Genomic DNA, 121,896 nt, shown 5'->3' with positions numbered 1-121,896 from the left:
TGGGGGGAAAGATCCTCATTCTCCTGGTGAGCAGTGATGAGGAAAAAACCAAACAGAATGCAGAGCCTCACAATGTACTGGGCACTGGCAGGAAGTGATGCACCTGACAGCAGAGCGAAGAGCTGAGAAAAACCTATGACAGTAGATCGCTAGCCCTTTGCCTCCAGCCCTTCTACCCTGAGCAGCACACTTCACTAAGGCAAATCCGCTGTGATGCTAACGCAGTTTCTGGAGTACCCCGTTAGGCACCAGAGGCTTCTGATCATTCTGAATCCAGAGTTCTCAGCCCAGGGCTGGGGGGGTGTCATGATCACTCTGCCCTTCCCATAGTGCTAGATCCCAGCTAGACGGAAGGGGTCCCCATATGGAAAGGGCTGAGAAGCCCTGCAAGAGGCCTTCAAGCTCTTATCCTTTTACAATGGCCAGAAGCTGAACTTTGTCGTCTCTAGTCAAGGCTTAAATACAGGCACTCTCCCGCTACAGAAGCAAAAATACAACCTAGTCTGGACAGTGAATATGTTTTGATTGAACAACGTTTGGGCCAGAGCAAAGGCCAGTCATGGTCTCCTGCCTCAAGGGGGCATTCAGGCACCCGGGTGTCTCCTTGCTCCACAGGATGCTCCAAGCGACGGCACTTGTGGCTCTGATCGTTTTGGGGTTGTTTTGTTTTGTTTTGCTGGTAGAGTTTCATGTCACTTATAAATGCGTGTCCTCCTCTCCCTCCAGCTCCTCTTTTGTGAGGTTGTCCATGGGGACTATCCAGCTGTCTCCCAGCTCCCCATTCAGGTTCACCTTCTTCTCCTGCATCTCTGAGGAGGTCTCCATTACCTCCAGGGTCGGGTTGTCATGGTAGCCATTCTCCATGGTCTGTAGCTCTTCTGTCAGGCGTTGCTGGAAGGGGACAAGAAAAAAAAAAACAGAAATCTTTGGTGAAAACAAAAGCGTGGTTGGTCTGTGGATAAACGTACAGTATTTCCCAGCTGCCAACCTTATCCTCACAGCATCTTCCACACTGCACAGTCATCTCACAACCAGACATGTTAGTGTAACTTTCCTGGTGATGATCAAAACTAGACTAGCCAGGGGTGCTGTAAGTCGGGATGGAGGGGCCTGGACTGGGCAGGGGTGCTCTGGGTCAGGACTGAGGTACCTCGGCGGGGCTCTGTGGAGAATCTTACAAAGTATTTGCCAGCCTTTGATGCTACACAATCAGTGAATTTTAAACAGAGAGTGAGTCTGAAATGTAATGCAGCTGGTAGCTTGGTTCTCCCTCAGCTCCTCCTGCCCAGGGCCCAAGACGAGCAATCTCCCTGGCTCACCTCACCAGCTCCTAATTCCTTCAGCAAGACCTTTCCTGAGCTCAGCAGCACAGTGTCCTTCAGAACTAGCTGGCTCCACGCTCTGTTTTCTGCACCTGTCGTCCTGGCATTCCCAAGGCAGGAAAAACCCTGCTGTTCGGCTGAACCTTCTTTGACTGGGGCCACCCTTGGTTTTCAGTGCACTGAGGGTCACGAAGTGCCTCTCTATAAATAATGCCACAGAGTCCCACCTTAGTCCTCTGTGACAGAAGTCAGAGATGGGAAAAGACAAATAGCTCATCTGCTCCATCTCCCCTTAGCCAGGAAGAGTCATTCTCCATTCTACGCTCCCTGCTGTCTGTCTTGTCCAGGCTAGTCCCAAGGCATGAGGCTTCACTATTTCATGGCTGATTCACCTCCTCTTCCTAGTGATATGGTGCCTGGAAATAAACCCGATGCTCTAGGAACGGTCACACCAGAGCTGGAGAGATGATTGTTCCCTGCTCTGGCCATGACGCCCAAGCATGTGCAGCTGGATATTATGCTGGTTCATCTTGCAGCCGTGTCTCATTGCCCACTCATGTCTAACTTGCTGTCCATGCTCCCTCTGTTGTCGCTTTGGGCACTGTTGCGCCTCGTAAGTGTCTTGCACTGGTCAGGTGCCCGAGGGAGCATCCCCCAGATGTCCTCATCTGGGCCTTTCCCAGCACATCTTTTTTTTCTGCTCATGTTTCCAATCTCTCTCGGGCTCTTTAGAGGATTTGTCCGTCCTGGTTGGTTCTTGCCACCTCTTCCAGTTTCCTATCATCAGTCTGTGTTCTGACTGTGTTATTCAAGCCGCGCTCGCAGCTCAGCTGTGATGCTAACAAGCCACCACTGTAGAATGAGGCTAGATTGCTGCCCCAGCTACATTGGTTTACTATTACCTGGGGTTTAGCCTGTTAATCGTTCTTCAAGTGTTCCTATCCAAGCCAGTTCCAATAGGACTTCAAGAGACACTACATCAAATGCTTTGCTAAAATCTGTTTGACATAGAATCATAGAAAATTAGAATTGGAAGAGACCTCAGGAGGTCATCTAGTCCAACCCCTTGCTCAAAGAAGGACCAACACCAACTAAATCATCCCAGCCAGGGCTTTGTCAAGCTGGGCCTTTAAAATCTCCAAGGATGGAGATTTCACCACCTCCCTAGGTAACCTATTGCAGTGCTTCACCACCATCCTAGTGAAAGAGTGTTTCCTAATATCCACCCTAGACCTTCCCCACTGCAGCTTGAGATCATTGCTCCTTGTTTTGTCATCTGCTATCACTGAGAAAAGCTGAGCTCCATTCTCTTTGGAACCTCCTTTCAGATAGTTGAAGGCTGCTATCAAATCCCCCCTCACTCTTCTCAAGCCCAGTTCCCTCAGCCTCTCCACGTAAGCCATGTGCCCCAGCCCCCTAATCATTTTCGTTGCCCTCTGCTGGACTCTCTCCAATTTGTCCACATCCCTTCTGTAGTGGGGGGCCCAAAACTGGACTTAGTACGCCAGGTATGGCCTCACCAGTGCCGAATAGAGGGGAATAATCATTTCCCTCGATCTGCTGGCAATGCACTACTAATACAGCCCAATATGCCATTAGCCTTCTTGGCAACGAGGGTACACTGCTGACTCATATGCATCTTCTCGTCCACTATAATTCCCCGGGTCTTTTTTCTGCAGCCAGTTGGTCCCCATCGCAGTCCAGAAAACAAAGCAATTAAGTTTCTGGCAGGATTTCTTCCTCATGAAACCCACTGCTCATGCTGCTAATTGCTCACGGCTCTGCATAGTTACTTGGTATTCCCCTTCGCAGTTTGACCATGGGTGGAAATGGCCTTATGGGCTGAAAACAGCCAGAATCACCCTGCCTTCAATTTTTTGGGAAACAGGCACTAGATTGTATTTGCCCTTCCCCCACCCCTTCCTCCCCTGCTCTCTGGTCTGTGACGTTTCTAAAATAACTACAGCAAACTAGCTCGCTCTCAAATGGCCCGCGGGATGACTGTTCTACCAGGCTGAATGTGGGCCCTGAATCCTCCCTTGTAATGCGGCCCCCTTACAATGAAAGCGACAGCAGGGACCAGGGGACAGAGCATGTATCGGAGTTGTGGGTTCTATCCCCACCTCTGGCACTGACCTGCTGTGGGACCGTGCACTACTGCCTCTGATTTGCCTGCCTCCCACACGCTGCCTGTCTTGTCTATAAAGGCCTTGTCTACATGGGAGAGTTGTTGTGTGGGTGGGATTTTTGCTTTGCTATAACCCAAGGAGTGAATTAAGCTGCTACCATTATAAGCAAAAGGCATGACTATTAATATAGTGGTTTAACACCTGCACCCCACTCCCCCCGGGCACTCATTCCTGTGACTGGCTTTTTTTGATTCAGCTTGTGTTACTTGGGAAGGGGCTTGAGCTAAAGCAAAACAGCTGCTCTTACACCAGAATGAGAGTGTGCCCCCTGAAGGGCGGTGGGGTGGGGTGGTATATTGGTCCGAGTACATGGGCACAACTGGTACAACGTTCCTGTGTAGCCACGGTCTTAGGCAATAAGCTCTTCAGGACACAGCCCTGTCATTGGTTACGTGGCTGTACAGCGCCTAGCACAAACAGGGCCGGCTAGCTGCTGCTGTTAGAAATATTAGAAGCCAGGTTGCTGCCATGGCAACTCCTCAGGAGCCAGTGGCTGGAAGTGCTGCTTTGTAAAGAAAGCCAGCGGCTCTGCTTGGCGCTCACGCAACTCAGGCCGGCTGTGTTCAATTCCATCACTTACATATTGCAGCGAGAGACTCTTCGGCGCTGCCTCCACAAACCGCCCGCTTCTGAATGCCTCCCTGCAGACAGCTGGGGAGCTGAAGTGGGTGCTGATCCTACCAGCGCGTCACTCAGACCAGGGTTTCTCAACCCAGGGGTCGGGACCCAAAATTGGGTTGCCAGAATGTTTCAAAGGGTCGCGTGGCAGCTCCTGTCCCATGAGTCTGGCTGAGCTCACCTCCCTGTTCCAGGCGTTGCAACCTCTGGGGTCCCAGCGCCGCTCAGGGTTGACCCAGCCACCATGACGACAGGAGTCCAGGTAGGCCAAATTTGAGGGAGTGGCACTGCCACCCCATGAGCCAGGTCACAGCTCCACTCACACAAATTTAGTCCAGTCAGGGGTGGGGCCAAAGCTGAGCAGCACGGAGAGCCAAGCCCAGCCAGCCCCACAGCACTGGAGCTGCAGGAGCTGCCACTATGGGGTGAGTGTCGGGCAGGACCCAACCCCACTGTGGGGCAGAACAGGGGCAAATCCACCTGCGGGCCTCCACCCCCAGATTATTTACTGGGTTGCGACAGGCCCTAAACATTGCCAAATGGGTCCTGATTCCCAAAAGGTTGAGAACCACAGGACTAGGGTTTAAGGCTAGAAGGGACCCCCGGGCTATCTAGTCTGATCTCCTCTATAGCCTAGGCCGCCTCCACCACCACCCAGCACCCATACACGAAGCCCAACAACCAGAATCAGACCCAAGTATCCCCAGCCCTCAGGTGCCTACACTGCTGTGTGCCGTGGGCAGAGGACAGCAGGGACAGAGATGATCCAATGCCAATGGCAGGGAATTACCCCAGCTGTTTGTTCCCCGAAGCCCATCACCCCTACGTCTATTTAAAACTCAGCCCTGCGTCGGAGCAGCCTCGTCGGCTCTGAAGCGGGGCCCTGGTTTTTTCAGGTCCAAATGCAGCTTCACTTTCATCCCGCTCTTAATCTTCAATCTTGTCTGTGGCTGGTTTCTCAAACAGGCTGAGAAGCGAGTCCTTCAGTGTCTAGACAGGATGCTGCCACTTCCTGTTTGGTGACTTGACTGCAGGTTTTCTCGTGTTTGTAGATTAAATATTCATGGCAAATTAAGTACGCTTGGAGGGAAATTTGGAGGTGGAGGGACGACCTGGCTCTGTGCTAGCAAGGACCTGCAATAGGGACAGGGGAGGGGAAAGGGGCGTGTGCCCATTTTTGCTCTGATGTATAAAGAAGGCCTGAAATGTATTTGCCGAGGGGAGAAGAGAAATCATCTGCTTGTCTTTTACATTAGAACTTCAGGCCTCATCTGCCCCAGAAGACACCTATGGTCTCATCCCTCCAGTCCCAAGAGGCTGAGAGCTGAGCCATGATGCTCAGCTACACGGGAGGGGTTTGCTCTGATGTAGCTGCACTGATGGAAAGCCCCGGCCTATAGCTCCTCAGTTGACGGGCAATGGTTTCGAAGAGGGGAAACTGCAGCAGTGTAAGGCACGGATGTAGCTGCACTGCCTCAGAAATCCTCACCAGGGAAGGGATTTTGAAGTCAGGGTGCTCAACAGCCATTGCTTTTTGTCTCTGCTAAGAGCTCCTCTGCTCTAATGGGCACTTGGGACAAAATGAGCGAAAGATGGAGCCACCTGCCCCTTCAGGTGTAAGAACCCACAATGCCCATCAGCGCCCCAGTCCTCCAGCAAAACCCAGGAAGAGCAGATGGGCTGCTCCAATTTCTTAGCCAGCCTTCTGAGTCACCACTAAGGCCTGTCTTCCTCAGGGCAGAGAGAGCCTTTCTTCTCAAGGACGCCAGCCTGACTCCAGCCCAGGCCCACGATTACAGATACCTGTTACTGTCTGTGCCTGGCCAGCAGCCTTTTGGGACATGAGTGTGCTGAGCTGCAGTCCAATTCCTAGTGGACAGATGTCCACCTTGCAGTAAAAGGGACCTAAAAATCACACGTCTGCCTGAAAATGTGTTTAAACCTTTAAATGGCAGTAGACAACACTCAGCACTGACAGCTCGTGGTGTATAATGTGTCACTCCTTCCCCCATACAGCGAGTTGCACCTGTTGTTGGGCCTCCCACAGAGCAAGAGGGGTGAGAGAAACATGTACGCTCCAGTTGGGTGTGTACAGCACCTAGCACACTGCCGTTCTGGGCCAGGATTAGGGCTCCTAAGCACTACAGCAATATAAGGAATTCACACTGATGGGGGGCTCCAGCCCAGGTAGGGTCTGTAACCACTTTTAATGCTTTTTTTTTTTTTTTAATATAGTTAATTTCAAGCTGACAGTGATCCTGGTTGTGGTCTTGGCAGAGTGACCAAAAATGAAATGGACCTAAAGACCAGCCCGTCTTTTCGCTCCTGATCGCAGAGGTGGGGCACAAGAGAAGCAGCCCCGAGCGTAAGACGTTGAAGCTATAGCCCTCGCTGTTGTTAATCCACCTCCCCGAGAGGTGGTAGCTAGGTCAATGGAAGAATTCTTCTGCTGACCTAGTACTGTCTACGCTGGGGCTTAGGTCAGCTTCACAGTGTCGCTCAAGACTGTGGATTTTTCACACCCCTACGCATCATAACTGGGTTGACCTCACTTTTCAGTGTAGACTAGCCCTGAGTGATCACCTTCTATAGACGTTTCTAAGCCAATTGAAAGGAGGATTTTAATTCTCTAAAAAATCCCACACCGCCCTCAGGAGAACTTGTGAAGACCTGCAGTGGTTTTGCCCTGTCATAGGATTCCTGCATATGACATTGTCAAATTCCTTCTCCGTTAGATCCAAACTTTTATCAGTAGCAACTGGAGCTGTGTAAACCTAGGGAGCAGTGACTTGTACTTTGGTTTCTTTTGGCCACCGATACTATAGCCAGCCTTTTAGCTCTCAAGCTTGGCCCCAGATGTTGCCTTTATCGGTTAGGTTTGAGACCGGACTCTGCACAGGCGAGCAAAGGGATTTCCCTACCAATGCTAAACTAAAGAGTTAAATTGCTGCCGCAGCAACCATCACTCCTGGTGCTCTTTGATCTAAAAGGGTGTAGTGCCTGCGCCCTCCTGTGGACATCAACTGTGTCTGCAAGTCACATTTGCATTTCCTACAGCATAGAGCGACACAATGACTGTCCAGCAGTGCCAGTGAGGGTAGGGTGCCCAGATGTCCCAATTTTATAGGGACAGTCCCGATTTCGGGGGCTTTTTTTTATTTAGGCACCTATTACCCTCCACTCCCGCCCTGATTTTTCACACTTGCTGTCTGGTCACCCTGAGGGGATAGCTGGAGTAAATCAGTACAGGCCAATAACCTGACTGGTAGGGAACCTTGGGGAACAACAGTCCAGCCTGCTCTGCTGTGAGCCTGATCCTCCCAGGGAAACTCAAAGGGACATGAACAGGAGAAACATATGACACACAGTCAGATTAGCCCATTATAAACCCTACTGTTCTCAGCACAATATACTCATCCAGCAGCTTCTAAGGAGGCACTCAGGCCTAGTGCCCCAAAGGTATTTAGGTGTGTAACTCAAACTGGGGCTTTGATCCTCTGCTACCTTAGCTACACTATGAGAATCTACAGGGATGGGGTGAAGGCTTGGGGCAGGAAGCCAAGCTGCCCATCATTTCAAAAACACAGCCTTTTGGGCTGCGTGCTCAGTGACTGTCCCTGTGCTCACTGTGTTAGCCAGGGATTTAATTTGGATGAGGGCCTGAGCAAAAAAACTTGCCACCCACTTAAAAATGTTGGGCATGTGGGGACTGTCAGCCCATCTTGTCCCGTATCCTGTCTCTGATAGAGGCGAGTGTTAGACCCGTTACAGAAACTGCGTAATGGGCAGATTATTCCATGACTTTCCCTTGGGAGCATCTCCTGGTTGACTTCCTGAGGGGGCAGAGTCCATTCTTTTTCACAGGAAATTTTAAAATTTTTGAAAGAAATCAAATCGCTTTGGGTAGCGGGTTTTCATCAAAAAAGAAAAAAAATTCAGGGGAAATTTTGGAAAAAAAAGAACCCAAAAAACCTGTTTTTGATAACCAAAATTTTTACCCATTTTTGTTTCTCTATCAGAAAACCAGTTTCATTGCCAACAGAGTGATTCCCCCAAAGCATTTTCTGTGCCTGACCAAAAGCAATTTGCATCACAACTAGATTTCCCTGGGACAAAATTCTGACCACCTCTTGCCTGTAATGTAATGGGAGGGGAAGGGGGACTTCTCCATATCAGTCTTCCCAGCTCAGCCATGCTGACAGAACCGAGCAGCCAGCCCCACACGTCCCCAAGGAATTCAGGGTGGCTGGCAGTGGTCTGATCCCAGGACCACCCCTCTGCTTCTGGCAATAGCCCAGTCCACATTAGGACACAGCTCCCTTCTTCCCCGCCACGCAGATCACCCCAGCCCTCTGGCTGCTGATTGACTAAACAAAACGCCCCTGCCATGCAGGGGGCTTGGGACATAATGGGAAGCTCTCGCAGGTGCACAGAGGGTAGGAGTCGCTTACCTGATCCTTCCTACGGGCGACCCGCTGGTGGCAGCAGCCGTAGATGGCAGCGACGAGGAGCAGGGAGCAGGCCATGCACACGATGGTGATGATCAAGGGCATGCTGAACCGGTCCTCATTCTCGTCTTCCATCTGCTTGTCAGCGTATGTGACATTGCCAATGCCAAGCTGCCAAGAGCAGGAAGGGTCAGGGGGCAGATCCAGCAGCATGCACCCTCCCTTCCCTCGGTGCCTAGCCTGCATTGACAGAGCACCCACCCCTCCCCACCACCCGGCCTCCCCTGCAGTCCTTTTTCCATGGCACGGCAAGAGGCCCAGCTCCTGCCCATGCTCCCAAGCCTGGGCCTGCACAGAACAGCCAGCTGCACAATCAGCTGGGCGCATACAACTGTGGCGTATGCTGTGCTGTCCTGCCCTGGCAGGGGCTCTAGGCAGCCTACGCAGAGGGGAAGGAGGATGTCCAAGGACAGCAGCCAGGCTGAGTGAGACATCACCCCCATGTTCCCGTCCCCTGCGAACTGGCTCCTCTTAGTCACAGGCTAAAGCCCTTTAGAAATGGAGGCGCTGATTGCCTTGGGGCTGGCATGGCAGGGAGCAGTGGGACTGTCTCCATCGCCTTCCAGCCCCAGAGCTCCAGCCAACGTCATCTCGGCAGCGTTTGCCCAAAGCCTCCTCCCCAGGAACGGGAAGTGGGGTTCATCTGGGGGGATTGGGGAAGAGACCCACTCACCTGCCGGAGCTCTCCCTTCTTAGTCCCCAGCAGTTCAAAGAGCTCCTTGGGTGCGGCATTGGCTGTAGGGAGCAATGAGCCAGAGGTGAAGGGCGGCCCCCTGCATAACGGCTATGCCACGCGGCCTGCCCCATGCGGAACTCGGGGCATTCAGCCTCCATCTCACACAACTTGCCCCAGGCCCTGCAGTGAATAAATGGCAGCCTCCCCCTGGTGCCCCTATCAGTGCTGAGGGCCTCTGCACCGAAGCCAAGGATTAAACAGGGGAGGGAGACTGCCCAGCCCTCTCTGCATGTCAGGCTTGGTGCATGACCACCTGAGGTTCCTTCCAACCCTGATAGTCTATGATTCTATTGGGTTAAGGAGTCTGTGGGCCTGAGGAGGCCGTGCTGCTGGCTGTGCTTTGCCTGCCACCTGGATGCTCGTTGGATTGGAGCCCAGGGCTGTAATGCTAATACCTTTCAGCAATGCAACAGCCAGGCCCAAAGCAAACTGGTTCAAAGGAGATTTTTGGTGCCGGAGCGCCAGCTGTGGGAAGGGCTGCCAGGGGCTGCCTGAGTCCTGCATGGGGCACCATGACACAAGTGCTGGAGAGCGTGACAAGAACAGAAATCAAAGCAGAAGAAACTCACTCAGGACATCTAGTCCCTGCCCCACCTGGGCTGGGCTGCTCCCTCCGCGGGATCCCACAGTCCGTTCTGGCTGTCCTGTTTGTGCAGCGGACTGGGGCCACGTGGGGAGCGGCTGCAGCCCTCGGGCTGGGAGCCAAGGCTGTTTTCACTAGCGAGATGGGCTTTGGGGATTGGTTTGGGGCCTCATAAGCACCAAGTGTTTCAAACAATCGCCCTTAGCACGTACTTGAGTCCCTGAGGGACAACTGAGTACCCGTGGCTGGCTTATGCCAGCTGACTTGGGTGAAAGGGCTGTGTAATTGCAGTGTAGACATTCGGGCTCGGGCTGGAGCCCTGGGCTCTAGCCCCCTGCGAGGTGCCAGGGGCTCCCAGAGCTCAGGCTGCAGTCTGCGCCCCAGTGTCTACACTGCAGTTAAACAGCCCCTTAGCCTGAGGCTATCTGTGGGTGCCTCACTGCGGTGTAGACATACCCACAGCACAAGACGGCAGCTTCGAATCCCAGCCCCTGCCTACCCTGTGCCCATGCCGCGGGAGGCCCGTTACACCTGGCCATCAGGCAGTGCTGTGTGCAGTGGAAGCAGACAGCATGGGGGAAGGTGAGACAGGGAGGCTGGTGGTCGAAGAACAGCTCACAGACAGGGCTGGTGCAAGGAAGTTTCGTGCCCTAGGCGAAACTTTCACCTTGCCCCGCCCAAGCCCTGCAGCAGCTCCTCCCCTGCCCTGAGGCTCCCCCGCCCCGCGGCAGCTCCCCCCCACCCCTGCCGGGGGCCGTGCAGCAGCTCCCCAGCCCAGCTCACCTCTGCTCCGCCTCCTCCCCAGCACGCTGCCCCCGCTCTAATCTCCTTCCCTCCGAGGCTTGTGGTGCCAAACAGCTGATTGGCGCCGCAAGCCTGGGAGGCGGGAGAAGTGGAGCAGCGACAGCGGGCTCGGGGAGGGGACGTAGCAGAGGTGAGGAGCCCTGCGGCAGCCCCTCCCCGGCCCTGAGGTACACCCCTCCCCCCCTGCGGCAGCTCCCCACCCCAGCTGTTTGGTGCCACATGCCTGGGAAGGGAGGAAAATTAGAGCGGGGGTGGCGTGCTCGGGGAGGAGGCAGAGTAGAGGTGAGCTGGGGCCGGGGGGGTGGGTAGGGAGCTGCTGTGGGGGGGGTGACTCAGGGCGGGGGGGGAAGGGGGGGAGCTGCCGCAGGGCTCCCCACCCCAGCTCACCTCTGCTATGCCCCCTCCCTGAGGACGCTGCCCCCACCAGCAATGACAATAATTGCATGGAGTGGTCGCTGTGCTGGGAGAGGGAGTCTGAGCCACATGTGTCAGCGCGCCGCTGGCAGCCCAGCCCAGCCCAGCCCAGCCCAGGAATGCTGTAAAAAAAAAAAATTGGGGGCACCGCTTTTTGGCACCCCCAAATCTTGGCACCCTAGTCAACCGCCTAGTTTGCCTGAATGCTAGCACCGGCCCTGCTCACAGGCCAGGAGTCACTTCCCTGCCCCCAAGGGCAGGCGTCCTTCATGGCGCACGGGAAGGATCAGATTGTTCCTGGGAGTTTGGCAAAAGGCCTCTGCCAAGCAGCGGGCTCATCGCCCCAGCAGGTGGGGTTGTTCCTGAGGTGACCATGCAGCACGGGGGGCTGGAGATGCTGTAGCAGGGCTGTGTGCCCGGAGCACCAGCTTGGGTTATCTAGGTCCACCTGAGCTTTGAGATCCCCTCTCCGCACACTCGCCCGCATGAGACCACTGGCAGGTCTGGTACCAGCAGCTCTCCCTGGTGGGTAGAGGGCAAGACCATGCACTGGTCTCACTTTCTCTCCCTTCCCCACCACGCCAGGAGTGGCATTGAACAGAAAGGCAGGTGCTACCCTCCCCGCTCCAGTACCAGCTGCCTCAGAAGAAAGAGAAAGAGCCCCTGCAGGAGGCAGTTACAGAATAACCTGCCCCGAGGGGAGAGCTCTTCCTGACCCCAGGCAGCTAGCAGTTAGCTTCTGCCCTGAAGCATGAGATCTCTGGCCTGTCCTGCTCGTGTAAACTGTCTCTAAGTGCCTGGCCTCGCTGAAAGAAGGGGAGTCCCTCCCCAGGCCCTGTAAACACTGTCCTCTCCTCTGTGGGGGCCTGAAGGAGGTCAGTCCTTGTGGGGCCCTTTAACCATGGAAGCACCTGCAGCCTGGAAGCTGGACTGAAACCTACCACCTCATTTCACATCAGCAACCCAACAGCCATCGAACTAACGTTCGGTCACGCCTGATCTGGGCTGGATTTGAACCAGGGCCCCTGAAGTGAGAGATCATTGCACAGCTACTCTCCTGCGCCTCCGTGGGGTGAGGCTTTTCTCTCCCTGGCCTGGGCTCCAGTCCCCTGTTGATACTGGCTAGTGGGTCGTAACCCTACTGGAAGATGAAATTGAACTGATCCATCTGGCAACTAGGTTTGGAACCAGAGCAGTGGCCTAGCAGTTTACTGATTGCTGGGGCCACTGGGCTTCCGTCACAGCCCAAAGGATGACAGTGGGACCAATGGAGCCCCAAACCAGCCCTTAATGGAAAGTACTAGAGTCCCCAGTAAGGCTGATTACAGAGCTCCATGATTTCCACCAAGCCTCCTGAAGAGGCTAAATCAGTGGTGCCCAAACTTCCTCTCACCCTCCCCCCACCCTCCTAATGTGTCTGCACCCGGCTTCCCCGGGCCTGGAGCGGAGTCGTGGCCAGGCTGGGGCCAAGCATGCAGGCTTGGGGCTGACAGCAGGGGCTGGTGGCTGAGCCACGGCCTGGAGCAGGGCCGCAGCTGGATGCTGGGACAACAGCAGGGCCAGAGTGGGGCTGCTCCCTGCCCTCCACCCTCCCCACCCATGGGGGGCTGGCCCAGGCCATCACCTCTCCCCCACACCAGATATTGCTCCATGCCACTGAAGAGGGGCACACCCCACAGTTTGGGGACCACTGGGCTGAAAGGGCTTCAGCAGTGAGACGCCCCCGCACCCTCCCCTCCCCTCCTGCAAAGCCCTTGGGTAGCGAGCAGAGCTCACTTTGCACAGAAACACCGAGTACAGCAATCTTGTTGGAGGGCTTCCCAGCGGCGGCCAGGCGCATGGTGCAGATGTCTCGGCTCCGGTTGAACGTGGCCTTCACGGCTTTGCAGAGCATGTTGTGCAGGGAGGGATCCACAGGGCTGCCCTGCAGGGACAGAACGCACACATCAGCTAAGCCAGCAGATACAGCTTCCAACCAACCTTCTGCTCCCCGGGTCTGTCTGGGTCCAGCACTCCTGGTGAAATCCAACCCAGCACTGTCATGCAACGAGCGTGATGGTTCTCAGCCCTGTTCTGGAGGGAGAGGACAGGTGCTACATCACAGAACCACACCAGCACTGGGCACGAATTGGCCCCTTTATGAGTGGTCTCAGTGGAGTGTGAATGACCCTCTTGTTCCAAGCGGTGGGTCTTCCAGGTCAGAGATGCAGGCTGTGCTATGGTGACCAGACCCCTTTGAAATGGAGGCCGGGCCAGATTTAGTTTATCACTCTACGGTACTTATACACCTTTTCCCCCCAATCACCATAGTATCTGAGCGCCTCCCAGTCCTTAATGCCGTTATCCTCCCACGCTTTGACGGGTTTAGCCTCACAACAGAGGCACAGAGAGGCTAAGCGACTTGTCCAAGGGCACATGGGAAGTCTGCAGGCCAGCAAGGAATGACCCCAAGTCTCCCACACCCCATGCTAGAGCCCTAACCACTGGGCCAGCTGCCACTGCATTAAAAGAATATGGTCAGGGGCTTGCTTTTGAGACACTAAAATAGTGGCAACAGTTTCCTGTCTGGGGAGTCCTGGAGATGGTCTCGCTGCCAATAAGGTGTTTGTGACACAGCAACCCCTTGGCAAAGAGTGCCCTGTTCTTTGCAACCACCTCGCCCCTCCAAGCTGAGAAACTCACACCACCAAACAGGTCTCACAGGGTATTTACCCATAAAGAGATGCTCCTAATGGGTCTGGATTTGTAATCAGGGTGAGCTGTATGTATGACAGTTAATAAGGTATTGCTACTGAACGTATGCTTTATGGACTTGGTGTAAAAGTTAGTCACCTAAGGATAATGTATCTGGGCAGAAGGCAGGTGTCACCCAGCCCTGCTCAGCTGGCAAGGTATCTGTCGACCCCCTCCCACTGCATCCCAAGACGGTCAATGGAAAAACCCCAGAGCCAGCTGCAAACAATTGAAACCACTTGGAGGTGAAAAGAAGCATAGCAGGCAGGCAATGGCCCTGACTGGGAATAAAGACAAAAGACTAATTCGGTGTGTGTGTGGGGGAACCTACTTTATTAACTAGGAAAGGGTGTAGCCCCAAGTCTGGGTTGTTATGATTCTGTTTTGTATTGTAGACATGTTTCCACCCCTCTCTGTTGTTTTTCGCTGATTCTCGGTTCTTTCTTAAATAAACCGTCTTTTATTTCATGACACATGCTGCGTGGTTTATGAGAATGGGGATTTAAGGGGAAATTGGGGCCCATGGCACAGCATGTGGGATTTCTGCGAGCAGCCAGGGCAGGATAACACAGGAGAATGATTTGCAAGGACTCAGGACCTGGGACACCCCTACTGCTAAGGAGAGGCCAGAGGAGAGGGCTTGCGAGGCTGGTGGTGGCAGAGATCCCCTGCACGTTCTGCTGAGACGCCTGCCCATTGGGAGGCAGGGGGTAACAAGGCAGCTCTCAGGCCCAGGTGCCCCGAGAGGCATCACAGGGTTGCCTCCCTTTCTAGCCCCCCCACCTCCAGCTTCTGCAAAGCAGGCAATGACTCCCATTGGCTGCTTCTCTCCCCATGTAAACATGGGACCAGTCTCCCTCTGGTCTCGCCTAATAACCCGAGGAGACTGCGCGCTGACGGTCACCGCACCACTGCCTCGTTGAGCAGCAGTGGGCTTCTTGCCTGGGGCTTTTTCTCTGCTGAGCCCAGATGCCCCAGCTGCTCAGGCTGTACATATGGGGACCATGAGCGTCCCTCCTGGCTGCAGTCTCTGCAGCCTCCCCTCTTCATCTGCCTTGTGCCTCAGCCCCAAGGCCAGGAAGAGTTTCGAAGTAGTTTCTTTATCACAAGCCAAATCCAGCTGACCGGAGTTCTTCGCCAGGGCATGGCTTGCCTTATCTGAAGGCTGCAGCTTTTGGAATTACAGAAATAGCAACTCCCCGGAGGGCTGCGGGGAGCCAGATCACGCTTGTACGTCCCTGGCGCCGGCTTCAAACGAGCTGGGCTGTGCCATTACCGAGAAGGGAGCCAGGGGATAGGATGGGGTAGGGTAAACAGGGCCCTGCGAGACAGCAGGCCCGATGGATGTTGTATGAAGAGCCCCAAGCCCCAGAGGCAAGCAGGGCCCAGGTCAGCTCCCATCCCACAGGGATTTGTAAGCAAATGGCTGGGCTTGTGACACTGAGCATGTGCTGTGCAGGTACCCGGTACTGAGCTGTGCCAGGCCGGCCAGACAACCCCTCCTGGCCCCCAGTCCCAGGAGAATGAACAGCCAAGCAAAGAGCCAGCCCTGCCAGCGGGCCTTCAGCATGCTCCGGCCCGTCGCTGGCGTACTGTGGTTAACACCACCCTCCCCCTGCCTGCCCTGCACCCCATGGTTATAACCCACGGCGCCATCAGCCCCCATGGAAACCCCAGCAGGGGCCATCTCCTTTGGAGACGGCGTAGCTGAGACTGTGCTAGACAGTGCTGCAGCAACAGGGCAGGACATGGGGGTGTGGGGAGACTTCTGAGTTGGGGTGCAGCATGTGGAGAGCGCTAGGAATGCCAGCGAGCACCTGGAACAGTGCCAGGCAGGGCTGGGAGGCAGAGCCTGGGGGAGAAGGGGGCATCCCGGAGCTCCCAGAACAGTGGGGGGGGCTGAGCTGGGGGGTCAGAGTCCAAGGGAGAAGGGGGCACCCGGGAGCTCCCGGAACAGTGCGGGGGGGGTGGGGCTGAGCTGGGGGGTCAGAGCCAGGGGGAGAAGGGGGCACCTGGGAGCTCCTGGACCAGTGCAGGGGGTGACTGAGCTGGGGGGTCAGAGCCAGGGGGAGAAGGGGGCGCCCGGGAGCTCCCGGAACAGTGCAGGGGGTGGGGGGTTGAGCTGGGGGGTCAGAGCCAGGGGGAGAAGGGGGCACCTGAGAGCTCCCGGACCAGTGCAGGGGCTGGCTGAGCTGGGGGGTCAGAGCCCAGGGGGAGAAGGGGGCACCTGAGAGCTCCCGGACCAGTGCAGGGGCTGGCTGAGCTGGGGGGTCAGAGCCAGGGGGAGAAGGGGGCGCCTGGGAGCTCCCGGACCAGTGCAGGGGGTGACTGAGCTGGGGGGTCAGAGCCAGGGAGAGAAGGGGGTGCCCGGGAGCTCCCGGACCAATGCAGGGGGTGGCTGAGCTGGGGGGTCAGAGCCAGGGAGAGAAGGGGGTGCCCGGGAGCTCCCGGAACAGTGTGGGGGGCTGAGCTGGGGGGTCAGAGCCCAGAGGAGAAAGGGGTGCCCAGGAGCTCCCGGAACGGTGCAGGGGGTGGCTGAAGTGAGGAGTGGAGCACAAGCAGCAGTTTGGCAGCTGTGTGCTGTGACTGCGGCTCAGTTCATTAAGCCCCATCATCTGTCTGTTACATCCTGCTCCCCCGTCTGTCTCTGTCTGTCTGTCTCCAGCCACTGCCTGACCGTACGCTCCCACCACAGCTTGTTGGGGTTGGGACTATCCCTCTGTTCTTTGCACACACATAGCCCAGCACAATGGGGCCCTGCCATCTAGGTGCTACCACAAAACACACCTTATTAGGGGTGATGCTCTGGGGACTGGAGCACAGGGGACAGTGAGGTGGGGAGGGGGCAGCCAGTGTGAGCCCAAGCCGAGCTCCCTAACCGCTCACTTCTTAGTTAAATCCCTTTAGCTGTCTCACTCGGCCTCCCTTTAGCTCCTGGGCTAGAAGGAGCTGGGCCTAGCCACACAGCAGTGGCCCAGGAGCTAATGCTTCCTTTGCCTGAGTCTTCAGCCCCCTCCCGTGGAGAGGTGAGCCCAGTCTCTCTGCTAAGTCCCTGGGCTCGCAGCCACCAAGAGCGCAGTTGCTTTATTCCTGTCCTCTGCCCCCCTGACCTCCCAAGGAACAACCTCGCCCCTCCTTGTCTAAATATTTGCGAAGCGGCTGAGGAGGCGCCCGTGGCGGTGACAGGATGCACATGCTCCGGAGGAAGGAACGTTCCCCAGCCGCCTGTGTGAGGGAGTTCGCCTGCATTGTTAGCCCCCCAGCAGGGACAAGGGCCCTTGGCCTCAGGTCCATGAGACCGGGGCGAGATCCAGGTGCTGCCCTTCTCCTGCCCTTTCACTTTCCACCAGGAAAATCAGGTCCTGGCAGGCTCTTCCATCACACAGCGAGCTCCCCTGAGGCACCCACCTTCCTCTGACCTAGCCAGCCCTGCCCACAGGTCGAAGCAGGGCTCTGGAGGTGCTGGGCTTTGGCTGTGGCACTCAGCACACGTGTTGCTGAAGGAGCTACAAAAGGCAGATCGTGCCAAACCAACCTGATCTCCTGCTTTGAGAAGGTAACAGATTTTTTTTAGACAAAGGTAATGCAGTGGATTTAATTTACCTCGATTTCAGTAAGGCATTTGACATGGTTCCACATGGGGAATTATTAGCTAAACTGGAAAAGAGGGGGCTCAATATGAAAATTGAAAGGTAGATAAGGAACTGGTTAAAGGGGAGACTACAATGGGTCGTACTGAAAGGTGAACTGTCAGGCTGGAAGGAGGTTACTAGTGGAGTTCCTCAGGGATTGGTTTTGGGACCAATCTTATTTAATCTTTTTATTACTGATCTTGGCACAAAAAGCAGGAATGTGCTAATAAAGTTTGCGGATGACACAAAGCTGGGGGGTATTGCTAACACAGAGAAGGACCGGGATATCCTACAGGAAGATCTGGATGACCTTGTAACCTGGCGTAATAGTAATAGGATGAAATTTAATAGTGAAAAGTGCAAGGTCATGCATTTAGGGATTAATAACAAGAATTTCTGGTTATAAATTGGGGACACATCAGTTGGAAGTAACAGAGGAGGAGAAGGACCTCGAAGTATTGGTTGATCACAGGATGACTATGAGCCGCAAATGTGATATGGCCGTTAAAAAAGCTAATGTGGTCTTGGGATGCATCAGGCAAGGTATTTCCAGTAGAGATAAGGAGATGTTAGTATTGTTATACAAGGCACTGGTGAGACCTCATCTGGAATATTGTGTGCAGTTCTGGTCTTCCATGTTTTAGAAGGATGAATTCAAACTGGAACTCGTACAGAGAAGGGCTACTAGGATGATCTGAGGAATGGAAAACCTGTCTTATGAAAGGAGACGCAAAGAGCTTGGCTTGTTTAGCCTAACCAAAAGAAGGCTGAGGGGAGATATAATTGCTCTTTATAAATATATCAGAGGGATAAATATCAGGGAGGGAGAGGAATTATTTAAGCTTAGTACCAAGGTGGACACAAGAACAAATGGGTATAAACTGGACACTAGGAAGTTTAGACTTGAAATTAGATGAAGGTTTCTAACCATTAGAGGAGTGAAGTTCTGGAACAGCCTTCCAAGGGGAGCAGTGGGGGCAAAAGACATATCTGGCTTCAGGACTAAGCTGGATAAGTTTATGGAGGGGATGGTATGATGGGATAGCCTAATTTTGGCAATTAATTGATCTTTGATTATTAGCAGGCTCTGGGCAGCTCCTTGGCTGTGGGGCAGTGTCAGGGCTCGGGTGGCTGGCAGAGACGTAGGTGCACATAGGGATTTAGGAGCCTACAGGGTCAGACGGCAGCGAGGCGGCAGTTTTGAAAATGTCAGCAGGGTTTAAAAAGTGGCCACAGGCACCTACCTAGTCGCCACAGGTGCCCACATGCCGCTGAGGAGCTGGGCCGAAGTGGCTTGCCCCAGGCCACACGGGCAACTTGTAGAAGAGCTGGGAACCGAACCCCTTCTCTAGGCTTGGTCTCTCCCCACCCTGGCTGCTACATATTAGCCTGGGCCTGCAGAGCCATTGCTGGCTGGGACGGAGCAGCAAGCACAGCCGCGCTAACATCCGTGTTGCCAGCTCTTACCATTTTTTCAGGAATGACGGGATTTTGGTTGGGGCCGGAGCCAGGCTTCCGCTGAAGTGAGAAGCTCCTGTCCTCTAGTGACCCATCAGAGCTGCTGCAGAAAGAGCTCTCTCCCCTTCCCCAGGGCAACCCCAAGGGAGGAGGCAGCTAAAGACCCCAGCAGCTCAGCTCCTCCTCTGTAAGCAACCAGGACAGGACGGTGCCTCTGCTCCTCCCCTTCCCTGCAGCACCTCCCTGGGGAGGGGTGAAGAGTCCTGGGAAGCATCCAGCCTGCAAGGAGGAGAGGGGGCCCCACTGCAGCCCCCCAGGCCTGGGAGAGGGGGTGAAGAGCCACAGGAGGAGCAGAGGGGGCTGAACTAGGGAGGTGGGGGCTGGGTGGGATGAACTGATGGGGCGAGGGCTGGGGGCAGAACTGATGGGGTGCTGTGAGCTGAACTAATGGGAGGGATGCAGAAATGACAGCTGTTTGGGGGGTTGAACCGATGGCAGACGGGGGGCAGAACTGATGAGGTGAAGTAGGATGGGCAGAACAGATATGGGGCCTGCATGGGACAGGACTGATTTGGAGGTCAGGGACAGAATTAATTGCAGGGCAGGGGATGGGGACATGTTAGAGTGAGAGCTCCTGGGGGGGGGGGGGGGGGGGGGCGAAATCCCCTTACCCAGTACATTTAGGAGAGTGAATGGCACTAGTAGTCTCTCAGACCCACGCTGGGGCTGGGCAAGGGGAGTTCAAAAATCAAAAGACAGATCAAAAAAACCACAATACCATCTTTTAAAAAATCTCATGATATTGTGGGCTGTCCTCCTGCCGTGTTGGGATTTGATCTCTTGAAGTTCCCCAGTACTGCAACATTCCCACAGAGGCTGTCGACATGATGCTGAATGCCGCAGGAATCGGCCTCTCTGATTCTGCAGCACTTAGTGGGCCTTTTCAAGAACCATAAAGCAAAAGACTTTAGAAACGATGTGACTTAGCACTGATGAAGGGCCTGGCCCCCTCAGGTCAAACCAAGGGACCCAGAAGGGGATCCCACGCACAAAACGCCCCACAGAGTCCACTGCTCCCACATGGAGTCAATGCAGTCAGCTGACGCTATCCAAGAAACTCTGCACAGACAAGGGACTGGCAAACAGGCCTCAAGTCATAGGAATATGACTTCCCTGTCCTGCTTTGATGTGTGGCTGTCCCGGCCAATGCCAGGCATCTGAGAAGGAAGCCTCAGGACTTTGTGAGGCCATGGATGGATCAGCCCAGGAGACCAAAGGGCTCTGGTTATCGGAAAGTATCATTTAATCACTCTGCTCTGACGTGCCCTGGAGTAGCTGCCTGGATGGGCAAGAGGATGGTCCTGCCTCCATGGCCCATTCAGTCATTGCTGCCTCTCCAATGACTGCTGGTGGCTATGGATGCCTCTCCACTAGAAACCTCTAGTCTCACTACCTACAGGCTCCCCAAGAGACAATGGACAACTTTCAGTCCCTCCTGATGTGTGCTGGGGTGGGTCTGCTGCCCTCGGAGGCGAACATCTCTGTTCCTCATTCCCAGCCTCTTGAACCTGCCGGTCCCCCATGGTTTCCATCTGCTCCAATACCTCCCTGCCCCTCAGAGTATTTTGCATTCTTTGGCTGGAGTTGACAGGGCCTGACGGGCTGAGCTAATCTGGTTCCCACACTGGCGGGACTCTAAAACTAACATCCCCAAATGAGGTAACAACACTTGAATCAACAAACCGCCCTAAACAGATGGACAGGGAGAGAGAACAGAGATTTCCCCCAGCCGCCACTCTCCACATCAGCCCTGGGCACAGCTGACGTGGGAAAATCCAGGCTTCAAGGCAGGGCCTACAGCAGAGCAAGCTCGGCCTGCGCCTGCCCCAGTCGGAGGCCTGCTTTCCCATGTCAGTCGCTGTGGGGGCGAAGCCGCCAGGCTGCGACGCTGTGCAGATCTCCAGGAAGCAAAGGCCTGTCCTCCCAGCCCTAATCCTTTCCTTTTCTGGTGGCAAGGGAAACAAGTTGTCAAGGGCCTTTTAAACAATAAATCAATGAGATGAGATGAATGATATGGTGTTTCTGAGAGGCCCAGCAACAAGTTTCCCTGCCTAGGAAAACCAGCCCTGCTCTGGTGACATTATACTGAGCAAGGGGCTTCCCCTTTAAAAATTCTTCTTGCTTCAAAGTGGCTCTGAGGCAGAGTGTGAGCTGAGCCCAGCAGACTGAACCTGGTGATTAGGGGAGCGGCCTGGGACTAGGTCTCAGGGGACCTGGGCTCTACTCCAGAGACTCCAAAAGCCTTTTACCAATGTTAATTATGCTGCATGATGACTCTATGGAGGTAGGAAAAGTAGACTGTAAGTCCCACTTTACTAGCTACTGAAATGCAGCCAGCTCTGGGGTGGCGGGCAGCAGCTCTTTAACTGAACACTGCAGAGCTACCGCATAAAAATGCAGAATACTCTGTCCAGCTGGAACTATGTTCTTCCTCTTTGAATCCCTCGTGCAGTCACAAAACTTGGAATTTAATTGGGACTCCAGAGTTGCGACCCTCACCAAAACCACCACCACCTCTTAAATAGTCACAAGGGGGTGGAACTGCGTCTCATCTGCAAGACAGCCCCAGCTGCAGCCCAGCACCTAGCTCCATGGTGAGGCAATGGTTTAGATCTCACTTAAAGGGAAGAGTGCTACCTACTGAATCAACAGCACTGCCTCCAGGTTTGCCACCCAAGTATTGACCCACTGCTCAGCAAGAGAGACCTACCAGGATCACATCACAGAGCTGTATTGCTGTCACCCCTGCTCATTACTGGCCTCAAAGGGGAGGTCTTGTGAAGCTTAATTAACTAGCTTCTCTCAGCTCTTTGAGATCCTTAGCTGTAAGATGTTGCTGAAGTGCAGATACCACCAGGACTGTCTTGGCTTCTCCTCAGCCTAGAAGAGCAACTAAAAGGCCCTGAATACCGCCAGGACTGCCTCAGTATCATCATGCGGGGATGCTGCAATGGCATTTGCCTCACCACACGGTGAGCCAATGAGCTGAGTCCAAGAGAGGGTCTAGAAAGGGGGCCACGTCATGGCACTGGCACAAAGCATGGGCTATGCAGGAGACAGCTTTCTCAAGGGCCGGATTGGGACTATGGAATTAATTCCCCCAAGAAGTAACCTCACCACCTTCCACTCCAGTGCAAGGGGAACTTCTCAGCTCAGCCTCCTCTAATATAAACACAGAGTGGCCATGTACATTACAAAAAAACCCCACCCCCAAATTAAAACCCTACCAAAACAAGCCGCTCCACTGCACACACAGCTCTCCCCCTGGGGCAAAGAGGAACAAGAACCCCAAATAACAGATATTTGCCACGTTGCTTAATGCACGATTGGAAGGTTGCAGATCCTATGGTGAGCCTACAGATAACAGACAAGAGCATCTCAGTTTAAAGTGATCTCTGCCACCACAGGACGGACACAGAGGCTAGCGCAGGAGACTGGGAACCGGGACTCTCAGGTTCTGAAACCCCATGCTGGAACCCCGATCTGGGTTGGGTCCTGCAATACAGATTTGAATCAATCATGGAACAAAACAGTCCTCTTTGGTAGCTCTGGGTTTGCGGCTTTCCCTTGTGTTACGAAGTGCATGAGATTCTTTCACCTGACTGTCAAGGTTTGGCTAGAAACTTGTTTACCAGATTGTCAGAAGGGAGAAGCTGATGCTGCAGGTTCTCAGTTATCTGCTTAGTTTGGGAGACATAAAAATTGTTCTTATTTTCAGGAGTTCCTAAAGGCAGCTGAGCAGGAGGCATTCTAGGAGCTGGTGAGGCAGGGACCTTTGAACGCTGGTGGGATGCATAATCAAGATCTTACTGCAGCAGCTGAAACATTTAAATTAGCACGTCGTGTTAACAACATTTCAGATAATTATGTCTCTAAGAAACTGGAGTTGCAGACATGCTGACGAGCCTGCCAGAAGGTGCGAAAGTGCAGCTCCCACAAACACACAGGAGACGTGGACAAGGCTAACCCATGATGTTCACATGCCGACTACCCTACTTGGAAAATGAGCTGGAGGGGAGGGCCAGAGAGCGGAGCTTAACCAGGCTCATTTCAGCACAGAGGGGCATTTCTTGGTTTTACTTTTAAAAAATGTAAACAAAACCCATGGTTGGTTAGGAGTGGAGCCACCACCACAAGCCCTGGCTGTGTATAGACAGACACCACCATCAGGAGAGGACTGAGCACAAGACCTTCAGAATGAAGCACAAGTCCCTGCCACTAACCTCTTTTAGCTGTGAGCAGCAGGCTGTTACAGGCACGCTCACACACACTAAGCTAGTGTAGTACGGTATCTGTTCTCTGCACACACACCCCTTCTGAACATCTGAGGTCGATGGGAGTTCATGTCCCATCGTGGGTGTGATTTTGTGACAAAGACGTGTATACAGATAGACACCACGGGGTCTCAGCAGAGATCAATCCCTGGGACTGTCAGCACCTAAAGCACAAACCCTGCCACTTAGGCTAAAGGAGGAATTTACTCTTTGAGCTGTGCAAAGCAACAAGTTCTTACAGTCGCTGGGGCCTGCTGCAGGGAGAAGAGAATCCCAGGCTACAGCCAGCGTATTAGACAAACAAGATTAAAAAAAGTGACTGCCAATTTAAGTGCAAATGTTAGGGTTTGTAAATAAAATACTGCAGAAACATTTTAATGAATGAATATGTACACAGGGTGGTTGAAAACTAGGGGTTATTTTTGGTCTGGATTCAAAGATCAGATTAAAAGATTTAATAGACTTCGGGACAGGATCTAACATGGGGAACAGATTATCCCACGTCCGCTGATAGCAGAGTTCTTACAGCTTCCCCTGAAGCACGTGGATCTGGCCAGCATCAGACAGGATACTAAAGAAGATGGACCTTGGTTCTGATTCAGCCTGGCAAACTATGTTAAACAGCCCCTGCAGTTTGCAAACCTGTCTCATTCTACTGACTGACAACGTGGAAGTGAAACTAACTAGAAACACCAGCGAAACAGGTCAGTGTATCTTCATCCTCCAGTCCAAGTGAAATGTACCAGTGAGGAAAAGTAAAAAGGAATGTAGGACAAGCCAGACTGGATCAGCCCTGAGGTCCATTCAATCCAGGATCCTGTCTCTGGCAGCGGCCAGTACGAGTTGTTACAGAGGAAGGCACAAGAAACACCAAAGTGGGCAGTTCTGGACTATCCTACCCAAGGCAGAAGTTGCCTCCTGACCTCTGCAGTGAGAGGCCGGCTTATGGCCTATGAGTTTATCCCTTCCAGCCATTCATTGTTATTTTGACATGACAGATCAAGGAGCAATGGTCTCAAGTTGCAGTGTGGGAGGTCTAGGTTGGATATTAGAAAACACTATTTCACTGGGAGGGTGGTGAAGCACTGGAATGGGTTACCTAGGGAGGTGATGGAATCTCCTTCTTTACAGGTTTTTAAGGCCCGGCTTGACAAGGCCCTGGCTGCGATGATTCAATTGGTGTTGGCCCTGCTTTGAGCAAGGGGTTGGACTAGATGACCTCCTGAGGTCCCTTCCAACCCTTATCTTCTATGATTCTATGATTTTAAATCCTCTTTAATTGTGGATGCTTTATCCATATTTTCCATGTCAATGCCTAATACTCTTTGGAATCCTAAGCAATTAAGTCATCAGAGGTGTTATTAGTGACACAGATAAAGTCACAGATGGGGTTTTTAGTCTGACAGCATCCATTTAAGGAGCTAATTTCCCCCCAATAGCGGCAACAAAGAGAAGAGGAGACTGATGACCAGGTGATGGCAGCAGCGAGTCATTTCCCATCTCAGATGTTGCCTATCAGGCTGCGATTTAGGTGCAAGCTCCCACCAACCCCACAAGAGTGCTTTCAAGGGCCCCGCTGGCCAGCCATCAAGCCATTGTATTGCCTGCAGAGGCCAGAAGTGGCTCAGAGGCCCTGTCTCTCAGAAATGTGCAGGGCTGCCACTCACAGAGTTCTGGCCATTTTCAGGCTCTTGTTTACCTATGTTTTTTAAGCTTGCATGGTGGGAAAGGGGATTGACTGTGCTTTCAAAACTACTTCCGAGTCCATCCCTAACATCCATCCCCAGGGCCAGGGGGTCAAGCTGGACCCAGCTGGAACATCTTCACCTCTCAAACCAAGCACTTCCCCCCCCACCACACACAGAGGAGAGAGAATGATAGACAGGGATTAACAGGCTGACAAACAGAAGGAGGAAGGCCTGCTTCGCTCTAGGTCCTGGCAGCTCCAGGTGATCTGTATGACTAACGCTGCGGACTGCACAACAGACACTTTCATCAGCGGATCTCAATGCATTTTACAGACATTCGGGAATCGCGTCTCCCTGCATTCCAGTGAAGTTAGGGTTATTCCATTTTACACGTAACAGACACAGGAAGTTTAACAGAGCACTCTGAGGCTACGCAGGGAGAGCCACGAAAAAGACCCAGTAATCCTGACTCAGTATTTATATAATCATGAGCCCCACCGGCGCCAGAAGCTAGAGCTTTATACCGTCCTAGAGAAACTCCGAATCTGAACTGTGCTCCAAATCTGAAGCAGCTGCTAGTGATCTGTGGTGAGTCGGCTGGTCACATAATGCTGGCTCCTCCTCATTTCCAAGGTGCTACATCATATTACAGAGACCGAGAAATAAACTAAATACTTTCCCAGATAAGCAACTGCTGTGGTAGGATGTTATGTGACAGTGAATGACAAGTGAGGGGTCCCTGAGCTGTGGTGTGGGCCACATTCGGAAAGAGTCTGAGTATTTCTGATAGAAAAGATAAGTGCCGGGTTCTCTTTTCAACCTAAACCAGTTTTACAGCTGCTAACTCCATTCACTTTGCTCCTGATCTTCCCCAGTGCAAGCAAGAAGAGACTGGGGACTTTTCTCTCTCCCTCTAGGGTTTTCTCAGAAATTGGCTGTTAAAATCATGTCAGAACTGAAGTGGAGGCAGAGGGAGCGAGAAGGTAATCAGAATGATGTGGTTTACAGGTCCACTCTCACAACCTGCCATGGCCAGAAATGAATCTCGTCTCCTACTGGAACCCTAGTTTTCCAGAGCTGTAAGGCATGCGTGCCTAGTTCTAATTGTCTGCAAGATAAAGGACTGTAACATTGTGCCTGGTCTCTTGGTCTAACAGGGCTTTTTTGACCTTAATATAGAGAGTCCCAGATTGCAGGTCATTTGCTGTATGATGAGCAGTCATGCTACCTTCTGCTGTGGCGTTGCTAGGTCTCATAAAATAAGCAAGTCTGTTTGTGCTAATAGTTGGATGGGAGATCTTCAAAAACCAGCCAACAAACCACCTTGCCGCTGCGCTGAATGGTGCTGGTGACTCAGCAGGGGCCACTGTTCACTCAATATTGAGCAAGCACCCCAGCATGCTACTGGAGGGCAGTGCGCCCTTGGAAGTATCATCTCGTAAATGAGATATAAATCCAAGGTCCTGACCACTTCTGGGATAAATTTCTGGCCCCAATCAAGTTAATGGCAAAACTCCAATGGAGTTTAACGGAGGCAGGATTTCACCCTGGTCTTTAAAGCTCCATCTGCACTTTTCCCAACCAATCTGGGTTGGTTAATGCTTGTTTTCTGACCATCTTCCTAGTCTGGTAATTATAGTCTGCCCATCTTTAGCTCCTGCAACAGTTTCAGCTGGATATGGTCTCTTGCCTTATTGGGTAATATTGCAGTGTACTGTTAAGCAGTTGCCATTTTCCACCCCAGAAGTGATTGCATTTCAGTAGCTGGTGAAATCATTCCTGTGCCTACAGCTTGTCAAGCGCTTTGAGATCTGTGGGTTAAAAGCTGCAGGGAACTTGCTGTTGTAGCCAAGGACAACGGAGTGTTGTATGTAAAGGAGGATACTCACACAGTGTATAGGCTCCTTCAGGGTTAGAATGATTGCAGAGTCGCTGGACAGGTTCTGGTCCTCACAAAGGATCTGAAAAAAAAAAAACCCAACCCAAGTCATTTCTGCATGGTGGAGGGACAGCTGGTCATTGATGCAGCAGATTGATCAGAGACACAGGATTGCAAACACTCCAATCAGTTCTATAGCCTGTTGTTAGGCAGGTCAGACTAGATGATCTAATGGTCTCTTCTGGCCTTAGAATCCACAAATATGAATCAAGAGGCAGAGATGGCAAAGGCCTGACAGGTCTCCAGGGCTCATCTCCCAACCCTTTATATACAAGTGTCCTGAACAGTCTGGGCACTTCTAACCAGGAAACTGTTGTCTGACCTGTATTTGCTCAGGCATGTGACAAAACGGGCTTAGGATCTAGAGCGAGGGGTCAGCGGGAGCGATCTGGGTCTCACCAGCACGTTCCTGCCAATAAATGTTTGGAGTCAGACACTCCGTCACGTGACTTGCACGCCCACCCATCATGAAAACAAACCTCCAAAAGATTTCCCTCTCCCGGCTTCCTGTTACCACGGCCCCCTCTCCTGCACCTCCTGCAGCTCCTGTCCTAGCCCCATCATCTAATTTCTGTTGTTGTTTATAGCATGCCCAATTACTAGAGCAAACCGAAAGACCAGATATGGCCTCTGTCCAAAGCCATAACAATCTAATTCCTCTCCAAGTCAGTCAGGGCTGGGTTCACAAAAATACCTAGGTGCCTAAACCCCAGATTTAGAAACCTAAGTCCCAGTTTTGGCTCCACCGCAATCCTCAAAACTCCCGCTGAACCCAGGAGATGCCAAAACTCCCTCGGCGCCTGGGTTTGCCTTAAAAATTGCCTCTGTGCCTATGTTCCTGCCTCTGGGCCTGGGCACTGATGCCTCATTCTAGGCACCTGGACCCCTATCTCCCACTGAGACCCCGGAGCAGTTTGCAAACTGGGGAAAGACAGATGTCTGGCCATCTCCATCATGTGTGGGGCCAATCTGAGAGGCATGCTCAGAGATCGCCTACCAGACTGGGCCCATCAGATGAGTTCAGCGGAGGGAAGAGAAGAAAAAGAAGAGCTCCAACAAAACAGGAGAGATAGGGGAAGGCCCACGTCAGAGTATCTGGTAGCCGAGTAGTTAGCAGCACTCACCTGGGATGTGGGAGACCCTCCCTATTCTCCCATTCAGGCAAAGGGGGGACTTGAACTGGAGGTGGGGTGGGTGTCTCCCACATCCCAGGGGAGTGCTCCAACTGCTGGGCTGAGCAATGAGTGAGGTAAGACCTTCCCCTCTGCTGCCTGGCTTCTTGCAAAATACATAGGTAGCTAACCCCACAGCCGGGACTCACAAGTGGAGCTAGGCACCTCCCTGCAGCCCAGACTTAGCTCTGACGCAGGGGCCAGGCTTAGCACACACCCCTCTGGTTGGCACCTCCCAATGGCTAGCTGAGGCGGCTCCGTGCCTAGCACGCTGGCTTTTGTGAATGGCAGTCTAAGGCACCTGCCTGTCCCCATTCATTGTATAGAGACCATGAGCACCTACCTCCTGTGATTTTGTCAACACTCGCTTGTGTCACAAAGCCTAAGCACCTTTGTGAATCCAGCCCTCACGCCCTCCATTATACTCTCCATCCCACCCCCCAAACGAGACGTCTTTCCTGAACAGCTTCCCAACAGTAGTCCTCCTTCGCCCCTATCTCCAAACCTATACCCTGGGAGGTTTGTCCACTCCTGTCTTGCAGGCTCAAGAGGCTTCCCTTGCAAGAGATCACCCTCTGACGACAACAGAGATACGTAAGCAATGACACATGCCGTAAGGAGCCCCTAACCTATGCACACACTGAGTGCTACTTCAAATGAATAAGCTGCTTTAGGAATAAAACACAAGCCTCAGCTCCTTGAGCAGAAAGAGGATCTCTATTTGCTGTCAGCAGCAGTAGTAGGGCTTGTATCTTTTCCGTGGTCCAGCCACCAGAGGGAGACCTGATCACACATATTGAACCTGGCATGTTCCAGTGCCACAAGGCTTGACAGTCTTGGGCTGCTCAAAAGGAATGAGCCTTCTCTCCTGCTGGCTTTGGGCATTCCCACCCAGGCCCCTGTTACCTTATTTTGGGGTGGAGAATCACTTGGCTTGGGTTCCCTGCCAGGAGCTGGAGTGTGGCGGCTCAGTGATGTGCTGGCTGTAATGGAGATCACAGTTCCAGAGCTTGAGGCTGGTGGCTGTGATACAACACCAGCCTGCTGTGTGGTTGCAACTGCGGCTTCCCTAGGTTTGGTAGCACTTTCCGTAGCTACCACAGGTTTCACTGGCTGATTCCAGGTGGTATGTTCCTTGTCTGTATTAACACCTAAGCTGCTTCCTAGACAGCAGAACACAAACAAACAAGACATTGATGAGTTCTAGTGAAGCCCCACCACCATGCGAAGAGCAGACAGGCGCCATGAGGAGCAATGAATGGGTACTGCAAAAGGAAGCTTACGCCTAAACGTTACATGACATTTATTGGCAGCCCTACCTACATCCTGAAGATTTCCCCCTAGGAATTTCCTTAGTGGTGTTTATTAAAATAAAAGAAAAGGGGTGGGGGCAGGTTAAAGAGTACTGATATGTAAAAACTTGCTGTAGATAGTTACATTTCCTTGAGATGAAACCTCACCACTCCGGGGCTGAAGGCTGCCCTGCTTTATGCCAGGCTAAAGCCACACTCTGAGGGGATTTTCCAGGGGCCATAGGTGCCAACTCCGTGGGTGCTCTAGGGCTGGAGCACCCACGGGGAAAAATTGGTGGGCGCTCTGCACCCACTGGCAGCTCCCCTCCCCTCCCCCCCGCCCCAGCTCACCTCCACTGCCACAAAACAGCTGTTTCGCGGTAGCAAGCACTGGGAGGGAGAAGGGGGAACACGGGAGGAAGAGGCGGGGACAGGGCAGGGATTTGGGGAAGGAGTCCAATAGAGGCAAGGAGGGGCAGAGTTGGGGTGGGGACTTTTGGGAAGGGGCTGGAATGGGGGTGGGGCAGGGGCAGGAGGGGGCTGGGCAGGGGTGGAGTCAGGGTGGGGCTGGGGGCGGGGTTGAGCACCCGCGAAAAGTAGGTGCCTATGCCAGGGGCTGTGATGGGGGGAGGGTGCCAGCTGAATGCCCCCATAGATCCAACTTACAGAATGATCTCGCTGATTTCTTTCAAGACAAAACTGATACAACGCGTGACCTTCCCCATCCCCTCAGCTCGCCTCCCCTCCTACAACTCTCTCCTCCTTCTCCCCTGTCACAGACACAGCGGTTTCTCATCTGTTCTCCTCCCCTAACCTCTTCACTTGCCTCAGTGGCTTCCTCCCACCTTATCTCCTGATCTCCCTCAAGTCTATTCTCATCCCCTCCCTTATGTTTCTCCTTAACCTCTCTCCTCCGACTCCTTCCCCTCACAACACAAACGTGCTTTGGTCTCTCCATTTTTTTAAAATAACCACCACCTCTGCCCCCACTTGCTGCTCCAGCAACCCCCTCCCCCCCATTTCCCTTCTCCCTTTCATCACAAAGCTCATTCAATGTGCTGTTCACAGGCGATGTCTGGAGTTCCTCTCCTTCAGTTCCATCCCAGACCCTCACCAGTCTGGCTTCTGCCCCTTGCAATCCACTGAAATCGCTCTTGACGAAGTCTCTAATGACCTGTTCTTAGCCAAAGCTCAGAACCAGTCAGTGCTCCATTCTCACCCTCCTGGAGAAGTTAGCAGCCTTCTTGAGATCTTGTCCTCTCTTGGCTTCTATGGCTCTGTCCTCTCCTGGTTCTCTCTAATCGCTCCTGCAGTGTGTCCCCCTCCGACTTTCTACAAGGGCTCCACAAGGCTCTGTCCTGGGTCCTCTTGTCTTCTCCCTCTATATCTTATCCCTGGGTAAGTTCATCCATAAACACAAATTCAACCACTGTCTCAATGCTCTCTACCCCAGACCTGTCTCCTTCTATTCAGATGCAAATCTCAGACTGCCTTTCTGACACTTTGTGGATGTCTAGCCTTCAGCTCCAGCTCAACGTGGCTAAAAGAACTCTTAAACTCCTCCCCCGCCCAAAAAAGAAAATCTCCTCGTAACCTCCTCTCTTGATCACAGGCCTGTAACCTGGGCATCATCTTTGATTCAGATCTCTGTCTAGGTCTTCACATCCAGGCTGTCTAAAGGTTGCCAATTCTTCAAAAAAGAACTAGATAAGTTCATGGAGGATAGGTCCATCAGTGGCTATTAGCCAGGATGGGCAGGGATGGTGTCCCTAGCCTCTGTTTGCCAGAAGCTGGGAACGGGCGACAGGAGATGGATCACTTGATGATTACCTGTTCTGTTCAATCCCTCTGGGGCACCAGCATTGGCCACTGTCGGAAGACAGGGTACTGGGCTAGATGCAGGGCCGTCCCCACCCATACGCAAAGTACGCAACTGCATAGGGAACCAAATTTCCTGGTGCCCTGCACAGCTGTGTGCTGCTCCAGCCCCTGCTCTGTCTCTTCCCCATGGCTCCCGCCTCTGCTCTGCCCCAGCCCTTCCCCTGAGGACCGCAGGAGGGGTCAGGCTCCCTGCACTCGCAGGTAAGTAGAGCGATCCGACTCCAGCCTGTTCCAATCTCCTGGCTCCCAGCTGTGCCGCCATAGCCAGCTTCCCCCGCCACCGTCCCGCAGAGGCCTGGAGCCCCACACAGCCCCTCTGCAGAGGGCACCAAAATGGCTCAGGACAGCTCTGGCTAGATGGACCTTTGGTCTAACCCAGTGTGGCCGTTCTTGTGTTCTTTCTGTATAACCTCCCTAAGATGCAGCTTTTTCTATCCATCCACACAACTAAAACTCTCATCCAAGCTCTCATCATCTCTCACCTTGATTAGAGCAATGTCCTTCTTTCTGGCCTTGACAAATACAGCCTGGCCCCATTCGTATCCAGAATGCTTCTGCAACAATCATTTTCCTAGCCCATTGCGTTGACCATGTCGCCCCTTGCTTGGCATACCTCCCCTGCCTCCCGCTTCTCCATCATGTCAAACATAAGCTGGTCTCCATGGCCTACTTGCTAAATTTTCAAACAGGTACAGACAGGGCCCTGCTAGGGACAAGCAAAGAGTTCGGCCTCTATGCTCCATTTGGTCCTGTGCCTCTTTTGTTGAGGCTGCCAACAAGGGGGCCACTTGCTAGGGTGCCTTTTGTGATAGGAACCCCAGGCCACTGGCCTGTGAGCCACCAGGTGCTCTCACACAGGCCACTGAACAGCTGCTGGGTGGCAGCGACTGTCAGCCATGGCCAGACTGAGTTCGACATGAACCCAAGACCTAACCTAGACTGGAAAGACTCCATAACCTGTTTTCTATTCCAGAATCAGCTAGCATTCCCCCAGCCTCCAAAAGCGGCACAGTCCTGCTCATACCTGTAGTGGTTTCTGGTGTTTGGGGCTTCTGAGATGGAGACACGGCTGCCGGACCAGTGTCTGCAGAGCTGGGGACGTCAGCAGCGATGGTAGAGCTTGGGGTAACAGCCGCAGGAGCATCCGGGGTGGCCACGGAGCTGCGGGTGGCTGCGGCGCTGAGGGCATGGTCAACAGGGGCGGCTGTGGGTGCACCGACGGTGAAGGAGTCTGCAGAACCAGTGGTGGTGCTGACCACCACCGCCATGCCCTCAGAGGCAGCACTAGCTCTAGTAGGCGAGGTGCCGGTGTCAGCTGGGGGCAGAGTGCTTGCATTAGTGTGAGATGGGGCACCGGCAGGGGGTGGGGTGCCAGTGCCAAGTGAGGTTCCAGCATCAGTGGAGGATGGGGCGCTGATGCTGCCTGGTGTACCAGAGGTGGTGGGGGGCAGCGTGCTGGCACCAGACAGGGTGTTGGTGGAAGTTGAAGAAGCAGGCAGGATGCCAGTGCCAGTGGAGGGTGAGATGTCAGCTTTGGTGGAGGTCACGGTTTGAGTAGGTGGCGGGGCACCTGTAGTCTCAGCAGGGGGTTGGCTGCCCTGGGAGGAGGCATCAGCAGATGGGGCACTTGTGATGGAAGCAGCAGTCACGCAATTTTTTTCAATGGCATCTTCTAAAAAAACACAAAGGGCCAAATGGTTACAAAATCAGAGGAAAGATTTCCTGGCTTCCATCCAACCCACCCCTCCACATGCTCTTCATATGCACTATGTCCAGAGCAGACACTTGTGTAAATAGCTAATGTGTGAGAACCAGCCCCTGCCCACTGCTGAGAATACTCGCTTCCCCTGCAGCCCCTGCAGGACCAGCGCACTGTGGGTGAGATTTTCAGAAAATGCCCTGAGGAGCATAGTGGCAGAGGGGAGGGCTGAGGACGAGGTAAGGAACAGGAGCGAAGAAGACAGTCTAATGGACACAAGTGTTGTAAACTGCATGGAACTTAGAGGGAGGAGCACAGGTTGCAGGAGGGAAGAGTTTGGAGAAGGCACCAGGAAGTCGGTCTGTGTGCACATGGCCAGAATCCTAGGTGCAGAACTGTTGAATTTTACAAGCATTGAGTCCTTTCATTTTATCATCTAGACTGTGACACATGAAAAAACACATAACAAGCCAATGGAGGAGCATGTGAGACTTGCCCCTGATACCAGGAAGGCTCCTTCTCTCTTGCCACCCCTCTGCATTTTGTTCCCACGTCACCTCCAACCCAATCTTCAAGAATACCCAGTTGAAGACTGAGTCTCTAGAGAAGATCTGTGGCAGAGCGCAGCAGCAAGACAGCTCAAAACCACAAAAACCCAGGGGTGGGCAAAAGAATAAAACCAAAATTGATTTAAATTAAAAAAACTCAAAACCAAAAAAAAACAAGCAGCAAACCAGACGGGGTACTTTGCATATTATACATTCACCAGTGGATCCTGCAGGTGACCCATTCTCCTCTGCCAACTAGGGGGGCTGGAACAATGTGTATAGTGGGGGTGCTGAGAGCCACTGAACCAAACTGTACACCCTGTATACGATGGAAACCACTTCAAGCCAGGGGGTGCAGCAGCACCGCCCATTCCAGCACCTAGGCTTCCAACTGCCTGATTTAGGGTATGTCTACACTTTTGAGCAGGGTGTGTGATTCCCAGCTCATGTAGGCATATGCATGCTGAAAGCAGAGTGGAGTTGCGGTGATGCGAGGTGCTGGCCATCCCAAATACATAGGGGGTGGCTAGCCCCACTCACGCTGATACGGATACAATGTATTTTTAGCATGCTAGCTAGGAATTGCACCTCCAACTCTAAACACAGACATACCCTGACTGACTGTCCCCCAGCTGGAAGGCTGGGGGTTTTATATGGAGAGAAAGGAAGTCCCACCCATAGCTCTCTACTTGACTGACAGCCTTCTTAGCCAACTGGCTTTATACATAGGTTCATACCTAGACAGTTTGCTGGCTTGGGTCTCACTAAAAGCCTCCCCACCAGTAAAAGCCCCACCCTCCAAGCCATCAGTCCTGCCCACTCTCATCCTTTCATGGATTAGGGCCTGAGTTGAGTTCCCAGCTGGCCAGCTGAGTGTCCTTGGGCAAGTCACTTCACCTCCCTGTGCCACCTCTTGTTCTCCCTCCCGGCTTTCTGTCTTGTCAGCTCTTTGGGGCTGGGACATGAAATGTATGTGAAGTGCCAAGCACAGTGAGGTCCTGATCTCCACTGGGGGCCTCTAGGTATTATATAATTATTAATTAATAATAATATGTTGGGGATCTGATTTCTCCCACAGCTGTGGTTGTTGACCCTGCCAGAGCCAATTAGGTGTCTGTCTGGATCCCAAATGGCCTGTGTCCATGTCATCACCAGCTGCAGCCATTTCATACCTTCCACCCCCTCACATGCTCCTCCACAGAGGGGAGCTTCCATTAATTAATTCCCAGCCACAAAAATCTGCAACCTGTGACTTTTCCTGGATGGATGAGAGCTGCAGTTCTCACTCCCACTGCCCATTCTACGGATCCAGGCTCCCTCGCACAGGGACAGCAGGGTCAAGAGGGACAAGGGCTGGAATGTAAGCAATGGAATCCCCCCCACCCCCTCTTTGTTGCAGCTGATATCAAAAGGCATAACAGAGACAGAGAGAGTGGAGACCGAGATCTCCCACCCACTCGAGCCCCTGGCAGGAGTGATCTATCTATCTAAGAGGCACCTGTTAGGTGGGACTGTCAACCCTGACAAAAGGCTATTGTTCCAGCACAAACCTTGCAATGCAGTCACCCCTTGGGAAGCCCCTTGTTAAACACCCCTCCCGCCCAAATTCAACAGAAGGCGGGGGTGGTTTTTTTTTTTTGTTAAACCTCTGATGGAGCTCAGCTCAGCCCTGGCATCTGCCCAACCCACCCCACCCCCATCCAAGGACAACTTTTCTCAGGGCCTCAGGCAGATTCTTCTGAAGTGCAATTTTCGGCGGCTGGAATGGAGCAGATGCCCTAAATGGTATGCAGGTCCCTAAGCTTCCAGGGGAGAGGAAGTCTTCAACCCCGTCACTCCTCCCCATCTCAGTTGACACTTACCACGCCGTGGACTGTCTTATCAATACACTCGTATTGCCAGCAAAGTGCAGCTTAGGCTAAGCCTCGGCTAGAAAGACCAGCCAGTGGCCAAGTCCTTGCACTGGTAGGAAGCCAGCGTGTCCATACCCGTGTTTGCTCCAATGTACTTTTTGCCATCCGTCTATTGGAGAAAGTTACCCTGATGCCCAGCCAGGGCAAGGACGTGCCTATCTATCACTGTTAGTTCAACTGGTGGACTGCCAGCGAGGACGCACCTCACTGCCACCATGCAAACAGGTTAAACAGTCCTCCTGCTGCTGTTTCACAGACATTGCTAAGGGGGCCAAGCTGGACAACTTTCTGCAACTGCACTCTCCAGGGGCTCCTGTTTGTCCAGTGTCCCTTCCCTGCCTCCTCCCATAGTAATGAGATCACGATTTTACTGAAGAGGGGAACAAACAAACAGATTTCACCGTCCCTCACCCTGTCAAGAAACAAATTATCCCGAAGGCCACTGGGTTCATCTAAGGGGAAGAATATTTTTTTGCAGGAACGCAATGCTAAATGATTCCCATCATCTCCCTAGGGAAAGACTTTTTCTGAACATCTGAGGAGGAAAGTTCACCTGGGGTTTCAACTAGAGTCATGCACCCCACACCCAATTTTTGGTAAGGTGGAAAATTATCTGCCTCCCCCCCATTCTGGAGTGGTAGCATCAGGGTGAAGTTAGTAACACCGCATTAACTGGACTTTCATCTCTTGTAGCATGCCAAGGACAACTAAGAGATACCCCGCTAGTCCCCAGGTTTGCTGGAAGACAGAATCTCAGAAATGGAATTGTCAGGCAGCTTAACAATAGTTGCAACGAATCCAAATCCTGAAAGCAAAGGCATGTTGCATGGGACGCTTTGAAAAGGCAATTAAAAATTCACACACACACATACGCAGCAGTTTGAGGTTAAATAGTCTGGGATGAATAAGTGCCCTGAATAAGAGCATAACACAATCATATTAGTGTGCATGTGAGATCATTCGTCTCCCTCGAGGGAAGCCCTAGCGTGGATAAGAGCCTCATACCGAATGCTAGCAACAGGAGTTATCCCCTCACGGCAAATGAGGCGGGTCTGTGGTTGCAAGGCTGAAAGTGCCACGTTCAATCCTCGTTGATGACTGAGCCTGATTCTCCGTTGCCCCATGTCTTGTGTAGTCATTCATGGCAGCACCAAGTGGATGTGAAACACTCCTGTTCTGAGCTGATTGTACTTGGCGGTGGTGTGAATGACCATCTCAGAGGCTGGGCAATGGAGAACCCGCTCCTCTGCGCTTCACGTCGTTAGGGCTTGTTCCGTTTATCCAAACCCAACCGAGGGCCACATCATCGGTTGGTGTAAATGGCAAGATTTATTTGGAAAGGGTCCATGGGTCCGGACACGGGAAGAGGAAGACCCCCGGCTCCAGGCATGGGAAGAAGAGGGCCCACGGCTCCAGGCGTGGGAAAAGAAGGGCCCCTGGCTCTGAGAAGAGGAGGGCCCCTGGCTCCGGGCGCGGGAAGAGGAGGGCCCTTGGCTCCGGGCATGGGAAAAGAAGGACCCCCGGCTCTGGGTGCGGGAAGAGGAGGGCCCCCCATCTTTGAGCGCAGGAAAAGAAGGGCCCCCGGCTCCAGGCATGGGAAAAGAAGGACCCCCGGCTCTGGGTGCGGGAAGAGAAAAAACACACCAAAGTGCCTAGAAAAGGAACGTCCCTCCTCTTCCTCCCCCAACCCCATCTAAAGCCACCTCCCCCACCACCCAGCTCCTGCTGCTAGGTTCGCTCCCCGTCCAAGTCCTTTCATTTCCTATCTCTGTAACTCCCCCTCCCCCCAATCACTTCATTGAAAGAGCTCAGATTGGCTCCAAGTCTATTAATAGTGGGGAAAGGAAACACAGAAGAATAACCTAGGAAGTTGTGGGCGACACAACCCACTCAGCCTGTCAAGCAGGCGGAGTCCCACTCACAGTCGCTGGCCAAGAGCCCCTGCTTCTCTTGAGTTCTGTTGGGAAACCGAGGGACATGAGGCCGTGCAGTTAGTGGGAGGGGAGAGACAAACTGGGGCTGAACAGGCCTTTGGAAATACCTATTTCCCCCTTTGCAGCCTTTCTTGCTTAAATAAGGGCAAAGGGTTGACATCATTGAAGGGAAGATGGGATTTGGGAACCGAGGCATAGCCTTTACTAGGGGAGGGAGCGTAGCCTAGAACAGGGAGGTGGGAGTCGAGAGTCTTCAATTCTTTCCCTTTCATCAGGCAAGATCCCAAAGTGCTTTGCAAACATTATTTACAAAGATCCACTCCACCTGCCACTGAAAGGCAGCCGCCGCTGGGCAGCAGCTGTGCTGGGAAGTGAGGAAGAACATAATCTCCAATTGAAACTGGGAGGGAAATTAGGACATAATTACTCATGCTGGAATATGGTCAGGCTACCAGGGCAAGTGCTCCAACTGCTGAATAACGTGAGTCAGGATATTTACTGATCACATGTGGGCAGGAACACAGTTTTATGGCATTGTAGAAAGATGGTGCATCTAGCACAGCGCCCCCTACTGACCAGCTAGCACACTGGTCACAGTAGTTCTATTAGTCATGCTCTAAGCCAGTGACACTGAGACTGAGGTTCGGGAGCAACAAGTTAGGTGACCAGACAGCAAGTGTGAAAAATCGGGATGGGGCTGGGGAGTAATGGGAGCCTATATATGAAAAAGCCCCAAACATTGGGACTGTCCCTATAAAATCAGGACATCTGGTCACCCTACCGCAAGTAGCTCTGTAATAAAAAAATAAAAAATTAATTAATGAAGATATCCTATCTCCTAGAACTGGAAGGGAAGGTCATTGAGTCCAGCCCCTGCCTTCACTAGCAGAACCAAGTACTGATTTTGCCCTAGATCCCTAAGGAGCCCCTTCAAGGACTGAACTCACAACTCTGGGTTTAGCAGGACAATGCTCAAGCCACTGAACTATCCCTTCCCCCTCTCTCTCCTACGGCTCTTTGCAGCACATGACATTAAAACACAGTACGCTGCAATTATTAACCAATCAGGATATCTTTACCATGTTATTAACCAATTGTAGTTGATAAAATAACAATACTTGGCCAGTCATTTTGCTGTGGCTCTTTGAGGTAATGTTGATCGCTAATTTGGCTCCTGAATATCAGGGCTCTAAGCCAAACAATGGGTGCAGACGATAACCCGGTGCCATTTATCCCATGGAAAAGCAGGTGTCTACATGACAAAAAAACACTCACTAATTGGCATTAACTGATCCCTTTGCGGCTGGCCTCACGAGAGGCTATTAAGAGGTGGCTAGACCATGGAGAATGAACTGATCCCCTCACCTCTTCTACTCTGCCCCAAAGAGAAATCACAGCATGTGAGGTCCTCCAAGCAATGACACTTGGAAACACACAGCAACGACTGTCAAAGCACTTTACAGACAGCGGTTCATCCGTCCAATTACTGCACTGTATAATATTAAAGACAGGGCCTGGCACCCAGATAGAATGAGACGTATAACATCTCTGGGAAGGAAGCTACCATGCTTGCATTCAGATTTAGTGCAACTGGGAGAGAGAGAGAGAGAGAGTGTGTGTGTGTGTGTGTTTATCCCTCCCCCCAACTGTGACAAGGACTCATTGTTACGGACTGATTTTTGAGCTAGTGTGTGAGCAACACAGAGACAATCAAATCAAGGCAATAAAACACGCTGTGTCGTCTCTGCTATCACATAGGAACAAGTGTGTGCGAGGGGGTGGGGCGCATTCTGTCCAAAGCTTGTGCCCAGAAGATCGCACCTGATAAGCCCTGACTGTCTGAATCAAGGGAGAGATAACGGCAGGGCATTCTTCTGATCCTGAAGTGTCCTGTTCTTATCGCCCCAGTTCAGATGGAGAGCCTGGTACGGGCTCACAGTGGGTCGGATTTCAATGGGCGCCAGCCGCAGGGACTGTCTCCCTTCTTTTTGCCCACCCCCTTCAACAGGTTGATGGATGCTCCAGGCTGTCAGGGCGCCGTGGGAATGATTTAAACCAGCCACGTCCACAGTCACGAGCAGGGACATTTATCCACAGGAAGCAGCCGCACGGCCAGCCCTCCCCAATCAATCTCCACGTGTGATAAAAGAGCAGTCGCTTCCAAGAGGGTGGCCTTGTGGTTAAGGCACTAGACTGGGACTCAAAGGGCTTTAGTTCCCAACTTTGCCACTGACTTCTTCTGTGAGCTTGGGAAAGTCATTTTGTCTCCCAGTGCCACAGTTCCCATCTGTAAAATGGGGCTAAGCAGCCTTCCTTGCTCCCGGTGTCTGTCCTGTCTATTTGCACCGCAAGCTCTTGGGAAGCAGGGCCTGTCTCTCGCCACGTGTTTGTACAGTCTTTAGCACAGTACACTACTGTAAACCAACATCAGGGTTAAATCTAGCATCTTGCAGGGGGTTAGACTAAATGACCCATCTAACCCTATGATTCTATGAGCAACAGCGATGTTGCTGCTAGGGCGGACTGGGGACTTTAGTCCCTATCACCCTGCAAGACTGCAACAAGAGGCTGGACTTCCCCTCTGCCTGCTGTCTGCTTGATGCCCCTCCCCCCCAGCCCCACCCCAGCACCACCCCCTTCCCCCAAAGTCCCCATCCCTGCCCTGCCTCTTCTCCGCCTCCTCCTCTGAGCGCGCCGCATCCCTGCTCCTCCCCCTGCTCCTGGAAAGTCCTAAGCATCACCAAACAGCGCTAGGTGGCGGGAGTGGGAAGGGGTGGGAGGGAGGGGAAGGAGCGGGGACGCAGCATGCTGCGGAGGCGGGAGAAGGAGGTGAGGAGAGGGGAGCTTGGCTGCCGGTGGGTGCGGAGCTGTGATTCAATTTCTGAGTTGATCCAGCTTCCCCCATTCCAGCCCATTTCCATTCCCAGGCTGCTAAATGAAACAGCAAAGGATGCTTCACACCCAGAATAAAAATCCTGTCTACCTAAAACTGCACCGCTCAGGAAATGACAGAGGAACAGCAGGGAATGCAGGCCAACAAACCAGCTAGTCCCTACTGAGCCTCCTGCTCTCACTGCAGCTCCATAAAGACAAGAGACCCAGGCTTGAAACTCTTCTGAGGGCTTGTCATTTTAAGGGGTTTTCCCCCATGTAGCCAGAGCAGTGCCAGCCTCTCAATTTCACAGAGTCTGAGGCAGAAGTGACCATTTGGGGTTGGACTAGAGCAGTGGTTCTCAACCGGAGGTACGTGTACCCCCGGGTGTACACAGAGGTCTTCTGGGGTACATCAACTCATCTAGATAGTCGCCTAGGTTTACAACAGACTACACAAAAAGCACTAGCAAAGTCAGTACAAACTAAAACTTCATATAGACAATGACTTGTTTGTACTGCTCTATATTCTATACACTGAAATGTAGGTACAATATTTCTATTCCAATTGATTTATTTGATAATTACATGGTCAAAATGAGAAAGTCAGCAATTTGTCAGTTACAGTGTGCTGTGACGCTTTTGTGTTTTTATGTCTGATTATGTAAGCAAGTAGTTTTTAAGTGAGGTGAAACTCGAGGGTGCACAAGACAAATCAGACACCTGAAAGGGGTACAGTCCTCTGGAGAGGTTGAGAGTCATGAGACCAGATGACCTTTGCATCTACGATTAAATCATATAATCGGAGCTGGTGCTGATGCAATGTATCCCCATTTCAAACTGGTGCAAAATATCCCTCATGTAAACAAGCCCTCCAAGGAGTTTTGCCATTGAAGTTTGTGACAAGGATGCTGGTGTAACGAGCTCTGAAACCCATGTGGAGTCCTGCAAGTGCTACACTGGGCCAACGAGAGAGTTTTCAAGTAAACCAAAATACTACTGAGAACTTATATCAGAAAAAGACTCACTGCACCAGTGTAGAGCCTGGCTACTTCCATCAGCCAGGTTCCCTCTACGGTAATCATGAGTCAGACCCCCAAAATCAGGACATTGGCGCTACAGTGATACAAATAATAAAATTGTTTCAACTCCACAGGCCAACTGCTTCAGCCTCATTGCTTCTTCCTGCCCTAGGCTTTAGAGACTAGCCAAAGGGGAAGAGGCAATTGGGTTCATGCCTGTTTCAGTAGCAATAGGTTATGCTGCAGGCAGGCAGGCAGGCCAAGTGGTAGGAAAGAGATCTGTGCTAAGCATGTAGAGGCCAATGTTACACGCTCCTAGACCTGTGTTTGTCTGGTAGCAACCTGCCCATCAGTTTGCATTCTGGGGTGTCACACCAAACTGGGCCTCTCTGCAGGGCCGGTGCAACCATTTAGGTGACCTAGGCGATCGCCTAGGGCACAAGGATTTGGGGGGCAGCATTTTCTTTGGCAGTGACCGCGGCGGCCGAATCTTTGGCCGCTCCGGTCACCACCGGCATTTAGGAGGAGGGAGCTGGGAAGGGGAGTGCGGGGAGGACCACTGATTGGCGCCACAAGCCTGGGAGGTGGGAGAAGTGAAGCAGCGACGGTGTGCTCGGGGAGGAGGCGGAGCAGGGGTGAGCTGGGGGGGGTGCCTCAGGGCGGACGGTGGGGGGTGGGGACCTGCTGCAGGAGGGGCGCCTCAGTGCGGAGGGGCTGAGCTGCCATGCAGGGGGGAGGAGGGCGCCTCAGGGTGGAGGCTCGGGGACTGGGGAGGGCGCAAGGTGAAAGTTTCGCCTAGGGTGTGAAACATTCTTGCATCGGCCCTGCCTCTCCAGAAACCTGACCCTCTTTCCCACTGTCTATATGACGGAACTTCTTCACGATACACAAGAAAGGCCTGAAAGGTTGATCTGTTTAAAAATGAGGCAGTTGGGTGGGTTTTTCTGCTTGGTTTTATGCTAGAAAGTGAACTCCTTTCTATCCCGCTTTGCCTAGAGGACTCTATGGAAGACCGAAGACGTAGGGGTAGGACATACAGAGTCGCCATTGAAACCTGACCAGATTAACTGAGATGGAAAGCAATTTTCATTCAGACGGGCTGAAACGCCAAGTTCTACCCTGATTTGCAACCCCTGCAAACTCAGGGTTTGTTTCTGCTAACACCTATTTAACTCAAATGCCGGGGAGGAAAGGTCTCTGTTAACGATTCTGAACTCTGTAATTAACGCTGGCATTTCCCGGCCCTTGAGTGCTGAAACAGTGGTCTCAATGTCACATTAACAGATTGTGTTGTGTTTTAATTTCCTGGTTTGTTTTTCTAAAGAAAAGAAAAGCGAACACGTTTTCGAGCTAAATGCACTATACTTCCTCAGCTCTGCATCTGCAGAGACCTACTCCTACATACAGAGAAAGAGACCAAATCTGGTCTCACTCCTCACTGACACCAGGGTAACTCACTGAACTCAACCCTCAGGTGGGCCAAGTTTATATTCAGCCAGGCTAAGGAAGGTGGCTTTAACCTATCTTTCTTCTCTCTGATCCTGGACCATCTCCTGACTGAAATGGCCCTTAGCAGACTTTAGAGCAGCTGCTGGGTTGCTCTAAATTACATGACATACAGCTAGAGGTGGAGGCAGGTAAGTGCAATATGCTCTGTCCTAACCCCAACCTGTACCTCGCCTTGAAAGTGGGAGGTGGGGGGTCAGCCAGCCAGCTCTGCCTGCTTTTTTGGCTGCCTCTTTAGGGAAACTCCCAACTGTCCTACTGCAGTCTCAAGAAGCAAAGCAGCTGGGGCACAGGCTTGAGCCCAATGGTGTTCCATTAATTAAGCCAGTGGAAGATCTGGCCTGGAGCGTATACTGTGTATTCCTGTACTCCGGATGTAACTAGCTAGATGGGATGGGGGAATGCAGGGTTGTACAAACCTATCCGTATAGCATACATTTTTCCTGTCCTTCCCCTGTATTCAGGCTCCTTCTTCCCATCTTCAATGTACTTCCCTCCCACTTGCCGTGAGGTTCTTCCTATGGGGCAAGTTCATCCTAAAGGACATTTACAACTCCCATGCCACAGAGAGATTCCAAGGCTGGGCTTGTTCACCGAGTGCTTCTCCTACCGTGCACTATCCCAGAGTGCTTTACACTGCAATAGGCACTGGTAGAGTTGAGACCAGGGAAGAAAACACAGCAACACAAAGCCCACACGCAGCCTGGGAGGTTACACCAAGAGGGACAGAGGAGATAACGGCACTGGTATTAGCGCTGACTCCCTTCCAAATGTCATCCTGGACTCTGGACAGCAGTCACTGCGGAAAGGCAGAGAGGACCTCTGCTTAACTGCTCACCTGTGAGATGGGGGGAACAACAGAGAAAATAAATGAAGAGAATTGGGGCCTAGGATGGAATTTCTGCTCAGAGTGAAGGAGCGAGACCCAGCTTCAACTCCCTAAGGCAGACCATGAACCTGAACCCACATCTCAGGCAAGTGCCCCAGCCACTGGGTTACTGGCTGGGCAGGTGGGTGTTTTTCTTTCTCTCTCTCTCTCTTTGCAACAAAAGGTCTCACCTACAACCTCTGAATTTTTCACAGAAGAGAATTCTTCATTTCCAATCAGCGCTGGAAAACAACGGTGCAGGAAACGTCACATGCTGGGACTGACTTCATACAGGAAGCGTTTGTCTGTAAGCGTCCCAGATTCAGTGTTGCTGATGTCCAGAATTTACAGTGGGAGGAGGCAACATGTTTGTACAAGGCCTGGCACAAAGGAGAGGTGAGCACCAGCACACGGACAAGGCGGAAATGACCACACACGACTCGAGAGTTACAACACATACATAAAGTGAGCATGGCTATGCCCTGTCGCTAGTAGCGCAAACGCCGAAAAAAATCAGAGGTGGGGGCGAGACCTTCACTGAGATTCGCAGATCCCGGCATGGAAAAAAACCCACTTGCCCTCTGAGTCGAGCATATGTGTGTAACTGTGTGTGCAGGTTTTTACCTTTGTACCTCCCTTCCCTGAGCCTCCAGATTTATGGGCAGGGATCGCTCCCCAGAAGTGGCCGTTCCCTTCACAACTCCCAGCTGCCTGATCATATCGCACAAGAGGAAAAGGAAAAGAGTCTGGACCTAGAGCGCCATAGGCAGGTAAAACGCCCATTGACGGGTTTGGGCAAAATTCAGCAGGGACCTAAACGGTGAGGTGAGCTACACATCCACCGTCAGCTGGCCGGTGTCAGTGACAAAGCAGGGTCACTTGGCAGTGGTTTGGTATCCAGGAGACCTGACTCTCCGCTGCCTTGTTCCTCCTGTACATGCTTTGGCCCCGCCCTCACCAGGCTCGGGGGGGGGAGTGGCGTGAGGGGGTGGGGCCTCAGTCCAGGTGCCCGTGGCCCCCCCCACTTTTAGAGACCTTCTGTCACCCTTGGCTGAGGGAAGGGAGGTAGAAAGGTCCTGACCTGCATACACCAATATGCAAGTTGTCTCTGACGAACAGTGCTATCATCCCCAGCTCGAGCCACTCAGCCCATTCTCCCGTCACACTCACCGTCTGGCTTTATTTTAACCCTGATGAATGACGCTGGCCACCCTAGCGTTCTCACACTGATTTCATCCGTCTTCCTGGTGAACGCTGATGTCAATGGGTGGAGTACATTGACTTCAGTGGAGTTATGCTGGCTTAAACTGGCCGAGAGCCCTGTCCCTACGTGAGACTTCACCTTAGCATTTCCATTCTACAAATTACGCACAATCCTTCTGTGCTTTCCCCAGCCTTCAGCTACGGCCAGAAAATGCTTTTGTAGCCTTCTCCCCGCAGTACGGCTTGAATGGGAAACATTTCTGCCTTCCCCTCTCATCTTTGCCTGCACATGCTGCTTGCCTAACTCGGGTTCTGAAGGAAGAGGCGTGGGTGATTCAGTAGGTTGTGCTCTGTCCCAAGTCAGGTCCTAAGACAGAGGGTGTTGTCATGCCCCCACTGTCTTTTGGAGTTAAAAATCCTCTTTGGTCACTAAAACTCCATGGCATTTCCACACCATTAAGGAAGTCCTGTGATTAAGAGACAGGATCTCTGGTCTCTTGGCCAAATTCGAATATTGGTGTATTTACTTTAAATTCCTGTCGTTCTGACTGGATACAGAACAATTCACTTCCTGCCCTGCATTGCTGTGTAGTGCTCCGGAGTGCACTGTTAAATAGCTGCTGTGCTCTACCCCAGAGGGGGCTGCATTTTGGTGGTGGGTGCAGTGATTAATAAAGAAACATAGCAGGACAGATATTGTAGGAACTACATCGGATAGACATCTCTGTGCAAAGTGATCATTTCCAAGTACCTCAAAGGCTCTCAGACAAATGTTGTTTAATTCCGAGTAAAATACCACCTCTACTAGGCCACCCATTTTCGCTGCAGTCACTTGAGACAGGTTTCCCTGCAGAGAGTTTCAGAAGCCCTCGGGGATATGCTACGACTGAAGGTGTTCTACCCAAAAGTAAACTACCACGCCTGATCCTGCAGCCAAATGGCAATGGGAGCTTTGCCTGCTTGGGTCCACAGGATCAGGCCCTTTGCTACAGTCACATTGTTTAATGACCTTTGGCAGCTGGGGGTTACTCAGCCAGAAGGCTGGAGATTTCCTGTTAGTGTCTCAAAGAGGGCTGTACGTTTCCGCGCAGTCTTTTGTCTGTGGATGCTATTTAAGGTCCCACCTTTCTGCCTTTAGTTCCCCACCCACCACTCCCTCGCAGTGGGCTTTACCCAGTCGGTTTTGATAGTCTATATTTAAAGGCTATGCATGGTGAACTTTCAGGCATTGACAGGACACAGTTGGCTTGGCAAGAGACCATTCTTTAGGTGGGGAAGAGTGTAGGAAGGGAAGGACACAGCAAACTCTCCCTCCTATTCAAAACTATTTAAAGACTGTCTGGCACAAAAGTCCCTTCCCAATGACTGGCTCCAGTGACCATCTCGCTTTAAATCTGTGTAATCAGATCAACTTCTATTGTTGGTAAATTCATAATGGCTTCATTATTTAACTCTTGTGATAGACGTTCCAGAAATAGGACACCCCTAGTCGCTTATTTCTGTAAAAAGGAGCACTTGGGCCAGTGCTCCGTTTGAGGAAGAGCTTCTGTTCTTCCCCCTTGTTGACCTAATACAGGTCTCAGAGATGGATGAGACCTGGAGCAAGAGATGACCTTACCCAACATACTGTCAATGCAGAATTCTTCCCTATGGTTTATCTGTGATACTGGTAAACCAAGTGCAGCTCTGGCCAAGGCCATAGGCGTTAGCTAAGAACTGACAAACTCAAAGATGGAATCCAAGCCAGATCACCTCTGTTAGTTTTTTTCAAAATAGGTATTAGTCTTATAAGAATGTATTTTGTGTTTAGACTCTGCGAAACACTTGTAAGTTGCTGCATGCACTAATCTCAGCCCTCATCCTCAAAGGAAACCTGCACAGCACTGTCAAAAGACAAGCTCAGGAGCTCCAATTTCATAACCGCTAGACACTAAAAATCAGAGGCTGAAGAGAGGGCAGGTTTACACTCAAAATGCTGCAGCTGCGCCGCTGTAGCACGTCAGTGAAGACGCTACTGCGCCAACAGGAGAGCTTCTCCCGTCGGACTAGTTAATCCACCTCCGCGAGAGGCAGCAGCCCTCCCATTCACATAGCGCTGTCTATACTGGGGGTTACGTCAGTATAACTGCGTTGCTCGGGGTGTGGACTTATTACAACAGTATGTAACCCACTCGGCCCCTCTTTTTGTGCTATGGCTGCAGAGGTGTTAACAAGCCACTCTACCTTGAATGGTCTCTTAGAGCAGTAGTTCTCAACCAGGGGCACATGTACCCCTGGGGGTACACAGAGGTCTTCCAGGGGGTACCTCAACTCAGCTAGATAGTTGCCTAGTTTTACAATGGGCTACATAAAAAGCACTGGCAAAGTCAATACAAACTAAAATTTCATACAGACAATGACTTGTTTATACTGCTCTATCCACTATACACTGAAATGTAAATACAATATTTATATTCCAATTGATTTATTTTATAATTATATGGTAAAATGAGAAAGTGGGAAATTTTTCGGTAATAGTGTGCTGTGACATTTTAGTATTTTTATGTCTGATTTTGTAAGCAAGTAGTTTTTAAGTGAGGTGAAATTTGGGGTTACGCAAAATAAATCAGACTCCTGAGAGGGGTACAGTCGTCTGGAAAGATTGAGAGCCACTGTCTTAGAATGTGTGCTAAATGTTAATGTTAAACAATCTGTTCCACCTTGCATTTAGCTGTGATGCTCAGAGTCCCTTTTCCAGACCTAAAAAAAAGTTGGTCCAATAAATGATGTTATCTCACCCACTTCGTCTCTTTAATCCCACCCATAATTTCTGTATTCCAGACTATAAGGAAATATGTCAGTTTTGCATTATAACTTTAAAAATGTTTGTTCTGAACGTGTGAACCCAGGTATGGGAATCGTCCCCGTTTCCCAGTCAGGAGGCCTATCAAGATTCAGGCTTTGTCTACACTGCACTTTTGTCGGTAAAACTTTTGCCAGTTGGGGTGTGGAAAAAAAAAAGCAAACCCCAAAACAACCCACACCACTGACCAACATAAGTTTCACCGCAAAAGTGCTGCTATGTCGTCAGGAGAAGTTCAGCAGCTACATTAGACACCTTACAGCAGCACAAGTGCTGCTGTAAGGTCTGCAGTGTAGACACAGCCTAAATGGGCCATTATTCACACCCCTGAGCAGTGTAAATTATACCAAAGTCAGTCGGAGTGTAGGCCTGGCCTTAATGTAAAAGCTAAAACAGGGTCATGAGAGAATTTTTCATCTCTTTGCTATTTGGACCTTTGACAGGTCCAGAGACTCTAAACTGAAGCAAGATATCCCTAGGGTTATCCCTGGGTTTGCCCTGATACAGTTTGCAGACATGCCAGCTCTTCTGAATTACTCGCCAGAGATGCAATTTCTAAGAAAAATTAAGCCCAACTCATGATCTTGTGACAGAACACTTAAATGTCAGGATTTTTTTTTCAGCTGCTGGTCTCCTGCTCTCAGACCCAGTCCGGGGGGGGGGGGGGGGGGGTGGGGGCTCCCACTCTCAGCCCCAGTCCCAGGGGAGGTGGGGCTGCCCCTGTCAGCCTAAGGCCCTGGGTGGTTGGGGCGGCCACTGTCAGCCCCAGGGCTACCCTGCCAGCCTGGGAAGTGGGGACCCCACTTCAGCCCCCCCAAGACTTGGGGACTGTGAAGAACCCTAAGAGGAGCAGAGGTGAGGCTGGCAGGGCTGAACTATGCCTGGGGATGGCAGGGGGCTGAATGAGGGGAATGGGGGGCTGTATTGATGGAGGGTTCTGAGCAGCTGGGGCGGTGTGGGAAAGGCGGACTGAAGGCGGTGGGAGTCAATGGGGTCGGGGGCATGAACTGATGGGGTGGTGATGAGGAGGGCTGGGGGACTGAACTGAGGGGGGCTGAACTGACAGAGGTTGGGTGAGGACAGAACCGATGGGGGGCTGGCGGACAGGATTAATTACTGGACAGGAGACTGGCAGACGTGGGGGTGAGTGCTCCTGCAGCAGGGGCCAGAAATAGCTTATCTAGCACATATGGGAGAGCGGGCAACACCTACATGTACACACCCTGGGGATGAGCAGTGGGACTTCAAATATCAAGAGACTGACACAAAAAACACAATATAATCTTTTTAGACTCTCATGATTTTGGGGGGCCCGACTCATGATTTTTGATCACTTGAAGTTGGCAATACTGATTTTGAATTGACATATCACTATAACTTTGACACTCTTCAGATTTAGATTGCAACTTGTTGCTGTATATATGTTTGCTTGCTTGAACCTGTAAATAACTCCTTTCTTTATCCTAGTTAATAAACCTTTAAATAGTTTATTACAAGATTGGCTACAGGTGTTGTCTTTGGGGTAAGATCCTGGTTACCAAATGATTGGTCTCTTAGGACTCGGCACAACCTGAATATTTTGTGATTTTTGATGTAAGTGACCATTTATCACTAAGTCCAACTTGCCTAGGTGGCAAGATCAACTGGAGAGCCCAAGGGGACTGTTTCTGAGTCTGTGGTAAGACTGATATAGTGATCCAGGAATTCATGTTATTGGGTTGGTGAAATCACCAGTTTGGAGTGTCTGCCCTGTTTTTGACAGTCTGCCCTGAGGTTGGCACTCATGGCCATGAAGCACCAGACAGCATGACAATATCATCCAGTGTTTTCTCCAGTCTATGCACAAATATCACAAGTGAAGGGGCAACCGCCACCTTCGCCAAAAGAGCAAGGATGGTCTTGTGGTAAAGGCACTGAACTAGGGTTTGGGCTCAGTTCCCAACTCTGCCACAGAACTCCTGTAAGGCCTTGGGTAAGTCACTTAACCTCTCTCTGTGTGTCCTGGTGTCCCATCAGTATGGCGGGGGAATAATGTCTTGTTTAATTAGACTGTAAGAGTATGGGGGCAGGAACTGTCTCTCACTATGTGTTTGTACAGCACCTGACACAACGGGGCCTCAATCTTGGTTAGGTGCTACTGAAATACAAATCATTCATAAAACAATCTCTTAGGCCACATGATGGATGCAGTGCTTTGGAATATTCTAAGATTATTGTGTCAAATTTATAAATTTTGGATGCATCTTGATGGGCTGGCTGGAGATTGTATTCTTGGCTTGATGGGAGAGCACTAGTCGTGGAGGGTAATTACTGAAAATCCCTAATGCTGAAACAAGGCAGGTCACAAAGACTGTGGAAGTTCTGTCCCAGGAGGAAAGAGCAGAGATTGATTTGACTTGGTTCAAGAGGCCTGGAGAGAAAGAACTTGAAACCGTCTAAAATATCCACCCCAACCAGCTAAGAGGGTCACTCACACTCGATCCAAAACGGACACGAAACTGTGACCAAGAGAGACGGGTCTGTAACTCTTATGGGGTCTCCATGTGGAAGAAGGGTGACTGCCTGGTATGCTAGACATATATAGTTTTAAAGAGGTTTTCTTTGCAAGACTTTTATTCTGAATAAATAGTACTTCGCTTTATGAAGACTGGCTGGCGGTCACTGGTTAACCCTGTTATTACCCTGGAGAGATAAGGACTGCAGGTGCTGAGCTCAAGTCAGACCTGCACAGATAGTCAGTCAGCTGTAGGCGTCTGCAGCCTAAGTCCCTGGTTTGGAGAGAGAGGTCCCCACCCCAAGAAAGGTGATGGCTAAAAGCCTGAGACCTAAATCTGCTGCCCTTCAAGAGGCCACAAAGGGGTCAGCGAGGGGCAGTTAACTCAAGAACTGTGACAGGAGGCTAATTCATTTTGGCAGAGCCCGACCCCCAAACAATTGCTCCCCTTCCTTGCTTTGTACACCCTACAAAGAAGCTGCCACTGTGCTTCAGGGCTGTGACAGCAGACTTGGTAAACAGAGACCCAGAATATTCATGCGCAGCCAGACCTGATCAGCAGTAGCAATGTGCAGAGTGAAACCTGTTTTAAGCAACCACTTAAAGAATCGAGAAAAACTGGGTGTTTAACAGAGGGGGGTTCCTAATAAAGGTGACTCAGAATTGTACTCCGTGCATTTGGGGATAATTTGAGGTGTCTCTTGAGGGCAGGCTTACTGCACGATATATGAATTATACTAATCCCCAGCTTTTCAGCAGTAGCTCTTAAGGGATTTACAAAGGTCAGCATCATTATGCATATTTTTACACATCACACACCATCCAAGAATCTCAAAATATTTTACAAAGGCGGGTAAGTGCTACAAGTTAGGTGACTTGCCAAAGGTCACACCGAGATCAGTGGCAGAAGTGAGTATAAAACCTAGGAGCCTAGAATCACACAGGTTCTTGCTCTGAACAGCCTTTGCTGCCTGTTGATTCCTTTCACCTCCCCCGTGAGAGGTGCAGAAAGGGGCTTCCAGCTGAGACAAGCCAGAGGAACAACCATGAGTAGGTTCCTTTCTGACTCATCCGATTGGTCTGCTGCCTATAGACCACGAGGATCTTGGTTTGGGTTGCACAACAGGTAGTGGGGAAGGAGGAAGAGGCTGCCAATTAATGATTTGCCTACCAACAGACCAGAATAATGGCCCAGTAAAAATGTTGAATCGTCTACTAAGATAGATCCTACCCAGGAATCAGCCATTGCTTCAATTATTCAATTGACTGTGACTCTGACAAAGGTGGAGGAACCTAAAATAAGACTTTGCTGCTGTGTTTGGCTCCTGAATGGCATCTTCCTTCCAGCCTGCCTGCCCTGTTGTCATGAGTCATCAGAGGAATTAAATATACGGGGCAACTGCACAAAGCAGTTGTGAAGGATGCCAGGCAGTTGTGTTCGGGAGGGAATCCAGCACCCAGGTTGGGTGCTAGTGGGTTCCTGGGCAGTCGCTGGATTTTAATGGTGTGGTTTTGTGCTGCGAGATTCTAGCTTTTATGGAAGATGGAGGGCCTAGCATCACTCCACCCAATATAAAATGAGACCCAGATGCAGCTCACAGGGGACTCAGGTAGTGCAGGGAGGGAGGCTACATGAGCACATGACCTGGACAATTGGAAAGGCAGCTTGGCATGAGGAGTCTCTTTGGGTGGGGCAGGGGGAGATGAGTGGTGTCCAGCGAGCACTGAGGCAGGGGAGACGGGTGAACGAATGGGGACTAGGAACAGCGCAGTATGAGGTGGGCTGAGACACAGGCACCCACCCCCCCCCCCATTATGGAGCCTTCTATGAGGGCATATAAGGTCAGCACCAGAGGGTATGCAGTGCTTCTCTTCTCGTCCTGCCCGCTAGAATCCTCTCCTTCCCACCCGGATATGGGGCTGTAGGAGGAATGCTATGGGGGCAGCGTGGGGTGGGGGACAGAGAGGATGGGAAATGGAGAGGCACATCTCCCCCACTCAAGGTTTAACTATCACCATCTTTCTTTCAGAGAAGTTGGCCAGTTTGCAAACTCCACGCCCAGGTTCCCCTCCAGAGCTGGCTCACGAATCTGGCCGCCGCTCACAGCCACAGGGGAGCTGGGCTTTAAGAAAGTATCTAAACAATTCCGCTCCAGGGACCTTACTGTCTGGTTCCCACCATTCGGCACGACAGTGAAATGTTGACACAGTATGGCTGCGTATTTCCTGAAGGAATGCTGGGCTGGGATAGCAGTGAGGGGGGCTGCAGGCCGGTGCACGGGCTGGGCTGGGCTGTATAAGGGCCCACAGCTGGAATAAGACAGCGTACCATTAGGCAGGCGCATGCTGCATTGGCAATGCTGCGGGGTCAAAGCATGGTATATCGGCAGTGTTCTGGAACAGTCGTCGTGTCTGTGACCCAGTATCACTGTGAAATGTGCATACGGTTACTATGTAAGGAGTGATTTATCTGTACCAGAAAAACTGTCTGTCTTCTTAAACGTGTGACTAAAAAGCAGGGCTTAGATCGGCTTCTCCAGACAGGAGATAAGAAATGTCTCTCTCTCAGTCAGGCTGTACATTAAGCATTGTAAGATGACACAATGGATACCCATTTTCATATGAAGTGAAATGTTAACAAAGAGATGAGAGGTCAGTAGGAAAGGAGCACACAGGAAAGAACAAGCCATGGGGGGGTCATCCTGTTGGTGAGTAATGACAGTGAACTTTGCAGGTATTTTTAGATGGATGAAGACTCCCTGGCTTCCTGTACCTAGGGAGTAAACAGACAGCACATGTGCATTCAGGAAAGTGGTGGCCTGGGTTGAAAATGTTGAAGAGAACTTTGAGTGAGGTAACGAGTTCACCTCCTGTCTAAAGGAGTTTAAGTGCAGTCTCTAGAAAGCGTGTTACGATTTTGTTCTCTAAGTAACCTTTTGTTTCCAATATTCTTACTCACTGTCACTTGAATCTCTGTTCTTGGACAAATTTCTTCTTGTTTTCACTATAAATGTATCTCAGTGCTGTGGTGTCAAGCCAAGTGCTGGCTCCGAGTTGAATCTTTCAAGCTGGTGTGTGCTGTTCCTTTGGGAACGGCGGGCCTGGTAATTCTGTGAGTGTTCGGTGGAAAGCGGACTGGACGCTGCAGGGAGCGCTCTGAGTACTATGGGGTTGAACCGACGCAGAGAGAACGAGGCCCGCAAAGGCCGGGAAGGCAGTACTTGTGCTGCCACAGGCTGTTGGTCTCAGGGAGCTGATCCACAGCACGCGCAGACAAGACTCTGTCATGCTAAGGGCAGGTTGTGGTGAGTTGCCCCTCAACCCTGGCTACCTTTGGGGAGTATCCCAGTGCTACTGGTCAGAAGTGGGGTGCATTAGTAAAGCAGGGTTCTGCGCACACAACATCTCATCTCTGAGGCTACATAGGCAAGTGATTCTTCACCAAACCAATACATGCTTTGTTGCAGCAGATTATGTAGCACTGTAAGATAAAAGACAATGCAGAAAACAGTCTTCCCTGACCCAAGAATGGCAGGATGGAGCACGGAGTAAGTTTTGGGACAACCCTAAATATTCACACATTCTGACGAGGAGCTAATCATTTGGATGCTTGGGGAGACACCAAAAGTTATTTGCACCACTTACTATAAAAGTGCCATATCGTGAAATTGTTACTCAAGCAAAACTGCCATGGACTCCAACTGGAGATCCTGTGCATGCTCTCCAAATCAGGCCTCAGCTGTCCCAAACCATATGCAAAAAATGGAGGCAACAAAAATGGAGTCTTATTACAATAGCACCTAGACACCCAGCTGAGATCAGGGCCCATGGCGCTAGGCACTGTACAAACTCACTGAGACCGTACCTGCCCCCGAAGAGCTTACAATCTAACTAAACAAGATGAAGCGTGAGAGGGGAAACAGGTACAGAGAGAAGAAGTGACTTGCCCCAGCTCAGCCAGCAGGTCAGTGGCAGAGCTGGGAATAAAGCCCAGCATAAGCGCCAACTTCTGCTGGTGCCAGTGGGTGCTCAACCCCATTCTGCCCCCAGCCCTGCCCCAATTCCACCCCTGCCCCACCCCCATTCCAATCCCTTCCCCAAAGTCCCCACCCCAACTCCACCCCCTCCCTGCCCTTATTCCGACTCCTTCTCCAAATCTGTGCCCCAGCCCCGCCTCTTCCCTGCCTCCTCCCTGAGTGCGCCATGTTCCCGCTTCTCCCCACTCCCTCCCGGAGCTTGCTACAGCTGTTTGGCAGCGGCATGCACTGGGAGGTAGGAGACGCGGCACATTCAGGGGAGGAGGCGGAGGTGAGGTGGGGCCGGGAGCTTGGCTGTTGGTGGATGCAGAGCACTCACTAATTTTTCCCCATGGGTCCTCCAGCCCCAGAGCACCCACGGAGTCAGTGCCCATGGAGCCCAGTTCTCCTACTCCCATCTTCTAATCAATCAATAGACCATCATGGCACTGCATGACCACCTCTCCTAAGGTAATGTCGTTCTCCATGGGGAAGCAGACAGAGGTTCATGGGAATATGGGAGGAAGAAGGAAATATATTTTCAGTTCTCCAAAGAAGTTGAGATTTGAGTATTGGGAGAGGGTTGGGAGTTGAAGTTATTCTTTATTCTAGCTAAAGTAGTCTCCCCAACACTAAGTCATCAGCCCACTCCCACAGCCCTCCACTGCACACGATAAGTCCTGTCAAAGTCGGTTAAGCTAACTTACTCCCTTTCTTAGTGTCTGTGTCGTGCATCTCTTGCTCAAGCCAAGACGCTGTTTCAGACAAGGCTTGCTCAAAGCGGCAGTTGCCAAGTGCAGCCCCATTTATGATTTTATTTTGTAAATAAATTTCACGTTGCTGGGGATTGACCCAGCCTAGGAGACAACAGCTGCCTGTTTATGGACAGCCATACAGCTCCCTCACCCACTGCCCCAGCCATGCAGAGGACGGACCTCACTGCAGGACGACTGCGCATAACAGTTACATCTGCTTCGTCTCTCTGTTCGGACTGCCCACCAGGATGACTTCTTTGCATCTGTGCACTATGCTCTAGACCAAAACTAGCAGTCATGTTCCACACAGACCTCTGAACAGTCACTATCACACTGTATTCCAACCAGTGACTTAATGGTTGAAGGGTCTATATCCCAGTACCACGCCCCTCAGACTCTCACCTAACCAGCTCTGAATATTTTTTCCTCCCTCCCCCTGCATATCCTTCTTCTGCAGCATTGCAGATAAGAGGTAGAAGTGTGTTTGATGGAAAATACCAGAGCCAGGGCCGGTGCTTCCATTTAGGCGACCGCCAGGATTTGGGGGAGAGCGGCATTTTGCTGCCCTCGGTGGCAGTTCGGCGGCGGGGGGTCCTTCCGCGCTCTGGGTCTTCGGCAGCAATTCTGTGGCAGGTCCTTCACTCGCTCTGGGACCTGCTGCCAAAGTGCCCCAAAGACCGGGAGCATGGAAGGACCCCCCTGCTGCAGAATTGCCACCAACGACGGGGAGCGCGGAAGGACCTCTGCCTAGGGCGCCCAAACCCTGGCGCCGCTCCTGACCAGAGCTAGTCCCTTTCACTCACCTTCACTGAGCTACCTGCTGCAATCTTCTATATTGCAGGGCAAGCTCTGATTCAAACAAGTGGGATTTCCCCACCTAAAGTTAGGAGTTAGATTTGGACTCTTTGACTGCAGCAGATGGTAAATTCCTTCACTGTCAGAGGAAGCGCTTCAATATACTTCCCCAAATGAAGTAGAAGTGAATAGGCCATAAATGGGAGGTCAGGAAACGTAGCTAGTTCGTATATTGTAAAGCACAGGAAGCCTGATGAACCAAGTTCCCCTTTGGTGTAATTCCACGGGTGTCAATGGAGTTATGGGATAAACTTGGCCTTATGTCTCAGAGAACTGACAATGGGACATGGAGCCTTTCACTCATAGGAAACTGGCTCAAAGCCAGGTCAAGTCAGCTCAGCTCAGCTGGGACCAAAAGCTGTTACCATCAGACGGCTGTTTAGTGGTAGCCTACATGGGAAATGAGTTTGTTGATCTCAGTCAGTTGCTGGGGGGACTAAGCTGCCTCTATCGACAAACCACTAGCATGTTTGGCTCTCATTGAGCCTCTTGCTGGCAGACTTACTAGGGCTCAGACTGATTTGGGTCTGGACAATTAGTTGCCCACGGACCCCATGCACCCAGAGGCAGTGCGTCAAAGTTGCAGCCTATTAGCATGACATTGTAGTCTAAGGAGGTTTGCCTTGTGCTCTGCCTGTTCTGGGGATAAATGCAGGAATTCAGCCTGCGCAGCTGTCAGCTCAACACCTTATTTTATACCTTGCTGTTGTTAAATGTACCTTTGTCCTTAACAAGAGAGGATGGCCTTGTTGCTAAAGCAGAGCCGGAGATCTGAGTTCTGTTCCTGGCTCTGCAAGAACTTCCTCTGTGATCTCAGGCATCTTCCCTTCCCCACCCCCCACATGCCTCAGTTTCTTCATCTATAGAATGGAGCTAATAATACCTAGGGTATCTGTTTCTAGGGGTTTATTAATTTCATTCTTCAGGGCTTATTTTTAGTAATCTGAGTTTTACGTAGATGTCCAAAAATTGGGGCTTTTTGGAGTTTTCTCCTTGTACCTACTGTAATGAGTAATGTATATCATATGCATTACTCATTACAGTAGTATATACTGTCCTGAATAATCTCTGTCACATTCCCTAGTGAAACAAATTAGAAAACCTTCAGCATGCATCAGCAAAATCTACATGGACCAGTTAGTGTGCAACATGTTAACGTGCCTTAGAAATCACATGCTCTGTGTAGACAAGTCCTTACCTATTTCTGGTGTTTTTCCAGTATTTATTGGATAAAACACTGATTTAATGTTTTTTTCTTTTTATAACAGGGGTGTTTTATTGGTGTTTAACAGTTAAAACTGAAAATCAGAAGCCTTATAATGTCTCAACTTGCCTCGCAGTGGGGCTGTGAGGGTATCTTCTTTGATATTTAGCACTTAGAGCTCCTCAGATGGAAGGCACTGCAGAAATCCAAAGCACTGTCACTCATTGGCATTCTTTGTCCAGGGACGTAGTTTGACAGGGCACACGCACATCTGTTCAAGCCATACAGATGTTTCTGAAAGCATGGAAATCCATTCCCCACCGCAGTGATCACAGAAGGGTCAAACGGCAGGATGGGAATGAAATAAGAATAATAAAAATGACAACAAACATGGTCTTAAGGTAAATTAGCTTGCAAAGCTTTACAGTCACTTCCCCATTTACACAGCTGCTGCTAGCAGGCATATTCCTGCCTTAGAGCTCTGTCATCTTAGCCTGTTCAGTTTCTGTGCCAAGACAGAGATAAGCCCTGGAAGTCAGTGCCTGAAGATTGCTGATCTGAGCTGGATCATGACGGAACCTTCTCTAAAAAGACCAGCTGGACCCAGTCTTCCTAGCGCATAGACCCCTAAGCACGCTCAAGAGAAAATCAGCTTATGGCTTTGTATTGCTGCTGCAACCCTTCATTAATGAGCCCCCTTCCTAATCGGATTGGAGTTGTTCCATCACACAGGCAAAGAGGACGAGCAAACAGAGAAAACAATCATAGGAAAAACAAAACAGAGGGCAGAAATCCTCTTGCATCTGCTCCACTCTAGCACAAATAAAAAGCAAATAGCTGGCATTCTTTTTGCATGGCTGTTTCAGAACTATTTCTAATTAACTGGCATTCTCCAGGACCAGCCAGCTTCTGGGCTGACATTCTGATTGCAGAGACCTTATTTTGTTTTTTTCACTGCAATTGTTACTCATAGGGCTCTGTGTAACAACGCTACTGAAAGCGACAACAATGCTGCTACTGAAAGCAATGATAACAGCGATGCTACTGCTGAAAGGAGCCCTACCAAGAGCAAAAACAACAGCTAAAAGAAATAATCTCTTAGCATTTTATAGTACCTGTGTGTAAACAGGAGTTACTGAAATGCAGGTACCTGAGGTAGAGCATGGCAGCTGTTTAACAGTTTAGGACTGGAAGTGAAGAAGAATAGCAGGTACAATTGAAATTGTAGGGGAAATCAGGGAGGCAGTGTCATAAACAGATAGCTAAGGGTTAATGTTCTTTTACCTGTAAAGGGTTAAAACAGGGAACCAAACACCTGACCAGAGGACCAATCAGGAAACAAGACTTTTTCAAATCTGGGTGGAGGGAAGTTTTTGGGTGTGAGTCCTTTGTTCTTGGTCTGTTCCTTTTCTCGTCTCTGAGAGTGATCTTTCTATCTCCTGGCTTTCTAATCTTCTGTTTCCAAGTTGTAAGTACAAGGATAGTAAGACAATAGGTTTATATTGTTTTCTTTTTTATTTACACATGTGTAGTTGCTGGAATGTGTTAAATTGTATTCTTTTGGAATAAGGCTGTTTATTCACTTTTTTTCTTAAGCAATTGACCCTGTATATTGTCACCGTTATACAGAGACTATATTTTATGTCCTTTTTCATTCTTTTTATATAAAGCTTTCTTTTTAAGACCTGTTGGAGTTTTTCTTTAGTGGGGACTCCAGGGAATTGAGTCTGCAGCTCACCAGGAAATTGGTGGGAGGAAGAAGTCAGGGGAAAAATCTCTTTGTGTTAGATTTACTAAGCCTGACTTTGCATACCCTCTGGGTGAGGGGGGAGAGATTAACTCTCTCGGTACTTGTGTTTCCAGGACTTGAAACAGGGAGGGTAGAATCCCTTTGTTTAGATTCACGGAGCTTGCTTCTGTATCTCTCTCCAGGAACCCAGGGAGGGAACACCTGGAGGGGAGGAGGGGGAAGGGAAATGGTCTATTCCCCTTGGTTGTGAGACTCAAGGAATCTGAGTCTTGGGGTCCCCCAGGGAAGGTTTTGGGGAGACCACAGCGAGCTAGGCACTGTATAATTCCTAGCTGGTGGCAGCAATTACCAGGTCCAAGCTGGTAACTAAGCTTGGAGGTTTTCATGCTAACACCCATATTTTGAACGCTAAGGTCCAGATCTGGAAAGAAATGTTATGACAGGCAGAATGCAATTATCCATATTACAATTGGAGCAAGACCAGCGTCCTTTTTCAAACAGTGCCTTGAGATCTTTAACGAGCACAAACGGTCAGGGGTTGGGTTTCAAGACTCGTCCGAAAGACAACACTTTCTGCAGCATACAGCCCTCTCGGCAGCACGCTGGGGCACTGGCTCTCTAGTGATGTCACCTCTTGAATCATTCACACCATTTCCTGAACAGGCTGGGGTTTCCTTGCAGGTTTCCCATCCACGTGGTGACCAGCCCCAACCCTGCTTACAAGATCAGACACAGTCACGACTGAATACATTAACCAAAGCTGAAGCGTAGGTCGTTGGACATGCACGTTTGCTTGTTGCAAAAACCCAGATCGGGTAACCATAATCTCGGTTTCTGATCTAATCAGTGGAATGAAAAGCCCCACCCCCTCCATTGCTGACACTGATGCGGAGCTGTGCCTTGTCTTAAACTGAGGTTTGTCTACACTAGAAATATAACGCGACCTATATTAGGTCAACTTACAGCCAGAGCATGTCTACTCTACCCTCCTTGGGTCAGCGGTGCATGTCCTCAGCAGGAGCACTTCCACCAACCTAAGAGTGTTAATTACAGCCCTGCCAAATTCATGGGGGAAGGCACACATCCAGCTGGATTTTAGGGCATTGTTTATTAGGTGGGCCACCTTGGTCTGGATAAGAACAAGGTGACCTCCATGTTGTGACAGTTTCTTGTGCCCCTATTCTGGGAAAAAGGCAGGAAACCGAAAAGAGCGGGAAACAGTTGTTGCTAAGTAACCGCCATCTTTGATAAGGGGCTGACACGACTTTGCGTAGGCAGAAGGCCAGGATCCTTTGCTGATGCAATCGCTAGAATACCTTTCGGCGCTGGCGAGGCTGAAGGACCCTGATCCAGTAATTACTGGGCGGGGGGAGAAGTACACAGTTGCGTTGGAGGAGAAGACTGCTTTGAGCAGTTGACTGCATAATGAAGATGTTTCCTTTGAAAGGTGCCTCCCACGGGAAGGAGCCTGAGATAGATACATGAGCAGGGATGTGTCACTTGTTGAGACAGGCTACTTAATGATCCCTGAGTGTTGCATTAAGCGGCAGCATTTTAGATATCAGGCTGCAAGGGAAAACGTTCTTCCACTGCGCTGGAGGTGGGAGGGCTGGGTGGGGAGAGATGGTCTCAGACGGGTCTTGAGGGCTTGCGGTTTGTTTTGCTCTGTTCCTTTAGAAACAATGTGAAACGGGCTTGTGTCCTTCGTTAAGGTATAGAGCCAAAGGGCTGGCTGTGCAGGGGCTGCCCGGGGTGTGCCAGGCTTGCCTTCAGGGAGCACTTGGCAGTAGGAGCTTGCCAGGCCAGGCCTACTGTCATGGGGGCCAGGATGGTAGGATTACACGAGGCTAGCCCTGCTGGTGAGCAGCATGCTCTTGAAATGAGAGGCAGACGAGGACAGGTCTCCCTGGAAGAGTCACATCAGCCCAGGCCTATCCTCAATGGACACAGGACAGAAGGGTCACACCATCCCTGGCCTGCTTCGGCAGAGCAGAGGCACCCACCGCTCCTCAGAGTGCACCGGCTGGTGGACTCAGACCTCCTCACACTGCATACGCTTGCTGCCAGCCATCCTTTCATTATGCAGTGTCTCCATTTCTTTGCATCGAAAAAGAACCATCGAGCCCCAGCCCTGCAGGTATTCTGCCATTTGCATTTGAGATACATTTCAAGACAGATCAAAAGACCCCAGGCTGGTTGCACTCGGAAACCGCAATGCAGGACAACAGTCAACTGCTGACCTGTTCCTTCTCTGTAATCAAGCATTTAATGTGCGCACCACTGCCCTCTACTGAATGGACACAGGACTACTCAACTGTGCATCCTAGGCCCTATATTAACAGCTGATGGAGATTCCCCTTTAGCTCAAGTGTTAAAGCCTGCGCTTTTTGGAGCTCAGCAATATCCGGGTTTTATTCCCCCTGCTATATGAAGTTCCTAAGTGGTCACAGTTTTGTTCACTACATTTTAAATCAGTATAGATGAAGGTCATTTCCTCTTTTAGCTACCTGCCAAGATCTGAGTTCAGGGTTCTCTGTTTGCCCTTTGGCAGCAGACAATGTGGCAGGCACTGTGGGCAGAACATCCCCCTTCAGGCCGCTCAGGCTTTTGTGATGTCATCTACCTGCTGGGGAAAATGCAGAAACCCGAACGCAGGTCCTAGCAGGAAAGAGGATTTTAAATGTATTGTAACCAATCCATGACCACGTAGGACTACACTGGCATCACGCAATGCTGCACAGCATGGGAAGTTGGGCTTTCATGGCAACTGTAGGACTGAGCTTGGATCCTCCTCCACCAGGAGCACTGGTAATCTAAGGCAGACTCAGGAAAAATTCCTTCTCTCTTCTTAAACATCATTCCACCCACATGCGAAACCAGCTACAGATCCAAGGCATTTGGACACTAAGTGCTGAAGTGACAAGCACTAAAAAACCCTAAAACTTTCCCTAGATTCATTGGGAGTAAATGGTCTACTTTCTTCAGATTCCAGGGCAGGAAAATGCTCCCTAGTCACCAAGAAAGGGCTCTGGGTCGATATTGTACCAAATCTGTGGTCAAGTCACACCTGTCACTGTTGCAATGTCCCAGCCACGTACCAAACTATCGGGAGTATGCTCAGTGGACAGGATACGACAAGATCACTTTATTATGGGAAGAGAAGGGAAAGGCCTTTATGGAAGGGTCCCAGAAGGTCAGATTCTGATGCCCTTTACTACTAGCTCACCAGCAAGAGGAAGGGCTTCACAGTCTGGCTAATAAAATTTAGTTAATGGGGAAACTAATAGGATTATATAGCCACTTCATTGGATTTTATAGAAATTACTTCAACCAACCTATAGGATTGAATAGAGAAGGAGATCTTTCTATAGGGCTTTTTGAACCATCCTATAGAATTCCATAGCAGGGATACAGTTTTCTACTATGTTCTAAAGAATTATTTTTAAAAAGTCTATTTTTTATTAGATTCTGCAGACTTTTTGAAAAAGGAAGGGTTATCATTAGTTCAAAGGGCGCAGGCATCTCTCCGACACCAGCTGCCTTTTCTTTTCTGGAACTGTGACTAGACACCAGTCCTGGGAAAAACTAGAAGTATTCTCCTGTCAGAATCGGTCGCGGAGGTGGGCAGAAGAGTATAAGTCAGGGGTTCTCAACCTGGGGGATGGGACTCCTCAAGGTGTCACATGGCTATTACATGGGGGGTCGTGAGCTGTCAGCCTCCAGCTCAAACCCCACTTTGCCTCCAGCATTTATAATGGTGTTAAATATAAAAAGAACATGCTTTTAATTTATAAGGGGGGGGGGTCGCACTTAGAAGCTTGTTATGTGAAAGGGATCACCAGTACAAAAGTTTGAGAACCACTGGTATAAGTAATACTTTTCTCTCTCTCTCTCACACACACACACACACACACTTTCTGACTCTGTTCGCTGGCAGTAACATTCATTACTCACGGCAGCATGGGCTCACGTTAATTCCTGTATGTGCAGGAAATTACGGAATGTGCAGAAGAGAGCGTTCGGAACAGTAATTCGGGTCACCAAACAGCGTGAGATTCCTTCTTTCAGCGCTCACACAAAACACGAGGACAGGTACTGTTCCTCCCATGTTTTTTGTTCCAGTCACTCCACACCCTGCATGTGCGGCCCAGCACAAATAACTGAAGCCTCTTTCATCAGACATTCCCCAACACACTTTACCAACGTTCACTGAGCCTCACAGCACCCCAGAGAAGTAGTTTCGTATTATTCTTACCCCAGTTTTACTGATGAGGAAACTAAGGGACAGAGGGATTAAGTGATTTGAGTCCTGACTCCATACTGTGCTACTCTAGCCACTAGATCGTGCTCCCAGGCACAAACAATTTAAGGGAATGCACTTACCAAATTGGGCTGTGGCTAGGATGCAGTGCCTGCTCCATGGGACCCCAAGTAAACAGGCCTCTGTTTTATATTGGAAAAATATAGCACCACCAGCAGGGTGGCCCCAGCTCATGCAGTATCATAGAATATCAGGGTTGGAAGGGACCTCAGGAGGACATCTAGCCCAACCCCCTGCTCAAAGCAGGACCAATCCCCAGACAGATTTTAGCCCCAGGTCCCTAAATGCCCCACTCAAGGATTGAACTCACAATCCTGGGTTCAGCAGGCTAATGCTCAAACCACTGAGAAACCACTGAGCTATCCCTGCTATGGCCTGGGGTCAGTAACGAGCAGAATGCACTGCTACTGAACTACCAGCACGGCCATGATCCCTCACACCACATCAGGGCACTCATTTACAGGTCTGTCGCATCTTACGCGCATTTAACATGCACGATTTCAGATTTACGCGGTCGGCGAAAAAAAAAAAAAGAGAAAAATAACCATTTTAATATTGTACCTGCAGTGCGGGCGATGCCGCCTGCCATTCAACTCAATGTAATTTCGACTATACGTGGTTTTCGCTTTACGCACTAACCACGGAACGGAACCCCCGTGTAAGATGAGACTCCCCTGTAATACAGCCCGAGAGGGAAGCATGCCATCTGCTGAATAATCAGCATCGCTTCCTGCAGCTGCTGTTTTTTTCAAGGGAGGTCTCCCACCTGAGTCCGATTCTCTGCTGCCTTACATCTTGTGCCGCCGTTTACATCCGTGCTGTCTGATCTGGTACCATTTTACAATGCAAGGCAGTGGTGACTCTGGCCACAGCTATCTAGATCAGCATTTGAGAAACTTTAGCAAGCTGTGCTGCCCTTCACGAAAACAAAACCAACGGCCCTACTGCACCACCTCTCTACCAGGCAAGCCAGGTAACATGGGGGAAACCTTTCACTGCCAGTTTTCCCTGCCCCCAGGTGGTTCTTTGAACACCCCTCCCTACACTCTGGGAAATACTGATCTATGTACTTATGTGCCTTTGATATCAGTGAGATGCGGCTGCTTCTTCACCAGAAAATCAGACATGTTCTTCACTCAAGTTAACTGACACAAGGTAAAACCCTAATGATGACAATATATATAAAGGCTCCTTTCTGTTAAGCAATTTAGAAACCAGTAATTTTCTTTTCATTAAGGTGTACATGGACCCTGTACAGCAGAAGCCACTTAAATCAGTCCCCTGATAAACGGCCTGCCTGCTAAATTGTGATAATAACTTGTGCATAGATTTAATATACCTCTAAACAATGGCAAAAGGGCAAATCTTTTAAATAACTTTAAGCCAAGTTCCGTCCGCCGTTCAACCCAACGAAATCTACTTGGATGGCAGCATTTGGCCCTTTATTATTATTATAGGCCTGACAGTCCCACTGCAAGATACAAGATGCCCCCACTGATCTCAATGGGAGTTACTAGTACGCAAATGTTTATACTAACGTAATTCTACCAACTTCACTAAGGCCTGGTCTACACTGGTGGGGGGAGGAGGAATCGACCTAAGATACGCAACTTCAGCTATGAGAATAGCATAGCTGATATCGACGTATCTTAGTTCGACTTACCTCGCATCCTCACGGCCCGGGGTCGATTGCTGCGGCTCCCCTGTCGACTTTGCTTCCACCTCTTGCCGAGCTGGAGTTCAGTAGTCGACAGGAAAGCGATCGGGGATCAATTTATCACGTCTACACTACATGCAATAAATCGATCCCCGATAGATCGATCGCTACCCACCAATCCGGCGAGTAGTGTAGATGTAGCCTAAGTCACTTCCAATTCACACCAGTGTAAATGAGAGGAGAATCAGGCACACTTCAAAATGTCTGATTCTCGCACCCCTGTTTACACTGGTGCAAGTTGGATGCAACATGCTACCAACCCACTTTTCCATCACTTTGCACAGGAGTAAATCAGCAGGAACAGTGGAGGCCCTGAAAAACCAGGGCCAACTATGACTTCTAAACCAGTCTATTGCCTCTTCTTTGAACAGCAATTCACGAAATAGCAGTGAACCTCTCCCAGATCAACAAGAGCTCCTTGAGCTTGTGAGAATTGGGACAATTAGATCATCACTCTGCCATTAACATTGTCAGAGCACAATACAATCTTGAAAGCCTAATCCCTCCAGCACCACCATGAAAAAGTGAGCAAGCATTACTACCTTAGTTTACAGCTTGGGAAACTGAGACACAAACAGCTTACTCTGACTGGTCCAGAGATGTTGAGTGATTTGACTAAGGCCATGCAGGGGGTCAGTGACAGAACTCAGGAGCTCTTTGCTTCTAGTCCATGGTTCAGACCACTAGACCTCATTGCTTCACTCGTCTGACTTGTTTCTGGGTCAGCCAAGATTTGTGCCAGGGAAGCCAAATGTGTTGCATTTACCTGTTTCATGCAAATGAATGAACACATATTAAAGGAATTAGCCAATGAGAGTGGGGGTCTAGAAGAAAACATTCTGATATATAGGGCTGGTAGTGGAGTTTAGTGATTAGAGCAGGGGATTGGAAGCTAGAAGTTTTGCATTCTACTCCTGCCTCTTACTCGCTATGGGATTTTAGGTAGGTCATGTCTCCTCTCTGTGCCTCTTTTTGTCCATCTGTAAAACGGGGACAATAATTCTTATTTACATGCAGGCATGATGCAAGGATCAATTCACTAATGTTTATAAAGTACCTTGCAATCTTCGCATGGAAAGTGTTACCATGTCACTTCCCAGAATGCAATCTGGGTTTTTCCTTGGTTTGCAACCATGGCAATGGTGCATGCAAATTAGACACACAACTGCACCGCACACAGATTTTACACACACTCACTACCTTTGTGAAGCTCCCTGTGGTCAATCGTTCTTTTTTCAGAAGAACTACAATGTGACTCACTTGCTTTTTGGTTATTTGATGGAGCAATTAATTTATAAGCTTTGCAATTGTCATGAGAGTGATAAATGCACTAAGTCCACAGAGGGTAAAAGCCAGCCATTGAGAAGTACTGGATGCAGTATTGCCAACCTCAAACATTCAAAAATCATGAGATTGCCTTAAAAATCATGAGATTTAAAAAAAAAAATACTGGGTTCTTTTTGTTTGCTTTCTGGTTTTTTTCAGATGTTAGGACCTTGCTTCACATTTTCAAGCTTTGCTCTGCAATCCTGAGGGCTGGAAACTCAATTTATATAAAAGTTGTGCTTCTCCTGCAGTACTATGATTCCAGCAGCTAGGACTTTAAGAAAAAACACTAAAAATTATGACACTTGCAATAAAATCACAAAAGCTGGCATGAAATGGATGAAATTCAATAAGGACAAATATAAAGTACTCCATTTGGGAAGGAACAATCAGTTGCACACATAAAAAATGGGAAATGACTGCCTACGAAGGAGTTCTGTGGAAATGGATCCGGGGGTCATAGTGGACCAAAAGCTTAGTATGAATTAACAGTGTATCACCGCTGCAAAAAAAGCAAACAGCATTCTGGGATGTATTAGCAGGAGTGTTGTAAGACACGAGAAGTAATTAGAATCACAGAATCAGCGCCTTTAAGGTCAGAAGGGACTACTATTGTCTAGTCTGACCTCCTGCACAACGCAGGTCACTGACTCACCCACCCGCTCCTGTAACAAACCCCTAACCTATGTCTGAGTTATTGAAGTCTTCAAATCGTGGTTTAAAGACTTCAAGGTGCAGAGAATCCTCTAGCAAGTGACCCATGCTGCAGAGGAAGGTGGAAAAACCCCAGGGTCTCTGTCAATCTGCCCTGGAGGAAAATTCCTTCCCAACCCCTAATATGGTAACCAGCTAAACCCTGAGCATGTGGGCAAGACTCACCAGCCAGACACCCAGGAAAGAATTCTCTGCAGTAATTCAGATCCCACCCCATTTAACATCCCATCACAGACTGTTGGGCATATTTACAGCTAATAGCCTAATTTTGGCAATTAATTGATCTTTGACTATCCCATAATACCATCTCCTCCATAAACTTATCAAGCTTACTCTTGAAGCCAGATATGTCTTTTGCCCCCACTACTCCCCTTGGAAGGCTGCTCCAGAACTTCACTCCTCTGATGGTTAGAAATCTTCATCTCATTTCAAGTCTAAACTTCTGGGTGGCCAGTTTATAGCCATTCGTTCTTGTGTCCACATTGGTACTGAGCTTAAATAATTCCTCTCCCTCCCTGATATTTATACCTCTGATATATTTATAGAGAGCAACTATATCCCCCCCAAGCCTTCTTTTGGTTAGGCTAAACAAGCCAAGCTCTTTGAGTCTCCTTTCATAAGACAGGTTTTCCATTCCTCGGCTCATCCTAGTAGCCCGTCTCTGTACCTGATCCAATTTGAATTCATCCTTATTAAAAATTCTTCCGCTCTACTCCATGCTGATTAGGCCTCAGGTGGAGTATTGGGTCCAGGTCTGGGCACCACATTTCAGGAAAGATGTGGACTAACTGGAAAAAGTCCAGAGAAGAGCAACAAAAATGATTAAAGATCTAGAAAAGATGACCTGTAAGGAAAGTTTGAAAAAAAATGAGTTTGTTTAGTCTGGAAAAGAGAAGACTGAGAAGGGACATGACAGTTTTCAAGTACATACAAGGCTTTACACGGAGGAGGAAGAAAAATTGTTCTTCTTAACCTCTGAGGACAGGACAAGAAGCAGTGGGCTTAAATTGCAGCAAAGGAGGTTTAGGTTAGACCTTAGGTAAAACTGTCAGGGTGCTTAAGCACTGGAATAAATTGCCTAGGGCGGCTGTGGAATCTCCAACACCTGTCAGGGATGGTCTGGATAAAACTTAGCCCTGCCATGAGTGCAGGGGACTGGACTAGATGACCTCTCGAGGTTCCTTCCAGTCCTATGATTCTATGACTGGGGACACATCTTCTCCCCAACATAAAGTGATGTACTTAAAACACAGGCACAATTCCACTGTCTCTTAAGCTGCAATAAACAAACTCCCAGGGAGTTGGTGGAATTACACCTCTGTGAGGGGAAATTCAAACCCACAGCATCTACCAAAAGTAGCAGAGGGTGGGAATTATACAGAGAGGCCATCTCCTCTTGGAGTTTAATTACACACAAATTGATAGGCCCTGAAAGCCAAATTGCAACTTAAGGGAACAAAGCGAGATCAGTTAGCATTACAGCGAGTTCTCTTCCAACAGATGCTTTATTATGGATGTGCAGATGTTCCGGCATGCTGACTGCCAGCTCTTGAAAATAAAGACACCCCTTCCGAGTCATTATCGTGCGCCTCTCCTGCTCCAGGCGTTTTGAGTACTGCGTTTTACAGTAAGTGGCACAGAGATAATTTTTATAATTCATTTGCCCTCTCTTTGCACCCTGAAGTGCTGTCACCAAGCTGTCACCAGCATCTGCGACACAGAACTGGAGCTCTGTTGGCTTGTAGCCGTACAGAGCAGCATCACGTCTGTTCTTTATGTGATTGTACAGCACTTCGCAGAATGGAGCCCGGATTGGGAGTGCGGGGTACTACTGCAATACAAATATACCTCTACGCCAATATAACGCTGTCCTTGGGAGCCAAAAAAAAACTTACCGCGTTATATCGAACTTGCTTTGATCCACTGGAGTGCGCAGCCCTGCCCCCCCGGAGCGCTGCTTTACTGCGTTATATCCGAATTCATGTTATATCGGGTTGCGTAACATTGGGGTAGAGGTGTATATAAGAATAAGGCACTATAAAGCAGCCCCATCTAGGCAGCCAGGGAATCTAGATAGAGGACCTGCCAGGCCATAACCTCCCTCTCCACTGAAGGCATCTGTGAGCCACAAGGTCCCCCCTGGATGCCCTGATCCTGGGTGTCCGTCTGGATCCCCACATAACAGCTTCAGTCCATTTATAACTGGCCAGGAGATTGACCCGCAGTGATTTACACCTTTGTCATCTCCACGCTGCTCTGTGCAAGATTCGATACTTAGGGCCAGGGCTGTCCCTAGCCATTTTGGTGCCCTACGCAGCCCTCCTCCCCCCCACAACCTGTGTATGGGTAGGGACGGCCATGAAAGCCACATGGCAGTTCCAGCAGGGTCAGCATGCAGCAGCCCACCTACTAAGCGACACTGGCCCTCCACAACTCATCGCCCCAGGGCTTTGTCCCCCACAGTGCATGCCCATTCAGGGCTGAGTCCAAATCAAGTTCCCAGGCCTCAGCTACAAAGCCGTAGCTGGATCAGATGCCCATTTATTTCAGGAACTGCCTCTCAGAACGGCAGCTCCATTCAGCCAGCACAGACCATATGATACGCTTCACAGGGGCTAGGGCAGGGGCGGGCAAACTTCTTCGCCTGAGGTCGCGTCCGGTTTTGTAAATTGTATGGAGGGCCAGTAAGGGGAGGGGGTCGTGGCCTGGCCCCCACCTCCTATCTGCCCCCCCCCGGAACTCCTGCCCTGTCCTACCCCCCTGTTCCCTGATGCCCCCCCCCCCCCCAGAACCCCTGCCCCATCCACACTCCCTGGCTCCCTGTCCCCTGACTGCTCCTGGAACCCCTGCCCAACTGCCCCCCGCTGCTCCATCCAACCCCCCCTTCTCCCTGTCCCCTGACCGCCCCCGGAACCACTGCCCGACTGCCCCCCCGCCCCATCCAACCCCCCCTTCTCCCTGTCCCCTGACCGCCCCCGGAACCCCTGCCCGACTGCCTCCCCTGCCCCATCCAACCCCCCCTTCTCCCTGTCCCCTGACCGCCCCCGGAACCCCTGCCCGACTGCCTCCACTGCCCCATCCAACCCCCCCTTCTCCCTGTCCCCTGACCGCCCCCGGAACCCCTGCCCGACTGCCTCCCCTGCCCCATCCAACTACCCCACCTGGGACCCATGCCCCCATTCAACCTCGTGTTCCCCCACCCCCGACTGCCCCAACCCCTAGCCACACTGCTGCCCTCTGACCACCACCCCAAACTCCCCTGCCCTCTGTCCAACTCCTCCTGCTCAATGCCCCCTTACCACGCTGCCTGGAGGACCGGTGGCTGGCTGGAGCCGGGCCACGCTGCTGTCACCACCACTATGCAGCACAGAGCACCGGCTCAGGCCAGGCTCTGCAGCTGCGCTACCCCAGGAGCTCACAGCCCCGCCGCTCAGAGCACTGCGCCGGCGGCAAAGCGAGCGAGCCGAGACTGTGGGGGAACAGCGGGGGAAGGGCTGAGGGCTAGCCTCCTGGGCCAGGAACTCGGGGGCCGGGCAGGATGGTCCCGCGGGGCGTAGTTTGCCCACCTCTGGGCTAAGGGCAGAGCTTTTATAGTCACAGAACCAGCGTCTGACAGAAACTAGGCTGGGCACAAGTCCTGGGCAGGTGTTCTGGGCTGGGGTCCCATCGCCACTTGGAAAATGAGCCTTCTAATAAGAATCTCTGAAGGGGAAGAGGTGAGAGAGCTACAGTTCTCTCCCTTTAAAAACTGTGAAGGAAGGATGCATCTTTTCAACATTATTCAGTAGAATTCACCCTGCAGGGGAGGAGTATTTTTAAAAGAGCCAGGACTGCTCCTCTGCGGAGGTCACTCTTTGTACTACACTTTGGGTGTGAGTGCATCTAAATATTGGGGTGAAAAGCACCCTAAGAGTGTTTGTAATAAATATTAACCAATAATTATTAATAGACTCCAAAGGTGCCCAGGATGCAGGTAGCGGGGTGCCCCATTTTTTACTTTATTACTGGTATTTTCCCTTCCGTGTTCCTTATTCCCAATTCGATTTGCATTTTGTACTGAGTGGAAGACAGGTCAGTGCTCTGCTGATGCTGTTAGGAGATGAAACGTACTTGTGGACTTTGTATTAGTCCATCAAAAAATAACTGCGTTTGAAAGGACATTAAGCACTCCAGACTCAGGCAACACCAGAGCCCCCTTGTGCATTACAGTATTGGGCCTCAATCCAATTCCGCTGGTCTGACATGGTGTAATCCCTTGGGGTCTGATTCTCCACTCACTCCCCTGTCAATCAGGAGTAACTCCACTAAGGCACATGTCCTCGGTGAGGGCTAGCTCCCTGCCAAATTTAAACTCTCTAGTCGTGGTCAAACGCCTAGAGTAGGGTTGCCAGGTGTCCGGTTTTTGACGGGAACACCCAGTCGAAAAGGGACCCTGGCAACTTCAGTCAACGCTGCTGACCGGGCTGTTAAAAGTCCGGTTGGCAGCGCAGGCAGGCTCCAGACCTGGTTCCATGCGACTCCCGGGAAGCTGCCGCCATCTCCCTCCGGCTCCTAGGAGGAGGGACAGCCACGGGGAGTCTGCACGCTGCCTTGGCCCCCAGCGCCAGCCAGATCCATGGCCAATGGAAGCTGAGGGGGCGGTGCCTGCAGGCACGGGCAGCGCACAGAGCCATGTGGTCGTGCCTCCACTTAGGAGCTGGAGAAAGATGTCGCTGCTTCCCAGGAGCCGCCTGAGGTAAGTGATACCCAGAGCCTGCAACCCAAACTCCTGCCCCAGCCCTGAGCCCTCTCCTGCACCCCAAACACCGGCCTCACCACAGACCCCGCACCTGCAGCCCTCACCCCGCAGCCCCACATCCCAAACCCTTGCCCCAGCCTTGAGCCCCCTCCTGTCCCCAAACTTGCTCCCAGAGCCCCCAGCCCCTCCAGCACTTCAATCCCTTGCCCCAGTCCTGAGCACCCTCCTGCATCCAAACTCCCTCCCGGAGCCCTGACCCCTCCAGCACCCCAACCCCCTGCCCTGAGTCCCCTCCCGGACCCAAACCCCTTCCCAGAGCCCACACCCCCTCCAGCACCCCAACCCCCTACCCTAGGCCTGAGTCCCCTCCCAGACTCAAACACCTTCCCAGAGCCCACACCCCCTCCAGCACCGTACCCCCTGCCCCAGCCCTGAGTCCCCTCCTGCACTCCAAAACTTGGCCCCACGCCAGAGCCCACACCCCCAGCCAGAGCCTTAACCCCCCTCCTGCACCCCAACCCCCTGCTCCAGCCTAGATCCCCCTCACTTCTGGCCCCACCCCAGAGCCCATACCCCTAGCCCAGAGCCCGTACCCCCTCCCACACCTCAATCCCCTGCCTCAACCCACTGAAAATGAGCGAGTGAGCGAGGGTGGGGAAGAATGATGTGGTCGGGGGCATGGCCTCCGAGGAGAGGTTGGGGGACAAGAGTGTTGGATTTTCTGCAAATAGAAAGTTGGCAACCCTAGCTTAGATACCAGCTGAGATCGGGACCCCATTGTTGTAGGCACTGAACAGACACACCACGAGAGACGGTCCCTGCTCCAAAGAGTTTACAATCTAAATAGACAAGACAGACACAGGATGGGAGGGAAACAGAGGCACACAGAGATAACATAATTCGCCCCAGGGAACACAGCAGGTCCATAGAAGGGCTAGGACTAGAATTTCTTGACTGCCAGGCCACTGCCTCTTAGCACTAGGGTTGAGCACAAGAAAATTTTTAAAATGATGGAAAAGTTCATTATTTCCCCTCCTGTAAAAAAAAAAAAGGGGGGGGGCGCTAATCCCATTTTTCCTCCAGCTTGTCAAAATAATTCACCTTCAGACAGAGATCAGGGCCAAAATCTTCCAGCTCATAAAATGAAATAGCAACTGAACATGTTGTAATGTTAATGCTCAGGCAACTTTAACTAGAGCTACAGCTTGTACTCCAGCTGGAATAGATAGCGAGAATTTCCCACCAGTCTATTACCATTTTTAGGTAGGGTTACATCTTCCTGGAGGGCAGAAGGAAACACTAAAGGTTTGAACATAGCACTAAAGCAGATAATCATGCAATTAGAACTACTAAAAGCTGACAAAGCCCCGGGCGCAGATGAATTGCCCCCCTGAATAGGGTGACCAGATGTCCCGATTTTATAGGGACAGGCTTGATTTTAGAGTATTTTTCTTATATAGGGTCCTATTACCCCCCCACCCCCGTCCTGATTTTTCACACTTCCTGTCTGGTCACCCTACCCCAGAATAATGAAGGAAGCAGCAAGAGAAATAGAAATACCTCACTCCAGTGGTGGGGGGGGGGCTGGGAGAAGGGACAAAATTATAATATTTAGTACAGGGAAAAGGAGAGGGATTTTAAATTAAGCTCATGATTGACACATGGTATGGACTGTGCCTGTGAAGTGCTGGCAAATCCCACTGACGTAAGTAGAAGTGGCAAGACTTCAGCAGCTCTCAGGTGCAGATTCAAGTCTGCTTGAGTATCTGAGGGATTGTCTACACTGCAGTTAAAAACTCATGGCTGACCTGTGCCAGCTGGCTTGGGCTAAGGGGCTGTTTAATTGCCGTGTAGATGTTCAGGCTGAGGCTGCAGCCCGTGCTCTGGGACCTTCCCACCTCGCAAGGTCCTAGGGCTCAAACATCAACTCCACAAGTATACAGCCCTTTAGCCCGAGCCTGCTGGCACCGGCCAGTCACAAGTTTTTAATTGTAGCATAAACATACCCTTACAGACAGGACATAATTACAGCATGTGGACTAGGTGGCTCAGGGGCTTGGCTGCAGCACTTCTAGGTGTCTGGTTCAGCTCCAGCCGAGGTTAGGCGTGAAGAACACCTGACAGCTCTTGGTGATCTACTATACAACACTAGTTTTGTAGAGAAGTGTCCACATCACAACCCCCAATAAGAATGAACTTTGGCCACTCCTGCTGAAAGTCTTAAACAGAGTTTTCATTCTCCACACACAAAGCACAACCACGAACTTAGATTTCACATGAAGAGAAAAAAAAAAAAAAGCAAGAAAGAACAGAAGTAACGTCTCCACCAGAGCGAGCAAGAGCACAGGGTTTCCTCCTCTGCAACAAGCTGCACCTGAACCAACCACAAAATGGCGGCTATCTCCAGCAAACTCCTAGGGAATTAAAGACCCCGTGCAGCCAATAAATAAAGCGACAAGAGTACACAATCTGTCAGTGCACGCACGGAGCCATGGAGAGTGACCAGACTGCCTATCCATATGGTCCCTCCAGGTCAACGATGAGGCACGTCGGCAGGGCAACAGAACGGAAACTTACCCTGAGGCTGCCCAATCTTTGGCTAAATAGAAAGCGCCAATCTCCAGGTCCTCATGCCCGCAACTCTCACGGGTACTTAATGCCCTTAAAATATAAGGGGAAAATCCTGGCAATGGCAAAACAATCAGATGGGGCAGTTATTCAAAGCAGGGGGAAGGCAGCAGGTCAAGGTTGGGGAGCAGCCAGAAGAGTCAGTCTGAGAGCCAGGATCTTGTATATAAATGACCACAAAGCATTAGTTTCAAGAGTGGACAAATCTGATGATGATATTGGGGAAAGGGGTTAGGGAAGAAACAACAACAAAAAGACAGAGCAAATCAGCTTCAGATGGAGTCCATCTATTTGGCTTCAGGCAACAATGCAGTGGAGAACTGCTAGATTTTAAGATAAGAATGACCAAACTGGGTCAGACCAGCAACCCATCTAATTGCGTTTTCTGTCTCTGGCAATGGCCAGCCCCAGATACCTAAGAACATGCTGAAATCCCTCTAATCGACAAGTAATGGAAATTGGAGAAGTTCTTCGAAAGCCCCCCCATGAACGTTAGGCTTGATGCATGATGCTGTATGACCCTCATCGTTATCCTAAGTCATGTAACTGTGGATGTGCTCCATAGGTCCGTCAATGGCTATTAGCCAGGATAGGCAGGGATGGTGTCCCTAGACCAGGGTGGGCAAACTTTTTGGCCTGAAGGCCACATTGGGGAATAGAAATTGTATGGCAGGCCATGAATACTCACAAAATTGGGGTTGGGGTGCACAAGGGGGTGAAGGCTCTGGTTGGGGGTGCGGGCTCTGGGGTGGGGCTGGGGATAAGGAGTTTGAGGTGTAGGAGGGTACTCTGGGCTGGAACTGATGGGTTCAGAGGGTGGGAGGGGGATCAGGGCTAGGGCAAGGGTGTGGGAAGGGGTTCGGGCTCTGGGGTGGGGCTGGGGATGAGAGGTTTCGGGTGAAGGAGGGTGCTCCACTGGGATCAAGAGGTTTGGAGAGCGGGAGGGGGAATCAGGGCTAGGGCAGGAGCATCGGGAGAGGCTCAGGGATGCAGGCTCCAAGCAGCGCTTACCTCAAGCGGCTCCTGGAAGCAGTGCCATGTCCCTTCTCCGGCTCCTGCATGGAGGCGCAGCCAGGAGGCTCTGCAAGCTGCCCCATCTGCAGGCACCACCCCATCGGCAGGCACCGTCCCTGCAGCTCCCATTAGAGTGCTGGAGGGGTCATTGGAGCATAGGAGCCAGAGCGGGGCCATGCCAAGGCTTCTGGGAGCCACATAGTGCAGCCCCCGATCCAGCACCCGGGCTGGAGCAGAGACAAGCCACGTTGTGCGGCCCTGACAGCACCCTGACTGGATACAGTATATACACCGTATATAATCAATTCCATTTAACCAATTCTAGCTCTCATCTCTATCTTTTTCCTTTGATGAATAAACCTTTAGATTTTACATTCTAAAGGATTGGCAACAGCATGATTTGTGGGTAAGATCTGATTTGTATATTGACCTGGGTCTGGAGCTTGGTCTTTTGGGATCAAGAGAACTGTTTTTCTTTTATTGGGGTGTTGGTTTTCATAACCATTCACGCCCAGAGCGAGTGGCACTGGTGGTGATACTGTGAAACTAGAGTATCTAAGGGAATTGCTTGTGTGACTTCTGGTTAGCCAGTGGGATGAGAGCAAAGTCTTCTCTGTTGGGCTGGTATAGTTTGCCTTAATAGTAAAGGAACTCCAGCCTTGGGCTGTGATTACCCTGCTTTAAGCAATTTGTCCTGAACTGGCACTCACAGTTGTGTCCCAGCAAAGCCAGCAATGTTACAACAGGATACTGGGTTATGTTATGTTTCAATATTCCCATCTAATCCTTTCTTTAATGGCTCAATGGACTCCATTGGCAGTGAGTTCCACAGGTTTCAAATTTATTGCCTTTCAATGTCATTGACTGTCTTCTTGTTATTATATTAGAATAAAGGGCTAATAGAGATGGTAAATTTGGCATCCCTATGACATTAAGTTATTGCAAAGAACATCACAAGAGAAACCAGAAAAATAACGTGGAGCAGCTGGTGACTCTGAAAATTATGCTAAGAGCCCATATGCAGAGACAAATATATCGCATTAGGACATACAGTAGTTATAACATACACCTCTACCTCTAGATAACACTGTCCTCGGGAGCCAAAAATCTTACCGCATTGTAGGTGAATCCGCATTATATCGAACTTGCTTTGATCCACTGGAGTGTGCAGCCCTGCCCCACCGAAGCACTGCTTTACCGTGTTATATCTGCATTTGTGTTATATTGGGTCACGTTATACCTAGGTAGAGGTGTAGCTTAGTTTTGCCAATCCATGCTATAACTATGTCACAAGATTCCATAACATGCCTATAACACAGCTGGGTCCTGCCCACTTGGTGTTATTTAGCCTGATGTCCCTTGGATGGTTACACACAAGATTCAACAGCACGTAGATATTAGCGAGGTGCACGCTGCACGCAGCTCGGCTCATCTTACTATATAAGAGAGATTGTGGATAGGGAGGGAAAAACCTAAGCGACTTAGGTACTCCAGGATCTTAGCAATTCAGTAAAGCTAAACAAACAAGGTCACCATTCTGCAGAAAACAGGAGATTGAGAGACAACCACTGGGAGGTGCACAGAGTTTACAAGAGGGAGAACAGAGACAATAGATACCCCAGAGCTATTTGCGTCCCCGGCTCGTGAACTCTTCCCAAAGGAAAGGGCAGGCGCTCCAGGAATTTGGAAACAATTTTTTTTTAAACAGGGAAAAGTGGCTAATTATGGAAGAAGCTACCCAGGGCAGCCACAGGAGCAATGGGTGTAACTAGGCCCTTCGAAAACAAAGACATCGGGGCAAGCATGTGAAAGGAAAAAGTTACCAGAGTTTCAAACAAGTGAGCAGAGCTAGATGCGGCCAGACAGTCTCATACACAGAGAGTGTGTAATTCAGCTGGGTCTGTTCCTTGCTTCCTTCAAATTTTTAACTGTCCCGAGATGTTTGGCTCTTGGCTGATCTGAACTTAGCCAGGAGCAGCATGAGCGACAGCCAGGCATTTGGGGGGACTTTACGGCCCCGCATGCCATTAGCTCCTAGCAGTATAGGGCCTACCATACCCAGCAGAGCTGTTCTGATCTCCCCAGGCCATCAGCCTCCCCCTCTGGTTACTGAGACAGAAGTTCACAGCAAGAAAGGGGGTGGTATACACACACTCAGCTTGTGAGACAAGGGTGGTCTGAGAAGGAACCAGCTAGAGGGTAAAACAGGTCCAAGTGTTGGGCGGGGTTGGGCGTGATAAGGCAGAATTCAGACCCTCCTGCTCCAGAAGCAAAACCCCCTTCTATTTGATATAGAAGGCAAATCTCTCTTAGGTGAAGGGGCGTATGACACGCAGTTGGGCCTTTCCAGGTCCATCCAGCAAAAGGCTGCACTGCACATGCTAACTAGTCAGGCCATTACAAGGATCCTCAGGTGAACGGGAACGGGAACCATCTGGCACCTTCCCCCCAGTGCCCTCCATGCTTGGAGCTGGCACTCTAGAACTCAGGGCAGCAGAGGTGAGTGCTGCCCCGTCAAAGGGTGCAACATCTCAGATGATGCTCACAGCATCCCCCCAAACTGCCTTGGTTTTCCCTGCTCTGTCAGAGCACAGTCCCACTCTGCATGCAGCTGCAGTTCCCGCTCCCGAGCTGGCACAGGAGCAAACTGACAGCTTGATGGCTCGGTGACAGAGTAAACAGAGGACCTCAGACACAGGGACAGCAGCTGGGCACAGACAGAGATTCTTGCATAGGATGGTAGGTGCCCTGGATGAGGAAGAGCCAAAGTCAGAGCTGCTGCAAGCAATGGAACTGCACTCAAATCAGTGGAGTGGCTCAGAAGTGCAGGCTCCATGCACTCCTCTCTGCTCACGTCAGAGTGGGCCAAACCCATCAGAATCCAGCCAGCAGGTCCACTGCAAGCAGCCTCCTTCTTCCCAATCCTGCAGACGCTCCTCTGACCCAAATCAGTGGGGCTCTCAGGCGTGCACACGGAGGGGAGGGGAAGCAGCCATTCTCTCCACTCATCTCCCCTCATACCCACAGAGATCTCTCCTCTGTAGATAATGCTGATGGGCTTCAGACCTATCTTCTGTGCTGTCCCCATCTGCCAATACACTCCCATCTCCTCCACGTACATACCGTGGATTGGCTCTCAAAGGAGCACCACTGCCATAGGAGAAGACGGTACCCCTGGGAAGTAGCTAACCAGCACCAAGTCTCCTTCGGCAGGTCTCAAGATCTGTAGGATTTCCCAGGTTGGGTGGGTCTCACCCCACCCACTCTTGGGGGGTGGGGGGAAGGGATCTCTCTCTTGACTGCAAGCTCCTATGGTTTTAATGTCACAAGTGATGGGGAAATTATTCCACGGCCTAAGATTGCTCACTGACCCTAATTAATCTCATTCACCTGCCACAAAGCCCCATGCACACAAGCCCCATAGGGTGTATATCACAAACACAGGGGCTAGAGCCCCGAAGCTTCACAGAGCTTCAAACAAGGTGCCAGGCTCATGTACGGTGTTTAGAAAACTGCTGCCGCATCACTTTAGCCACCAGCATGAATAATAAATAAATAATAATAATAATAATAATAATAATACTTCAAATAAACCATCTGGAATTAAAATAAACTATGATGTCGCACCGCTACAGGTCCTTTCATCCAAGGATGTCCAGGTGCTTTGCAAACAATTCATTAATTAAACCTCCAAACAGCCCGGGGGAGAGGGTGTACCATTACTGTATCCATTTCACTACTTGGGGAATCAGTGGCACAGCACAATTTCAGTAACTCGCCGAAGATTACTCTGGGGATAGAATGCCGGAGTCCCAACTCCAACTCCACCCGCTAATGCAAGTTACAACCACATCCTGTCTTGTCCACGTGACAATTTAATGTGTTAATTAACACACATCTGCCAATGTGTTAAAAAAAAAAAACCTTGTTCCTAGTGTAGCCCCACCCTGGCGACTCTCCTGATGCTGGGAGGGGATTGTAGTCAAAGCAAGAATCGAACGCAGACGGCCTGTTGCCCTATCTATAACGCAATATCATGAATAATGGAATGAAAAGTGAGATCACTCAAAGTTTCTGCAGTTCACACACAGACCCTTTGTTCGAACCAACCTTTGGCTTCTTTGGAACTGTTGTAGCTCTGGGACTGAAGAGGGGGAGTTTTAGAGACACGAGTTTAAACCCTGGATAGAGGGACTGTGATGGCTTTAGATAAGGCGAACAGCAGGCCTGTAGGGAAAATCCAATCCTGCCATTTGCATTAAGGATTATTTGAGACTTTGATTCTTTTTATCCACCCGTAAGATAAAGGGGTCAAATTTCTCCTCCCCAGTCAACACCAACCCTGTATCCTGTCATGGAATTTAAAAATCTAATAAGTGTCCCGTGAACATGCTGAAACAGGCATCTTTGGGCCTTTCTCAACAGATTGTCAGAATTTGAGGCAATTATGCTTAAGACTATCTTCATGTGTATGCTGTGCCAGCCGGATTCTGACCTACCCCAGTGTAAATGAGGAGTAGCTCCATTGAAGCCAGTGGATCACGTTGGTGGTGAGCTCAGAATCAGGCCCAGATTACACAGTAAATAGCCTTAGCAGAAAATAGCTGCGTTTTTAAAACTGCAACACCACAGTCCTGATGCTGAGCTGCCTGTGTGAAGCCAGGGTAGAACACCACCAAATCAGAACTCTCCACTCGTGTGCACAGGTGATAGCATTTCACAGCCCTTGTGAACAGCTATACCTGGCTACACAAGCAGTCAGGCAGAGGGCAATCAAGCCCCTTGTTGTTTCCAGTTATTTTTGTTCTTTAAAAAAATTGCATATTTTAATTAACACCCCCCAACCTCTCCCCCCCACACACATTTTTTTTTCTCTTTTAGGAAAATAAGGGACAGGGTTGGCCACCTTTCCTGACACGTGTGGGTCCTTGCTCCTTCAGTGGACGGAGATGCTGTTAGGCAGAACTGGATGAGTTCCAAGAGGAACCCAGCAGGATCACCTGACAGATAATATAATAGAGCCATCAGAACGCCTCCCCTCATCACCATCAACCCACAGCACAGCCCTCAACCCCTCTTCATACAACTCAAAGTGGATTTGACTCGAAACCCTGAAAAAAAATCTTCCGAGGCATTACTGGGCCAAGTTCTGTCTGGTGTAAAGTGCAAGTGTCTGCACTGACTTCAGTGTGGTTACTCTTGATTTACACCAGCATCACAGAGATCAGAGTTTGGCCTAATCTCCTCATGTTAAACAACAAGAGAAATCCTTTTTCAATGCCTCTATCTGCTTTCATAACAGTCTGATGTCCCTGCACTTATTGACGCAGGGCTTGTCTTCACTGCTAAAAAAGTGGTGTTTTCTTTACTATGAGGTAACTACAGTGCAGGAGCGATCGCAAGTAAACACAATGAAGAGAAGGCACTTTAGTTTAGTTTAGTTTACTTGCTGAGCTTAACCCCACACCTCTGCCTGGGGCAGACCTTCACTGTGCTTTTAACTCAGGATAGTTACTGCAAGGTTAAAAACTGCAGCTTTGAGCAGCGAAGTCAAGCCATCAGATGGGCAGAGAGGTCACTGCAAGACATCCTCTAGCGCAGGACTTCGCTAACTTTTGTCCATCCTTTCTCCCTCTTAATGTCAAAAAATATTCCACTCCTTCGCTGTCCTCACCCTTCCTCTCATTTACAACAAAGGGAAGAATTCCCTTTCTGACTATTTTTCTTTAAAAATGCTTCATGCTGAGAGTGCATTTTAAACACACCTTTCAGACGAGACATACAACCGAGGTCTTGGTGGCTTGGAGCCCATTAAAGATCCTACGGCAGTTTTCATAAGAGTATGGGTGTTAAACCCAAAATCCTGGATGAATCCAAGTCTGGATTATTACTTCCTCTCATCAAATTCCCTTGTACCGCGTCCTGATTCCAACCAGGTAAGTCAGGGTAAGCAAACAGAGGTGCTATAGCTAGGGCACTGCACGGGGAGTCAGGAGATCAATTCCTGGCTACGCCACCAATTTGCTGTAACCTCAGGAAAGATGCTTTTCCTGTTTCCCCTCCTACCTTCCATCAGTCTTGTCCATTTACATCGTAAGCTCTCCAGGGCAAGGACTGTCTCTCAGGGCTTGTCTACACTTACAGGGCTGCAGCCGGCACAGCTGTAGAGCTTCATGAATACGCTACCTACATAGGAGAGCATCTCCCATCGGCGTAAGTGCAGCAAAGAGTCCTGTGGCACCTTATAGACTAACAGACGTAGTGGAGCATGAGTTTTCATGGGTGAATACCCACTTCGCCGGATGCACAGAATCTGACGAAGTGGGTATTCACCCACGAAAGCTCATGTACCAATACATCTGTTAGTCGATAAAGTGCCACAGGACTCTTTGCTGCTTTTACAGATCCAGACTAACACGGCTACCCCTCTGATACTTGACACCATCGGTGTAGGTACTCCACCTCCCAGAGAGGCAGTAGCTGTGTTGATGGGAAAAGCCTTCCATACCCTTGAGCAATGTAGTTATACCGACGTAAGTTTGTAGTGTAGATGAGGGCTGTATTTATACAGCGCCTGACACAGTGGAACCCTGATGTTGTTTGGAGCCTACAGGCATTCTGTAATATAAGCAAAAAATAACAACTCCAACCAAATCAGTGGACCAGCATGAAATTGGAACTGGTGTAAGATCCAAATCAGAAGCAGTCTTGTTTATTTCCTGCTCTAAGCTGCTGGGTGGGCTGTTAAACAGCTAATCCATTCCACCAGGGAGACGCCTGCATTTCAGCATGGGGTCAATTGATTCCTGTAACAATTACTGAATAACGCATAAAGTGCTTTGTATTCCTCTGGGATGAAGAGCACTATATAAACGCAAGGTATTACTATGCAGACAGGGTAACCTGTGTTCATCCTTTTGTCTGGCTGGGCCATTTCCACTTCAAACTCTGCAAAACCAGGAGTGTCTGCTGGACGTGCAGCACAGCCAACAGATTCTCCGGGTTCAGGAGAGCCGCGGGGTGAGAGAGAAACATCTTTTCCTTGTTGCTCAATTTCCACTTGCTTTGGTCCCCTGGAAGAGGATCAAAGCTGCCCTCAGCCCGGGCTTTACTCTGCCCTGCCCCTCACCCAGCACTGACTGCCCTGAGCCAATGCTTCCCCACCGCTTGGGGCTGCTATGATCAATTGCAGCATAAGCTTCTAGCCCGTGTCTGCCCCAGGATGGTTCAGAGCCCGAGGATCTCCCAAGGGGATGTGAAACCCCTTTCAACACTAGGTAGCTGGTTCGGCTCCGGCGTGCGTCAGCAGTTACCCCTTGGTGGGGAATATGCAACGAGTTGTTGGGTATCAGTCTGGGGCCGGAGGCGGGGGGGGGGAATCCACCCATCCTGTTAGCCCCGTGGCTAGCACCCTAGGCAAAGGTGCCCAGGACTGCGCGGGACGGGCAGCAGGAAAAAACCCTCTCCCCTCCCAGAGCCGGTCTCCTGTCCCTCACCCGGCGGAGGGAGCGGGGACGGCTGCTGGTGGGGGCACCATCCACCAGCTACCCCCCGGGAAGGAGACTGGCAGCACTTACCCCTGCAGCAGAGCAAGACGAGCAGCAGGAGCCGGCAACGCATGGTGCCTCCCTGGACCGCCGCTGAGCCCTGGCGCGCAGGTTCCTCTCTCCCCCCAGCCCTGCGGGGACGGCCGGCGGGGAGGCTGGGCAGGGGGCTGGCTCCGCGCGATGCACCAGAGCTGGGGCTGCGCGGCAAGCGCCCGTGGAGCTGGGGCGCTGCTTTGCAGCCCCCCGCGGTCTCTGCGACCCCCTCCTTGCACGGGGCTTGGGGGCTTCGGGGAGCCCGGCTCTGGGCAACGCGCCTCCTCCTCCTCCTGCGCCTGGCGCTGCGCTCCGGATCGCCGCCTCTCCCTGCCCCGCAGCAGCAGCGCCCTTTGCTCCGCGGCTCCCCCAGCCGGGTTCCCTGCGCCCCCGGGCGCGCGCCGCAGCTGCCTTCGTGAAATGCTGCAGCTGCCGCCGCTGCCCTGCGTAGCCCTTGCTGGGTCCCAGCCCGGGCACCGCTCAATACTCCAGGGCGGCTGAGCCAGGGGAGGGTGATTGGTCCGCTCCGCCAAACCCTGCTTGCTGAATGGCTGGTCCCCACTGCGGCCCTGATTGGCCACAGCAACGGCCTGTCCCACGGATGGTCCAACCCTCCCACTTACTGATTTTAGGGCTGGTCTGTCCCCTGCCAGTCTCCCACCCCAGTTGTAGGCGCCCTACCAAAATCACAGCCCATTTAGGTCAATGTCAGGGTCACAGGGGTTTTAAAATGGTAAATTTCATGATTTCAGCTACTTAAATTTGAAATGTCACAATGTTGTAACCGTAGGGGTCCTGACCCAAAAAGGAGTTGGGTGGGGAGGGAGGTCACAAGGTTATAGGGGGAGGGGGTTTCAGTACTGCTACCCTGACTTCTGCACTGCTGCTGTCCTCATAGCTGGGCAGCTGGAGAGTGGTGGCTGCTGGCCAGGAGCCTAGCTCAGACCACAGAGCCTCCACAAGCACCACTGCAGGAGTAAGGATGGCCTGGTATGGTATTGCCCAGGGCAGGCTCCAGTGTTTTTGCCGCCCTAAGCAGGGGGAAAAAAAAAAGCCATGATCAGGGGCAGCTCTACCGCCGCCGCTTCATTCTTTGGCAGCAATTCCGTGGCAGGTCCTATCCTCCGAGAGGGACTGAGGGACCCACCGCCAAATTGCCGCCGAAAAGCCGGAAGTGCCGCCCCTCTTCCATTGGCTGCCTCAGGCACCTGCTTGCTGCGCTGGTGCCTGGAGCTGGCCCTGGTATCACCATCCTTACTTCTGTGCTTGACTGCAAAGCTGAGACCTCAGTCAGCGACCGCTGCTTTCCAGCCACCCAGCTCTGAAGGCAGCAGCGCAGAAGTAAAGGGTGGCAGGGTATGGTATTGCCACCCTTCTGCACTGCTGCTGGTGGGGCACTGCCTTCAGAGCTGGGCACCTGGCCAACAGCCGCCACTCTCCAGCCGCCCAGATCTGAAGGCAGCACAGAAGTAAACGTTATGAACCAAAGTTTTACATACATCGCCACTGATTGAAACAAGACTGAATGATACCAACGCTCACAAGTACTTAGCCTGCCAATTTCTGGGGGCAGGGACTTTTAGTTCTGTGTCTGTACAACCCGTAGCGCAATGAAGGTTCAGATCTGTGACAGGATCCTAGGTGCTACCACAATACAAATAACAAATAATAATATGCATTACCTGAGATCCAGACACAGCCTTCGTTCCACACTGTGAAAAATTCCTCTTAATTTGAATGAGTAACAGATTTGAGCAAATGTAAATGGCACAATACTTCTAAGGCCATCCCAAATGACATGGCTCTGTGATGGCGAGACAGTTCGTAAGCACCCAAATCTTTATTTCAGTGCAAAGTACTGCCCCATTTAGGGTGGTCAGATGTCCCGATAATATCAGCATTGTCCCAATATTAGGGGCTTTGGCTTATATACGCAACTATATGGCCTCTTGAAAAAAAAGTATCCCAATTTTTCACACTTGCTATCTGGGCCCCCTACAGGGGCAGCTCTAGACATTTTGCCACCCCAAGCATGGAGGGCCCGCTGGTCCCGCGGCTTCGCCTGTGGGAGGTCCACCGAAGAGGCGGGACCAGTGGACCTTCCGCAGGCAAGCCACTGAAGGCACCCTGCCTGCTGCCCTAGCAGTGACCAGCAGAGCGCCACCCGCGGCTTGCCACCCCTGGCACGTGCTTGGAGCTCTGGTGCCTGGAGCCGCCCCTGGCCCCCTACCCCCATCAAACTCCCTGCCCTCAAATTGCATTTGCAAATGTTGTTTGCATAAACAACTGGGATTTGAACATTTTTAAAAAACCACATTTTTATTGGTTCAAGAACACAAAAACAAGCAATAGGCGAAAAATGTAACAATAAGGCTACATTTGCTACATTTATTTGTTGCTGCTGGAAGGTCCTTTAGCTAACATTTAGTGAAGTAGTATTTTGCTGCTACCAGGGGACTAGAAATAAGCTCAGAGGTTTCCACTGAACTGCCCCCTCTCTCTGGGAAGTGCAGACATATCACTAATGTGTCCAATGATAATCTGGATTCAGTGATATCAAAAATTAAATTAAGTACAGATGTCCAAAAATGAACCAGCCTTGGATACTGCAATCTGATGTTGTTACAGGGTTGTTACCATGGGCATTGAGTAGCATAGGCTGAGGAAGGCTGTGCCTCCCCAAACAGCCTGGTGTGGCACGCTGGGGCTGGGAGCACTCTGGCCATGCTGCCTGTCTGCTATGTTGGGGTTGGGGGTGCTCCAGCTATGCTTCCCACCCAGTACCCAGTACTCCAGGACTGGGGACACGCAGCGGTGTGTGCTCTGGGCTTCAGTGGTGGTAGAAGAGGAGGGGCAGGGCTTTGGGCAGAGGGGGAGGGGCAGGGGATTAGCCTACCCCAATGGCTCGTTCACCTGCCACCCATGGTTGTTACAAGATTACAAAGGTTGCTACAAGGAGGAGAGAGCAAATTGTTCTTCTTAACCTCTGAGGCTAGGACAAGAAGCAATGGGCTTAAATTGCAGCAAAGGCGGTTTAGGTTGGACATTAGGAAAAACTTCCTAACTGTCAGGGGTGTTAAGCACTGGAATAAAGTACCTAGGGAGGTTGTGGAATCTCCATCATTGGAGATTTTTAGGAGCAGGTTAGACAAACGCCTGTCAGGGATGATCTAATAATACTTAATCCTGCCATGAGTGCAGGGGACTGGACTAGATGACCTCTTGAGGTCCCTTCCAGCCCTACGATTCTATGATTTTATGTTGCAAAAGGGAACTTTCCTCCTCATACACGCACATTCTTGATAGCAAGTCTGAGAATTTATTTGTATTTATTTTAATGCGAAGAGACATCGAGACATCACCTTATAGTGTTCTTATTTTAATGGAATCGTATACTTAGATTGTAAACTCTTTGGGGGCAGAGACTGTCTTTTTGCTTTGTGTTTGTACAGAACCTGTCACAATGGGGTCCTGGTCCCAGGGCTCCCAGATGCTACTGCCACACAAATCAATAATGAATAAATCATAAATTCTTAGCTTCTAAGGCCAGAAGGAACCACTGTGATCGTCTAGTCTGTCCTCTTGCGCAACACAAGGCATAAAACTTCCCTCCAAATTATTCCTGTTTGAAGAACAGGGGATCTTTTAGAAAAATATCCAATCTTGATTTAAAATTGTCAGTGAAGGAGAATCCTCCACAACTCTTGGTTCATTGTTCTAATAGTTAATTACTGGCACTTACAAATGCACCCCTTATTTCCATTCTGAATTTGTCTAGCTTCACTAAATCATAATAGGATGGAAGCAGGTATTTCCCGGTCTGGGATCACTGCTCAAAGGAAATTTATTTTCCTATAAAGTTTTCCCTGTTTCAACATATGCCAACTTTTCTCCTATGTATAAATTTTCCATATAAACTGGAAATTAAATGTTTATAGCTGGAGAACCAGGATATTAATATTGTCACTCTTGTAGGAGGCCTTTGGAAATCCTTTGCAACCTGGGGCTTGGTCTCCACTAGAAAATTGGGTTGATTTAACTACATCACTCAGGGTGTGAAAAATGCACATGCCTGAGCAGTGAATTTAAGATGACTTAACCCCCCAGGGTAGACAGTGCTAGATTGACAGAAGAATTCTTCTGTCAACCTAGCTACCACCTCTCTGGGAGGTGGATTCCTTATGCCAGTGGGAGAATCCCTCCTCCCCGGTTGGCATAGGTACTCTCTACCCTGAAACACTACAACAGTGCAGCTCTGCTGCTGCACCATTTCAATGACAAGCCCTGAGTACTAAGGACATATATCTGAAGTGTAGATGGGGAGAAGAGGCATGTGGGTAAATTAAACATGTTTATTATTTACTATTTGTATTGAGGTGGCACCTAGACATCACCAATCAAGGATGAGGGCCCCATTGTGCTTGGGACAGTATATGCATATAATGAAAAAACAGACTCTAACCTAAAGAACTCACAAATCTTCATGTCCAACATCTTTCCAGTATCAAATAAATGACTCTCAGAGTCTCTCCAGCTCTCAGATTGCAAGTGTTGCATCCTGATCGCTGGGGGCAGAATCTGGATTATTTCTAGTTGGAATTAGGCCAGGCAGGGCCGGCGCAACCCATAAGGTGACTGCACATTTGGGGGGGTGGCGACCGCGATGGCCGGAGCTTAGGTATTTTGGGGGCGGGACCTTCCGCCGCCTCTGTCGGGGGTGGGACTTTCCACTGCCTAAGGCATCAAAAAAGCTGGCGGCGCTCCTGAGGCCAGGTCTACACTACAGATATATATCGGTATAACTACATTGCTCAAAGGGGTGAAAAATCCAGCGCGATGTCGATGGGAGAACTTCTCCTGTGAACATAGCTACCAGCTCTTGGGAAAGCGGATTCACTACGCCAATGGGAGATGCTTTCCCATCGGTATAGTAGAGTTTTCATTAAAGCGCTACCATGGCACAGTTGCACTGGTGTCGGTGCCCCCTTGTAGCGCTGTCCATGAAGACAAGCCCTAAGAAGAGAAGGGACAGTACTAATACTCCTAGGACATTACTTCTCCATGAGGACTGACTGCTGAGGATTGAGTGCTTTTCATCAGCCATTTGGGGAGTGAATAAAATATGTATCCGTTTTAAAAATTGGAGTATATTTTAATCTGATGCTTTGTCCTCCGACTCTCTAGAAAAATATCACCTCTGGCCTGAGACCAAGCATGGAAAGTATTTTCAGAAGGTTGAGTGATTTAAAATGAGCGCAGATAACAGAACTCTGGATGGATCTTTAACACCTAGGAATTCCATTATGGTACAGTGTCAGAGATGTCCACTGCACAGGCATGGCCACTAATGTAACAGCCCAACGTGTGTATTGGCTGCCTCTTTAATGAAATCACTTATTACACATAGGGCCAGAACCAATGAAGCTATGCTGATTAACGCTAGTGAGAATCAGGGACCCCGAGCAGTAGTGATGGGCATGGCTTTTTTCACTACATGTGCATCCCATCACTCTTCTACCCATCGCGCCTGAACCACCAGCATATTACTTCAGGAAATTAGTGTACATGCACTGGAATCAAGAGATACACCAGCCCATCTGGATCTATGCCGTGCTGAACCAGGCACACTGTATTTAGCTGTGCCATACTGCCTAGTGATGTTTATGCCAGATGTTTATTAGTTGCTCTTGGAGCCAAGTCAGTGTACCCGTCACTGCACGTATCATTTTGAAGACTGAGACTTTTACTTGCGTAGGAACTACAGGATCAGACAGATTTTCTGAACCAGTTCACATTTTTTGTAGGCAGAATTTTGTGCTCATGATTAACTGTCCACACCTGTCTGATTGTGCCCATTTACATGGGACTCTAAGTGCAAAAATGCAGAGACAGTCAACAGCTGGAACAAACTTCTGCCCTTGATAAAAGCAGGCCAGTTTTAAAATCACAAGCTCACAAGGCTGCTATGGATTGGGATATGGAGTGTTTATGCTGCAGCAGTTGTACTGTATCGGAACATGGAAAACAGGGAGAAACCTGCTGTCAAGGCTGATTCCCCACTCTGGCACTTCGAGTGCAGAAGGTGGGGGCCCCCAAGGATTCTAAAAATTAATACTGGCCACTCCAGGCTCGGATTAAACTCCCAAGGTTACAGCTTCTCTCTGACCTTGGATGGATAGGTGCTGCCATCACCCAAGTGCAAACCCCGCTTTTTTAGAACCCAGGGAGGTGCACTTCCTTCATTTATCACACCTACTCAGATGGATTTATTGGGAGTTGTATGCAGAGCAGCACAACATGCTCATTTCCTGGCTTTGTGCAGGGAGAGGTGAATTGCTTTCACTAGTTGTGTTGTAAAGCTGGTAACAAATAGCCAGAGTGGGTGTGGCGGAGCGTTGTGCTATCTCACACCCTAGGGAGTGGCCTGTTGGAGGCAGTCTCATCCTCCTCAAGAGATGTTTGTTTCTATGTAGGCCCTGCAGAAGGACACATGGGCACATCAAAGTCTGGTACTTATGCCCTAAGGCAGTGATTTTAAACTTTTTTCCATTTGCAGACCCCTAAAAAATTTCGAATGGAGGTGTGGACCCATTTGGAAATCTTAGACATAGTCTGCAGACCCCCACGGACCACCGGTTGAAAATCACTGTTCTGTGGTAGTGACACCCTTTTGCAGACCCCTTAACTCCATGGGAGTCAATGGAGTCCTGCCCAAAGGTGGAATTTGTAGTCCTGTCCCAAAGTGGAAGTTAGCAAGGGGAAGAAATCCCAATATAGACACAGCCTCAGATTGTATAGTTTTGCCAAATGCAACAACACACCACCAGAAAAGGAAAGCCATGCACTGATGTCATAAACGGATAGCTAAGGGTTAATGTCTCTTTCACCTGAAGCACCTGACCAGAGGACCAATCAGGAAACCGGATTTTTTCAACTTTGGGTGGAGGGAATTTTGTGTCTGAGGTCTTTGTTTTCTGTCTGCCTGCTTTCTCTGAGCTTTGGAGAAGTAGTTTCTGTTTTCTAATCTTCTGTTTCTAAGTGTATGGACAAAGAGATCAGATAGTAAGTTATATGGTTTCTTTTCTTTGGTATTTGCATGAATATAAGTGCTGGAGTGCTTTGATTTGTATTCTTTTCTTTCTTTCATCTCCATCTCTTTTTGTTTTATTTCCAGTTGTTGCCTGTGTTCAGCTTCTTTGATTTGTTCTTCGGCCTCAATTTTTGCCTTAGAAGTCATGGTTCCTGTTTTCTTGGGTTGGGGTGCCCTCCGGTGTTTATCTTCTGCACTGCAGGCTTTGTTGCCTCCTAGAGTCTGCCTAGCAACAGTGCCTTTAGCTAATCTTCAATGTTAAGTAAACCTGAAAAACCACTTTATTTGCATGTATATAGTGCTGGTAATGACTCTCAATGGGAGAGCTATTGTGTGACAAAAGACTCTTAATAGCACCTTAATGGTTTCTTGCTTATTATGCAAGCCACAAACTGCCAGAGAGAGCAGAAAGAAACAGAAGATTAGAAAACAGAAACTACTTCTCCAAAGCTCAGAGAAAGCAGGCAGACAGAAAACAAAGACCTCAGACACAAAATTCCCTCCACCCAAAGTTGAAAAAATCCGGTTTCCTGATTGGTCCTCTGGTCAGGTGCTTCAGGTGAAAGAGACATTAACCCTTAGCTATCCGTTTATGACAACTGATGAATCCCCTGGAGGAAAATGTTCACGCAGGGTGCCCGGAATATTTGTCTATGAAAGGATCTGCCCAGACTTTAGGATGGCCAGTAGATTCCCTTTCTCCTCCATTTTGGGAGGGAGAGAGACTTTTGCAGCCCTCCCCATAATGCAGCTGTACAGAGCTATGCAATCTTAGAAGTAGTTCCAGCAGAGATAGATTAGTGGGCAGAGTGCAGGTGAGGAGGCCAAAGGTACTCGGTCAATGCAGTTAGGCAGTTCCACAGTTTGTCACATGGTATTACCACCTCTTGCATGGTGTTTATACATTTAACCTAAACACACACACTGGGGCCAGGTCATGATTTTATCATGAGAGTCACAATATTTTGTGGTTTTCTGAAAGCCCCAGCTCATGGAATCAGTTGATTGAATTAGAATTTCATCTTGCTTTTTTTTTGTTTTTTAAAGTAAGTTTCCAGACCTCATGGTTGCGGAGAAAAACTTGAAACCATGATCCCAGTGCAATGTTTCTCAAACTGGGGTCTGCAGATGAGGGTACTCCAAGGGGTCCGCCAGCCCCACTGATCAACACCTCCCTCTCCCTCCCTCAACTCCTCCTCACCCCATTGCCTTCTGCATACTGGGGAAGAGACATTAAGGGAAGGGGTGGAGTGGAGGTGGAGCCAGGGGCTGAGCGGAGGGCTTGGGGTGCACAAAAAATTTGAACTCACAATGGGGGCCCTCGGGTTGCTACAGTGTGAGACCTACTGCCCTAGTACTACCCAAGTTCTCAGAAACCAGAAGGCACATAAACAACTCCAACATTTATTACTATTTTGTTAAATCTCATGGCTTTTAAGACAATCTCGTCATTTTTAATGCTTGAGGTTGGCAATACCGCACAGACACACGTGTATGTGCATGTGCATAGACTCACACCCGTGCACATACGGAGGTTTCTTAAAAAGCAAACCGCTGTTCTACTTATTTAGTTAAAGAGTCTGTGAAATAGCAGGATTGGGATGTGAAATGGAGCTTTATGCAGGTAGAGGCCATAGTGGCTCAAAGGTGTATAAGAAGGAATGATGTGACTGAAATTACAAAGAGGAGAATGGGGGCTGCATTTTAGGGAAAACTTCTTCACAATGAAATCTGTTAGGCTCTTTAATAGTCTCCCCAGGGGAAGTGGTGGACAAAGCACTGGAAAATAGAATACAAGGAACAATGCTGCCTGAGGGGAGAGATGGGCCGCGTGACCTAACAGAGCTGTACTTTCTCTGTCCTGCATAATTCACTTAGGGCTGCATTCAAGTTTGCGATCAGATTTGACTGACATTGACAAAACCATTGCAGTATTTACCTCCATTGGCACGTAGCTAGCGAGGAAAACCTGCACATCACGGAAGTGCTAGCTCCTGCATTTGGGCTGTGATCCAGGCGTGGATAATTTAACTGTCTGTCCAAGCTTTCCCGTAATCCAATTTTATTGAATGTCACCACCTATCTTATTTGTGCAATAGGGCCCAAAGTAATAATGTTTGGAATTCAGACTTGGGATTAAGGCAGGAAGATGAGCTGAAGTGCGCCAGCCTGCTACCAACGGGATGAGTAACAGAATGAAGAACATGGGCTGCCACTGGGGGTCAAGATAACCACAGGCTATTTCAGGAAGATAAAGAGATCCCAGAAAAAGGCAAACACACCTACAGTCCGACAGCTGGCTGGCAGATAATCCCAAGGAAAAGAGAACGTTTATGGAAGGGAGCCTTCGGAAGCAGAGTTGCAAAAAAACAGGAAATTTAGTAAGGCAGGAGGGGCAGAGGGTCTTAAGGTAGAAATTAGGGAGGAGGTTTGGTGTAGTAGTCAGAGCACAGGACTGTGAGTCAGGAAATTTGGGTTCTATTGTGTAGGACACATCTCACGCAGCACCAGAAACTTTTGTCATGTCCTCATATACACAATGCCTTGTAAGCCAGAACTGTTTCATAAAGCAATCCCATTAGCAATATAACACAAGACCCTTGCTGATAGCCATGGGAAAGCCTTGGGGCACACTATCGAAGAAGTAATAACAACCGGAAGGATAGTGTTGTTAAGACGTCGAGCTGAAACCCGAGAGGTCTGGGTTCAGTTCCCAGCTCTGTCATGGACTCCTGGTCACTGAATCTCTTTGAGTCTCAGTTCTCCATATTTACAACGGGCACAATAGTATTTCTATTGTTCCACCTTTTGTCTGTTTAGATTGTGAGCTCACCTGGATAGGGACTGTCTCTTACTCCTATAGAACCTATTGCAATGGAGGCCTGGTGTCAACCGGAGCCTCTAAACGCTACAGTCAAATAAATAATAATAATAATTCTATCAAGCACACATCCCACATAGTGAAAGAAACTTTTGCCATGCACAGTACATTGTGTGTGTGTGTGTGTGTTAGGAGCAGCTTCATGAAGCAATATCAGCCGCAATGTAGCCTAAGAACCAAACTGATGTCAGGGGCAATCTATGGCACATATCAGATAAACAAAATGCATCTATATTACATGTAACTAGCACTTTCCATACTGAATAATCTCAGAGTGATTTACAATCTACAAAGTAAAGAAGTCAAAACTGCCAGTTTTTTGAGGCAAGGACTGTGTTCCCAGCTGTGTTTGGGAAGCAGCTAGTACTTGGTCCACAACATTGCAATATTAATTATTATTATGTAGATCTAACTGGACCCAAGACCTGGGTCAAATCAGAATTATGCCCAATAGAAATGACTTTGGTGATCTCAGTCCAGATTCTAGCCTGAAGATTTTCCACTGCATCACAGGAATGGCTGGACTATTGATTGGATAGAATTAAATTGATTGGAAGAGCAGGCCAGGATTGAGGGGCACTGGCAAAGCGGCCTGTGGATGAAATCCACTGGAAAAGCAGGGGCTGTCACAGGTCAGGCTTGGTTTAAACTGGTAGAGATGTGGTGAGTGAGTAAGGACTGGCGCAGCAGAAGCTGCTGCATGTCAGGATTCATGAGCATTGGCAGGGAGTCTGGAAGAGCAGAACTGGACTAGTCTGCAAGGGTAGACAATAGGCGGACTGCTAGGTGCTTTTGAATGGACTGCGAAATCCTTTTTATTTACTTATTATTATCATTATAGTATATAGTTCTGTTCAATATCTGCATCAATCAATTAGATAATGGCATAGAGAGTACACTTATAAAGTTTGTGGATGATACCAAACCGGGAAGGTTTGCAAGTGCTTTGGAGGACAGGATTAAAATTCAAAATGATCTGGACAAACTGGAGAAATGGTCTGAAGTAAGTAGGATAAAATTCAATGAGGACAAATGCAAAGTGCTCCACTTAGGAAGGAACAATCAGTTGCACACATACAAAATGGGAAATTGCCCAGGAAGGAGTACTGCGGAAAGGGATCTGGGGGTCATAGTGGTTCACAAGATAAATATGAGTCAACAGTGTAACACTGTTGCAAAAAAAGTGATCATGCTGGGATGTATTAGCAGGAGTATTGTAAGAAAGACACAAGAAGTAATTCTTCCGCTCTACTCAGTTAGGCCTCAGCTGGAGTAGTGTGTCTTGGTCTGGGTGCCAGATTTTAGGAAAGATGTGGACAAATTGGAGTAAATCCAGAGAAGAACAACAAACATGAAAACATGACCTATGAGGAAAGATTGAAAAAATTGCATTTGTTTAGTCTGGAGAAGAGAAGACTGAGAGGGGACATGATAACAGTTTTCAAGTACATAAAAGGTTTCTACAAGGAGGAGGGGGAAAAATTGTTCTCCTTAACCATTGAGGATAAGACAAGAAGCAATGGGCTTAAATTGCAGCAAGGGAGGTTTAGGCGGGACATGAGGAAAAACTTCCTAACTGTCAGGGTGGTTAAGCACTGGAATAAATTGCCTAGGGAGGCTGTGGAATCTTCATCACTGGAGATGTTTAAGAGCAGGTTAGACCAACACCTGTGAGGGATGGTCTAGAAGATAATACTTAATCCTGCCATGAGTGCAGGGGACTGGACTAGACGACCTCTCGAGGTCCCTTTCAGCCCTACGATTCTATGATTTTTGTTATTGGGGTGTGGCAAATGATTCTCTGGAGTCTGGACCTTGATTATACCTTGACCAAGAAATTTGGACCCGGACAAAAGATAGCGGATGATCCTTGGACTAGTGGGAGTGCTGCCAATTAGAGTTCCATTGCACGGGGAGAGTTCAGTGGGGGCATTCTATGCAGCATCTGCCATGCTAACTCTGCGGTTGCCCAGTGTGACTTTCATAAGTGCTAACTAACATTTGCATAATGTAAAGAAGGGGGAGAGAAGAGAGAAAAGCATTAGAAAAATAAACAAGCAGTCCATTAGGAAGGGCAGGCAGGCGGCTAGCCACATTTTCAGCTGTTAAAAATAGCCATTTGAGGAGGCCTGTATTTCTGCATGTCTCTTTCACTTGTGTGGCTAAATAGACGTCTCTTTTACAAAGCCGTTGCCAGTGGAAAGTCACATCGCCACTTTGACAAATTATGTGATTCCCATCACAAAGGCCCCAATTCAACACCCCCACCAGTTACTGCAGAGATCCGTTTGCTGGCAGGGCCACTGGACTTTTCATCTTCCCCTCCCCCACTGCTGAACTAGGGACCATCTAGCTGAGCCAGGCCGTTTGGGCCCGATCACAAAGTCGTTGAATTCAGCGGAAAGATTCCTATTGAGTTCAATGGGCTTCAGATCCCATAGAATCATAGATTGAAATGAAAATAACCCATAGAGTGATGTGTATCTCTCCACTCTGAGCAAACATAAATCCACCCAGTTGGGGAAATCCTGCTCTCAGGACTCCTTAGTCAAATTTCTTTCAATGATACTTCCCTCCCTCCTCTTCCCTCTTTGACTAGGATTTGCCCACAAATAGCCTGGAAGTTGCCACAGCAACACCTTAAACCCTGGCGGAAGAGATCATTGTTTAATTCCTCCAGTCACCCAGAGGAATTCGATATTTGTTTTAGAGAGAAAAGGCACCAACGTCCCACATTCTTCTCCAATTTCACTCTCCATTAACCGCATTCCACTGTTATAACAAAGTGCTTTGGGTTACTATAAATGAGCTTGGTCTCTTTAAGACTACAGCATGGGGAGAGAGACTTGTGCTTTTCTTTTTATTGTCCCTGAATGAACATCCATTGATAACTTGGCTGAAGTTGATACTTGATTAGGGCTTTGCCAGAGCAGGAGATGCAATGTTGTCCAGTGGGTAGAGCACTGGTTTGGTAATCACGAGACCCGGCTTCTATTCCTGGCCCAGCCATTGATCTCCTGTGTAACCCCGAGCAAGTCACTTCTCCTCCCTGTTTCCACTTCTACCCTTTGTCTGTCTTACAACCTTGAAGACTATGAACTCTTCAGGGCAGGGACTGTCTCTTCGTCTGTGTCTGTACAGTGCTCAGCACAATTCAGCGGTGGAGTAGAGCTGGAACTTGGCAGAACGGCGTTCTAGCTTCACAACACCCCGAGTGCACTGTCCCGCACAACATGGGGGCAGGGTTAGAGCAGTGTGGGGGAGGGGGCTAGAAAGCAGCAGGGTTAGAGGACCAGGCTGGCGGGGAGATGCTGCAGTTTAGGAGTATGCCAGTGACAGTTATTATTCGTGTTGGGGTAGTGCTTAGGAGCCCCAGTCATGGACCAAGACCCCGTCCGACACACTCTTCTTCTTCAGGTGCCTCAAGATAAGGACGCCTCATGATAAGCGACAGTCCCTGGCTTCTGGTTCTTAACCTTAAGGTCCTTCACAATTTGGCTGCAGTCTCATATCTCACCACATTGTGATATGCCGTCTGCTCTCGGCCAGGGGTGGCAGACACTTTAATCCGTTTCTCTCCCAAACGCCTCCCACAGCTGTCCCTAGTGCCTGGAATAGCCTCCCTAAATCGGTTTGCACAGCCGCAACCCTGTCCTTTGCAAAATTCACTTCTCCCATGATGCCCAGCCATGATCGCGGCCCAAATATACTGACGAAAAAAGGTGGCTTGTCAGTGATTCATTAGTATTTCTTGTCCAATAAAAAAAGAAAAATTCTGTTGCCTTCCAATTGTACACATAGGTGGGATTTTCAAGGCCACCAACTCCTATTGGTGGCTGAGTGCTTTTCAAGATCTCACCTCTAGTATATAAATGATAACATCCTGGCAAACAGGTTTAGGCTGAAATTTTCAGAGGGGCATAAGAGGGAGTGAGGAGTCCAATTCCCACTGAATTCATGGCCTTTGGGCTAGCAGGCTTTGTAACGCTGAGAAAACAAATGTAATGTTGCAGTAGGAAGAATAATCCGGTGTTTAAAACACAGGATGAGGAGTCAGGAGACCCAGGTTGTATTTCTAGCCCACGTACTGACTGGCTTTGAGACCTTGAGCAAAGGGCTTCCCCATCCCCCGCTACTCTGTGCCTCAGTTTCCCCATCTGTAAAATGCAGATCATAGTACCCTCCTGCACAGTGGGGTTAACCAGAAATAATTCATGGATGTTTGTAAAGTGTTCTGAATTCTGCAGACATGTGAACTATTATTATTCTATGAATTGGAAGCTTCTGTATACAAACTCCTCCATGTAGTCCCCTCGTTTGTTGGTGTGTCTATATGTTATGTTAAAGTGTCCTGTATTTAAAAACAAGCATAAAAGCCAGACTGGAAGGGAATTGCTAATTGAGGTATGTTTGTAAAGAAAAGAACTTCCCACCTCTTCCCTCTCATTTTAGTAAAGATTAATTTTGGGGCCAATCATCCAGCTTGTGGAAGTGTGTCACGCTAGTTAGCATTAATGGGAACAGCATGCAGTCGTCAGTGGCAGAAAGGATCCTGTAATCCCTTCAACCCAGTAAAGATAAATGCAAATCACAGCACAATTTGTTTTGATGTGGCATTTTTAATGCACAGTAATACAAAATGCTTCACTGAGACACGTTCGCTAACCACTTTCATGAATCATAAAGAAAATGAAATTGCCTGGCTGAGCTGGGTTATTTTAAGGCATGAGAGACAATTAATTGTTTTTAAACGAGCACAACATTGTTAAAAGGCGCCAGCTTGACAGCCCAGGAGATTCAAGTCCAATGTTGGCCCACAGGACACGTACAGAGCAGGTGATGGCAGTGCCAGCGCCTATCACAGCACATCACCAAGGTACTCAGCTCCACCCTGGAGCTCATTCAATCCGTGGCCCAGTCAGTCCTTGGTCTGTCTGCTCAGACTGCTGGCAAGATGCAAAGGGAGTTTTGGGGATGTCGACTGAGACCCACCAAACTCATTTCACATGGATGGTAACAACCTAGACCTGCTACTGACCCATGATGGATTCAAAGGGCTTTCCCAGAGTGAAAATGGTCAATTCATAGCCGATCCACTCAGCTATCTATCCTCCCTGGGAGGTGATTTTAAAATATGTTGTTGTAATGAGAAGTCATAACAAGTTGTAAGAGCAGCAATAATTTTTCCAGATTTGGGCTGCATGAAATCCCCACCCCCCATTATGACCTGATCATCCTCTCACATTGGTGTAAATCAGGAATATCTCCATTGAGCCATGGGCCAGATCCTCCACTGGTATAAATCACAAAGCTCCATTGAAGTCTGCTTGTACCTGAAGAAAATCTGGCCTGTCAGTTATACTGGTAGGAAAACAGATTCAGGCTCACTCTCTTTTGAGTGGCACCTAAATCTCAGGTGCTGAGCACCCCGGTAATGAAGTATCCTCATGCACTTTTCCCCTTAATTTTAATAAATTAAATGGGTCACATTTTGTTTAATTGTTTTAAGGCAATGTATTCAAAAGCAATTTGGGCTTGTGATTTTAATTTGAGGGTTTTTTTAATTTAATAGCATATAAAGCCCATTATGACAAACATTATTTTAATTAATACAAAAAACTCCAATGGATTATAATATTTAAAACTGATGTTTATGAGGGGCATCAGCCTTAAAAAATGTTATTCTAATGGTGCACCACTAGTTGTTGAGCTTGTGTGGATATTTTTAGTTTTTTGGTGCAAAATAGCTAGACTTTGTGTTAGTATTTTTGTTTGGGTTGCTGCAGTTAATTGACTAATTTGCTTATTTTTTGCTGGTGTAACCCTTCTGCCCCTCTGAGTTGGCAGCAACAAGGGCCGGGTTCAGTATCCAGGGGTTCCGTTTCAGTAACACAATGCATAACCGGCTCGAGCCCCCACCCAGTGACCTGGGACACTCACATACCACACCCCCCTGGGCGCCTCTAGGAGGCAATACTTCCCCTCTCGCAAGCACGGAGTCTGAGTGTAGCAAAATCTTTTTAATAAAGGAAGGAATTAATGCGGCATCCCATTGGAGAAACACCACAAACAGGGTTATAACACAAACCATAAACAAAAACGCACCTCCAAGTACGTTTGGCACTGTCCTTTTTCCCCTTAGGGTTTTAAGTCCAATCACCCCAAAGTCCAACAACCCAAAAGTCTCTGGTCAATGCCACCCCAGAGTTCGAGAGTTTATCTGTAGAGGTCCCTCCCCCCAGCCTGGATAGAAAGGGGCACCTTACATGGTCCGGGGCCAACTGCCCTGCCTCTCCGTGGGTTCTGCTTCCGCCTTCTCCACGAACTGCTCCGCTTTACCAGCCGCTCCACGCTGCTCCTCCAGCCGTCCACAGAAACTGCTCCGCTCCACCAGCTGCTCTGCTCCATGAGCTGCTCCAGTTCTCTCTGCAAACTGCTCGGCTCCGCTCACTCTGTGGGCCGCTCCACCCGTCCCACAGCTACTCCACTCTGTCAGCCGCTCTGCTGCCACCAGCTGTCTCGTGATCCGCTCCAGCCGTCCCCACAAACTGCTCCACTCCGCCAGCAGCTCTGTTCCACAGTATAGCTTTGGGCTCCCCACTAGTTAGCACTGTAGTCAGTGCTCTCAGCTCAGTGATTTTAGCTTTTTAGTGATTTTCAGCTCTTAGTGATTCCAGCTCATAGTAGGGGAGCCCCAGTGCTAGTGCACCATTAGCCCAAAGTGATTTCAGCTCAGTAACCTGTATTTAAATTCTTAAGGGAATAAAAAAATCAACTCTGACATTCTACAGTGGAGAGCGGAGGGGGTGCAACTGGTGCTTCTGGCTCCACAAGGAGCCTGCACCACCAGGCACAGATACCTGTCCCCAGCCTCTCTCAATTCTCTGGGTTTTGGAACCCATGTCCCATGTCTAGCCAGTACCGCCCAACTGAGGGTGAGCAATTTGTCACCAAGCAGTCCCACAGCTTGGGAGTCTGGGATAGGGTGGGCGTGCCTATGCAAATACACTCTCTGACATTCTTTCCACCAGATGTCAGTGTAGAGCTTATCCTGACTCTGCTTACATCCTCCCCCCAGCCAAGAATTTGTCGTCCCGACAAATCACATTCCCTACTATACCAACTTATTGGTCCCCTCCAAAAGGCATTAGATAGCCCACTTTAGCTTTCACAAACCTGTGTGCTAAATGTATAGGCTCCTCACTAATCACCCCAGGTGCATCGTAAGTTAACCGTTTCACTGGTCTTATTACCCTGTCTCGCCTATTGAGAATCTCTGTTGCTATGGTAGGGGGACATCCTCTTGAGTGTCGGATGGGGAGGTTTCCTGTGAGTTCCCCTCGGGTACTGGCATAGGCCCCTGCATTTCTAGTTCTAACAGTGGAGGGTCGCAGGTGCTCTGGACATCCTCCATCTGTATGTCACCACTGTCCAATAGTCTGTGTAAGTCATTACACGGGGGTCCCACCAGTGGCTCAGGGATGTCAGGAATGGGCCTAAATACTTCTGCCATAGGGTTTAGGGCGGAAGAGGATGTGCTCTCTTCTGATTCAGCGGATCGAGACTGAAATCTTGTCTTCATCCCAGGATACACCATGGTTGTGTCTTCCTCCTCAGACTCACTCTCAGATGCGCTGAGTAGGGGTAGGTTAGCTGCAGGGAGCCGGCTGTCCACGTTGGAAGGCGGCTTTGGCCCAGCACCTTTGTTCTGCCCAGTTGCCCGGTTGTGGCCAATCTCATAAGGGCTGCCTACCAATTCCCCCACAGGGAGCAAAAGGTTTCTGTGCACGGTCTTGGTCTGCCCTGTACCCTCTTCAGGTTTGATCTTATAAACCGGCAGGTCTCCTAGCTTTTCCATCACTAGGTAAGGTATTGCCTTCCACCTGTCAGCTATCTTGTGTTTGCCAGCAATACCCAAATTTCGCAGCAGGACTCTGTCCCCTGGCTGGAGCTCTTGCAGACGTACCCTAGCATCATATCGATGTTTGTTGCGGCCTGCATTCTTCTGAGCTGCAGATGTAGCTAAGTGATAAGCATCCCGCAGCTTTTCTCGTAGTCGGGATAGATATTGCTGGTGAGTGTCATAGCTATCTCCATCCTCGGATACACCAAAGCACAGGTCTATGGGTAATCTTGGTTCTCGCCCAAACATTAAGAGATATGGGGTGACTCCCGTAGCGTCGTTCTTTGTGGCGTTGTAGGCGTGCACTAGAAATGCGACATGTTGGCTCCAGGTTGCCTTCTGCTCTGGCCGCAAAGTCCCTAACATATCTAACAGGGTTCGGTTGAACCTCTCTGGCTGCGGATCACCCTGTGGGTGATAAGGCGTTGTCCTTGACTTTTTAATTCCTGCTATCCTCAGCACCTCCTTCAGAAGGTGACTCTCAAAGTCTCATCCCTGATCCGAGTGTATCCGGGCTGGGAATCCATAAACTGAGAAATATTTTTCCCACAGTACTCGAGCGACGGTAGTGGCCTTCTGATCACGTGTGGGGTATGCCTGCGCATATCGCGTATAGTGGTCGGTCACTACTAGAATGTTCCCAATATTCCTGTTGTCCACTTCTAAAGACAAGAAATCAATGCAAACCAGCTCCAGAGGTTTGTTGCTGGTGATGTTCTTCAGATATGCGGCCCTTGTGGGCAGAGTTTTCCTTGGAACACATCGAGCACAGGTATCACATTTTCTGCGAACATCTTCGGCCATCCGAGGCCAATAGAACCTACTACGGATAAGTTCCAGGGTCCTCTCCATCCCTAAATGTCCAAAATCATCATGCAGGGCCCTCATGGCCAGGGCTCTGTACTCTTTTGGCAGCACTAGTTGATTCCGTTGCTTTTGTAGAGGGTCTGTGGTCACGCGGTGTAGCACTCCCTGAATCAGTTTCAGTTTGGTCCATTCTCTCAATAGTAGTTTACCCTCTGGGGTAGGTGGGACAATCTCAGCTGGGCCTCGCCCCTCTCTTTTGGCAAGTAGTGTATCACAAATGTCAATATCTTGCAGCTGGGCTTCCTGCCAGTCAGCCGCATTGAGCATGGGCAAGGGAGATTGGTCCAAAGCAATATAGTTCACTGAAGCAGAAGGCACGCATTCAGGGGGCAGGCCCAAAGCTTCAGCAACACATCCATGAAGGCTCTCAGGGGCCTCTGGCTCTTGGCGACTCACACTGCAGATAGCTCTCACGCCTTCTGTGGGTATCACAGCAACGTCAGGTGCCTGCGGACGTCTGGACAAGGCATCTGCATCTACATTGCTCCTCCCTGATCGGTATTGAATGCTGAACTCATAGCTAGCCAAGGCAGCCACCCATCTCTGGCCTGTAGCATCCAATTTAGCACTTGTTAACACATAGGTCAGTGGGTTGTTGTCTGTCCACACCTCGAACTGAGCACCGTACAAGTAGTCTCGAAATTTCTCAGTGATGGCCCATTTCAAGGCCAAGAACTCCAGCTTGTGGATGGGGTAGCGAGTTTCACTGTCAGACAGTCCTCGGCTGGCAAAGGCTACCGGTTTGCGTTTGCCTTCCACTTCCTGATACAGTACTGCTCCCAGACCCTCCAAACTGGCATCAGTATGCAGGATAAACGGTTTGCTTGGGTCAGCAAAGACTAGGATGGGAGCATGAGTTAAGCGAGTAATGATTTCCCGAAAAGCTCTCTCACATCTTTCATCCCACCGCTGCCCAAATGGTTCGAAGGGGCCATAGTGTCTCTGCAAAGGAGTCTTTGGAGGCCTTCGCTTATTCTGGGTCTTAGATTTGTTCTTGTTGGACTGGTATCCCCTGGTAAGATCATTCAGAGGTTTTACAATCGTAGCATAGTTCTTCACAAATCTGCGGTAGTAGCCACTAAATCCAAGAAACGTCTTGAGTTCTCTGTAGTTAATGGGACGTGGCCAGGTAGTGAGTGCTTCTATTTTATCGAGGTCAGTACTCACACCCTCTTGGGACACGATGTGACCTACATACTTCACTGAGGTTTGGCAGAACTGGCATTTATCAATTGAAAGCTTCAAACCATATGCCTCCAACCTATCGAGCACTTTAAGAAGTCTTTCTTCATGTTCCTCCAGGGTTCTTCCAAACACAATCAGGTCATCCAAGTAAACTAACACCTGCAGTAAATTCATGTCTCCCACGACTTTTTCCATAAGTCGTTGAAATGTGGCAGGGGCCCCAGAAATCCCTTGTGGCATGCGTTCGAACTGGTAGAACCCTAACGGGCAGATGAATGCTGTCTTCTCCTTATCCTCTTCTCCCAGAGGGATCTGGTAGTATCCACTCCGAAGATCCAACACAGAGAACCACTGACTACCCAGCAAACAGTCCAAGGCATCTTGTACTCGAGGCATGGTGTATTGATCAACTGTAGTGCGCCTGTTTAGGGTGCGGTAGTCAATACACATCCGGATTTTTCCACTCTTCTTACGAACGACCACAATGGGTGAGGCATAGGGGCTTCGTGACTCTGTGATGATACCATTCGCGATCAGCTCTTGAAGATGATGGCGCACGTCTTCCATCTCAGAGAGGGCAATCCTCCTAGACCTCTCCCTGAAGGGTCGGGGATCTTGTAGCCTGATATGGTGTTCCACTCCCTTTGCACATCCCACGTCCCACTCATGTAGTGAGAACACCTTGGATCTCTCACAAAGCTTCTTCCTCAGGCGATCCTTCCACTCCTCAGACAGCGGTGAGTTCCCGAAGTCAAACTTCGCAGGATCTATCATTGGAACTTCAGCTTCACACTGGGGTCTCACAATGCTTTCAGGCTCAAAGATGTCTGCAATCTTCTGCCCTGGTTTTACAAACACATCACGGCACGTTTCATTAGCAACCAGTATCGTCACCTCCTCCTGGGCTTCAACAGGTAGGGTTATGACTCCACTGAGAACCAGCACTCCTTCTGGGAGCCCTCCCTTGGTTGGCTGCTCTACCACAGCTAATGTTCCCTTACTGCCTTTTAGGCAGGTACTCCTGACAATCACCTCCTTTTCTGACATGGCAGGCACCACTAAAGGGACCGGGCCTGCATACCTCAGTGCTCCTACTGGCAAATCAGGCATCACTTTTCTTGTGTCCTCAATTTTTCTGTAAGCCGCGGCACAGTGTGTGTGTATCACCAAGGTGTTCAAATATTGGTCTCCTGCTTGCTGTCTGCAGTAATCGGCCAGTATCCTAAAGAGGCTGGAGTTGGTCCCTAACAGCACAGACACATCAGAGGTCCCTTTCGGGTCAGGGCATATTAAGGCGGCGGTGTCTACCTCTTGCCTTACCCCAGCAACCTCCTCTGGGAATTCCAGGTGCACTATGACATACCCTTGATAGGGGTATTCATCCATGCTGAGGCCACACAGACCAATGCCAGTCAGTGGCTGTATGGGCAGGTGCCTAAGCATCTGTTGGTAGAATGACTGAAATATAATAGTCACTTGAGATCCAGTGTCAAGCACGGCTTTACACTCCGCCCCTTCAATCCTCACCATGACCTCTGCTCGAGGCCCTATCAGTCCTGCAGGGATCCCAGCTGGATGGTCTCTTCTGGAGGAATCTTCAAATCCTCTAGGCCTAGGTGGTCTCTGTCCCCGGACCTTCTGACAGCTACTGGATCTCTTCCAACTAATCCTCAGCTTTTCATACACTAAAGAGGGGTTCTCTTCCTTATGGCAGTTAGCAGCACTGTGCCCATCCTGACCACACCGGTAGCAAAAGAATTGTCCTTTCCCCATTCGGCGAGGTGGGACGGTGACTCTAGATACTGACTTCTCTATCGTCACAGTCTGAGGCTCCTTATTCCTGGAAATCTTAGCTTGGTCAATGATGCTTTGCAGCTCAGCTATCCGTTCTGTCAGGACTTGCATTTGTTTGGCAAGTTCCTCTGTGGTGCTCACCATCAGTACACTGGCCATTGGCAAATACACTCTCTGACATTCTTTCCACCAGATGTCAGTGTAGAGCTTATCCTGACTCTGCTTACACTAGCTATTGGTATGAGGTGGCTTAATTAACCCCCAAAGAAAAATTAAAATGTAGAGCATGATTGGTATTTATTAGGTTAACATTTTTATTTTTATGAATTGGAAAATAGTAAGTTATGGTGGGGGTTTGCAATATTCTTACGTTGCACATACATTGTTGTACAGGTTGCTTTTGAGGGTTTTTTTTTTTGCTATATGATTTTTAAAAATTTAATAATATTTTAGTGGAGCTATTATTTAATTTATTTTAGTAGGATGTTAATAAATGTTCATTTTGCACGAAGTAAGGCTTTTTAAAAATTGGCATGGTGGGGCATACCCACTGTCGGGTAGTTTATTTCTTTTACACCTAAGGTGATTAATTATTTTTTTAATTTAAATATATTTTTGCAAATTGTGGGGCTTAAATATGCTGATAGGCATAAGCCCAGCACTGGAGGTCTTCCAGAGAATACAGTTACTCCTCACTTAATGTTGTAGTTATGTTCCTGAAAAATGCGACTTTAAGGGAAACAATGTTAAGCGAATCCAATTTCCCCACAAGAATTAATGTAAATGAGGGGGTTAGGTTCCAGGGAAATGTTTTTCATCAGACAAAAGACACACACACACACACACACACACACACACACACACACACACACACACACACACACACACACACACACACACACACACACACACACACACACACACAGTATAAGTTTTAAACAAACAATTTAATACTGGTTCACAGTGATGATGATTGTGAAGCTTGGTTGAGGTGGGGGAGTCAGAGGGTGGGATATTTCCCTTACTGCTAAATGATGAACTAGCAATTGGCTGTAGGATCGGAGGGAGGGGAGACATCGCAGACAGAGAGAGATATGCGTATTTTGCCTTTAAGTACTCTGCCTTGTTAATTAGATCAGCTTGCTGAGACCACAGCTACTGCAAGCTCCCTCCATCCTGAGCCCTGGTGTGTCCCCCCTGCTCTATGGAAGATGGGGTAAGTAGAGTGCAGGAGCAGGGGGGAAGGGGACACCCTGACATTAGCTCCCTTCTTCCTTCCCTCCCCCTGCACAGCAAGCAGGAGTCTCTGGGAGCAGCTCCAAGGCAGCGGACAGGAGCAGCACGTGGCAGTGGGGGAGGGACAGCTGAACTGCAGGCAGCTGCTGCACAGGGAACTTAGGGGAGCAGGGAGCTGATAGGGGGGCTTCCAGTCCACCCTGGTTCCAAGCCCCCACCAGCTAGCTCCAACAGGCTGCTCTTCCTGCAAGCAGTGGACAAAGCAGGCGGCTGCCAAACGACATTAGAAGGGAGCATTACACAACTTTAAATGAGCATGTTCCTTAATTGATCAGCAACATAACAATGCACGTTAACCGGGATGACTTTAAGTGAGGTACTGTACTTACCTAAGTGCTGGAATGGCTGCCTGGGGTGAATATAATTGCAGACGATAACCTCATTATAGGTGAAGGAAGCAATAATACAGAAGCTGAATGAGGTCATGGCAGAACACTACCGGCTCTTCTACAGTGAAGCAGGGACAAGACTAGAAAACTCAACTCAGAAAAAATGTGACTCAAACAACATGAGGTGACACACGTCGGGCATCTGTTCACAGCAGAGGGACTGAAAGCAGTTCCCAGTGAGAACAAGGTAGTCAGAGACATGCCAGCTCCAGGGATGTGAAAGGAATACAGTGCCTCATAGGAATGACAAAATGACTAATTTTCTGTACAAGTTTTGTCCATACCTGACTGCAGTTGCAGGCCAAACGCGTTCAGCAAAGGCCCAGCTCCCCCACCCTCATATGCAATTTCAGCGAGCCACTAAAACTAACCAAGCAACACTAAACACCAATAACTATCAAATCCAGCTGCAAAACCTTTATATATACACCTCTACCCTAATATAACGCGACTCGACATAATACAAATTGGGATATAATGCAGTAAAGCAGTGCTTCTGGGGGTAGGGCTGCGCACGCCGGCGGAACAAAGCAAGTTCGATATAATGTGGTTTCACCTATAACGCGGTAAGATTTTTTGGCTCCCTAGGACAGCGTTATATTGGGGTAGAGGTGTACCTAAATATACATATATAGGTATATATATATATATATATATGTATATATTTATTTGAGACATGCTAATTCTAATGATTAAATTATACTCTCAATAAACACAGCATATTGCCTTATCCCCTTTAAAAAAACAAACTGAAGTTTAAGTATCTTGTGCTAAGGACATGGTGAACTGGGATGCACTGCTTCCCCAGAAGCAGCACATCAGTGCACATTAGGGCACCCAGAAGATAAGGTACTGGGCACTCAAGTAGGGTGTGTGAATTGCTAGCCTGGACGAGGAAAAAGTGGGGCTCGTGGATCCCAGAGTGGAGCTCTTGTATTGCCAACAGCTGGTAGCTGGAGTGGGTTCCCCCTGGCAGAGATAGACCAGGCTCATTCATGCTGTATGCAGGTGGTAGTGATCCACTGTGGGGAACCCCTCAGAATGCCACTGTTGAGTAAAAAAATACGTCTCACATCTGGGCATCGACAGCTGTCTTAGATGGGTTCAGAAGGGTGTTTACTGGCCATGAAGAAATACATATCTCTGCTCCTTGATAGGAGCATGGGACACCTGCCTGCCGTGTGATAACCCCGAGCAGCAAGAGACTCTATTAGCCCAAGAGCTACCCATCTGACCATAGGAAAAGATGAGAAGTGACCAACTTACTTTCAAGGAAAAGCAGGACTTCATGACAGTGGCCTGCTACAGAAAGTTTTGGGAGGTTGATGCCCCGATACAAGAAACAAGTTCATGGTTGGCAAAGTGAAAGGCTACTTTGGGAGATATGGCATTCCAGAAACTATTCACCGACATGGACCTCAGTTTGTCTTGGAAGAATTCAAACAATTTGCACGCATATGGGAGTGTGACCACCACATCTCCTCCACACCCTATTTCCAGTGTAATGTTTGGCTGGACTCCGCTGTGAAAACAGCTAAGAGACTGTTGCAAGAGGCTGATTCTTCTGATTCTTGTTAGCATTGTTGGTACACAGGAACACTTCATCACGGGGTGTCAAAATGGGCCAGCACAGTCACTGATGGGACAAAGGACCAAAACCTTGCTACCGGTGAGGGGAGACCTGTTGCACTCAGAAGTATGGGGACACTGCTGAGAGGTGGTGGCCAACAGTCAGAGAAAGCAGCTACTACAGTATGGTGGGTCAGCCAAGGACCTACTGGCCGTGGAGACAGGCTCTTCTATAAGGATCCAGCCATTAGAGAGACACCAAAAGGAGTGGACTAAAGAAATCCTGAGGGGTGCAGAGCCACCCAGGTCATATGAGGTGACTATGCCAGAGGGACAAGTGATCTGAAGTAACAGGAGGCACTTATGAACTCGCAGACACAATGCCCAGAGAGAGTGTGCAGAGGCAGAAAGATCATCACAGAACAGAGGGACAAAGAAACACCCAGAGGTTAACCCCCAGGGAGGGAGCAGACTCCGGAGAGATAGGGGGTTGCGATGCAGGAGGGGGTGTGGCTGAGGGGTTTGGAGTGCGGGCAGAGGGCTCCGGGCTGAGCCTGGGGCAGAGGAGTTGGGGTGTGGGAGAGGGTCCAGGGTGCGGGCTGTCGGAGGGAGTTTGGGTGCGGGAGGGGGCTCAGGGCTGCGGCAGGGAGTGCAGGTTCTGGCTGGGTAATGCTCACCTCAGGCGGCTCCTGGAAGTGGCCAGCATGTCCCTGCGCCTCCTAAGCTCGGGGCAGCCACCGTCTCTGCGCACTGCCCCTGCCTGCAGGTGTTTCCCAGCCAATGGGAGCTGTGGAGCCATCGCTCAGGGTAGGGGCAGCATGCGGGACCTCCCTGATTGCCCCTGTGCAGTGCTTAGGGGCTGCAGGGACATGCTAGCAGCTTCTGGGAGCCTCTCTGGGAGCCGCACGGACCCGGGGCAGGTAGGGAGCCTGCTTTAGCCCCGCTGCGCCACTGACCAGACTATTAAAATTGATGCCTACTCCTGGAGACTCCTGGCCAATCCGGGAGGGTTGTAAACCCTAGTAGTTTCATGAGGTTATGGTATTCTTCTTTACTGAACTCATGTGTAGTGTTGCATTGCAAAGCAGTGACTGAGTTCCACCTCAGAAATTGCTGCATTTCAGCTGAGAGCGAAGCAATTTCTTTCACTCGGTGTGAGTTCGCCTCGCTAACTAGAGCAACAGTCTGCCTTCATGCAGCTGCACTGACTCCAGCAGAGATGCAAATGAGGATCCGTGGCCAGATGAAAGAGATGAAAGGGAGTGTGAACGGGCCACATATTATTAATTTATTCTAGTTATTTCTTAATTATTTATGATCATTTCCTGTTTCCACTCTTTGGCTATTAACTCCCCTTCCTCTGTCCCTTTTTGTTTGCAGCTGTATCCTACTGCAGCTGAAGCCTGGCATCTTCTCCATCCCTAGAGCAGGTTGTGTGTGTGTTTGCAAGAGAACATAACATACGAACATAAGAACGGCCAGAGTGGGTTGGACCAATGGTCCATCTAACCCAGTGTCCTGTCTTCTAACAGTGGTCAGGTGCCTCAGAGGGAATTAACAGAACAGGAAATCATCGAGTGATCCATCCCCAGTTGTCCACTCCCAGCTTCTGGCAGTCAGAGGCTAGGGACAGTCAGAGGAGGCAAGGTTTTGAATTGGAGACCAGACCCTAGCCCGCCCTCCATATCTAACCCTCTAAGCATTATGGAGGACTTCAGATCCAAACAGACCTCCGGGCCCGGAGCCCCATCTCCCATCTGAATGGAAGGAGGACTGTGTGCCAATGAGACCAGTGCAGTGCGTTTCAGATCTGCAGCCCTGCATTGTGCCTGCGATCAACAGGATTCATCACAGGTCAGCGCTGCCAAAGAAATGGGAAGGATGAAAGGTCCTGGGGAAACAAAGTGCTGGCACTGTGCAGCTTCTGTCCCCTAGAGAATTGCCTGCAGAGGCAAATATCTTGGAAGACCAGAGCCTTCCTCTGCCAATCACATCATTCAAACATGAGTCTTGCCTTGCCAGACATCACTTTCCTCTAAACAGCTCCTAATTAGAATGCCCATCAGGTGACTTCTTTTGCTTCATTCCTAACTGTGACCTGATTCTGCTCTCTGCTATCCTGGCTTAAATCTAGAGCAACTTCAGGGAAGTCACTGAGTCCCGCCAGAATCAGGCCCTTTGCATTTGAATTTCAACTTCTGTATGAGGAGAGGTTAAAAAATCGTGGACTTTTCAGCTTGGAAAAGAGATGACTAAGAGGATATATGGAGGTCTATAAAATCTTGACTGGTATGTAGAAAGTGAATACGGGGGTGTTACTCCTTCACCTAACACAAGGACTAGGGGTCACCAAATGAAATTAATAGGCAGCAGTAATAGTACAAAAGGAAGTACTTCACACAATGCACAATCAACCTGTGGAACTCATTGCCAGGGGATGTTGGGAAGACCAAACTATAACAGGGATCAAAAAAAGAACTAGATAAGTTCATGGAGGATAGGTCCATCAGTGGCTATTAGCCAGGATGAACCGCGATGGTGTCCCTAGCCTCTGTTTACCAGAAGCATGGAGTGCATGATGGGATGGATCACTTGAGAATTACCTGTTCTGCTCATTCCCTCTGAAGCACCTGGCACTGGCCATTGTCAGAAGACAGGACACTGGGCCAGATGGACCTTTGTTCTGACTCAGTATGGCCATTCTAATATTACTAGAATGTTACTGGGTTCTTGTCCGTCCCGCAAGAGCCTATAAAGAAAGGAGCGGAGAGGGGAAAAGAGAATGAGTGTGATGTGAATGTGCACGGAGCCTACAGGTCTAATCCGAAGCCCTCTGGATCCAGCCCTATATATGCTCTGGTAGGGTATTCATCTGAGCAAGCTTACTGGATGCCCTATGTGGAGGTCAGTTAGAGTTACCACTGTCACAGGTGTGTCAGGCAGTCACAAACAGCCCTTGCATGCTACTCACCGTCTTTACCATTGCTTCACCCAGGTCAGGGATATTTCCTTGGGAGGATGAGGGACCATGAACTTTCGCATCCTCTATCCCCTCTCCCCCCGATCTGCAAGGCTGACTGACCTTGAAAGGGGCTGGACACCACACTCTCCCCTGGATGGTGCAGAAGCTGCATTCCCTCTGAGCTTCCCCCTGGGGCAGCCTGGCTCTTCAGTGCCCTTACTTAGAGCGATGCTTAATGGGACTGATCTAAGCCAAAATTCAGTTTTCTGCTGGTCACAGCAACAGACCAGCAATTACTGCACAAGATGGTTTGGTCCAGAACTACGCAGTGTGACACAGCATCATCCTGTTCAACAGCTTGCATGCAAACTGTACCTCAAAACACTTTCCAAGTAAGAGTTCATAATAGATATGCAATGGATACTCATAAGAACAAGCAAGAGAAATAAAAAGGAACAGGCCAGGGGGGAAGCCAGGTTTTTATACAGGATTTGTGAAGAGATGGAGACCCAAGGAGAGAGATGTCTGATCTGTGGAACCATAGTTCATCTTCAACAGGAAGCAGTTAGTAAAGAAAACTGCATCTACAGAACGAACAAACAAGCATCCACACAGTATGAGTTCCAACTCTGTCTCTCTTGTTTACCAGGGACTGTATACTGCCTGGGCCTCTATACAGCACACAGAGACATCTAGTGACTGAATAATATAATGAATGTGAACATATCCTTAGTGCTAAGGGGCACAGGGAAGCTGTTCCAAAGACCAGGAGCTGCAGAGGAGAGGACTGTAATAATACCAACACTTAGCTTCACTTTTTATCAGTAGATCTCAAATTGGTTTGCAAAGGAGAGGAAGCAGCATGATTCCCATTTCACAGACAGGGTTATGAGGTACAGACAGCTTCAGACTTACCTTACCAGTGAGGTCCTGCAGAGCCAGGAATGGTGGCTCCCAAGTCAGACTTACAGTCCAGTGCCCTATATCTCGTGATGGTCTCTTCATTCAAAATAATCCAATGAATGTATTTGTGGTAACAGAGAGAAGGGCAGATTGTGCCCTCTGATTACAGCCATGCAGCTCCAAGGACTTCCCAAGAGCTGAGGGCTGAGTTTGCATCCAGAGATTGGCAATATAATGAACCCCTGAATGGATCAGTAACAGGATTTAAACCTTACAAACCACAGCAGAGATCTCTACCACTTGAGATAAATAAGTAACTCTGTTGGCCAGTAGCAGTAGTAAACTGTTACCCTCTAATGGACCAGCCTCTCGATGGGAATAAGACACACAGTTTGCCAGTCTGTTGCACAGAATGAATTGGGTTCAATAAGAAATTGACTCAAATCTTCAACTCAGGCTTGGACAGAACCCGATTCAAACTTTTTTCAGGTTCATGAAGTTTGGAGGATTTTATTTTTCTGCTGTTTTCCATTTTGGAGAGAGGGTGGGGACTGGGCTGCTGCCTCATTTTCTGCTTCTGCCTAAGTCCACAAGTGGAAGCGCTGCAATCTCATAAGAGAGGCTATTTCCATGGCAATCCCAGGCTGCTGGCAACAGGAGGGCTTGCAGGAATGCTGTCCTCTTGAGATTTGTTACAGACTGAAGAGGCCTGATTCTGATTCTCCTCCTGCCCCAGCCTTATGCTGGCCTAATCGTCCTGAGTGTGGTGGAGTCGTTCCTGGTTTATCCCAGTGTAAGTGAGAGGAAAGGACCAATTGCTTAATTAATAGGTGACAGTACAGTGCTTTGAATCATAGAATCATAGAATATCGGGCTTGGAAGGGAACTCAGGAGGTCATCTAGTCCAATCCCCTGCTCAAAGCAGGACCAACCCCAACTAAATCATCCCGGCCAGGACTTTGGCAAGCCTGACCTCAGAAACCTCTAAGGAAGGAGATTCTACCACCTCCCTAGGTAACCCATTCCAGTGCTTCACCACCCTCCTAGTGAAAAAGTTTTTCCTAATATCCAACCTAAACCTCCCCCACTACAACTTGAGACCATTACTCCTTGTTCTGTCATCTGCTACTACTGAGAACAGCCGAGCTCCATCCTCTTTGGAACCCCCTTTCAGGTAGTTGAAAGCAGCTATCAAGTCCCCCTCATTCTTCTCTTTTGCAGACTAAACAATCCCAGTTCCCTCAGCCTCTCCTCATAAATCATGTGCTCCAGTCCCCTAATCATTTTTGTTGCCCTCCGCTGGACTCTTTCCAATTTTGCCACATCCTTCTTGTAGTGTGGGGCCCAAAACTGAACACAGAACTCCAGATGAGGCCTCACCAATGTCAAATAGAGAGGAATGATCACATCCCTCAATCTACTGGCAATACCCCTACTTATACAGCCCAAAATGCTGTTAGCCTTCTTGGCAACAAGGGCACACTGTTGACTCATATCCAGCTTCTCGTCCACTGTAACCCCTAGGTCCTTTTCTGCAGAACTGCTGCCTAGCCATTCGGTCCCTAGTCTGTAGCAGTGCATGGGATTCTTCAGTCCTAAGTGCAGGACTCTGCGTTTGTCTTTGTTGAAACTCATCAGACTTCTTTTGGCCCAATCCCCTGATTTCTCTAGGTCCCTCTATATCCTATCCCTACCCTCCAGTGTATCTACCACTCCTCCCAGTTTATTGTCATCTGCAAACTTGCTGAGGGTGCAGTCCATGCCATCCTCCAGATCATTAATGAAGGTTTTGCACAAAATCAGCCCCAGAACCAAACCATGGGGCATTCGGCTTGATACTGGCTGCCAACTAGATATGGAGCCATTGATCACTACCCATTGAGCCAGATGATTTAGCCAGCTTTCTATCCAACTTATAGTTCATTTACCCAGTCCATACTTCTGTAACTTGCTGGCAAGAATACTCTGGGAGACCATATCAAAAGCTTTGCTAAAGTCAAGGAATAATACGTCCATTGCTTTCCTCTCATCCACAGAGCCAGTTAACTCATCATAGAAGGCAATTAGGTTAGTCAGGCATGACTTGCCCTTGGTGAATCCATGCTGACTGATCCTGATCACTTTCCTCTCCTCTAAGTGCTTCAGAATTGATTCCTTGAGGATCTGCTCCAAGATTTTTCCAGGGACTGAGGTGAGGCTGACTGGCCTGGAGTTCCCCGGATCCTCCTTTCCTTCTTCCCTTTTTTAAAAGATAGGCACTACATTAGCTTTTTTCCAGTCATCTGGGACCTCCCCCAATAGCCATGAGTTTTCAAAGATAATGGCCAATAGCTCTGCAATCACGTCCGCCAACTCCTTTAGCACCCTTGATGCAGCGCATCTGGACCCATGGACTGTGCTCGTCCAGTCATGGACTTGTGCATTTGATGATGGAACAGGCAATACTAGCACTAATAACAATTAGCATTTATTATTGGTATTTTGGTAGGTCCTAGACTGAGTTCAGGGACGCACAGGGCTAGGAGCTGTATAGACACACTGTAGAAGATAGTGCCTGCCTCAAAGACAAGATGGACAAAGGTGCAGCTTCTAGATAACTGTACATGATTTAGGACTGTGATCAATGAACCCTCTGAGATTTTGTGATCTGCCTTAAACTATTACTTGGAGTTTGAAAGGGGTTCACACAACACTTCCGTTCTATTCTTCATATTTTACATAAGGTACGTTCACTGCATAGCAGTCACATTGTAGTTATACGTATATTAATATTACATATGTTCACACCTACACCATATTACAGTTAAGAATCCTGTGGCACCTTACAGACTAACAGACGTTTTGGAGCATGAGCTTTTGTGAGTGAATACCCACTTTGTCAGATGCATCTGACGAAGTGGGTATTCACCCACGAAAGCTCATGCTCCAAAACGTCTGTTAGTCTGTAAGGTGCCACAGGATTCTTTGCTGCTTTGCCAGATCCAGACTAACACGGCTACCCCTCTGATACTTGACATATTACAGCTGTGATGTGCCTGAAAAATTAGTTCTATGTAATTGAATTGGTGACCTTGTACTAAAAAAATACTTAACGACAGTGTTCTGTTTCTGAAGGATACTACCACTATGCACCTGTTTATGTCGCTAGCAATGTTCACTAGTAGTTCCTCTGCACTGGCTCTTAATCAACAATGCAACTGCACTAATCTTTCTGTGCAAAAGAGATGTCTTTTTACAATGTAACCTGTGACAGGTTCTAGGATCAGCATAAAGATGCAGAACTCTTTTGCTGACTCACCGTGGTATCAGATGCAAGGATGTTGCACAGAAATGCATTTATTTTTGTTCATCCAGGAGTATAAAAGGGGATTGAATCTCTGTCTGAGCCAAAGGGAACCAGGAACAGGATCAGAGAGGGCTCTGCAGGAAACACCCAATCTCAGGAGAACACTGAAGCTAAGGTTTATGTTTTTCTTTTTGTTGTTGAAGGTAACAATAAAGGGAAATTCCAGGGAAAGGAGAATAAACTGGACCGGGTCCTGCATGTATGTTTGGGCATACTGTGTTAGGAGCAGGATGAGAATGCCACCTGCTTACAAGTGCTTTGCTCAAATTTCTGTAACTAGAAGGAAATTCTTATTATATTGCTACATCCTGTAAGGGAACATATTCAGGTCCACTTATAAGAACATCTGTAAAAGAGGCAAAACAAACTGAGCATGTTTCAGCTGGGAAGCCCGCAGGTTGTCTGGGAATATTGATTCTCATGCTTCTGAATGACAAATCCCCTCAAAGGAAATCTGAGATTCTTTCCCAGCTGACTTGCAAAAAACAAAAAGCTCTAACCCCATAACAAATAATCATCACAATGAATAAGTCACCCGGCTTTGGTGAAGAATTTGACTTGCAGAGCAGGGAAATCTTGAGGTGAGGGGTGGGGGTAGATAGGAAGGAAGGGAGCTTTATACCCTTGGGCTGACTAGCAATAAGTCTACACCATGATTTTCTGATCCAGATCCAAAATTCTCCAAGCCTTGTCAACACGGGCATCTATGTTGAGCCCTATCCTTACTGATGATCTATCTGAGAGGACCTCTTGTCTGTTTCAGCTTCTGGTTACTAAGGGTATGTTTACACTACAAAATTAGGTCAAATTTATAGAAGTCAATTTTTAGGAAGTGATTTTATATAGTTGCTTGTGTGTGTCCCCACTAAGCGCATTAAGTCGGCGAAGTGCGTCCACAGTACCATGGCTAGCGTCGACTTTCGGAGCGTTGCACTGTGGGCAGTTACCCCACAGTTCCTGCAGTCTCCGCTACCCATTGGAATTCTAGATTGAGCTAACAATGCTTGATGGGGCAAAAACATTGTCACCGGTGGTTTTGGGTACATGTCATCAGTCGCTCCTCTCTCCGTGAAAGCAAAGGCAGACAATCGTTTCGCTCCTTTTTTCCATGCAGACGCCATACTGCTTTCAGCAGACGGTTCAGCAGGACTGCTAACCGTCATCATCCAACCACCACTCCTGCTGCAACTCTGCTCTCCTGCTGTCCTGATGCCATGAATTGACCTTGCAGGTCCTCTCGTTGTTCTTTATAAATATCTATTCTCGTGGCATCTCATTGTCATCCACTGCTTCCGCTGAAACTCTGCTCTCCTTCTTGTGTCTCGATAGCAAATTTCTCCAAGTTGTTTGTCATGGGCTCCAGCAAACTTGTGTTCTTCCTTGGGAAATGTGCATGGTGCTAACCATTGGCCTCCACCGCTTCCGCTGCAACTCTGTTCTCCTGCTCTCCTGGTGCAATGGATCCACCTCGCAGGTCCTCTTGTTGTTCGATATAAATATCTATTCTCATGACATCCATCATCATCCACTGCTTCCGCTGCAACTCTGCTCTCCTGCTCTCCATGCCATGGCAAGCATGGAGCCTGCTCAGCTCACCACTGCTGTTGTGAGCATTGTAAACACCTCACGCATTATACTGCAATATGTGCAGAACCAGAACCTGAAAAAGAAGGTGAGGAGGCGATGACAGCACAACCACAATAGTGATGAAGATGTGGACACAGACGTCTCTCAAAGCTCGGGCCCTGGCAATTTGGACATCATGGTGGTAATGGGGCAGGTTCATGCCGTGGAACGCCAATTCTGGGCCCGGGAAACAAGCACAGACTGGTGGGACCGCAAAGTGTTGCAAGTCTGGGATGATTCCCAGTGGCTGAGAAACTTTCACATGTGGAAGGGCACTTTCATGGAACTTTGTGACTTGCTTTCACCTGCCCTGAAGCGCAAGAATACCAAGATGAGAGCAGCCCTCACAGTTGAGAAGCGAGTGGCGATAGCCTTCTGGAAGCTTGTAATGCCAGACAGCTACCTGTCAGTCGAGAATCAATTTGGAGTGGGTAAATCTACCGTGGGGGCCGCTTTGATCCAAGCAGCCAACGCTATCACTGAGCTGTTGCTATCAAGTGTAGTGACTCTGGGAAATGTGCAGGTCATAGTGGATGGCTTTGCTGCAATGGGATTCCCTAACTGTGGTGGGGTGATAGATGGAACATATATCGCTATCTTGGGACCGGACCACCAGGGCAGCTAGTACACAACCCGCAAAGGGGACTTTTCAATGGTGCTGCAAGCACTGGTGGGTCACAAGGGATGTTTCACTGACATCAGCGTGGGATGGCTGGGAAAGGTACATGATGCTCGAGTCTTCAGGTACTCTGGTCTGTTTGAACAGCTGCAGGAAGGGACTTACTTCCCAGATCAGAAAATAACTGTTGGAAACGTTGAAATGCCTATAGTTATTCTTGGGGACCCAGCCTACCCCTTAATGCCATGGCTCATGAAGCTGTACACAGGCACCCTGGACAGTAGTAAGGAGCTGTTCAACTATAGGTTGAGCAAGTCTATAATGGTGGTAGAATGTGCAATTGGACGTTTAAAAGCGCGCTGGTGCAGTTTACTGACTTGGTTAGACCTCAGCAAAACCAATATTCCAATTGTTATTGCCGCTTGCTGTGTGCTCCACAATATCTGTGAGAGTAAGGGGGAGATGTTTATGCGGGGGTGGGAGGTTGAGGCAAATTGCCTTGCCACTGATTACACGCAGCCAGACACCAGGGCAATTAGAAGAGCACATCAGTGTGAGCTGCGCATCAGAGAAGTTTTGAAAACCAGTGACAGTTCTGTTTGTTTCTCCTTGATGAAAACCCACCCCATGGTTCACTCTACTTCCCTGTAAGCCAACCGCCCTCCCCCTTCGATCACCGCTTGCAGAGGCAATAAAGTCATTATTGTTTCAAAATCATGCATTCTTTATTAATTCATCACACAAATAGGGGGACAACTGCCAAGGTAGCCGAGGAGTGGTGGGGACGAGAGAAGGACAAGGCCACACCACTTCAAAATTTATTGAATGCCAGCCTTCTGTTGCTTGGGCAGTCCTCTGGGGTGGAGTGGTTGGGTGCATGGAATCCCCCACCCACATTTTTGGACGTCTGGGTGAGGAGGCTATAGAACATGGGGAGGAGGGTGGGTGGTTACACAGGGGTGGCAGCAGTGGCATTCTGTGATCCTGCTGCCTTTCCTGCAGCTCCACCAGATGCCGGAGCATATCAGTTTGATCCTCCAGTAGCCTCAGCATTGCATCCTGCCTCCTCTCATTGTGCTGCCACCACATCTCATCTCATTCGTCCCTCCTGTCCTCGCGTTCATTTTTTGCTTTCCTGGACTCTGACATTGTTTGCTTCCATGCATTTTGCTGAGCTCTTTCAGTGCAGGAGGACTGCATGAGCTCAGAGAACATTTCATCGCAAGTGCATTTTTTTCACCTTCTTATCTGCGCTAGCCTCTGGGACAGAGATGATAGGGGGAATGTTGGAACATTTGCAGCTGTGGGAGGAAAAAAAGAGAGAGTAGTATTTAAAAAGACATTTTAGAGAACAATGGGTAGACTCTTTCACAGTGAACCAAGCTGTTAACATTACATAGCACATGTATTATATTGAGGGCCTGCCAGTTTGGTGTGAGAGATCACACATGAAGGGCTGGGCAACAGAATTCGGCTTGCAGGCTGCCATGGTAAGCCACAGTCTTTCAGCTTCTTCAACCTTCATAACACGTGGGAATGGTTTCAAACAGCAGCACCCACCTTTTCCATACCAAGCACTCGTTGGGTTGGCCATATAAAAGGAGGGGATGTACTGGCCACGAATGCATCCTAAGTCTTCAGGGCAAATTAATCATTAAACATGCTTGCTTTTAATCCATGCATTATATTTACAAAGGTACATTCACCAGAGGTGCCTTCTCTGGCTTCAAGGTCCATGAGCCCACCTTGGGAGGCTTGGAGGGTATTGGCTCCAGGGTGATAAATAGTTCCTGGTTGTCGGGGAAAATGGTTTCTCTGCTTGCGTGCTGTGCACTATCCTCCTCCTCCTCCACCTCCTCATCTTCCTTGTCCCTCCAAACCTCAACCCTGTTGCATGAGACTCCCCTCTTGCAGGTGTCCACGGACAGGGGTGGGGTAGTGGCAGGCCCTCCTGCCCAGAATTGCATGCAACTCATCATAGAAGCAGTATGTCTGGGGCTGTGACCTGGAGTGGTTTTTTGGTATGCTTGCCTGAGCTCCTTAATTTTCACGTAACACTGCTGCAGGTCCCTGTTGTAGCCTCTGTCCATCACACCCTTGGAGATTTTTTCAAATATTTTGGTATTTCGTCTATTGGAATGGAGTTCTAATAGCACGGATTTGTCTCCCCAAACAGTGATCAGATCCAGTGCCTTCCATTTGGTCCATGCTGGAGCTCTTTTGCAATTCTGGGACTGCATGGTCACCTGTGCTGATGAGCTCGCCATGCTGGCAAAACAGAAAAAGAAATTCAAAAGTTCCCGGGGCTTTTGCTGTGTTCCTGGTTAGTGCATCTGAGTTGAAAGTGCTGTCCAGAGCAGTCACAATGGACAACTCTGGGATAGCTCCCAGAGGCCAGTACCGTCGAATTGCATCCATGCTACCTCAGATTTGACCCAGCGATGTTGATTTCAGCACTAAGCCCCTCACTGGGGAGGAGTACAGAAATCGATTTTAAGAGCCCTTTCAGTCAACTAAAATGGCTTCATCATGCTAAATTCGACCTAAACTCATAGTGTAGACCAGGGCTAAGAAGTTCCATGTATTCTACAGCGGTTTTCCCAAGCGATGCAGTTTACCAGAGGTTAAAATTTGCAAAAGTGACTTAGGCCTTTCAGAGGAGCTTTTCAAAAGCAGGAAACACAATTAAACACCCAGCTCTCATTGAAAAAAATCAATGGAACTTCAGGGCCTAACTTCCATCTGTGCTTTTGAAAATGTCTCCTAAGTCCCATTTTCCAAAGGGACTTAGGCCAAGATTTTCAGAAGTGACTAATGAGTTTGACGCTTCAGTTTTTGAGGGCCCCACTGGAGACACCTTGAGGGCCCTGATTTTTAGAAATGCTGAGCATCCACCCTCTGAAAGTCAGACCCCTTTAAGGGGTTGCAAGGCGTGCCTCCCAATACAAGGCACTCCAGCTCATTAGCCACTTTTGAAAATCTTGACCTTAGGCACGTAGAAGCCTAAATCCCATGGACTTTCAATGAGACTAAGGCTATGCCCACACTACAGCTTATGTCGGTATAACTTATGTCGTTAATGGGAGGGAATAAACCATCCCTCTGATCCACATAAGTTACACTGACCTAAGCGCTAGTATGGACAGAGCTATGTCAGTGGGAGCAGCACTGATATAGCTTACGCCACTCACGGAAGTGGCTTTATTATGCCGACAGGAGAGCTCTCCCATTGGCCTAGAGCATCTTCACCAGCTGCGTCACTGCAATGCTGGACATGTAGACAAGCCCTTAGGATCCCGAGTCACTTTTGAAAATGGGACGTTGGCGTCTATGTAACTTTTGAAAATGTTACCCTATGGCCTGACTGTAATATTTTGGACTGTTATCCTGGAAAACTGCTGTGTATTTCTTAATAAGGGATAGAGATCACTTGTCCTTCTAAAAATCTTACCTTCCTTCTTCCTTTAATTTATTATTAATCATTTGTACAATGGTAGCACCAGTGGGCCCCTAGTAAGATTTGGGCCTACTGCGCCAACTGCTGTACAAAGCAAGCAACAGCCCCAGTCCCAAAGAGCTTACAATCACAACAGACAAGCCACACGAAGGAAGGATTATTAGCCCTGTTGCACAGATGGTAAATTAAATAATTTGTGCAAAGTCACACAGGGAATATGGCACTAACATGTCGTTTGCTGCCACCACTTTGTTCACTCTGCTGGTGTGTTCTACCCTGTCCCTCACCCTGTACTTGTACTGTCTATTTACATTGTAAGGTCTTCACACAGGGGCAGTCTAATACTCTGTATGTCCAGTGAGACCCCATTCTTTTCTGACTCTTAGGCTCCACTGTAATAAACGTGATTAATAATAATAAATAATGATAAGCTGGAAATTGGAAGCAGGTTGCCTGGGACTTATTTTAGCTTTTTATCCACAAGCCCAACCTTTCGCTCTGATTTGCTCTGTCCAGTATCTCTGGGATGCTGTACAATCCACATGTGATCTTTAATGTCACTCACAGTCAGGACCAGTTGGCTTCTGAAAACAAGGGAGAGAGGAGGAGGTGAGGAGCTCTCAGGTACCCGGCAATTGTTGTTAGAAGGTGTGGGATATGTGTATGTGTGGGAGGGATAGTGTGGCAGCAGTCACACAGAGAAACAAGCTTCATTCTGCATCTTCTCCGCTGTCCCTCGTCCTCTCTAGACAAACACTCGGAGGTCAAGTAGATCACAGCGACTGGCCCTGTTTGAGAGTAACTGTCCCTATAGTTAGCAGAAAAGTTTCCACTTTTTCCATTGCCCTGCTCCAAAAATATACCACCAATGTGTGTCCCTCTTTTTCCGATTCATCCGTCCCTATTTATAGCTTTCCAACACAGGCATGGATGCGTTTGCTGACAATCCTGCTTTGCTCTTCCATCCAGAGGATCTGGACACAGTTCACAAACATGTCTGAGCCAAGGCTGGGCTGCCCAGAAGATTCAGGGGGCCTGGGGCAAAGCAATTTTGGGGGCCCCTTCCATAAAAAAAATGTTGCAATACTATAGAATACTATATTCTCATGGGGGCCCCTGTGAGGCAAATTGCCCCACTTGCCTCCCACCTCTGGGCAGCCCTGATATTCTGAGCCACATTTTACAGAT

At 49.6% G+C, this 121,896-nt stretch overlaps 1 protein-coding gene across 1 annotated transcript; it reads right to left on the bottom strand.

The window, feature by feature from the left end:
• Positions 1 to 310: 310 nt before the first annotated feature.
• Positions 311 to 83,215, bottom strand: PODXL (podocalyxin like). Its single transcript, XM_050936920.1, has 8 exons — positions 82,819 to 83,215; positions 32,328 to 32,975; positions 29,037 to 29,293; positions 26,909 to 26,980; positions 12,951 to 13,098; positions 9,311 to 9,372; positions 8,581 to 8,748; positions 311 to 891 (listed from the first exon to the last, which is right to left on the bottom strand). Exons 1-8 carry the CDS (start codon positions 82,859 to 82,861, stop codon positions 697 to 699), a joined length of 1,593 nt encoding a protein of 530 aa, XP_050792877.1. The 5' UTR covers positions 82,862 to 83,215; the 3' UTR covers positions 311 to 696.
• Between the last annotated feature and the right edge of the window lie 38,681 nt (positions 83,216 to 121,896).

The sequence above is a fragment of the Gopherus flavomarginatus genome, chromosome 1 (genome assembly GCF_025201925.1).
Source record: "Gopherus flavomarginatus isolate rGopFla2 chromosome 1, rGopFla2.mat.asm, whole genome shotgun sequence".
NCBI classification, from domain to species: domain Eukaryota; kingdom Metazoa; phylum Chordata; order Testudines; family Testudinidae; genus Gopherus; species Gopherus flavomarginatus.
This window is presented reverse-complemented; position numbering and strand designations above follow the sequence as displayed.

Excerpts from the sequence above, each read along its gene's own strand:
- PODXL (XM_050936920.1), bottom strand. The coding sequence starts at position 82,861 with ATGCGTTGCCGGCTCCTGCTGCTCGTCTTGCTCTGCTGCAGGG. Across the intron at positions 8,749-9,310 it reads AGAAGGGAGAGCTCCGGCAG|CTTGGCATTGGCAATGTCAC; the intron begins GTGAGTGGGTCT and ends TGCTCTTGGCAG. Across the intron at positions 892-8,580 it reads TCGCCCGTAGGAAGGATCAG|CAACGCCTGACAGAAGAGCT; the intron begins GTAAGCGACTCC and ends GTCCCCTTCCAG.